This window comes from Molossus molossus, unplaced genomic scaffold (assembly GCF_014108415.1).
Source record: "Molossus molossus isolate mMolMol1 unplaced genomic scaffold, mMolMol1.p scaffold_m16_p_4, whole genome shotgun sequence".
NCBI classification, from domain to species: domain Eukaryota; kingdom Metazoa; phylum Chordata; class Mammalia; order Chiroptera; family Molossidae; genus Molossus; species Molossus molossus.
In genome coordinates, this window is record NW_023425377.1 from 24,758,734 (window position 1) to 24,902,912 (window position 144,179).

Below are 144,179 nucleotides of genomic sequence, written 5' to 3' on the forward strand. Positions count from 1 at the left end.
AGATTAAATGTATATTATTTAGTCACATAGTTCATAGTCAGGAGAGCTAGTTCTACAAAATCTTAGTCCTTACTTCTCTCCTAAAATATTTTTTTTTCCTTTATTAAGATATATTACTTCAGTCCGGCTGATTTGGCTCAGTGGTTGAGGGTTGACCCGTGCACCAAGAGGTTGCCTGTTCAATTCCCGGTCAGGACACATGCCCAGGTTGTGGGCCCGATCCCCAGTGGTGGACATGTAGGAGGCGGCAATTGATGTTCTCTCTCATCAATATTTCTATCTCTCTCTCCCTCTCTCTTTCTCTCTCTCTAAAATCAATAAAGGAAAAAGAAGGATATATTACTTCAATAACTAAAATGGGTACTTATAATGAACATTCTGATTTTAGCATACTGTCTCATGACTCTTAAGATTATAACCATGATATTCTGTTTAACAATCCCATATATCTATTTCTATATCTAATCTATATCTCTATCATCTCTCTCTCTCTCTCTCTCTCTCTCTCTCTCTCTCTCTCTCTCTCATCTGTCTATCTATCTATCTATCTATCTATCTATCTATCTATCTATCTATCTATCTATCTATCTATTTCTGTCTATTCCCATAACCAATATGTTTTCAATAATACGGGCCCAGTGATTTCCAGTTACTTAGCACTTCATCCCTATTATCTCATGTGATCCTCACATCAGCTTTCCAGAAGGTAGAGTCAAGATAGAGTAAATTCACAAAAGACAAACTCAAAGATTGGTGGAGTTAAGCAAATTCCTCAAAGCAGACAGCTACCAAGTGATACAATCTTGACCAAAACAAAATCTTCTCATTTCAGATCTTACGATTTTGCAGTAACTGACTGCATTTGTTTCTAATTTGTGTTGTTCATTCTCACCCAAAGTTATTTTTTCCATTGATTTTTAAAGAGAGTGGAAGGGATTGAGGGGAAGAAGAAAAGAGAAAGAGTGAGAAACATTGATGTGAGAGAGACACATGGATTGGTTGCCTCCCGCATGCACCCCAACTGGGGCCAGGAATCCAACCTTGACCAGGAATCAAACCTGTGATCCTTAGGTGTGTGGACCAACACCCTAATCACTGACTCACACAGGCAAGGGCTGTTTCTAATTTTTTAAGGAATGTCTCTCTCATTCATACTTTTTTGTTTTTCAATACTACCTCTTTTCCTCAGGTAGAGTTGTATAATTTCAGTTTATGCCATTGTGAAATTTAAATACTTACACCTCATCCATATTTCAATGCTTCATCAACACTTGAAATATGTATAATACAATAAAATGCTCTACAGAAGCTTTTCTGAATGGGATAAATGATCTTTTCCTCAAGTCATAGAGAAGCATCTCACTAGACTGACCATGTTCGAAGTAGATCAAAATAAGAACAGTGGCTCAGAGGATGTCAGAGCTGGTGGGGCCCTGAACAAGCATTTGGGTCTATAGTTTTCAAACTTTATATCGTTTTTGTATAATGAAGAAATGGAACATGTGTTTTTTCCCAAATGTAATTTTATGAGGCTAATAAAAAATTAAACAGATATTTTTAAAGGCAGTAATTTAACTAGACTCAAGACAGGGCTCAAAGGTGTCTGCATGTCCTCCACACACAGCAAGTTTCCATGTAAATCCATTTCAAAATGTCCTAACTAGATTTAAAATAAAATTAAAATTAAATTAAAATAAAATAAAGGAAGTGAGACCACTCGGTGAATCAGATCCGCTGAAACTGGTGCAAGCTTCTTTCTGCTTTGTCATACTTTCTCACACCACCACTCAGCCTTGTTTCAACATGTGGTTTCTGCCTCTACTCATTTTCCCAAAGAAGATGAGGGAGGATCTGTCACCTGGGTCCTAGACTCAGTTCTGCATACTTATGGACATAACCTTCTGGACATCCTATAGCATCTTCAAATTCAACATAGTCCCCGAAAACCTTGATGCCAAATCCCATTTTTAATGGCTTCTCTCCAGTTTCACTCTGTGAAGATTTGTCAGTAGTAACCCAATCCAGAAAAATTTAGGAGTCTTCATTCTTCTCTAATTTTCACATCCACATCTAATCTCTCATCAACTAGGTTTTAAGTTGTGTGTGCCTTCCTCTTCAGGAAAAATAAAAAAAAATTTAAATGTTCTTTTTCTCTTTTTTATTAATTTATTTATGTTATAAATGTTTCTCCTTTTTTCCCCCTACACACCCTTCTTCAGATCCCCCACCCCACGGTAGTGTTGTCTATGTTCATTGGTTACACATATATGCATATAAATTCTTTGGTTTATCTCATCCCTCCCCCACGTTCCCCTTCTCTGAAGTTTGTCAATCTGAACCATACTCTTGTCTATGTCTCTGGGTCTATTTTATTTAACAGCTTACTTTGTTCATTATATTCCACAAATAAGTGAGATCATGTGGTACTTGTCTTTCTCTGATTGGCTTATTTTGTTTAGCATAATACTCCTCCATGTCGTCTCAAAGGATAAGAGATCTTTCTTTCTTATAGCTGCATAATGGTCTAGCTAGCAATCTACCTCCTGTGTTTTTCCCTTTTTGGAAATTCTCATAGGCACAACAGAGAAATTAATCCCATCAGTAAACTCTGACAAGACTTTATTTTTCGTTCTTCCTCTTGCCATCCACTCAGTAACCATGGATTTTAAAAAAGTATATAGAATTATGTTGAACTCAGTATCATCGCAATACACTGCCCAAATTAAAAGTCATTTCAAAGGATCCACACCCATTACTACTGCCAGTTGCTCACAATTTTTGTGTCTAAACGAATTGATTGGCCATGATTCTAGAGCAGCTAGCCCTTGATTATGGGTATGTATGGCCATGACTTCCTAGCAATCCCCGGTATGGTCCCATGCATGGTGGGTGTGAGTTTCAGTCAATCAGTGAATATGTACAAAATGATCTAGTCCTTCTTTGTCTCTAAAAAACATTACATTTGATTCTGAGTCTGCCATTCTGCCTGGATTTGGGGAGATTTAGTCTCATTCATTATTGGAGTTTATGAGGACCTAAGATGCTTAATCAGTGCCGAAACAGTGCAAGCGGGCCCTCTGGTCTGGACAATAGTGGTGCTGTCTGCATCATGGTGGTCCAAGCCAGCCAAAAATGGTTCCCTTCACCCACGTTGATCCCTGATTCTGTGCCACGCGTGGGACCATGTGATTTTTGAGATTGAAAACCCCTGCATCTAGGGTTTGTGAGACACTTTTTATTCACACACTCAGCAGCCTTCTGCCTTTTCAGGATATGGTCAAGTAGCAGTCTTGGTCAGCATTAGAACTCAGTCCCTTTCATTTTTCTTGAAAGTTTTATTCCTCTGTTTCCTTTACTTCCTAAAATATTCAAGTCCCAAAGCATAATTTCTTGCCTATAATTTATGCTTTTGTTTAGTTGCACTCGAACATCTTTTCAGGCAAATTACACACTTTTTTTTCCTAGTAGTTTTGTGATGGAGAGAAGGAAAGATAGAAGGAAGACTAGTTAATTGCTTTTTAGTATTGTTTACATCGTTGATGCTGAGTTATTATTTCTTATTTAATATATTGACATTAAAATGACTATCAACATTTCATTTTCTTTAGAATCTTATTTTGTGCTTTCAGGTTAGTGCTGATCGGGGGTTAAGCAGTGCCACCAGAAATCCTTTAGTGGGCACTTAAGCCTGGACTCATTCAACTGCCTACACCTCTTCTGAGTGCATGGGAACAGACTCTGGGTGGGGAAGGGAGTGCCATTTTCTGCTTGATTCATCAATGTCCTGTGACCAGAGGCCAGGATTTAAGCAAATATCCTTTGTGGACACAAATTGTCAATAACTCATTTTTAGAGACTTTGGCAACAGTTCTAGCCACTTTCTCACTTAACATTTTAGGAGCAAAGTGGATCTGGAGATAAGAGTATAATAAACTGATGAGTTTTCATTTCATCACTACTTCTAGGCCTCCGTTCATGTATGTCCAGGCACTGAAATCCACTTTCATTGTTAATCTCATTACAATGTGCTAAAAACTGCAAGTATACTATCATCCTGCCACGTGTTCCATAGATTTGGAGTTAAGGTTTTCCACAAACAAACAGAAGTGACCATTTCTGTAGATAATGAATAATTCTGTAGAGTTACTAAATATAAAATCCATTTCTTTTGTTCAAAAACATAGATAGGTAACATCATTTGCTCGAAGAGCACAGAACTGGGGTTCATAGGGCCAACGGGACTGGTGTAAGGAACGTGAGCTTAAAAGCCACGTACTTGAATTTGTATTACTGATTTATACCCATTTGGGTAAACTCAGAAAGTTACTTTCCTTCTCTGGGCTTCAGGATTCCCCTATATTAAATATGCAGCATAAATCATCTCTAATTTTGTTCTAGCTCTGTCAATCTAGGGTTTTATAATCCTAAAAAATAACCTTTTTCTGATTGAGAGTGTCTATCACTGCATGCCATATATTAGCTGACAAAAAGCAATTCATTACTTGAAGCACAATGCTAATTACAACAAACACTTCACAGCTTATTTTTCTGGTCTCATGTTGCCCTTTCTTTCCTCTTTAGCTCCAGCTTTTGCTAATATTTCTGAGAAACCCCTCATGAATCTAACCTTTCTGGGGGATGGAGGGTGCATTTTATTCAAGTTCACATGTTCATATAACTAGTGTGTTTCCAATCATCAGTGCCAGCAAGTTTTAGAAAATGTTTTATTGATTTTTTAAAAGAGAGAGAGGGAGAGGAACATCCAGAAACATCCATTGGCTGCCTCCTACATACCCCCTACTTGGGATCAAGCCCACAACCTAGGAAGGTACCCTTACCAGGAATTGAACCAGCAACCATTTGGTGCACAGGGTGATGCCCAACCAACTGGCCACACTGGCCAGGGTGTCAGCAATTTTTAATTTGTACCAGGGAGGGAAGGCAAAAATCTCTAAATTCTTTGAGAAATAATGGCTGTCCCCCTATTCTCACAGGCTTTGTGTCATAGGCCAGAACTGAGAATGTCTGTCCTAAACACCCTTTTAAAATTCTTATCTTAAGGGTCTAGATTCACTCAACAACATTTACTCCATGCCAGGCATTATACTAGGCACCAAGGATATAAATAAGAATATTAAAATGTGTCTTTGTTTAAAGAAGTCATAATTCAGTAAGAGAGAGAGACTTGTAAGTCAGCAATTACAAAACAGTGACAGCTGGTAATATAGGTATAAGGATAGGATGTTATGGAACCATATCAAAGGAATAACTAACTCACATTCTGAGAATAAAAGAGGTTATGGTAGGTTTCCAAAACCCTGCACCCTGCACCCTGACTGGGGTGAGAACAAATTAGTCTAGAGTTTGGGGAGATGAACTTTGTGAAATAGAAGAAAAAAAATGGGAGAAGTACCAGTGATGGATAAACAGGATATGTTCGGAAGAGGAGACATGTAAGAACAAGTTCAAGATAATTATTCAAGGTGTAAGGAAAGGAAGGTAATGCAAGAATTGAAGTTAAAGAGGTGAAAAGAAGCCATGCATATCAGGAGGAGTTTGGAGTTCACCTTGGAAGCTAGAGAAGCCATTTAACAGTTTTAGGCATAAGACCACGAAATTTGGATTTCAGATCATTACTCTGCCTAGAGTGGAGAATGCAATGGAAGGGCCAAGACCGAATGAAGCAGGAAGATTATTTGTAAGGCTGTTGTGGTTCATCATGAAAGGGTGATGATGGCTTGCATCAAAAGTTTCTAAGATTTGGTGATGAACTCTGTGGAGGATAAAAGAGAGGGGGAGAGACAATGCCTAGATTTCATCAGGGTTGTCTCATTTTTGCTTTGCTCTAGTGCAGGGCAGATGCCTTATAGGAATTTTCCAAAAGTCTAAACCGGGGAATAAATAGACCTGTGTTTAGAAGAGGTCATTTTGAGATTAAACAAGAAAAAAGAGCTATAAAGGATAGAGATAATCAAGTCTGTTAGGCCTCTCAAGAGAAAAAGGCTTAAAATTCATACAAGAAGAAAAATAAGCTAAAATGCAAGATTATCTACAGGCTTGAAAGATATTTACAAGTCCTGTAACATCTTGGCCCGGACGAAAGCAGCACGTCAGAACAACCCAGATGGACCTCTATGATCAAGTAAAATTCCATTGCGGATGACAAATATTTTGATTTATTTTCCTGGGACTGATCTTCAATGGACAAAGCCTTTTCTCTGTTCTCTCTTCATGCTTGAAGAATGATTTACAGTCACATATTATTGAGATGGAACTTTAATTTCAATACTGGAAAATAAAAGATCTATTTGTGTGCCAAGATGGTGTCAGGGGAAAAAAACAAGATATCTTGTTATGCTTTTTTTCTATGAGGGAAACAGATATCACCAGTCATTGCTAAAGGCCACAGACAGTGTTATTTGAGGATAAATTCACTTCATTTACCATAACCTATGCATGTAATAGATGAAACTGTCCTTGGTCAAAGTCAGCCAAGAAGATCAGTGGGGGAAAAAAGGAGAATCATTTGTAACAAAAATTAATCAATAAAAAAAAAATTTAAAAAAAGTCAACCAAGAAGGTCAGAAAAAGTATTGAATTGGAGTACAAATGTGTCTTGCCATTTGCTTTTCTTGGTTTCAAGCACACATTTAGTATTTAGAAATGTCAACAATTATTATTTCCTACTATCATTATCACAGAATGAGAAGTGTAATTGGTATTTAACAGTGTAGAAAGGCACAAACAGAAGACCATTCAGATACAAAAAAGAAGGAAAATAGACAGATTCCTACCCCTTACTGATTTATAGCCCACAGTTCAAATGAGGCCCACCACCTCCTATTTTTGTAAGTACATTTTATGGGAACACACCCATGTGTATTCATTGACATAATGTGAATTCATTTCTTTACACAATGGCAGCATTGAGTGGTTGTGACAAATACTAAGTGTCCCACTAACCCTAAAACATTTACTATCTGGCTCTTCACAGAAAAAGTGTGTTCACCCACAGATGACATGCTTTCTGAAGACTTGAAAAATGGGAGGAAGACTTCACATGAGTTTCTTACACTAGAAAATAAGTTTGACCATGATAGATCTATGAAAAATCAAATTCTAAAGATGGATTCTGAAATATTAGTTATAGAGAAATGTATAGTCTGTGGTAGTGATCAGGAAGAGGTGATGAAGTAATTCTGCCTTCTTTAGTCCCCTCTCAGCATCATTTGTCACTTCCTGGTTTGGGATTTTAGGGCTGGTTTCTGAAATCTCAGTGAGATGGGTCTGGTTTTCATTTGCCTCCCATCCATCAGGATATAACTCATAAAACAACTCAGAAATGTACTTTATATTTTTTATTTTTTAATTTTTTTCTTATCCTCACCAGAGGACATTTTTCCATTTTTTGTTGAGGTAGAGTGGGAGGGAGAGAGAGGAACAGAGAGAGAGAGAGAAACATCGATGTGAAAGGAACACATCGAGTGGCTGCCACCCGCACAACCGACCAGGGCCGGGGACAAACTGCAACCGAGGTACATGCCCTTAGCGGGAACCGAACCCCGGTCTCTCAGGATCGCAGGCCGACACCGCTGAGCCAAACCGGCCAGGGCTGTACTTTATATTTAATGCCGTTGTTTTGTTGTGATGATTTTGACACTGACATTTTCTATTCACCTCTAGTTTGAATATCGAGAAAAAAAATCACTTTCAGCTTTAAAAAAAAAAAATCCCAAATAATATGTTCAACACATGTACCCTTTTATCTCTGATTCTTGATAATCTATTCTCTACTTCTATTTTCCCTGGTTTCATTTCATTCTTGATCTCTGCACCCTCACCTTCACTTCACATTGACGTTGACTGGGTCTCTGTGCCTTTCTCCATCCCCTTATCTCATCCCACTCCAGACCACCCTACCCTCCACCCACCCTGTCATTAGGCCACACTCTTCCCCTAGCCAAGAATGATCATCAAGGATTGGTTCAGTCTTAAGGGTGGGATGAACAAAGCCTTTGTGCATATTGGCTAATACTTATAATTGTAATAGAAATAACACTAATAATGAACGTATAGAGGGTTTGTTGTTTATATCTCAACAACATGTTCAAAATGACATAACACAGCAACTACATCTCAAAAAATGGTATGTCTTGGCCATGAAAATAGAGTTTCTGGATTTCCTATAAAAAGCCAGGAAAGAGGTACAGTCTCACATGTTATAGAATCTCTAAACCCATCTTATACATCCTGGAATTGAAAAAAAAAAATCAACATTGTTTTCTCACTTTCTGAAATTTTCATGCTTGAAAAACGGTTTACATGTATTCTTTCTTTTTTCTTAATGATAACATGGGGGTGGAGCAAAGAAACGGATTTATTTTCATACAATTACAAAGGACAGAGTTTACCAAATCCTATTATAATTAGCCTAGTGACAATTTAACTAAACTAAAAAGGGGGAAAAACTGCAAAATTACTTCCCGAATGCAAGCAGGCCTGCCATCCCGGCACAGTCCCTCTGAAGCTGAGAACAGCTCGAACCACGATGGGTCCTCCATAGGCTTCCTCCCTCTAGAATGTGTTCAGCAGCAGCCCAGGAACTAAAAGTGAACAACATACCCCAGTCTTATCACAGGACACCAGCAGCAGGATGAGCGTGACATGCTGGTTGTTCCATCCCACCCTTATCTAAAGTGTGCCCTTCCTGATCGATTTCTCATGGGCTTCAGCTCACTGTCTAGGTTAGTAGCCTACAGCCACGTGTGGCTGCTGAGCACTTGAAATTCAGCTGGTCCAAGTTGAGATGTGCTGGAAGTGAGTATAAAATACACACCGATATCAGAGATTTAGTTACAAAAAAGTGAGTTTGACTATTCTTTGAAATAATAGTTTTGATGTATTGGGTTAAATAAAATATGTTATTAATATTAATTTTACCTGTTTGTTTTACAGCTGTGAGAAAATTTGAAATGACATATGGGACTCCTATTATATTTCTCTTGGACAGTGTTGCTCTAGTGTTATACACAGTGGGAATTAATTTCCTTAGTCTTCTCCCAGAATATGATGCCAAGGCCTTGATTTAGACATTCACGAGGCAACATGATTAGATGTGGAAAATTACTGGTGTGTGTCATTGAATGGGGTGTATGTAACCGAGATATAGCGATACTCTTCATGGAAACAGAGAATCTGGGTATGGGAACTGGCAAGGTGACACAGTGAAGATGACATTGATTCATAGCTGCTTGGCTTTCTGTAGCGGTTGGCTGCCTGGGAGCCCATACCTCCCCACCTCTGTTCCCAACGGTGACAGCAACTTGAATCAGAAAAAAAAAGTGAGCAGTTTCTGTCCACTAATGGCCTTAGCCAGACAAAAGGGGAGAGTTTATTCAACTTCTGTAAAAAAAAAATTTCCTATTAGTCAGGCAGTGACAAAGAAATCACAGAAAGGGTATTTTGCTGGGTTTACTTTATTGAACAAGTAATTGGACAGACAGCATTGTGAACGGGAGGTCTGCAGAGCACGGGCTGGGTGGAGATGTCTCTGTGCCCTCTGATTGCAGAATCCAGGAGGAAAGAGGTGGAGAATACTGAAAGTCAGTGAGTCCATTCCCCCAACAGTTCTCTATTGTTTTCTACAGTAAATTAGATGAGCTTCGAAGAATTCTCTGTATATACATATGGTGAAGGTAGGCAATGCAGATTTGGGGTACACATTGTCCCTCAAGGTTTTCACCAATCCTTGCATCATTTGAACTAGAAGAGAAGATGGATAGGTTAGATGGTAGAAATTCAGAGACGTTGTACAACTGTGAGTTATACATTTATAGCTGTACCATAGTCAAAAAAATCCATAGATTCATGCACTCTGTCAAGAACTCACAGTTTAAAATCACTTTCACATTTCATTTCATTCATTCAATGAGCCTTTGTTGAGCACCTAGTACATACTACCTGTTGAGGTAGTTACAAAAATGAACTCTGCTCTCGGCTACATGTGACCCTCATGCAAAGAGATAGGTGTTATGAACATCATGTCACAGAGGAGGAAACTCAGCTTCAGAGAAGTTTAGTAACTTGTCAAGGTCTCACAATTGTTCAGGACTTAAGTCCAATTCCTCAAACAAAAATGCTTTACTCTTACAGTTTGTCTTAGGCCATGGGAATATAATCAGCCTATCTTCCCTGCCTGACTCATCTGATATTCATACACTCTTTAAATCAACATTTAAAACATCAAATCAACACTTAAACTTTTTAACAAGGGGCCAAGTGCCTCAGGAGTTTTCTTCCTTATAGCTACATATTACCACCTGGAGTCCTAGTAACACTATCATTCCAAACTCAAACCTCCATTTCATCTTTCCCATCGAAATTAAAATCGTGAAATAGATGTCCTTTGGTTTGAGAGCGGCAAACTTTGGTCTTGTTAAATCCTTGAAGATCTTTGTCATTGAATTGAGAATCATCACTTATTTATCTCACGAAATAGTATTAGTATTTTCATTAGTGTAGGTATTTCCTTCCAAAGTAGCTAATTTGTATTTAATTGAGATAATGCCTTCTCCACAGCCCCAGGTTTTCAGTCTCCTTACACCTAAAGGATGGTGGCAGACCATAAGAAATAAAGTCAGAAGTTCTACATTGGACCCAAGATATAATACTGAATAACTCTGATAAATTGCAGGATTCTTTCCAGGGTGATCCCTGCCTTCATTACAGGACTATTGTGAGGATGCAAAAAGAAAAAGCACACGAAACTCTAAAGCAGCGGTTCTCAACCTATGGGTCGCGACCTTTTTGGGGGTTGAATGACCCTTTCACGGGGGTCGCCTAAGACCATCAGAAAACACATATTTCCAATGGTTTTAGGAACCATGACACTGTTCCTCTATCCGTCTCCAGGAGGGTCTGCCCACATGCAGATATGCACACATACGACACGAGGAACCGTATTAAAGGGTTGGGCGTTAGGAAGGTTGAGAACCACTACTCTAAAGGGTTACATTAATCTTAGCAGTTACTGTATAATAGAAAGTCCTTCTTTGAGAGTAAGCAAAAGTATGGGTTCCAGAATCCTCAATCTATTTTTCCAGAAAAGTTGTGACTTCCTGGCCTTTTATGCCATCCTTGGGAGAATCTTCTATCCAGAAAAATGGCCAGGCAATCGGTTTCAACCTCCAGGATATGAATCCATAGTCATTACCAGAGCACTGCTGAGCCATGTCCCACCTTGGTGATTCCCAAATCACAGCACTGAATCATGCAGAGGGAACTGAAACCACGCCTAGGAAACCTTTTGTTCTAATTCATCCATCAGTTAACATCATAAATAATTCCTATCATCAATAACATCTCATATATAACCCTAGTGAAAAGAATACACCCAAAAGATGAAAGGAAGGAACTCCCTTACAAACCTTTTGTGCTTAGCCTTGGCAAGATTCTTTATTATTTGAATAAATGCATCTTATCGGTATTATCCTATGGCAACTTCCCTCTAAAGCAGTTTTGGTCAAGTTGTGTAAATGAGATTGCAGCAAGGTATGCTCTAAGGTGTGGTCTATACAAATTGTATAAAGGTTATTTTTCCCTTCCTGTTCTGGGATATATGTGGCCAGGTGTGTTTGTGAGATGGGGAACAGTATGTTCTATCAGTAAAATGGGGAGAAAACCACTCAGAGTTTATATGTAATAAGAGAGCAAACGCAAAACGGGGACCAGAGCAAAAATTTAAGACCTCTCTTTATGGGGTGTAAAGACCCAGAGTGGACAGATGACTTTGCCAAGCCCACATGAGAAAAGTGAAAATCTCCTGATGGCAGCCCATGTTCTGCCTACACGACCTGCCTTCCAGCTGCTGGTGTGAAACCAGAAGCAGCTGGCTGATAGCTCCTGCTGCCAGGTCCCACATCGAGGGTCACTGAGTAGTTGTTTAGAGTGTGGTCTCATCTACTGTTACTTCAGACCCTCAAATCTGGCAGAATAGTTTCCAATTCCATTACTGGCAAGTGGGAGGGAGTAAAATAATAATAAATGATGATAATGAATCACTATTTATTGTATTCACTAAATATTGTGTGCTTTAATTAAGTACAAATATATTTATGAATATCAAGTACACATTAAAATAGAATTCATTAAAATGATTACAAACAAGCACTGTGCCAGGATCTGTTTTTTTCTAAGTCCATACTTTGGTCTCTTAGGCATATTGATAGTGATAATAGTATAAATGCCATTAATTTTTAGACACTGTGCCAAATACTTTAAAGTCAGTATTTCTTGAATACTTTCAGTAACTTAGTAAGATCTTTAGTTTAGATCAGTGGTTTTCAACCATTTTCATCTCATGGCACACATAAACTAATTATTAAAATTCTACAGCACACCAAAAATTATATTCTATTTTTTGCCAGTCTGACAAAAAAAAAAAAAAAAAGAAGTATAATTTTTATTCATTCACACAAACAACCATTATTGTGTTGACTGTTGGCATTTTTTTTTTTATCCTTACCCAAGGACATTTTTGCATTTATCTTCAGATAGAGTGGGAGGGAGAGGGGGGGGAAGAGAGAGAAAGAAACATCGATGTGAGAGAGACACATGGAGTAGTTGCCACCTATACGAACCCAACCAGGGCCGGGGCCAAACTACAACCGAGGTGCGTGCCCTTAGCGGGAACCGAACCGGGGAGTCTCCAGTCAACGGGCAGATGCTCTAACAAGTGAGCCAAACTGGCTAGAGTGACTGTTGTCATTTTTAAATTTGACAATCTAAGGGCAAAGGGGTCAGTGCCCCTGTTTTAAAAATTCTTTTAGCACACTAGTTGAACATCACTGCTTTAGATATTTATGTGATTTGCCAAAGATCTCATATATGAAGAACATTAAAAACTGAAATTTGAACCCATATTTATCTGGTAACAAAATTTTCTCTTTTATTTGAATATTCCCAGTTTTTCTCCCCAAGTTACACATCATCTTGTTAAAGGAAGAGATTCCCCAAACGAAATCACCAGGGCGAATGCTGAACTCAATAACGTGTGCCAAATCATCCTTGCAGAAATTTAAATGAAAAGGCCAACTTTTCATTTTGGGAGACAATTTACTACCATGCAAAGCACAAGGATATGGGGGTCACCCAGAAATGGTCTAAGTCCATCTCCGTTGCCATCTGACCTCTCGTGGTCTCTGTCTCATCTTTTTATCGTAGACCACAGAAAAGCAACCTTCCTCTGTGAAACTGTTGTTAGGGACATTGCCCCTGACGAAAAGCCCATTTAGGATCCCAGTCAACACTTTTGAATGTTAACTGCTATATTATTCTTCCCACATATTTCAGCAATGACTTAGCGTCACCAACTGGTGCTAATACCACAATCCTGGCCGCCGGCATACTTACACATATTGGCGTGCCGAAAGTCGATTTCAGCCTGTTGCTCTGCTCACAAGGCCCTTCGCTGAGTATGCGGATATTGGTTTGGCGTATTCTAAAACAGAACAGAGTGATTTTCAAAGATGGGGAGCAAAGCAGCAAGGATGGATGTGGGTGGTAATTGTGCATCAAACCAGAACTGAAATTAGGAGGAGGGCCTGGGACCTGCACTCAACTTTTTCTCCAGCAGGCATCATCCACATTTAGTCTCTCTCTTTTCATTTAGCTCCACCTTTGTTTCCAAGCCCTGGATCTATTCTGTTTCATTCACCTATATACTCAGAATTACTGAATGTTGGAAATACGCTTGGAGATCATCTAGTCCAAAAGCCATTATTTTACAGAGGGGGAAGTGGGATCCCAGAGAGAATTGGACTTGGTGGAGGACTTGCTGACTTGAGTACTTGAGTATAATGTGACTTGGTGACTATAAAATATATTTCATATAAATATATTTAAATAAATATTTAAACTATGTATAGAATATAGATTGCATATATAAATATATTTTATAAAATATAAATAAGACACAATCATATAGTCTGAATTTTATCATTGGAAAGACTTAAAGGGTCTGAATTTTAATGCCTCTTACTTAAGAAATATTATATATCAAACATCTACTTGTTTGCCTCTGGGGATGGGAAATTTACTGTCTAATAAGGAAGTTAATTTTGGCTTTGGGCATTGCTCAAGTTGAAATTGCTTCCCCATAGTTTTTCTAAGATGACATAAACCAATACTCTTTCCTTTTGTCTGGGACAGCCTCCATTTTCTCTTCATAATATATACTCCTGACTTCTTTATCTTTAGCTAAACAATCCTGCCCGAGGCATGCTTTTATTGATATTTTCATCATTGGGATTTCTCACTCTAAAGTTCCCTTGAAGTAGATATTCATTTGTTATGGGTTTATATAATTAATAAGATGCTTGAAGGACATTGGATGACATTTACAATAAAGAGAAGTTGAAGGATTTCTGGGCTGAATTATTTAGTAACAAATCCCTGAATGGTTGTACACATTCCTTAAACAGGGATTCCTTAATTCTTAAAACTCCCTAAAATCCATGGATGGACTTCCAGAGATTAATGTGTTCCTAGATACTATGCACATGACTTGTTACTGTTACAGCATTTTCTTTCCTCTTCTAGAAAGAGGTAACTTTTTTCATATGATCAACGGAATCTTTGACTTCCAATTTTGTAAGGAACTATTGCCTTGCATGCAACAGTAGTGTAGTGGAGAGAAAAGAAAACTATTATCCCCAAAGCAACGAGGTTAAAGTCCTGTCTGATCTGCTTCCTAGCTTTGTGACTTCAAACAAATTGCCTGCACTCGCTGAGCCTCAGAGTCACCCTCTGTACAGTGAGGCTGAAAGCCCTCCATAGCAGACGTGAGGATTCACTGAGGGTCGACCATGAACGTGCCTAGCCTATAGCTGTGAGAGCACATACAACTCTTGTATTCAGATTTTATTCTAAGTAGACAAACTATAGATAGAGTGCCCATTTATTTGACTTAAAAGGAAATAAATGTAAATTCAAGTGTTTTTCCAGGATCGACAAGCAGGATACCAGGCCCATCCTGGCATTCTGGGCCTTGCTTAGAGTCCTAAGGAGGACAGAATACACCTGGATTGCCATGTAAGTCTGGGGAGGGGTGAGGAAGAGGTACGGTTTGCTACCATTCTCTCATTCAAAGCTCACCAAATGGAGGCAGGGAAAAGGTGAGGAGAGCGACTGCAGGTGGGATAAGGTAGCAGTTGAGCAGAAAAACAACAAAGCTCCCACCAGGACCGGCAGTCTTGAGACAAAACAAATCCCTTTTATTGATTTAAAGTAATAATTCCTCGCAATGACCCTATGGAGTCAGCTGGCTCAGAACTGTCTCCACTTCTCCAAGAAGAAGCTGAATCTCGGAATGATGAGATACTGTGCCCACAGATGCACAGACAGTTACATCTGAGCGCAGACACCAGGTCCACCATTTGCTCCTGTGTGCTTCCTTTTGCATGATACCACTTCCTGCTCCGAGAAGACGGAGGGAGGATGGGAAATCTGTGACTGTCAGGTCGTCATAGGTCCATTAGCAATTACAGGCTGGACTGACTCTGTACAGCAATGATTCTCAACTTTTTCTGTTCAACCAAGAATGGGTGATGTTCAGTCTCCCATAAATGTACATGAGCTTATAGAGATTTTCTCTAATTGCTATTATCCCACCACTTTTTTCCTTTCTCTTCCACTCAGTAAAGCACATAACTAATTTTATTAAAGAAATAACATCGGGTTCTTTGTCTTCCTTTTGTTGAGTTGTATGAGCACTCTATATATTTTGGAACTTAACCCCTTATCTGATGCATCATTGGCAATTATGGTCTCCCATATATTGGGATCCCTTTCCATTTTGATGGTTGTTTCTTTTACTGTGCAGAATCTTTTAAGTTTGATGTAGGGCAGAGGACCTAAATAGAAACCTCTCTAAAAAGGACATACAAATGGCCAAAAGACATATGAAGAAATGCTCAACATCACTAATCATCAGAGAGATGCAAATTGAAACAACTATGAGGTATCACTTCACAACTGTCAGAATGGCCACCATCAACAAATCATCAAACAACAAGTGTTGGCGAGGGTGTGGAGAAAAGGGGACTCTAGTACACTGCTGGTAGAAATGCAGACTAGTGCAGCCACTGTGGAAAACAATATGGTGTTACCTCAAAAAGTTAAAAATGGAACTGCCATTTGACCCAGTGATCCCACTTCTAGGAATATACCCTAAGAAACCTGAAACATCAATCAGAAAGAATATATGTACCCCTGTGTTCATAGCAGCACTATTTATAATAGCTAGGATCTGGAAACAGCCCAAATGTTCATCAGTAGATGAGTGGATTAAAAAGCTGTGGTACATGTACACAATGGAATACCATGCAGCTGTAAGAAAGAAAGATCTCTTATCTTTTGAGATGGCATGAAAGGACCTGGAGAATATTATGCTAAGTGAAACAAGCCAAGCAGAGAAAGACAAATATCACATGATCTCACTTATTTGTGGAATATAATGAATTAAAGAAACTGCTGAACAAAATTAACCCAGAGAGATAGAGGTGGGGTACAGGCTGACAAGCCTCAGAGGAGGGGGGCATTTGTGGGAGAAGAGATAAACCACAGAACTTACATGCATGTATGCATGACCAATGAACATAGACAACAAAGCTGGGGATGGGGCGGGGGAAAAGGGGTGGAGGGTGTCAATGGGGGAAAATGAGAAACATATGTAACAAAAACAAATTAATAAGTAAAAAATTAATTAATTAATTAAAAAATAAATAAAAATAAATTAAAAAAAGAAATAACATCAAATCTCTTCTATTTTCTATAACGATGAAGATAACAAAATATGAATTTTGAACTGCTATGATTAGTCAAAGGGTTGCGGATCACCTCAAATTGCTATCGGTTCACTGCTGTGGGGAACATTGTAGTCAAGAGCCTCTACACTGTAAGATATGATGGTGCAACTTGGATACTTACAGGTTTTCATGACAGAGCATGCACGGATTGTTGTATGTCTGGCCATCATCACCACAGACAGGCTGTAAATTCTTTGGGCAAAGGTAACCCATCTTGGGCAATACTCTGTAGTGTTTGCACATCTCAGAATCCTGAACAAGCAAAACATAAATCAGATTTGCTCAATGGCACTCAAGAGGAATGATCTGGGGAAAGTCCCTTTGATTTCCTCCATCATATTTGAATAAATGACTAGTAAAGAAACTGTCACATAGGTCAAACGAACTCACATATTTATTTCACACCATTATTAGGTAGATTGAACCCCCCAGATTTGGCTTCTTTATACTAGGGGAGATAAGTAGCTAAACCAAGAAACAAGGAAGAAAACCACAATAAGAAAGATAAAACTCCACATGATATTGGGTACAGTTGAACGAGACATGCCCATAGGAAGAAGACTAGGATGGTATTCATGTAAAAAAATATATTTTTTTCTTAAAAGAAGGCACTTGTTATGTGCAATCTAGAAGGAAAACACTCAGAGGTAAATACTAAATAACTGCATGGGCTGTAGAGTCCCAGCTCTACCGAACTTAAGGGATGATTTACCGAACTTCACTAAGCCTTAGTTTCTCATCTGAGAAGCATGAATAATAATAGCTCTTGACTCATAGTGGTGTCTTAGGGGATCAAATCTGATCATGCACTTGAATGCATACATAACACAGTGTTTGGCACACACTAAGGGCTCAGTATATGTTAATTTTCAACATGTGTCCCAAGATTAAAAAATATTTTTCATGTAGAAGAGGAAACGTTTTGTTATTTGTAGTCTTTTAGAAGTGTGATTTAACTAATAACTTTATTAATTCAAGAAAAATAGGACCAAAGAGAAAATCAATAAACTTAAGAAATAGAATTATAGAAGAATTAAATACAATTGTGTCAGCAATTACATTAAATAATAGTAAGACTAGTACTCTAGTTAAAGAACAGAGATTATCTGACTAGAAAAACAAAAAGATTCAACTATATAATGTCTATAAGAAGCATATTTTAAATATATCTTTGTATTTCAACCAGTAGGTTGAAAGCAAAAGAATGGAAAATATATGCATGCAAACATTCATATATAAAAGCTAGATAGATATCTATATTAATATCACATGAAGTAGAATTTAGGACAAAAAGTATTAGCAGAGATAATGGAGTTCTAATAATAAAATAATAGATAAACTGATTGACTGAAAGTACAAATAGGCAACTTTGCAAACATAAATGGAAGTAGTAACATACTTCTTTCAGTAATTGACAGCACAGAAAAAAATAACACAAGATATAGAATATCTGAAAAACAAAATTACCCAGTTTGACTTAAATTATATTTATAGACTTCTATATCCAACAATTGCAGGCTACACATTCTTTTCAAGTACACATGACATTGTTATCAAACAGACCTTATTGGGGGGCAATTAAGCAAGTGTCAATAAATTTTAAAGAATTAAAGTAATAAAATGTAAGTTTTATGATCACAGTGGGATAATACTGGTGATAAATATGACAGTGATAAGGTTCCTAGATATTCAGAAATAAAGCAACACACTTTTAAATAACTCATGGCTCGAAGTAATATAGAAATGCTTTGAACTAAATGATTATGAAAGTATATATTATCAAATTTTATCAGTTATAACTAAGTACATAATTATAAAATAATAAAGTTTTAAAGTCAATGATCTAAACTTCCATCTCAAGAAGCTAGTAAATAATAAACAAATTAAGATCAAAGAAAACAGAAAAAAACTAAATAATCAAGAACAGTAATTTATGAAATAGAAAACAGAACAAAGTCAAATGTTGATTGTTTGAAAAGATTAATACATTAATAAGCCATTTGCAAAATTGACAAAAAGGCAAGAAATACACATTACCAATATTAAATATAAAAGGAGTGTCACAATATGAATATAGATATTAAAAGAATAATGTGGGAATGTTATAAATAATTAAATGCCAATAAATATGACAACAGATGAAATTAACAAATTCCTTAAAAACCTCTTTCTGAAACAGATACAGAGAAGAAATAGAAAATTTAATAGTATTGAATCTGTTGACGTTCATTTCAGAGACATAAGAAGTATTTGTTTCCTAGTTTGTTTTTGATAAATAATCCAAACATCTAAATGGAATGCATTTTAGATGACAGTGAGTTCCCTATCCATTAAGATACTGAAGGAAAATTGAGACAACCTTTTATGAGTCACTGACAAAGGCAGAACTAAACCATGTATATTTTTAGTATTTTTTTAAGTATCTGCTACTACAAGGTTTAAAATTACTAAGATAAAACATCACAAAGAGGCAACAAGGACAGATGCTTCTCTTTTCCTTACATAGTGTATCAACTAGGAACAAATTCCGACTTCACCTTCAGAACAGACCAGGATCCAGCCACCTCTCCTGACCTCACCATTACCACCTGCATACACTAACACCATCTCTTCTGTGGATTGCTGCTATGACTAATAAGCTGTCTAGCTTTCACTCTTGCCTACCTGCAGTGTATTCTTAAAACATAAATCAGATCACATCACCCCCCTTCTTAAAATTTTCATTCAGAAGAATAGCTACCATGTTAAAAATGCTCTGCAAAATCCAATATGGCATGGCCTCCTGTTACTTTAATGACTCCCTCCCCTACAGTGTTCTCTGAGGTCACTCTATTTCAACTGCACTTGACTTTTTGCTCTCCTTGGGGCTTTGTGGTTCCTCTTCTTGGAATGTTCCCCCCTCACTCACACACATGAAATCAATTCCTTTAGGTCCTGGTGCAAATGTCCCCTTCCCAGAGAGCTCTTTCCTGTACAGCACACTTCAAATTGTATCCCAGAATTTTATTTCCCCCTTGACAACTCTATTTTACTTACTCACATCACCTATTATCTATGTTCTTCCAAAACAAACTCCATGAGTCTAGAGAGTACTGTCTGTTTTACTTACAAATATTGTTCTCATATACATAAATAATGCTTGGAAAATAATAGGTGCTCAATAAATATCTGTAGAATGAATAAATAGATGATTATATAGATAAGAAAACAGATAATAAATGTGGTTCTCTTCTCCAAGAGAAAGTTCAGCTAAAACCCAGATTATACATTAAGAGGAAGAGCAATGGGGTTTCTGGTCTCCCAGGCGGTGTCTTATTTCTTGACCTGGGTGCTAATATCACAGGCGTAATCACGTATGATATGTGCACTTTTTCTGTATGACTATTATACTTCAGTAAAATGCCTTTTTGAAGAACAGATTTTATTACTCACAATAGCCCAGATATGGAAAAAAACCTGTGTCCATCAATGGATAAATAGATAAAAAAGATATAGTATATGTATGTGTGTAAAATAAAATATCTAAGGGGTCTTCATTTATGAGAAAGAAGGACATCCTGTCATTAAGACAACTTGGATGAATGTTGAGGGTATTACGCTAAGTGAAATAAGTTGGACAAAGAAAGACAAATACTGTATGTTATCACTTACATGGGGAATCCAAAAAGGGCAAATGTCTAGAAACAGAGAGTAGATTGGTGGCAACCAAAGGATAGGATTGAAGGAAGCGGGCAGGTGTTGGTCAAGGGTACAAACTTATAAGATCAATAACTTCTGGTGATCTAATATACAGCAGGGTGAGTATAGCTAATAATACTGTATTACATACTTGAAAATTGCTAAGTGAGTAAATCTTAAATGTTTTTCCTTGAAAAAAGAAATGGTAATTATGTGAAGTGATGAAAAGTGTCAGCTAATGCTATGGTGATAATCATTCTGCAAAATACAGGTGTGTCAAATTAACACATTATACATTTAAATTTACACAATATTGTGTGCCACATCTCAGTAAAGCTGAGAAAAAAAAGAATAGTTTTTGCAAATAGCTCTTCTCCATGCTTAGGGGTTTCTAATGTTCAGCCAATTTAGTAGAAATAGGTACTCAGAATTTATTTCAGTAGTACAACTCATCTATTATCCTACTTGAAAAGTTTGATTCATTTCTCTTTCTTTTCTGACTAGGTGCTAAAATCTCCCCTTTAGGGCCCAATTTGAGATTCTACTTCATGCTCTCATATCCCATTTCTTCCTGTCTGCTCCTGACCTTGGTAAAGTTCTAAAAAAGGCATTTGATTAGGCTCATGTATACTAAGGTGTACATTACTGATGGCCATCAGGCTATATTTCAAATAAAATGTTTTAACTACTGTGAATAACTGATTGGTGGGAATTTCACAAGTGTGAACGTGCTCAGCATAGCACTCCAGATGACTGGGAAAAGGATTTGGTTTGCAGAGGGGGAGTGAGGGGAATCTGGATCAGCAATCTTTTCGGTCTGCTGCAGTTAGAGAATTGAGGCTCCTACCAACTTATCTGACCACATGGGAGATAAACCATGTTCATTACACATCCACTATTTAAAATGTCAAAAATGTACTAAATTGGTTTGGAGTGGGACTAGTAATCTCAAAGAGCACAGAAAAAAGCACTGGTGAGCAATCCTAGGACTCTCACCAGACACAATCTACATTGAATCTGGATCTGAGGCTATACTGAATCAGCCCTTCCCAGGCCTTTCCATGGAAATGAGATTTATAAGATCCAGTGGCAACACCACTCCTCAATAAGCAAATTAAGTGAATAAGTAGCTTTTCAGAAAGTAATTCTTACCAGGACAGAACTGAAGGAATCTGGGCTGCCTTTCCCTTCGGAAGATTTAATTTGGGATGGAATTTCTTGAAGGGTTGCCCTTTCCAAAGCTTCTTTTTGACTAAAGAAGAAAATAAAAAGTAATATGAAGATATACACTCAAATATTAGCTCCCATCACTTCCCGTGGGAAGTTAAGTAATTCTAATGAAATATGATGGAAGCACAGAACAGAGAGGGTGACCAGGGTGATATGTTAAGGAAAGCACACGGCTGGGCTCTGGTTTAGAGCTCTTATCACATAATCGATGTGTGACTTCAGACAAGTGGCTTAAATTCCTTGAGCTTAGATTTTCTAGAATATAAAAAAAGGGTAGTATTGGTAATTCCTTCCTCAAAGAACATTTTATGAGGAGCTAAATGAATACTGATGATGGTGATGATGACTGTGATTACTGTCATCATTATCTATCATGCCCATTGGTCACCAAATATGGCTCTTCATCAGAATAACCTAAAAACCCTTTCTCAAAAACAATTTCCTTAGCCCTGAAGATGGACTTCATATATTTTAGGGCAAAATATCTGTATTTGTTTTTTTAAATAAAAAGACTTCTCTGTTTAGTCTGATCTAGTTGTGGAACAAAACTCTTGTAACTATGATCCTGAGAACTAAAAAAAAAAATTTTAAGTGAAAATTAGTAAATGTCATGGTTAGATCTTACATCTGGATTTCCTGTCTCCAAATCTAAGCATTCTTCCTCCTACATCAGATGCTGTCATGTTAAGGTCCTTGAATCTAAAAACTTATTTTTGCCCTGGCTGGTTGGTTGTGCGTTGTCCTGTGCACCAAAAGTTTGCAGGTTCAATTCCCAGTCAGGGTGCATGTTGGAGTTTTGGGCTCAATCCCTGGTGGTGGTGGTGGGGGGCATGCAAGAGGCAACCAATTCTCTCCCTCTCCCTCCAAAAAGCAATAAAATATATAAAAATTAAATAAGTAAACAAACACAAGCCTGTTTTAAGGACCCCATGGTTCATGACCCCACATTTATTTAAACAGCAGTTTCTACAAAGGCAGTTCCCTCCCACACCGACAGGGCCCAAGATTCTCTTACTCACAAGATAGCTCTACACAAGAAGCACTTGTTTTTATAAAACTTCCCATCAGCACCACGCACAGGGTCATACTCCCGAGTGCACAGGAGCTCGCCAGTCCTCAGGTGTCCTCGAAAGTGAGCGCACTCGTCCTGGAAAGTGAGAAAGAAGTGAGCATGGTTGTTCCCTTCTCCTCTTGGTGGTTTTCTCAAACTTGGTCTGAGGTCCTCTCTGGGCTCTAGGCTCAGACTCACTGCACTGATCCTGGCAATGGAGGCCACGGAATGGCCAGACTGCCCAGGCTTTCCACTCTCCGTTCCTTTCTGAACCTCTCTGCACTGCTCCTGCAAATGCAAGGAAACACAAAACAACGCTTGAGAGACCTTCTGGTCTCCCCCGCTCTTTCCTTCATCCTTCCTAGCCCCCATTTTCCACATGAGGTGCGCCCTCGTCCGAAGGACATTCTCACAGGAATCTAACTCTACAAATGGGATTGCTCGTCACTGTTAAAGGACCGAATGACGATGTCTTCTTCGCCGTCTTGGAAAGCAAACTGAAAAGGCAGCATCATGCATGCACACTACTGATTTGTTGATGCTGGGAAAATCATCTGGAGAAAACAGAAAGAAGACATCAAGGAGAGAAGCGAAAGGGGAGGCTTTGAGATACGTGTATATTACCTGACTTGTTAAATCATTGTCCACAAGCCACCTGAAGCCTCCTTGGGCGTTTAGGGTCAGAGACAAGCATGCAGGGGAAATGGTAAAGGATTTTTCCCTCTATTTTTCAACCCACATTTCTCCCAAGACAAGAGACTAAAGCCATAATCGACACAGTGCTGGCAAATACTCTACAAAATTGAGAAAAACATGAAATCTTCAATCCAGGAAAAAAAAAAAATCTTATTACACCCAAAGTGACGATACAGGCAAAATCAGTTTTCTTTGTAGTAAAAGATTAGCATCTTCATTATCCCAAAACTAGAGTAGAATTCCAAATGTGAGGAGGAAAAGTACAACAGTTTTATATCTTTTAAGAAATAACCTTTTTATCATTTGAAGGCCTGTCGTGTGATCTTTCTTGTTCGTTCTGTTTTCTATCACTAGCTTCTCGGTTACTGCAGAATAAAAAAAAGAGAGAGTTTTTTCAGGGTTATTACTGAAATTTTTTTTAACCCAAGTTTTCTCCTGTTTTAAACATTAACAAATCTAACACTGTATTCTCATATTAAAAAAAAAATCTAGCCCTGGTTGGTTTGGCTCAGCGGTTAGAGCGTCGGCCTGCGGTCCAGAGAGACCCGGGTTCGGTTCCTGCTAAGGGCACGTACCTCGGTTGCAGTTTGTCCCCGGCCCTGGTGGGTTGTGCGGGTGGCAGCCACTCGATGTGTTCCTTTCGCATCAATGTTTCTCTCTTTCTTTCTCTCTCTCTCTCTCTCTCCTGCTCTCTCTCCCTCTCCCACTCTATCTGAACAAAAAATGAAAAAATGTCCTCGGGTGAGGATTAAAAAAAAATCTAAAATACCATTTTTTACTAATGACTTCTGCTTGTTGGAATTTTCATTATTTGTGGCAATGTTATCAACTCTCCTCAATTCAATTACTATACTGCCATTATATTTTCCCCTAGTAGGATCTATTTATGGGTTTCATACAGAGAGTTGCTCTGTTTCTTCGTTTTATTTTTCTTAGTAAAGTACAACTAAACTCAGCATTTATTACTCATTATATAGTTTTAGTGCTTTAAAGTTTATAAACATTTAAAAATATCATCTCCTCAAATCCCTATAAAACTTTATTGTGAAATTATCATCCCCTTTACAGACAGGAGGAGCCGGGGCTCTGCAGAGGGAACTGGCCTGTCCCCCGTTACTTAGCTGGTGAGCTTCCTCTTTGAAAGTCAATCATTTGACCATGGTCCAATAGCTCTCCCCCCATCCCACACGCTCCAGGTATAGTTATACTGCTCAACATCAAAATAAAATGTTTTGTGAAAGTGCCCTGGAAACTATTGTCTTCTTCCCAGGTGAGGAGCTATTGGTATATTTGTTATAGGTGAGGCCAAGCGCCTGAAGGTTTAAATTGAGGGGAACTGTTTTTTGGGCCAACAGGCACACCATATCAAACAGATCAGTCAACCTCCTCACGTACAAGATGCTCTGACACATCGCACACTTGTTGACGTGCATCTTCCCGTCGGGTCCGCGAACGGGGTCGTTTTCTCGGGTGCAGATGAGCTTTCCGTCTCTCACCATGCTCCGGAATTCTTGACACTGATCCTGCCCGCGGAGCAAAGCGAGATGTTGATGTGAGAGTCTGATCTTAAGGACTGAAAACAGGACTGGTCGGTAAGATCTAAACTCAAATGCTTGAGGTGGGGGGGAGGGGAAATCTAGAGAAAAGTGAAGTTGTACGGATGGAATGTGTTTTAAAGGCACTGTGTTCAGTATATGCTCAGGAAGTTAGAATGCTCCCCATGGCACCTCTCTCAAAATACCTGTCTTGCCCCAATGGAATGTACCACTTAAGGCAGCCCATTCCATTTTTGTACAGTTTTCTATTATGCTGAGCCCCAAACCCATCTCTCTACAATTGTTCCCATTACTCCATACAGAAAAAAACCTGGAATGAACTAGAAGATGCTCTTTGGGCAAAACATACTTATATGTGAACTTTTAGCTTAGTTCCTTAATAATAATAATAGTAATAATAATAATAATAATAATAATAAACATTTTAAAAACAAAATCTGTATTATATGCCAGGCACTTTGATGTGCCCTTAGTTGTCATAACAACTCTACAAGATAAACATACATTTTCCCCCACTTACAGATGAGAAAAATAAAGCTTGGAGAGATTAAGTAACTCAAGTCAATGTTGGGTTTGTGATCTGAAACCTGCTCACAACCAGGCTATTCTCCTTTCCTTCATTGCTTTTACCTGGCAGAGAATAAAACTCCTATACATTTGTGAGAAGATGGAGCATTTTTGTTCATGGAAAAAATAAGAACCTTAAAGAGAAGCCAATGGAACAGAGTCCATAGGATCTGGCCTCTGTTGAAAGCTTTGGACATCTACAGAAATTTGTCTTGAACTTCCATTAAGCCAAAAGAGCCAAAGTAGAAATGTGGGAAGATGACTTTAAAAAATACTGCTAATGCCCAGCCGGTGTGGCCCAATGGTTGAGTGTTGACACATGCACCAAGAGGTCACTGGTTCAATTCCTGGTCAGGGCACATGCCCAGGTTGTGGGCCCAGTCCCCAGTGGGGGGAATGCAGGAGGCGGCCAATCGATGTTCTCTCTTGTCGGTGTTTCTCTTTCTCTCTCCATTTCTCTTCCTCTCTCTCCCTCTAAAATATCAATAAAGAAAAAAAATACTGCTAGTAATTTAGATTAGTTATCCTTCTTTCTTTCAATTGTGATGCCCATAAACAACTCTAGACCTACTTTTTCTGAGCATTTAAATACTTCTCTGGAATTTGATATCTGATTAACATATTAAAGTCTCACAGCTCTCACACTTTTAGAATTACTAGAATGATTTCCTTTTCCAGGTGCTCAACAATGCCAATACATACATGTTTGCAATAGCACCCATTTTCCTGCAGAGCAGCCTTTGCTTCAAGAGTGCAGTCTCTGGATCTTCTATTTATTATCTGTCTATAGTTAATGTCTCTGAGTTTTTCTGAACTATAAAATTGGAACAGTATTACCCTCTACATAGATTTGGGGGAGAAGGGGTTACATATTATGATGCAAATACTCTGTAAATCTTATTTCACTTTTCATGAAGAGAAAAGACCACAGCTCCCTTTTTGCCACATACACACATGATATCTGGACATTCTCTATATATTCATATAGAGAGAGCTTTTTTTTTTTTTTTTATTTGCCATTCTTCAAGGACATAATAAATAATGAAAAAGTTGACCAAGATCACAAATAGAATAAATGGCCAGTAGATAGCATTTGAAGTTGTACAATAAAGCCTTGTCACAAAACCCTTCATCTACCAAAATGCATTACAGATATCCTCAACATATTTTTTAAATGATAATTACTTATTAATGTTTCATTTTGTTTAGTCAGCATAGACTTAATGAAGTGTTGCCTCCTTAGTGGGATAGTCTTCCTGGGGAAACTTCAGTATCCTACCCCTCTAATTGGAGCTCATAGATGGATCAGAAGAGACTATGCTGTGCCACAGTCCCTGTGTTGGTATTGTCAAGCATTCAACATCATGTGTGAAAGCCCAAAATTGAACACAAGATGGCACTGTAAGGCCAAGTCAAGAATTCATCATCATGAGCTCCAAGCATTTGATGCTTGCTTTCTTGTTTGTAATTTTAGTATCTATTTGCTTGGTTATTTTGTTTTTGTTTTAAAAGTTCAGAAAAGAAATTCACTGGATAACAACACTAATTTACAATGGTCACTGGTCCTACACATGTGTGGAAATTGCATCTGAGTTGCTCGTAGGGCATCAATTAGCATGTTATTTCTTTGCAAGGTCTGGTCCTGTCTTGTTTACCATCATTATATCCATAATGACTGCAACAGAGTAGGCATTTCATGAACATTTGTTGGATAAATTCACCATACCCACAACCATCCAAATTTACATATCAATGTATAGTACCTGGTTTTCATTACTCGTTTGCCCTTTGTTTCGCTTCTCTTCATCCTCTTTCTTCTTTCTTTCAGCTGCTTCCCTTTCCCTGGAAGCAAAGAACCGGAAAGAAACATTTCTACCAAAGTGAACAAACATCTCATTGATCACTAGATCTGTCTTAAAAAAACATGTCATTTTCTCAAACTGGTGAGAAATGATCATTATATATTTAAGACACAATTAAAGACCCATTTTTGAAAAATACTCACAGTTTTTCCTTACACATAACACACTTATTGCCATGCATCTTGCCATCTGCATCACGGACAGGGTCACTTTCTCGGGTGCAGATAAGTTGTCCGTTTTTCATCCTGTCTCTAAACTCATCACACACATCCTGAAAAGAAGGCGAGCTTGCATTAGAAATGGCTGTTTCCACATAGTATTTGATCGGCTTGAAAAGGTGAAGACGTTGGTGGCTCTCTCTGGAGCAGGCCCACGCCTTTCCCTCTCCCCCAGGCATGTTCCCCTTGCCTCTCTCCATCTCAGAGTCCCAAGGGCCTCTCTCTCGCCTCTGTAACCTGTTCCTTGAGCCCACGCAGCTCAGTTGGCTCACTCCTTCCCTGGCTTAATTCTTCTACCTCTGTGACTTTCTAAATAAACTTTTGCTTGTATTTTAAAAAGGAGAAGGAGAAGGAGGAGAAGGAATAGGAGGAGGCGGAGGAGGAGGAGGAGGAAGAGAACTAGGAGGAGGAGGAGAAGGAGGAGGTGGAGGAGGAGAAGAACTGAAGATTTTGACTCGAGAGTTAGGTAGCCACTTAACCTTGCTATGGGAGGAAGTATAATGGCCCATGAAGACTGCCATAGCCTAATTCCCAGAACCTGTAAGCATGTTGGCTTACACAGTAAGAAGGAAATAAGATCAAAGGTGGACTTAAGGTTGCTGCTCGGCTGACTGATCTTAAAATGGAGAGCTTATTCTGCATTACCTGGATGGGCCCAATGAGTGACACAAGGGAGGAAGAAGAATCAGTGTCAGAGTTCTATGGCGTGAAAAAGATTCAACTGGCCATTGCTGATTTTCGATGGCCACAAGCCAAGGAATGCAGGCCGTCCGTAGAAGTTAGACGGGATGAAGAAACAGATCTTCCCCCAGAGCCTCCACAAAGAAATGCAGCCCTGCTCACACCTTGTTTTGAATGCAATGAGACCCACTTAGGACATCTGAAGTCCAGATATACATGAGCATAAATTGGTGTTGTTTTAAGCCACTGTGGGTAGTAATTTGCTACAGCAGCAGAACCTCCTTTTACCCGTCTATAAAATAATTTTTTAAAATGTATTTTACTAGGCTGTGGAGAGAATTCAATAAACTACTATTTATAAAAGTGCTTTGTAAAGTGTAATACTGAAAGACTCCCACTTGGAGTTAAATTTCCACACTGAACAAGTTCCCAGTGAGTTTTACATTTATGATGGCTTCTGATCTAAGGGCAACATGTTGGTTGGCAACATTGACTCTCTCTTTCCATATTTTTGACAGCCAAGTGTTGACTTACAGAAAGACCATTCTTGCCAAAACCTAATGACTCACCTTTGATGCTGATTCAGTCCTATTTGCTCTATAGCCAGTATACCCATTGTTTCCACTTGCTTGTCTTTCCCTAGAAGAGAAGAGAGCCAGTAGTCATCTTGTGAACATGTACCCAGGTTTCAAAGGACCCTTGGACTTGATGTACCCTAAACCTGTTCCTCAGAGAGAATGTCTCTGCACATTCCATGAGGGACAGCCAGCTCGGTTATTCAGAAGCTCTCTCATCACAGGTAGATATTCAAGGCAGATCAACTCAGGCAATTTCAAGGTCTCCTTTATTTGTGTCTAAGTGTATCTTCCTATAACTTTTATGCTTTAGTCTTATTGCACATTCTCAGGACAACACAGAATAAACCTGTTGAGTCTGTCACATCTTCCTGACATTAATCCTTTGGATACTTAAAACAAGTTTCAGGTCTCCAAGTCCAGCGCCCTCAGTTACTTCACCTTTTCTTCCTAAGTTGCAGTTTTTAATTCCCCACTGACTCATCATTCTACCTCCTTGATTTGTAGGTTAACCTTTTATAATATTATTTCTTAAATTATGGAGCCCAAGGTAGAAATATGATCGAGAAAGTACCTCAGGATCATGATTTTTTTAACCTCTTACCATGTCTTGAGGGGGAAGCAAGAAAAAGATATAACGTTTGGGAATTAACAGAAAGGATAGTTTTCATGGAGGGAGCTCTTAATCAATGAGAACTAGCCATGCATTCAGGAAGACGATGTGATGTTTCAGAAATGCCTGTTGAGAGAGGTACTCACAGGATCTCTTTACACATGGAGCACTTGTTGTTGTACATTTTGCCACTGGCATCCCGTACGGGATCGCTCTCCCGGGTACAGCTGAGTTTTCCATTTTTCATATTTCCCAGAAACTCAGCACACTGGTCCTGAAAAGAGAGAAGAGAGCACGCCTTCTGGATTACTTGGTCTGTTATTAAATTTGGTGAATTATTTATTTATTTATTTACTTATTTATTTATTTTTATATCCTCCCCTGAGGACATCTTTGCAGTCATCTTCAGATAGAGCAGGACGAAGAGAGGGAGAAAGAGCAAGAGAGAAACATTGATGTGAGAGAGACACATCAAGTGGTCGCCACCCACATGACCCCAACTGGGACCGGGAACAAACTGCAACTGAGGTACGCACCCTGAGTGGGAACTGAACCTGGGACTCTCTGGTCTGCCTGGCCAAACTGGCCATGGCTGGTGAACAATTTGAGTAAGGAAAGTTCTTGTCTACCTTCTCTTACATGGAATATAACCTCTAGGATTGCTGTCTACAGGGAAAAGGGGGATGGAATCACCCATATTCTAAGAGGTCAGTTGTCAAGCCTAATGATACTGCTTTTCATGTTCCACAGAGGGAAAGGACAAAGCTGGCTGAAATTCATAGCATAGATCAAGGGTCAGCCAACTATATAACCTACAGGACTAATCTGTCCTGTTGCCTGATCTTACATAGACAGGTTTATATATAAAATGTGAAACACCCTCATTCATCCAGTCTAGATATTATTTATGGCTTCTTTCCCTCAACAATGTTAACACTGAATGGTTGTAACAGAGACCCCCATAACCCACAATGCCTAAAATATTTGCTATCTGGACTTAAAAAAAAATTGCTGACTTCTGTTGTAGATAGAAAGGAGAAAGAAATGCTGGAAGAAAGCCTGCAAAACGTCTATTAGCTTGAGCAAATTATGGAGAAGATAGGTCCTACCAGGTCTATTACTGGAGAATGAGAACTCAGCCTTCTAAATGAGAAAAGGTGGAAAAACAAAAGGGCAGAATTTGTCAAGGGCAAATATCGGGCCTGTGTCAGGTCTGGAAGTGAGCAGATGGTCTTGACATCTCCAGGTTGTAAGAAGAGCAATAGGGTCACTGGAAGCTTGTGAAATTGTGTTCACACATTCAAGGCATGGGCTTACACGCAACATTGTCATGCTGACACTTCAGAATAGCTCAGGAAATATGCTGAACACTTGCCTATGTTGTTTTGTGGTATCCCTCTAACAGTACTGCTCCATCAGGGACACCAGAGTTCAGTGAGCTGAAGTAACTTAGCTAGTGCTTCCCAAGTCCTAAGTGGAAGGGGCAGAGTCATACCCTGAATGATCTGACCCTAAAACCTATGCTCTTTCACTATATTATGCTGCTTTGGATCAACAGAAAATATATCTTTCCCTGGCCAGTTTGGCTCAGTGGTTGGAGTGTTGGCCTGCGGACCAGAGAGTCCTGGGTTCAGTTCCCGCTGGGGCATGTACAGAAAGAAAGAAAGAAAAGAAAGAAAGAAAGAAAGAAAAGGAAGGAAGGAAGGAAGGAAGGAAGGAAGGAAGGAAGGAAGGAAGGAAGGAAGGAAGGAAGGAAGGAAGGAAATATAAGAAAATATACCTCAACAAAGTGACTCCATTCAGGGAAAGAGAGAATAATAAAGGAAAATGAAGAACATGACGCTGATGTGAGACATCTCCACATTTATACCTCTTCCTCTCCTGTGATTGATTATTGACATGAGAGCTAGACCATAGAGAGAGAAGTCAGGAGACTGGGACAAGGTTATCATGTTAATTATTCCAGGTTTAAAGAAGTCAAAATGAGCCCTTAAGAGACTGAACTTGCTGAGGTATCACCCTACAGTTTTCATGGGACAATCCTCTATTCTTCCAAGGACACTTTTAAACTCAGCAAGACACACAGTCAGCTTGTACCACAGCCTGTGCCACGGTCCTACTTTCCATGAGTTGAGCCCTCTCTGGTCATGAAATTAGAGTTGCTCTCACCTGAGTTTGCCCTCCTTTACCACCGTCGGAACCATGATCTGTGGCAATCCTCTGCTTTTCTGCTTCTTTCCTCTTTCTTTCTTCATCTTCTTTCTGGCTGAAATTAGCAAGTGGGAGGGAGGGAAGAGTAGATTACAGAGAGTAGAGTCCATGGCCATGGGTTTTTCATCATTCGGCCCAATTAGGTTGGTCTAGAATTCACCAGCACTTATCGGCCATCTACTCTGCAGGCCCTCTTTGGAAATAAAATGATGCATTACGTGGAGCCCTTTGCCTGGAAGATCCCTCATGGCAGTAAAAGGAAACCAATATTTACAAATCACAGACAAGCCCAGGTGAGCTATCGATATTTCATAAAGGCTCACTGTGAATCTCCAGGTAGTTCTCTCGAACACCTCATATTTAAGAGGCTCCAAAATAAGTATCTTCTCTATCCAATGTGTTGTTCCTCCTCGATTCTCTACCCTTTGTGAAGAACAGAACACAGGAGTCCTCTCCAGCGCCTCCCTCTCCTTCAGCTCAGATAACTGTTGCCACGTAACACTGATTTCCCCTTCACAGTGCCTCCCGTGTTGGTCCACTCACCTTCTAACCTATTTTCCTGGCTCTAGTGACTCTATACTGGGTCATTGCAAACCCCTTCCACCACCTGGAGCATTCTTAATTTTGGTCCCTCTCTTTTCTTATTCTTTTAATGCCAACATATGAATCTTCCTAAAGTACCATAGTTACGGCACTGCCTCGTCTACCTAAATAAATTTTAGCTGCCTTCCATTCTACATGGAATTGACTTAAAAATCCTTTGACCTGCCATTCAAAGCTGGTGAACTGGCCAAGTTCTAACTAAATTTAAAAACTTGCATGTTACTGTACATAGGACAGTTTTCTTCATTTTAGATCTTTATCTATTCTGTTCCCCTCTCTTCCTCTCATTCCTTCCAGTGCTGTCCGCATGTTATCCAGATGCTATGGGTTTGTTCTATTCTTCCACAAAACTATTAACTTTCTCTTCCCTGAAGGAGCATAACATGTTTCCATTGTTTTCCATTTAGTGATGTGTTGTAGTAACTAATGCCCGTGTCTGATCTCTAGTGAGCTACATGATTTCTAGAAAGACTCATTCCTCTTTGTATAACCATTATCATGTGGTACACTGTAGATGTTTAGCAAATGACTGTTGAATACAAAATATTTTAGTTGTACTTCCAAAAATTGTGTAAGCTACTTTCCCTTTCCTGAAAATATGGTATTTTCAAAAATGTAGGTAGAGGAGTTAGATTGCTATTGAAATCGGCGTGTTTTCTTCCCAGTGGGGATTTCACTCACAGCAAAGGATTTGTAATCTGATCAGGAAAGGTGCTGTGATCTATTGATAGGCTCTACCCCAGAACTAATGGAGGATGTGGTAACAGTCTAATACACTGTCTATTTCTAGCATTACAAGTCTTAGCCTTTATAAAGATTCACCTAAAAATGCTTTACAGATAATTATTTCTTGCTTTCATATGTCAGGAAAGGACAACCACAGTATGCATTGTCTTCCCAGCTCTTGGCCTCCCCAGCTCTGTGGACCCACAGCAGGGCCTCATTTGTGCACTCACAAGACTGATTTACACATGGCACACTTGTTGCCATGGGTCTTGCCATCTGGGCCACGCACGGGATCATTTTCTCGTGTGCAGAAGAGATTTCCATTCTGCAAAAGGCTCCGGAATTCACTGCATGTGTCCTGAAAGGAGAAGAAGAGGCAAGGGCTTGGGTATTTTCTCGGAAATTACTTTGTTGGGTTCCTACTAAGTGCTTCCCTGGGGAAAAGAGAAAATAATCGAAGGTTTTTTTGTTGTTGTTGTTATTTTTTTTTTTTTCCTTTTTCTGGCAGTTGTTTTGCTCAATTCCTACTAAGCATCCGGGATTTAAAAGGTGGTTTAGTTTTCTTTTTCCTTGACATTTAGCCCCTGAATTCGGACTGAAATTGCAGTCACAAACAGGCAAGACAATTTTAATAAAGTGGGTTCTCTGAGGACTGGTCACATTTCTTACTCAGGGGTTTATCATCTATCTCTGTTATATTATTATTTTTTTTAAAAAACCCACTAAACACATCATAGACTAAAAACAATCAGGTTTAGACAGAACTTCAAAGTTTATCTGGTCCAACCATCCATACTATGTCTCAGTCCCCTAATCTTGCCCACCAAGAAGTCAGCTAACTTGCACAGGAACACCTGCAGTGATAAGGAGTCCATTACCCTCCATACAGTTCATTCCCAAATTACTATTTGATAGTTCCCACAAATTAGCCATAGTGCTATTTTTGGGGAATCTTAGAAAATAGTAAGTCCTGTAGGATCCCTACTCTTAGGGTTTGGTGTTTTTAAGATGTCATTACAGTTAGGATGAGCATGGCCCTCCAGACCAGTTAACAAAGTCAAAGTAGTTTACTTCCCTCAGAGAAACTGAGAACATTTTCCTTCTACCTGAGAGTTCTTCACATATTTGGAGAAAGCTTTCTTGTCCTCCTCCTGCAACTCCCTACGTTCTCTTCTAAGAGCTAAACATCCCAGACACTCACTCATTCTGTTTCAATCATCTGAACCATTTCTCATTCTGAATTCTTCCCCTCTCCTAAAGAATCTAACATAACATTCCCGGTACGTCTGGACACGCACTAACGTGGTGACAGCTATATCATACTATTAATTATAATTCCAATCTTCCATCAAAAGACCTCATCTTGGGGGTGGGGGAGGCTTCTCTGTGCCTCAGTTACCTCATCCATTGAATGAAAGTAATAATAGTATATTCCACTTGGTTAAAATAATAAAGGCAAATATGTATTAAGTAAAGTTGTATTAAGTACTCAATATACATCCTGGATTGTTATGAGAATAACGTGAGATAATACATGTATGTATATCTACGACTCACATCTAGGAAGTGCTCAATAAATGTTAGCTTCAGAATTATATGAGGAATGGATAGAGAATAAGCAAATAGCTTATGTTCATAGAGTTAACTACTGGTAGCAATTGGGATTGAATTTATGGGGTTCTCTTTGCTTGTTTTAGTTGTTGGTTTGCATCTTTTAGTTCATGTTGAAAGTCAATGAAGACAAAACTAACTTTTTCTCCTAGCTCTGCTTTGAGGTTCAATGCCAGGTTCCCTAACTGGTCAGAGTGAGTGAAAGAAATATGTTATGAGAGGACAGTTTGTTGGTCGTAGCTCATATGAAATCAGAAATAGTCTGATTCTGAAGAATTTTCTCTTGTAGATGTTGAAAAGTGAATCGTATGAGCTGATCATATTATTTTAAAATTCAGATTCATAATTGTGGGAAATAAAATTGTAAACAAACAAATTATGCAGAATTCTAAATGTGATGCTTTTGTTTAGAAATTATTTTTAATATCAATAGTTTTGTTTTGTTTTTCTGGAGGCAAAAAATGATCACAAACTTGGAAAAAATCTACCTGGAATCAGTCTTTTTGAAATAGAAAATTCTATTTGGGAAAGTTACTTTTCTATTTTTCCCCAAATTGCTGGCACCAGAAATATTTAAATCAAGAGCCCTGGCCGGTTTGGCTCAGTGGTTGGAGTGTCAGCCCGTGGACCTATGAGTCCCGGGTTTGATTCCTGTCAAGGGCACATACCTCAGTTGCAGTTTGTCCCCAGCCCTGGTTGGGGTCGTGCTGGATTTGTCCCTCTCATGCTGATGTTTCTCTCTCTCTCCTTTTCTTTTCCTCTCTCCCTCCCTCCCACTCTATCTAAAGATAAATAGAAAAATAACCTCAGGTGAGGACTAAAAAATAAAGGTAAATCAAGAAACACACCCAGTTTGATCAAATGTGTCCATTGAAACCTACATGGTATGTTAGAAATAATGCTTGATTGGTGTCAGCAAGTTGAGGTTTGAATTCTATCATTTCCACTTTTCATATGTGAAAACTTTGAGTTACGAAGATTTGGATTCTGATATCAATACTCTCATTACCTTTCTAAGCAAGTTTTTCTTTCCATTTTAAATTATCATTTAAATATACGGGAATGAAGAAATCAGGGGTTTGCAAGTAAAACTATGGACTGTAAGCAATCTGGCCCATCCCCTTTTTGTGTAAATAAAGTTTTGTTGGAACACATCCATGCCCATTTGCTTGAACTGCAACAGCAGACTGGAGTATTTGTGACAGAGACTGAACAGCCCAAACTTAAAATATCTACTATCTGGCCTTTTAAGACAAAATTTGTCAAACCCTGGACTAAATGAACCTCAAGATCTCTCCCACAGGTCTTCAGTAATTTCATGAATTATTTTTAAAGAGAAACTACAAAACCTCATCTTTTCATTGTGGTATGAACATCCAGGACAATTACCTTTTCAGTTTCTCTCTTAACCTGTGTTCTGGCTTCAGCTTTTTCTTTTTCTTTTGCTTCTTGCTGGCTGCAGAAGAGGGTAGAGGAGAATCATTCCTAGCACCCAGTACATGCTGTCTTAGAGAACACTCTCTAGGCAGGAATATTTCATTCCTTCCATACCTCAACCAACTTAGCTTGGGAGTAGGAAGGTAAATGCACTCAGTCCATATTATCCCTCTTGCTTATGGGGTTGCTTAAAGAAAAGACATGTCTCAGCGAGCCAGTAAGTACATTTTCACTATAATATTTCTTTTAGAAAATAAAGATGTCCTTCTCCCGAGAACGCAGCTAGGATACTTACAAATAGTGACTAGATGTTAGGAAATTTTCAATGAGTGAGGTCCAATGATTACATCTTTGGATTATTCATGACAGTATGTACACAGAGAACAGAATCCCAGTCCTTGTATACCTTTAGCTCTGGGGATTTTGCCATTAGCACGTGGTCTCCCCTTAAAGGTGATTCAAGTGCCTTTAAGAACACTGAGAACAAGCACTATAAAGAAATGTGCTAACTCTATGGTTTTATAATAGGAAATCCCCCACTCAATGCAGAGGTACCCTAAATTATCTAGCCCCTGGAGGAAAACTTCAGCATTCTCCCTGTTGCCTGCCCAGAAGATGATCTCTCCTCCACTCAGCAGTAGTAGTGGTTGAAGCTCTACTCACAAGAAGGCCTCACACATGGAGCAGGTGTTGCCATGGATTTTCCCATCTGGGCCCTGGATGGGGTCGTTCTCTCTGGTGCAGGGAAGTCGTCCATTCTTCACATAGTTACGGTATTCACTGCACAGCTCCTGCCAAGATTCAGGTAACTAAACATGAGAAAGTTTCCCTCACATTACCTCTTTGAAACTATCATATAACGCCCCGAAACATGATGGATGCATGGACAAGATGATGCAGGAGGTCGGTATTAGCCAAGATGCTTCTCAGAGACCCAGATCACACATTATGTGGAATATAAGGTAGTTGCTACATATCTTATTGGAAAACCTTCAATTCAATGCAAATATTATTCTCTGCTCAGCACTATGGGAGATAAAAGGAAGAATTTAATGTTCCTTTTGTAAAGGTATTTGTGCTAGGCAGGATGATAGCTTTCAACCCCAAATATGTATAAGCCCTAACACCCAGGTCTAATACCCAGGTCCTGCGAATATATCACCTCACAGGGCAAAAGGGACTTAGCAGATGTGATTAAAGATGCGGAGTCTGAGACAGGGAGATGATCCTGGATAGTTCTAGTGTGCCCAGTGTAATCAGAAGGTCAACCCTTAAAACTGGAAGACACAGATGGGTAGTGAGAGGGAGACAGGACTACACAAGAACAGTCAGAGATGTGGTGTTGTTGGCTTTGCAGCTGATGAAAAGTGTCCAAGATCCAAGGAACATGAATGGCCTCTAGAATCTAGAACATGCAAGCATTCAAACTGTCCCCTAGAGAGTCTAGAAAGGAGCACAGCCCTACCAACCCTTTCATTGAGCCCAGTGAGATGTGTGTCACACTTCTAACTTAAAGAACCGTGAAACAGTAAGTCTGTGTTGCTTGTAAGCTACTGAGTTTGTGGTACTTGGTTAGAGCAAGCATGAAAAACCAATACAGAATTTTTAGTGTCATTTGAAGAAATAAATACATAGAAGCATTTATAAGTTAGAATAAAACAAATGATATAATTGAGAAATAAAGAAAAATGATTGGCATAATAGATGACAAAGCTATTAAGTATATTGTACAAATGGAGAAAATCTTTAGGGAGTCTCTAATACTTATTCTGAACTATAAAAAATGGCTAGAATTTTGATAAGGGGAAGGGACATTCATGACAGAACATGAGCGTGACCACATAGAAGGTAAAGTTCATTGTATGTACAATATTGAGGACATCACTATGCGGGGGGAGGGGGGTTGTGCTGTTATACGTAGATAAGTTCCTTGAAATTTAATTTTAAAATAACAATAATGTACTTATTTTATTAATGAGTAAACTAAGACAAAAATGTTAACGTCTGACAACTGGCAGGGAGATAGATGGAGCTCATGACTTCTCTTCTATAAAATACAAATAATAATTCATACCTTGAATAATTACTAGAGATCAGTCATGGAATTGATAGACCACATTGCATATAGTAGCAATGACATACTTAATAGCCATCACCATTGTCATTATCATCGTCGTCATCATCATTATCATCATCATGTGAGATGTTACAGAAGCAAACCCAAGGCTAAAAGATGCTATTGAGTAACTTCTGCAAAATTTCACAGAGAATTATTTGGGAGGAAAACTTAGGTTTGTTTTTTGTGTTTTGTTTTTAACTAAACATCTTTATACAATGAGGTATGAGGCAAAATCTAACATCTGCCTCTATTGGTTTGCATCCAGAGAAGACAATCTGCACATATTTCTTTCCTGGGATAATCCAATCCATAAGTTCAGCAGAGGAAAGGGTGGTCGATCTCTTCTCAAATGCATAAGCAACTTGATCAAATTAGGTGTGAATAAACTGAACCAGGAAGAAGGGATCTTCTACATGAGGATCCCAATACATTTTCTGTTTGCAAAGTCACTACAGACCCGGGATTGGGACGAGGGAGCGAGGCCTCGCCTAATGAGAATGGAATAGGTAGGCGGCTCTGATGACCTGAAATAACTACCTGTACTGTTCCTCTCTTAACTTTCTCAGCTCCAGCTTTCACCGTTCCTTGCTTCGTATTATGTTTTCTCTGTTCTTCTTCAAGTTGACTGCAATTAAAAAGAAAAAGAAGAGGAAGATATAAGCGAAATATAATTCCTCATTCTCTTTGGTAACCTATTTTCAGAAGAAATGAGAATCTTCCAGACCTAAGGTCATATTTCGTCTTCAGTACAAACGTATGCAGTCCAAGAGGTGCTATCACTTTGTCCATTAATGCAGATAAATTCATTAGTTCCCAATCCCCTTTTAAAAATAAAACTAGCATGCTTTTTAAAAAATGTTTTTTTTATCAGTATGTGAAACTCGGATGGCCTTTTGCTCCCCGTCAGTGATTTCCACCAATAATCTAAAAAAAGCTTCAATTGCTTTTAAATGTTTTTAAAATTGTGAAACATTTCCTATTTAAATAACTACCACATCGATGACGGATGCAAGGCATGAAACTAAGTCAGACAATGGGCACATAATCCAAGTCAACCATGGGTCACTATAAAATAAAAAAAATTAATATTCTTTTAATGGCATTAATATTCAAGTTGAAATTCAAGTTTTAGAGTGCAATAATGATTCCAGCTCCAGAAGAGTCAACAACTGATATTTTGAAACTGATCATGAGCCTAAGATTCTGGCATTTTTGCCATTTTCTGCTGACGTGAAGCATGCCGAGTCCAGACAATTCCTTAGCATGTATCATGCCTACCCAGCCATCCCCACAGTGCCAGCCAATCCAGCAGGTGAGAGAAGAAACCTGAGTTCTTGAATCTCGGGCCACTGTTAACTGCCCTCCCTGTTCATCTCTCCTTTAGGAAGCTTAAATCTTATACCTAAGACTGGACCAAGACGTGTGAAAGTTAAGGAACACCATCAGCTTTGCACCTGTCTCAACAGATATTATTTAAATATTTTTCTCAACATTTATTTTAGCAAATGGTTCAGTAGGGGAATAGGAGTCTAAGAAGGAGAAGAGCCAGAGATGGTAACATGTCATCAGCTTCTCCTGTTTTGTCCCACACATGGAGCTCTGGTCCCACTCAGCCAGACAGTGGCTGTTTAGGCCCTGGACCTGGCTTACCAAGAACACATTTTAATACACATCTATGAGGTGGACATGCCCCGTTGGGGTTTCGCTCTCTATACTAAGACACTTATCAAACAAAGCGTTCATTTCACCTGTGTATAGCAATGTCTCTGAAAAGATAAATATCATTCTCCCTAGTCCATTTCATGTTCGGGTTACTTTAAGCCTTTGCACACTGGCCCCACAGAACTCTGTCCAAATGGTTTTCCCTTAAGCAATATCTGAATATACTCATACAATCGTCAAGTGTCAGGGGTAGGAGGGAGAGCAAAGAGATCATCCCATCCAGATGATCAAAAGTCTGCTCTCCCTTAGTTATGAATGATGCTTATCAAGTGTTAAAGACTTTTTAGCACTAAATTAAGACTTTTTCCCATGACTTAGTAAGAAGACAGAAGGACTATTGAATGAGAATAACACTGTCACTATGTGATTCAATATCACCTAATGTCTTGTCCATGTGCTTTTAAAAGTAACTAGCACACAACCCATGCTATATATTCTACACATTTCTGAAGAAACTGAGACTCAGGGATGACAATGATGAGGAAATGTTGTGGGAGGGATGAGAGGAGATACTCACAACACACTTGCACACAAGGCACACTGGTTCTCGTGCATTCTGCCATCTGGGCCTTGGACAGGGTGTTTCTCCCCGGTGCATGTGAGCACCCCGTTCCTCACTTGGTTCCGAAACTCACTGCAGAGTTCCTGAAACATGAAGAAAACATCTTCTCAGAGCAGTTCTCTACCCTTCTTGCACCTTTGCCTATTATGAGGAATAAGCGAAGAATAGGTAGTACAGAGTAAGAAGGAAAATTAGAAGGGATTACATATAGCAGTAAATCAGTGAGTCTTTTCAAAGCTTTCATCACGGACTCAGAATTGTCCTGGTACTGTAGGGGATGTGTAAACACCTCATCGTTCTCCTGAGGTTGCCTGTAATCTAGTTGCCGAAGAAGGCTGACACAGTTGATAAATCACATATATCTGTGTGTGTTGTGTTGCACATCCGTCTATAAAAGGTGTGAAAGATCAAAGGTGAGAAGACCCAATAGGCCTAGAAGGAGACGAACAGACAATATTGCTGAGCCTTTATAAGAAGGAAAGAAAATCTTTCCATTTGTGACAACTTGGACAAAACTAGAGGGTACTATGCTAAGTAAAATAAGCCAGACAGAGAAAGACAAATGCTGTCTGATCTCACTTATATGTGGAATCTATAAAAGCCAAACTCATAGAAACAGAGAGTAGAACAGTGGTTACTAAGGGATTGGGGGGAGGGGGGCAACTGGGGAGATGTTGGTCAAAGGTTATAAACTTTCAGTTTTAAGAAAAATAAGCTCTGAAAATCTACTATAGAACATGGTGATTACAGTTAACAATACTGTGTTATATACTTGAAACTTGCTAAGAGTAGATCTTCATTATTCTCATCACACACACACACATAAATGCAATTCTATGGTGGGATCCAGGTGTTAACTAAAACTACGGTGGATCATTTTGAAATCAACATATTGTACACCTTAAATGTATGCAATATTATATGTCAATGATATCTTAATAAAGTTAGAAGAACAATAAAATAAGAATAATGTGCAAATTAACCAAAGTACTAATATGCATATATACATAGGCCATGGACACAGACAATAGTGTGGTGAAGGCCTAGGGGGCGGGGGCAGGGAATAGGGTGAAGGGGTCAGTGGGGGAATAAAGGGAGGACATCTCTAATACTCTCAACAATAAAAATAAATTAAAAAAAAAAAAGAATATTGCTGAGCCTTTATGTGTCTTTAGAAGGCTGAGAAAAAGGGACAAAACATGCTCAACCTAATTAGTAAAGAAATGTACAAAATAAAGACATGGAGAGAGGATGAGTATGATATCTGGAGAAGCTGACACCTTTCGGGGAGTTACTTGTTCAAGTGGGGAATACAGATTTAAAGCAGAAGAGAAAGAACAGGCAGTGGAGAGAAAAAGGAATATGTTAGAATCATTGGAAAAATATAAGACAACGTAGCAACTGATCAGATATTATGGATAAAACAGATTTTCAATTCTAAATTACCCACAGAAGAATGCTTCCTGCTAACAGCAAGAAAGTTACTGAGAAAGTGAGTCAGTTTAAGGCAAACTTTTAAACTGTTTCAACTTTCCCTGAATAAATTATTAGGCTTTTACTTTGTAGCTATTGTTAGGAGAGAAAATACGCTTGCATAGAGCTTTAATAGGAAAGTAATTCAACATCTACATACGGACAAATTTTGTTCTGCTACTTGTAAAATTATACAATTATAAGAGCATGTAGAAAATGTACAATAGGTGAAAAACAATTAGAAAGTCAAAAAATTGCATAATCATCATTAATTGGGGGATGAGAACAGTAGTATTTCCTCCATATTTGGGAGGTGACAAAGGACTAAGGTGATAAATATTAGTGCACATTGTTTTGTAAATTGGACTAATGTGAATGAGAGATCTCACACTCTCTATTAGAAATGACACAGGTTTGAATGACATAAATTGAAGTTAGTACGTTGAAAAGACTATTATTAATAACCTCTGCCTGACCACAGACATCTAAGAAAAGCCAAATATGGAAAATATCCCTCCCAAAGTAAATTAATACTCCATTTTCAAGAAATGAAACTCCAAATTTGAATTATCATGCAATAAAATTGGTCCTCAGCAAACTTCTAATCAATACCATTTCCCCCTCAGCGTAAAGGTTTTCTGTGTTCATTTCAGGCATGAGACTTGAACAGGAAGACATTTCTGCTGATGAGATGTCTAGAATGCTATTACAAAGAACAAAAGGAACAAGGCCCAACACTAGAGATCCTGAGAAAATTACCTTCGCAGCTTGCGGTGTAGCCTGTGCTGTTGCTTTCTCCTTTGCTATTGCTTTCACCTTTGCTGTTGCTTGCTCCTTTGCTGTTGCTTGCTCCTTTGCTGTTGCTTGCTCCTTTGCTGCTGCTTTCACCTTTGCTGTTGCTTGCTCCTTTGCTATTGCTTTCACCATTGCTGTTGCTTGCTCCTTTGCTGTTGCTTGCTGCTTTGCTGTTGCTTGCTCCTTTGCTGCTGCTTTCACCTTTGCTGTTGCTTGCTCCTTTGCTGTTGCTTGCTCCTTTGCTGCTGCTTTCACCTTTGCTGTTGCTTGCTCCTTTGCTATTGCTCTCACCATTGCTGTTGCTTGCTCCTTTGCTGTTGCTTGCTCCTTTGCTGCTGCTTTCACCGTTGCTGTTGCTTGCTCCTTTGCTGTTGCTTGCTCCTTTGCTGCTGCTTTCACCTTTGCTGTTGCTTGCTCCTTTGCTATTGCTTTCACCTTTGCTGTTGCTTGCTCCTTTGCTGTTGCTTGCTCCTTTGCTGCTGCTTGCTCCTTTGCTGCTGCTTTCATCGTTGCTGTTGCTTGCTCCTTTGCTGTTGCTTGCTCCTTTGCTGCTGCTTTCTCCTTTGCTGTTGCTTGCTCCTTTGCTGTTGCTTGCTCCTTTGCTGCTGCTTTCACCTTTGCTGTTGCTTGCTCCTTTGCTATTGCTTTCACCTTTGCTGTTGCTTGCTCCTTTGCTGTTGCTTGCTCCTTTGCTGCTGCTTGCTCCTTTGCTGCTGCTTGCTCCTTTGCTGTTGCTTGCTGCTTTGCTGTTGCTTGCTCCTTTGCTGCTGCTTTCACCTTTGCTGTTGCTTGCTCCTTTGCTGTTGCTTGCTCCTTTGCTGCTGCTTGCTCCTTTGTTGCTGCTTTCACCTTTGCTGCTGCTTGCTCCTTTGCTATTGCTTTCACCTTTGCTGTTGCTTGCTCCTTTGCTGCTGCTTTCACCTTTGCTGTTGCTTGCTCCTTTGCTGCTGCTTGCTCCTTTACTATTGCTTTCACCTTTGCTGTTGCTTGCTCCTTTGTTGCTGCTTTCACCTTTGCTGTTGCTTGCTCCTTTGCTGCTGCTTTCACCTTTGCTATTGTTTGCTCCTTTGCTATTGCTTTCACCTTTGCTGTTGCTTGCTCCTTTGCTGCTGCTTTCTCCTCTTGTTGACTGTAAGTAAAAGCCGGGAGAGAAGAAAGAGGGGAAAAAAAAAAAAAAAGGATCTTAATACAGTGGAACACATCCTCAACATCTACGAGTTGATCTTTCATTGCTTTCACTATTCTCAAGCAACCTCAAAGATCCAATCATAGTAGTGTGTCATTTTGTTTGGATAATGAACTAGAATGATTCACTTCTCCTCAAGAAGATAGGGGGCGACAGAAAGTCCCTTAATGAGTAAATCTCTTTAGCTTCTCAGCAAATATACTGCAATAACACTTTCTCATTTACTGATTCTTTTGTATGTGCAAAAACTCTTTATAAAGTGGCAATGTTTGGTTTCTGAGAGGCAATATAGCATGGTAGTTAAGAGGAAAAACTCTGGAGCCACATCGCTTAAGAAACACAAAAATTCCTAACCTCTTTGTGGCTTCCTCGTCTTTAAATGAGAAGGGCAGAAGAGGAACAGGAGAGAAAAGTGAAAGAATACTTTTCTCATTTTTGTTGTGAGCATGAAATGTGTTGGCACAGTGCAGGCAAAGCAATTAGAATAAGTATTTGGTCCACAATAAGAAGATTGACAAAAGTTGTTTGAAAACTTCTCTTTGTTCCATTGGCCCCGTTCCTTCAGAAGCCCTGAGCTCTACTCACAAGAAGGCCTCACACATGGAGCAGGTGTTGTCATGCATTTTCCCATCTGGGCCCTGGATGGGGTCGCTCTCTCTGGTGCAGGGAAGTCGTCCATTCTTCACATGGTTACGGTATTCACTGCACAGCTCCTGCCAAGATTCAGGTAACTAAACATGAGAAAGTTTCCCTCACATTACCTCTTTGAAACTATCATATAACGCCCCAAAACATGATGGATGCATGGACAAGATGATGCAGGAGGTCGGTATTAGCCAAGATGCTTCTCAGAGACCCAGATCACACATTATGTGGAATATAAGGTAGTTGCTACATATCTTATTGGAAAACCTTCAATTCAATGCAAATATTATTCTCTGCTCAGCACTATGGGAGATAAAAGGAAGAATTTAATGTTCCTTTTGTAAAGGTATTTGTGCTAGGCAGGATGATAGCTTTCAACCCCAAATATGTATAAGCCCTAACACCCAGGTCTAATACCCAGGTCCTGCGAATATCACCTCACAGGGCAAAAGGGACTTAGCAGATGTGATTAAAGATGCGGAGTCTGAGACAGGGAGATGATCCTGGATAGTTCTAGTGTGCCCAGTGTAATCAGAAGGTCAACCCTTAAAACTGGAAGACACAGATGGGTAGTGAGAGGGAGACAGGACTACACAAGAACAGTCAGAGATGTGGTGTTGTTGGCTTTGCAGCTGATGAAAAGTGTCCAAGATCCAAGGAACATGAATGGCCTCTAGAATCTAGAACATGCAAGCATTCAAACTGTCCCCTAGAGAGTCTAGAAAGGAGCACAGCCCTACCAACCCTTTCATTGAGCCCAGTGAGATGTGTGTCACACTTCTAACTTAAAGAACCGTGAAACAGTAAGTCTGTGTTGCTTGTAAGCTACTGAGTTTGTGGTACTTGGTTAGAGCAAGCATGAAAAACCAATACAGAATTTTTAGTGTCATTTGAAGAAATAAATACATAGATGCATTTATAAGTTAGAATAAAACAAATGATATAATTGAGAAATAAAGAAAAATGATTGGCATAATAGATGACAAACTACTAAGTATATTGTACAAATGGAGAAAATCTTTAGGGAGTCTCTAATACTTATTCTGAACTATAAAAAATGGCTAGAATTTTGATAAGGGGAAGGGACATTCATGACAGAACATGAGCGTGACCACATAGAAGGTAAAGTTCATTGTATGTACAATATTGAGGACATCAGCTATGCGGGGGAAGGGGGGCTGTGCTGTTATACATAGATAAGTTCCTTGAAATTTAATTTTAAAATAACAATAATGTACTTATTTTATTAATGAGTAAACTAAGACAAAAATGTTAACGTCTGACAACTGGCAGGGAGATAGATGGAGCTCATGACTTCTCTTCTATAAAATACAAATAATAATTCATACCTTGAATAATTACTAGAGATCAGTCATGGAATTGATAGACCACATTGCATATAGTAGCAATGACATACTTAATAGCCATCACCATTGTCATTATCATCGTCGTCATCACCATTATCATCATCATGTGAGATGTTACAGAAGCAAACCCAAGGCTAAAAGATGCTATTGAGTAACTTCTGCAAAATTTCACAGAGAATTATTTGGGAGGAAAACTTAGGTTTGTTTTTTGTGTTTTGTTTTTAACTAAACATCTTTATACAATGAGGTATGAGGCAAAATCTAACATCTGCCTCTATTGGTTTGCATCCAGAGAAGACAATCTGCACATATTTCTTTCCTGGGATAATCCAATCCATAAGTTCAGCAGAGGAAAGGGTGGTCGATCTCTTCTCAAATGCATAAGCAACTTGATCAAATTAGGTGTGAATAAACTGAACCAGGAAGAAGGGATCTTCTACATGAGGATCCCAATACATTTTCTGTTTGCAAAGTCACTACAGACCCGGGATTGGGACGAGGGAGCGAGGCCTCGCCTAATGAGAATGGAATAGGTAGGCGGCTCTGATGACCTGAAATAACTACCTGTACTGTTCCTCTCTTAACTTTCTCAGCTCCAGCTTTCACCGTTCCTTGCTTCGTATTATGTTTTCTCTGTTCTTCTTCAAGTTGACTGCAATTAAAAAGAAAAAGAAGAGGAAGATATAAGCGAAATATAATTCCTCATTCTCTTTGGTAACCTATTTTCAGAAGAAATGAGAATCTTCCAGACCTAAGGTCATATTTCGTCTTCAGTACAAACGTATGCAGTCCAAGAGGTGCTATCACTTTGTCCATTAATGCAGATAAATTCATTAGTTCCCAATCCCCTTTTAAAAATAAAACTAGCATGCTTTTTAAAAAATGTTTTTTTTATCAGTATGTGAAACTCGGATGGTCTTTTGCTCCCCGTCAGTGATTTCCACCAATAATCTAAAAAAAGCTTCAATTGCTTTTAAATGTTTTTAAAATTGTGAAACATTTCCTATTTAAATAACTACCACATCGATGACGGATGCAAGGCATGAAACTAAGTCAGACAATGGGCACATAATCCAAGTCAACCATGGGTCACTATAAAATAAAAAAAATTAATATTCTTTTAATGGCATTAATATTCAAGTTGAAATTCAAGTTTTAGAGTGCAATAATGATTCCAGCTCCAGAAGAGTCAACAACTGCTATTTTGAAACTGATCATGAGCCTAAGATTCTGGCATTTTTGCCATTTTCTGCTGACGTGAAGCATGCCGAGTCCAGACAATTCCTTAGCATGTATCATGCCTACCCAGCCATCCCCACAGTGCCAGCCAATCCAGCAGGTGAGAGAAGAAACCTGAGTTCTTGAATCTCGGGCCACTGTTAACTGCCCTCCCTGTTCATCTCTCCTTTAGGAAGCTTAAATCTTATACCTAAGACTGGACCAAGACGTGTGAAAGTTAAGGAACACCATCAGCTTTGCACCTGTCTCAACAGATATTATTTAAATATTTTTCTCAACATTTATTTTAGCAAATGGTTCAGTAGGGGAATAGGAGTCTAAGAAGGAGAAGAGCCAGAGATGGTAACATGTCATCAGCTTCTCCTGTTTTGTCCCACACATGGAGCTCTGGTCCCACTCAGCCAGACAGTGGCTGTTTAGGCCCTGGACCTGGCTTACCAAGAACACATTTTAATACACATCTATGAGGTGGACATGCCCCGTTGGGGTTTCGCTCTCTATACTAAGACACTTATCAAACAAAGCGTTCATTTCACCTGTGTATAGCAATGTCTCTGAAAAGATAAATATCATTCTCCCTAGTCCATTTCATGTTCGGGTTACTTTAAGCCTTTGCACACTGGCCCCACAGAACTCTGTCCAAATGGTTTTCCCTTAAGCAATATCTGAATATACTCATACAATCGTCAAGTGTCAGGGGTGGGAGGGAGAGCAAAGAGATCATCCCATCCAGATGATCAAAAGTCTGCTCTCCCTTAGTTATGAATGATGCTTATCAAGTGTTAAAGACTTTTTAGCACTAAATTAAGATTTTTTCCCATGACTTAGTAAGAAGACAGAAGGACTATTGAATGAGAATAACACTGTCACTATGTGATTCAATATCACCTAATGTCTTGTCCATGTGCTTTTAAAAGTAACTAGCACACAACCCATGCTATATATTCTACACATTTCTGAAGAAACTGAGACTCAGGGATGACAATGATGAGGAAATGTTGTGGGAGGGATGAGAGGAGATACTCACAACACACTTGCACACAAGGCACACTGGTTCTCGTGCATTCTGCCATCTGGGCCTTGGACAGGGTGTTTCTCCCCGGTGCATGTGAGCACCCCGTTCCTCACTTGGTTCCGAAACTCACCGCAGATTTCCTGAAACATGAAGAAAACATCTTCTCAGAGCAGTTCTCTACCCTTCTTGCACCTTTGCCTATTATGAGGAATAAGCGAAGAATAGGTAGTACAGAGTAAGAAGGAAAATTAGAAGGGATTACATATAGCAGTAAATCAGTGAGTCTTTTCAAAGCTTTCATCACGGACTCAGAATTGTCCTGGTACTGTAGGGGATGTGTAAACACCTCATCGTTCTCCTGAGGTTGCCTGTAATCTAGTTGCCGAAGAAGGCTGACACAGTTGATAAATCACATATATCTGTGTGTGTTGTGTTGCACATCCGTCTATAAAAGGTGTGAAAGATCAAAGGTGAGAAGACTCAATAGGCCTAGAAGGAGACGAACAGACAATATTGCTGAGCCTTTATAAGAAGGAAAGAAAATCTTTCCATTTGTGACAACTTGGACAAAACTAGAGGGTACTATGCTAAGTAAAATAAGCCAGACAGAGAAAGACAAATGCTGTCTGATCTCACTTATATGTGGAATCTATAAAAGCCAAACTCATAGAAACAGAGAGTAGAACAGTGGTTACTAAGGGATTGGGGGGAGGGGGGCAACTGGGGAGATGTTGGTCAAAGGTTATAAACTTTCAGTTTTAAGAAAAATAAGCTCTGAAAATCTACTATAGAACATGGTGATTACAGTTAACAATACTGTGTTATATACTTGAAACTTGCTAAGAGTAGATCTTCATTATTCTCATCACACACACACACATAAATGCAATTCTATGGTGGGATCCAGGTGTTAACTAAAACTACGGTGGATCATTTTGAAATCAACATATTGTACACCTTAAATGTATGCAATATTATATGTCAATGATATCTTAATAAAGTTAGAAGAACAATAAAATAAGAATAATGTGCAAATTAACCAAAGTACTAATATGCATATATACATAGGCCATGGACACAGACAATAGTGTGGTGAAGGCCTAGGGGGCGGGGGCAGGGAATAGGGTGAAGGGGTCAGTGGGGGAATAAAGGGAGGACATCTGTAATACTCTCAACAATAAAAATAAATTAAAAAAAAAAAAGAATATTGCTGAGCCTTTATGTGTCTTTAGAAGGCTGAGAAAAAGGGACAAAACATGCTCAACCTAATTAGTAAAGAAATGTACAAAATAAAGACATGGAGAGAGGATGAGTATGATATCTGGAGAAGCTGACACCTTTCGGGGAGTTACTTGTTCAAGTGGGGAATACAGATTTAAAGCAGAAGAGAAAGAACAGGCATGGAGAGAAAAAGGAATATGTTAGAATCATTGGAAAAATATAAGACAACGTAGCAACTGATCAGATATTATGGATAAAACAGATTTTCAATTCTAAATTACCCACAGAAGAATGCTTCCTGCTAACAGCAAGAAAGTTACTGAGAAAGTGAGTCAGTTTAAGGCAAACTTTTAAACTGTTTCAACTTTCCCTGAATAAATTATTAGGCTTTTACTTTGTAGCTATTGTTAGGAGAGAAAATACGCTTGCATAGAGCTTTAATAGGAAAGTAATTCAACATCTACATACGGACAAATTTTGTTCTGCTACTTGTAAAATTATACAATTATAAGAGCATGTAGAAAATGTACAATAGGTGAAAAACAATTAGAAAGTCAAAAAATTGCATAATCATCATTAATTGGGGGATGAGAACAGTAGTATTTCCTCCATATTTGGGAGGTGACAAAGGACTAAGGTGATAAATATTAGTGCACATTGTTTTGTAAATTGGACTAATGTGAATGAGAGATCTCACACTCTCTATTAGAAATGACACAGGTTTGAATGACATAAATTGAAGTTAGTACGTTGAAAAGACTATTATTAATAACCTCTGCCTGACCACAGACATCTAAGAAAAGCCAAATATGGAAAATATCCCTCCCAAAGTAAATTAATACTCCATTTTCAAGAAATGAAACTCCAAATTTGAATTATCATGCAATAAAATTGGTCCTCAGCAAACTTCTAATCAATACCATTTCCCCCTCAGCGTAAAGGTTTTCTGTGTTCATTTCAGGCATGAGACTTGAACAGGAAGACATTTCTGCTGATGAGATGTCTAGAATGCTATTACAAAGAACAAAAGGAACAAGGCCCAACACTAGAGATCCTGAGAAAATTACCTTCGCAGCTTGCGGTGTAGCCTGTGCTGTTGCTTTCTCCTTTGCTATTGCTTTCACCTTTGCTGTTGCTTGCTCCTTTGCTGTTGCTTGCTCCTTTGCTGCTGCTTTCACCTTTGCTGTTGCTTGCTCCTTTGCTATTGCTTTCACCATTGCTGTTGCTTGCTCCTTTGCTGCTGCTTGCTCCTTTGCTGTTGCTTGCTCCTTTGCTGTTGCTTGCTCCTTTGCTGCTGCTTTCACCTTTGCTGTTGCTTGCTCCTTTGCTATTGCTTTCACCATTGCTGTTGCTTGCTCCTTTGCTGCTGCTTGCTCCTTTGCTGTTGCTTGCTGCTTTGCTGTTGCTTGCTCCTTTGCTGCTGCTTGCTCCTTTGCTGTTGCTTGCTCCTTTGCTGCTGCTTTCACCTTTGCTGTTGCTTGCTCCTTTGCTGCTGCTTTCACCGTTGCTGTTGCTTGCTCCTTTGCTGTTGCTTGCTCCTTTGCTGCTGCTTTCACCTTTGCTGTTGCTTGCTCCTTTGCTATTGCTCTCACCATTGCTGTTGCTTGCTCCTTTGCTGTTGCTTGCTCCTTTGCTGCTGCTTGCTCCTTTGCTGCTGCTTGCTCCTTTGCTATTGCTTTCACCTTTGCTGTTGCTTGCTCCTTTGCTGTTGCTTGCTCCTTTGCTGCTGCTTGCTCCTTTGCTGTTGCTTGCTGCTTTGCTGTTGCTTGCTCCTTTGCTGCTGCTTTCACCTTTGCTGTTGCTTGCTCCTTTGCTGTTGCTTGCTCCTTTGTTGCTGCTTTCACCTTTGCTGCTGCTTGCTCCTTTGCTATTGCTTTCACCTTTGCTGTTGCTTGCTCCTTTGTTGCTGCTTTCACCTTTGCTGTTGCTTGCTCCTTTGCTGCTGCTTTCACCTTTGCTGTTGTTTGCTCCTTTGCTATTGCTTTCACCTTTGCTGTTGCTTGCTCCTTTGCTGCTGCTTTCTCCTCTTGTTGACTGTAAGTAAAAGCCGGGAGAGAACAAAGAGGGGAAAAAAAAAAAAAAGGATCTTAATACAGTGGAACACATCCTCAACATCTACGAGTTGATCTTTCATTGCTTTCACTATTCTCAAGCAACCTCAAAGATCCAATCATAGTAGTGTGTCATTTTGTTTGGATAATGAACTAGAATGATTCACTTCTCCTCAAGAAGATGGGGGGCGACAGAAAGTCCCTTAATGAGTAAATCTCTTTAGCTTCTCAGCAAATATACTGCAATAACACTTTCTCATTTACTGATTCTTTTGTATGTGCAAAAACTCTTTATAAAGTGGCAATGTTTGGTTTCTGAGAGGCAATATAGCATGGTAGTTAAGAGGAAAAACTCTGGAGCCACATCGCTTAAGAAACACAAAAATTCCTAACCTCTTTGTGGCTTCCTCAGTCTTTAAATGAGAAGGGCAGAAGAGGAACAGGAGAGAAAAGTGAAAGAATACTTTTCTCATTTTTGTTGTGAGCATGAAATGTGTTGGCACAGTGCAGGCAAAGCAATTAGAATAAGTATTTGGTCCACAATAAGAAGATTGACAAAAGTTGTTTGAAAACTTCTCTTTGTTCCATTGGCCCCGTTCCTTCAGAAGCCCTGAGCTCTACTCACAAGAAGGCCTCACACATGGAGCAGGTGTTGTCATGCATTTTCCCATCTGGGCCCTGGATGGGGTCGCTCTCTCTGGTGCAGGGAAGTCGTCCATTCTTCACATGGTTACGGTATTCACTGCACAGCTCCTGCCAAGATTCAGGTAACTAAACATGAGAAAGTTTCCCTCACATTACCTCTTTGAAACTATCATATAACGCCCCAAAACATGATGGATGCATGGACAAGATGATGCAGGAGGTCGGTATTAGCCAAGATGCTTCTCAGAGACCCAGATCACACATTATGTGGAATATAAGGTAGTTGCTACATATCTTATTGGAAAACCTTCAATTCAATGCAAATATTATTCTCTGCTCAGCACTATGGGAGATAAAAGGAAGAATTTAATGTTCCTTTTGTAAAGGTATTTGTGCTAGGCAGGATGATAGCTTTCAACCCTAAATATGTATAAGCCCTAACACCCAGGTCTAATACCCAGGTCCTGCGAATATCACCTCACAGGGCAAAAGGGACTTAGCAGATGTGATTAAAGATGCGGAGTCTGAGACAGGGAGATGATCCTGGATAGTTCTAGTGTGCCCAGTGTAATCAGAAGGTCAACCCTTAAAACTGGAAGACACAGATGGGTAGTGAGAGGGAGACAGGACTACACAAGAACAGTCAGAGATGTGGTGTTGTTGGCTTTGCAGCTGATGAAAAGTGTCCAAGATCCAAGGAACATGAATGGCCTCTAGAATCTAGAACATGCAAGCATTCAAACTGTCCCCTAGAGAGTCTAGAAAGGAGCACAGCCCTACCAACCCTTTCATTGAGCCCAGTGAGATGTGTGTCACACTTCTAACTTAAAGAACCGTGAAACAGTAAGTCTGTGTTGCTTGTAAGCTACTGAGTTTGTGGTACTTGGTTAGAGCAAGCATGAAAAACCAATACAGAATTTTTAGTGTCATTTGAAGAAATAAATACATAGATGCATTTATAAGTTAGAATAAAACAAATGATATAATTGAGAAATAAAGAAAAATGATTGGCATAATAGATGACAAACTACTAAGTATATTGTACAAATGGAGAAAATCTTTAGGGAGTCTCTAATACTTATTCTGAACTATAAAAAATGGCTAGAATTTTGATAAGGGGAAGGGACATTCATGACAGAACATGAGCGTGACCACATAGAAGGTAAAGTTCATTGTATGTACAATATTGAGGACATCAGCTATGCGGGGGAAGGGGGGCTGTGCTGTTATACATAGATAAGTTCCTTGAAATTTAATTTTAAAATAACAATAATGTACTTATTTTATTAATGAGTAAACTAAGACAAAAATGTTAACGTCTGACAACTGGCAGGGAGATAGATGGAGCTCATGACTTCTCTTCTATAAAATACAAATAATAATTCATACCTTGAATAATTACTAGAGATCAGTCATGGAATTGATAGACCACATTGCATATAGTAGCAATGACATACTTAATAGCCATCACCATTGTCATTATCATCGTCGTCATCATCATTATCATCATCATGTGAGATGTTACAGAAGCAAACCCAAGGCTAAAAGATGCTATTGAGTAACTTCTGCAAAATTTCACAGAGAATTATTTGGGAGGAAAACTTAGGTTTGTTTTTTGTGTTTTGTTTTTAACTAAACATCTTTATACAATGAGGTATGAGGCAAAATCTAACATCTGCCTCTATTGGTTTGCATCCAGAGAAGACAATCTGCACATATTTCTTTCCTGGGATAATCCAATCCATAAGTTCAGCAGAGGAAAGGGTGGTCGATCTCTTCTCAAATGCATAAGCAACTTGATCAAATTAGGTGTGAATAAACTGAACCAGGAAGAAGGGATCTTCTACATGAGGATCCCAATACATTTTCTGTTTGCAAAGTCACTACAGACCCGGGATTGGGACGAGGGAGCGAGGCCTCGCCTAATGAGAATGGAATAGGTAGGCGGCTCTGATGACCTGAAATAACTACCTGTACTGTTCCTCTCTTAACTTTCTCAGCTCCAGCTTTCACCGTTCCTTGCTTCGTATTATGTTTTCTCTGTTCTTCTTCAAGTTGACTGCAATTAAAAAGAAAAAGAAGAGGAAGATATAAGCGAAATATAATTCCTCATTCTCTTTGGTAACCTATTTTCAGAAGAAATGAGAATCTTCCAGACCTAAGGTCATATTTCGTCTTCAGTACAAACGTATGCAGTCCAAGAGGTGCTATCACTTTGTCCATTAATGCAGATAAATTCATTAGTTCCCAATCCCCTTTTAAAAATAAAACTAGCATGCTTTTTAAAAAATGTTTTTTTTATCAGTATGTGAAACTCGGATGGTCTTTTGCTCCCCGTCAGTGATTTCCACCAATAATCTAAAAAAAGCTTCAATTGCTTTTAAATGTTTTTAAAATTGTGAAACATTTCCTATTTAAATAACTACCACATCGATGACGGATGCAAGGCATGAAACTAAGTCAGACAATGGGCACATAATCCAAGTCAACCATGGGTCACTATAAAATAAAAAAAATTAATATTCTTTTAATGGCATTAATATTCAAGTTGAAATTCAAGTTTTAGAGTGCAATAATGATTCCAGCTCCAGAAGAGTCAACAACTGCTATTTTGAAACTGATCATGAGCCTAAGATTCTGGCATTTTTGCCATTTTCTGCTGACGTGAAGCATGCCGAGTCCAGACAATTCCTTAGCATGTATCATGCCTACCCAGCCATCCCCACAGTGCCAGCCAATCCAGCAGGTGAGAGAAGAACCCTGAGTTCTTGAATCTCGGGCCACTGTTAACTGCCCTCCCTGTTCATCTCTCCTTTAGGAAGCTTAAATCTTATACCTAAGACTGGACCAAGATGTGTGAAAGTTAAGGAACACCATCAGCTTTGCACCTGTCTCAACAGATATTATTTAAATATTTTTCTCAACATTTATTTTAGCAAATGGTTCAGTAGGGGAATAGGAGTCTAAGAAGGAGAAGAGCCAGAGATGGTAACATGTCATCAGCTTCTCCTGTTTTGTCCCACACATGGAGCTCTGGTCCCACTCAGCCAGACAGTGGCTGTTTAGGCCCTGGACCTGGCTTACCAAGAACACATTTTAATACACATCTATGAGGTGGACATGCCCCGTTGGGGTTTCGCTCTCTATACTAAGACACTTATCAAACAAAGCGTTCATTTCACCTGTGTATAGCAATGTCTGTGAAAAGATAAATATCATTCTCCCTAGTCCATTTCATGTTCGGGTTACTTTAAGCCTTTGCACACTGGCCCCACAGAACTCTGTCCAAATGGTTTTCCCTTAAGCAATATCTGAATATACTCATACAATCGTCAAGTGTCAGGGGTGGGAGGGAGAGCAAAGAGATCATCCCATCCAGATGATCAAAAGTCTGCTCTCCCTTTGTTATGAATGATGCTTATCAAGTGTTAAAGACATTTTAGCACTAAATTAAGACTTTTTCCCATGACTTAGTAAGAAGACAGAAGGACTATTGAATGAGAATAACACTGTCACTATGTGATTCAATATCACCTAATGTCTTGTCCATGTGCTTTTAAAAGTAACTAGCACACAACCCATGCTATATATTCTACACATTTCTGAAGAAACTGAGACTCAGGGATGACAATGATCAGGAAATGTTGTGGGAGGGATGAGAAGAGATACTCACAACACACTTGCACACAAGGCACACTGGTTCTCGTGCATTCTGCCATCTGGGCCTTGGACAGGGTGTTTCTCCCCGGTGCATGTGAGCACCCCGTTCCTCACTTGGTTCCGAAACTCACCGCAGAGTTCCTGAAACATGAAGAAAACATCTTCTCAGAGCAGTTCTCTACCCTTCTTGCACCTTTGCCTATTATGAGGAATAAGCGAAGAATAGGTAGTACAGAGTAAGAAGGAAAATTAGAAGGGATTACATATAGCAGTAAATCAGTGAGTCTTTTCAAAGCTTTCATCACGGACTCAGAATTGTCCTGGTACTGAAGGGGATGTGTAAACACCTCATCGTTCTCCTGAGGTTGCCTGTAATCTAGTTGCCGAAGAAGGCTGACACAGTTGATAAATCACATATATCTGTGTGTGTTGTGTTGCACATCCGTCTATAAAAGGTGTGAAAGATCAGAGGTGAGAAGACTCAATAGGCCTAGAAGGAGACGAACAGACAATATTGCTGAGCCTTTATAAGAAGGAAAGAAAATCTTTCCATTTGTGACAACTTGGACAAAACTAGAGGGTACTATGCTAAGTAAAATAAGCCAGACAGAGAAAGACAAATGCTGTCTGATCTCACTTATATGTGGAATCTATAAAAGCCAAACTCATAGAAACAGAGAGTAGAACAGTGGTTACTAAGGGATTGGGGAAAGGGGGGCAACTGGGGAGATGTTGGTCAAAGGTTATAAACTTTCAGTTTTAAGAAAAATAAGCTCTGAAAATCTACTATAGAACATGGTGATTACAGTTAACAATACTGTGTTATATACTTGAAACTTGCTAAGAGTAGATCTTCATTATTCTCATCACACACACACACATAAATGCAATTCTATGGTGGGATCCAGGTGTTAACTAAAACTACGGTGGATCATTTTGAAATCAACATATTGTACACCTTAAATGTATGCAATATTATATGTCAATGATATCTTAATAAAGTTAGAAGAACAATAAAATAAGAATAATGTGCAAATTAACCAAAGTACTAATATGCATATATACATAGGCCATGGACACAGACAATAGTGTGGTGAAGGCCTAGGGGGCGGGGGCAGGGAATGGGGTGAAGGGGTCAGTGGGGGAATAAAGGGAGGACATCTGTAATACTCTCAACAATAAAAATAAATTAAAAAAAAAAGAATATTGCTGAGCCTTTATATGTCTTTAGAAGGCTGAGAAAAAGAGACAAAACATGCTCAACTTAATTAGTAAAGACATGGAGAGAGGATGAGTATGATATCTGGAGAAGCTGACACCTTTCGGGGATTTACTTGCTCAAGTGGGGAATACGGATTTAAAACAGAAGAGAAAGTACAGGCATGGAGAGAAAAAGGAATATGTGAGAATCATTGGAAAAATATAAGACAACGTAGCAACTGATCAGATATTATGGATAAAACAGATTTTCAATTCTAAATTACCCACAGAAGAATGCTTCCTGCTAACAGCAAGAAAGTTACTGAGAAAGTGAGTCAGTTTAAGGCAAACTTTTAAACTGTTTCAACTTTCCCTGAATAAATTATTAGGCTTTTACTTTGTAGCTATTGTTAGGAGAGAAAATACGCTTGCATAGAGCTTTAATAGGAAAGTAATTCAACATCTACATACGGACAAATTTTGTTCTGCTACTTGTAAAATTATACAATTAGAAGAGCATGTAGAAAATGTACAGTAGGTGAAAAAGAATTAGAAAGTCAAAAAATTACATAATCATCATTAATTGGGGGATGGGAACAGTAGTATTTCCTCCATATTTGGGAGGTGACAAAGGACTAAGGTGATAAATATTAGTGCACATTGTTTTGTAAATTGGACTAATGTGAATGAGAGATCTCACACTCTCTATTAGAAATGACACAGGTTTGAATGACATAAATTGAAGTTAGTACGTTGAAAAGACTATTATTAATAACCTCTGCCTGACCACAGACATCTAAGAAAAGCCAAATATGGAAAATATCCCTCCCAAAGTAAATTAATACTCCATTTTCAAGAAATGAAACTCCAAATTTGAATTATCATGCAATAAAATTGGTCCTCAGCAAACTTCTAATCAATACCATTTCCCCCTCAGCGTAAAGGTTTTCTGTGTTCATTTCAGGCATGAGACTTGAACAGGAAGACATTTCTGCTGGTGAGATGTCTAGAATGCTATTACAAAGAACAAAAGGAACAAGGCCCAACACTAGGGATCCTGAGAAAATTACCTTCGCAGCTTGCGGTGTAGCCTGTGCTGTTGCTTGCTCCTTTGCTATTGCTTTCACCTTTGGTGTTGCTTGCTCCTTTGCTGTTGCTTGCTCCTTTGCTGCTGCTTTCACCTTTGCTGTTGCTTGCTCCTTTGCTATTGCTTTCACCATTGCTGTTGCTTGCTCCTTTGCTGTTGCTTGCTCCTTTGCTGTTGCTTGCTCCTTTGCTGCTGCTTTCACCTTTGCTGTTGCTTGCTCCTTTGCTGTTGCTTGCTCCTTTGCTGTTGCTTTCACCTTTGCTGTTGCTTGCTCCTTTGCTGCTGCTTTCACCTTTGCTGTTGCTTGCTCCTTTGCTGCTGCTTGCTCCTTTGCTGTTGCTTGCTCCTTTGCTATTGCTTTCACCATTGCTGCTGCTTTCACCTTTGCTGTTGCTTGCTCCTTTGCTGTTGCTTGCTCCTTTGCTGCTGCTTTCACCTTTGCTGTTGCTTGCTCCTTTGCTGCTGCTTTCACCTTTGCTGTTGCTTGCTCCTTTGCTATTGCTTTCACCATTGCTGTTGCTTGCTCCTTTGCTGCTGCTTGCTCCTTTGCTGTTGCTTGCTCCTTTGCTGTTGCTTGCTCCTTTGCTGCTGCTTTCACCTTTGCTGTTGCTTGCTCCTTTGCTGTTGCTTGCTCCTTTGCTGCTGCTTTCACCTTTGCTGTTGCTTGCTCCTTTGCTGCTGCTTTCACCTTTGCTGTTGCTTGCTCCTTTGCTATTGCTTTCACCATTGCTGTTGCTTGCTCCTTTGCTGTTGCTTGCTCCTTTGCTGTTGCTTGCTCCTTTGCTGTTGCTTGCTCCTTTGCTGCTGCTTTCACCTTTGCTGTTGCTTGCTCCTTTGCTGTTGCTTGCTCCTTTGCTGCTGCTTTCACCTTTGCTGTTGCTTGCTCCTTTGCTGCTGTTTTCACCTTTGCTGTTGCTTGCTCCTTTGCTATTGCTTTCACCATTGCTGTTGCTTGCTCCTTTGCTGCTGCTTGCTCCTTTGCTGTTGCTTGCTCCTTTGCTGTTGCTTGCTCCTTTGCTGCTGCTTTCACCTTTGCTGTTGCTTGCTCCTTTGCTGTTGCTTGCTCCTTTGCTGCTGCTTTCACCTTTGCTGTTGCTTGCTCCTTTGCTGCTGCTTTCACCTTTGCTGTTGCTTGCTCCTTTGCTGTTGCTTGCTCCTTTGCTGCTGCTTTCACCTTTGCTGTTGCTTGCTCCTTTGCTATTGCTTTCACCTTTGCTGTTGCTTGCTCCTTTGCTATTGCTTTCACCTTTGCTGTTGCTTGCTCCTTTGCTGCTGCTTTCACCTTTGCTGTTGCTTGCTCCTTTGCTGCTGCTTTCTCCTCTTGTTGACTGTAAGTAACAGCCGGGAGAGAAGAAAGAGGGGAAAAAAAAAAAAAAGGATCTTAATACAGTGGAACACATCCTCAACATCTACGAATTGATCTTTCATTGCTTTCACTATTCTCACGCAACCTCAAAGATCCAATCATAGTAGTGTGTCATTTTGTTTGGATAATGAACTAGAATGATTCACTTCTCCTCAAGAAGATGGGGGGCGACAGAAAGTCCCTTAATGAGTAAATCTCTTTAGCTTCTCAGCAAATATACTGCAATAACACTTGCTCATTTACTGATTCTTTTGTATGTGCAAAAACTCTTTATAAAGTGGCAATGTTTGGTTTCTGAGAGGCAATATAGCATGGTAGTTAAGAGGAAAAACTCTGGAGCCACATCGCTTAAGAAACACAAAAATTCCTAACCTCTTTGTGGCTTCCTCGTCTTTAAATGAGAAGGGCAGAAGAGGAACAGGAGAGAAAAGTGAAAGAATACTTTTCTCATTTTTGTTGTGAGCATGAAATGTGTTGGCACAGTGCAGGCAAAGCAATTAGAATAAGTATTTGGTCCACAATAAAAAGATTGACAAAAGTGGTATAAGTGATTGGTATCATCATCATTGTAATCATTATTGAAAGTGAATCCTCCAAAAACAGGCAAATGATTGAAATGATGTGAGAGTGATAGTTTTTATCATTTTGGATAACTAACAGTGTTGCAAACTGAGTTCACTGAATGGATCTATAGCATAATTGAATCCATAACCCAAGTAATTCAATCATTTTATATAGACAGGAAAATATTAAATAATTTTTTAATATGTTTTAATATGTTCCAATCAGCATAAGACTTGCTCATTAATTAAATTATAACTTTTTAAGAGTTGAAGAGAGTGTTTGCATATAGTTTGAAGTGTACAAGAAAAGACTACAGAGGGAAGAATGATTCTGAAGAAAGTAAATACCCTCTGCTAACATATCCATAAAATATGAGGTGATAAAACTTTATTTCTTTTTAATATGGCATTTTATAGCGATGAGAGAAAGTTATTAAAATATTTCCAAAATTGTGAGGTTTCTCTTACTTCTTTAAAAGGAAAACTGATCTAAACTTCGTCATGAGTCTAAATTGACCCAATTTCTTGCCCTAGAGGGAAATTATCAGGAAGTAGCAGAGCTGACCACTAGATGGCAGAATTATCTCCTTGTCACTAGAAGATGAATATAGAGGTAAAACAAAAAACAAAACAAAACAAAAAAACAGACTGAAACAAACCTAAATACATGTAAATACAACCACTAGAAGTTGATAGTGGCATTGCTAAATGATTACATCCTGTCTACATCATACAGTGAGAAATATTATCATGTTCCTTGTTTTTCTTGTGTGGATTTTTCTATCATTCACAACCTCTCTGAACCTTCATTTTTCCACCTAAAACTTGTAATAATACAGAACCTATTTCATATGTTTGTTGTGAAGATGAAATGAGATTAAGTAGCGAAGCTCTTGGCAAGTACATAAGAATTAGATGCATTCAATAAATGTTGGTTACAATGGTCTTGACTTCCACCTAACAGATGTTTAGTGCTTCCCTGGCCCAAACACTGTGGCATCAATCTGCTGAGTCATCATTGTTTTCTACCAGAAAAAGACTGCCTGACTGAATCTTAAATCCAGAGATTCTGGCATACAGAAAATAAATTGGAGTATCCCTTTGGACGAAGATAAAAAAAAAAAAATGTACAGAATACCATAGGTGTGTTTGATGGGACAGAGCGTGCATTTATTTTAAAGTTATAACTTTGTCCCCTATAAATGGGCATCCAAATTCTACACAAGAAAGTCAGCATTCCTGAAGCAGTCTTCCCTTCTCTAACCGTTGCAAAGTTCATCTTCATGTTGCACTGAAGCCTTTCTCCCTGTGGCTCTCACCCGTTTTCACCCCATTCTTTGAGGTCACACACAATGAGTAGAGAGAGGATGAGCTAAAATAACATCTTCCAAAATGTGCGGTGTACCATAATGATATTTCATATGCAACCTTTCATTTCCTGTTTCAGCTAATAATCCCGCAGAAAGCGCAAAGCCATGACTAAGGCTACCACAGAGCGTTTTCTTCTTTGAGTAAAAGATTCTGAGTTCTTTCTGAAATATCCTAAAAGAAATGATTCTGTATCTCTTTACATCACAGTGGTTGTCATCTGAAAGTTCTCTACTTGCTCTTTTGGATTTGTGCTTTTTGTTTTTATTTTATTGCAGTGTGACACCCAGAACTGAATGCTACACTGAAAAGTGCATTGTTTGCAGTTGTTTGAAAACTTCTCTTTGTTCCACTGGCCCCGCTCCTTCAGAAGCCCTGAGCTCTACTCACAAGAAGGCCTCACACATGGAGCAGGTGTTGTCATGCATTTTCCCATCTGGGCCCTGGATGGGGTCGTTCTCTCTGGGGCAAGGGAGTCTGCCATTCCTCACGATCTTGCGGTATTCACTGCACAGCTCCTGTCAAAATGGAGACATGCATCTCATTCCTAGTCAAAGCACCAGATTGGAACATCTGCATTGGCAGAAACTAATGTTAGGTTCCTTCGAGCCCCGGGCTTATAGCTGTGTTTCTCTCAAATGTCAAGTTCTATGCAGCAAACAAAACTGATCAGTTGCTAAGACATGGGAACAAATAAGAAATTGAAGATGTCACAACATAATCAAAGAAATAAACAAGTAAACTCCACTATAACCTTAACAGAATTAATTAAGTGTGAATAGAGGTACAATAAAATCTGAGAACTAACGAGGTTGGAACTGTGAAATGTGATTGTGGAAATCAGGGGAGATGTCGGGGTACAAGAATAGTTTGACTGAGACCATGAAGAGTAAATAGGATTTACTCTTATTTAATGGCTTGGAGAACGTGCATACTAAATTGTTAAAATAAGCTGAGAGATACAAGCAGAAAACTACATGGTGTATAGCAGAACGTCAATTTCTGATTGCGGGTAAGAAGCCAAATAAGAAGAGAGTCAAGGGATGCACCCTTGATTAGATATATAAGGAGCTATCTGTGGATTTTAAGCAGAACAGTATTGTGACCTGATTAATATTTTGAAACTTTACTCTGCCGGTGTTAGGAAGCACAGCTGGATAAGGGACAGACCGAACCTAGATGAAAGATTAGGAGACTTTCATCAACTAAACAACAGGTGATAATAACTTACATTAGGCAATGGAAACAAATATTATGACATTTCAAAGGTAAAAATCATGCTTTATTATTATTATTATTGTGTGGGATCAAGATATTTTTATCCCAACTCAGATGTAAAATTGCAAAAATTCTCATGTAGAAAATATACATGCAGAGTCTCAGAAAGGTGGCAAGCAAAGCCAGCATGCTCTGTAATTGAGGGAACGAGAACTCAGCTTTTCAGGCTTTGGATAAGTTGTTTCATTGTACGTGGCTAGTCTCAGATGCAGCATGAGCTGATCGAGCTCCCATAGCATCCGTGTTGATGTCAACCCCAGATTGCAGGGCTGAGATTTTCTGGTTATTTTTATAGAGCAATATTTAAGTCTTTAGGCTCTTTGAAGTATGTTCAAGTGATTGTGCCAACTAGGACTTATTGGATGGATTCAACTCACTGCAAATGAGGGTGTTTTCTTAGGTTCTCTCTTATTTCTTGCTTCTGCCTTTTTCTTTTCTTCCATTTCTGCTTGGCTGAAGGAGAGAAAATGAAAGGAACCATAGGACCAAACGTCCAGGCAATAATTTCTCCACATTCCTGCATTGCTAATCTGTCCTCCCTCCTTAGGAAGAAGCAATGTTGTCCTTTTATCACTACATGCCAATGAGAGGCAATAAAACAGCCTCCAGCATGCTAAGATACCATAATTTCTTCACAGTTTCTGCTTAACATTAAGAGAACAATAGTACTTGTGGATCTAAAGAACTTGCTTTGTATTAACTACCTTTCTTGCCCCTGGTCAGAAAAGAAACATCATTAATATCCATAAAGGAGATTATTAAAACTAGGACCATGGTGACATGTCACCTGGAGGCTAAAGGTGGCCTTTACAAAGCATATCAACTGCTCCCCTGTTTCTCAGACAGGAGGTGAGGTGCAAAGGGCTTTGCAGCACTTTCAGGATATGGGCAACTAGTCAAGTTTCTCCCCTCAAGTCTCTGATTCACCTGCCCCATTGGGCACATACTAACTTTATTAATTCAATTGAAATGTATGGTTTACATACGACTGTGTTACCCACACACAAAATGTAGGGCAGGTAGGAAAATGCCGTCCAATGGTAAACCCAATGAGCCTAAATTTGCTTTGAGCAATAGAACTGCATGATATGAATAGGGAAGTGATGGTATTTCAACCACACATTGTAATCAAGAGGCCATAGATTCTAAATGTAAATCATTACTTAAACTAAGCTCAATCAAATAAACAGAGTAGTTCCAAATTTTGAAAGCAGACTGTCGATTCTAACTTACTGAGCAATAGTATATAAAGTAACATTTACTGTACTTTGATAAGCGTTCGTGGTTGTTTCATGAACAGCTGTAACTCTAGTAGTCAATTTCTACCTTCAGTGCTAACTTTGAGATCTTACCCCTCGGGAAGATGAGATGCCTATAAACTTGTACAACAGGTTTATGAAAGTTCAGCAGTAGAAACTTTTGGATATTTGTACAAGCTCATGCTTGTCAGAACGTTTCAGTGCTTAAGACAATGAGTGATGGCAAAACAGACACCTTGGAATAATAGTTCTAGGTACTGACTCCGAGCTCTGTTGCTAACATTTTCGGTGTAACTTACTCAACTGCCCTCCCTACTCCAAGCCACAGTTTCCTCATCTATGAACCAAGCTGGTTCTATTGGTTTTGCTGTAAGATCCCTTCACTCCTTGACAAGCTAAAGCTCTATACTCACTAGAAGGCTTGACACATGGAACACAAGTTGCCGTGCATTTTCCCATCTGGACCACGGACGGGGTCATTTTCTCGGGTACAGAAAAGCATTCCATTCTTTGCACGGCCCTGATATTCACTGCAGAGTTTCTGAATAATAAACATGAGACAGCATAGTTATAGTTCTCTGCTTATACATTTGAGATTCGCGTCATCCAAAATATTGAGAAAGAGGAATTAAAAATAAAAATAAAACTTTAAGGATTTAGGATCATCCCCCAATTTTGTGACACTTGGCTTCGGAATAGTCATATGGTTAGGTCTTCAACAAATGTATTAAGGGGCTATAAATATAAATGTGGTGTAGCTCTTCCATTGCTCAAGTGAAAAGGATAAGGAATTACAATGTAAAAAGCTAACAGATAGCACAAGACTGAATTAAGTGCATACAGACAAGAAGGAAAGAATAATTCGTGGAAGTTCAGAGAAGAACTTATATCTGATTTGTATCATTGGGATAATTTCCAGGAAAACAATGTGGCATAAAAATGTCCTCTAAGAGGAATTATGATATTCAAAGACACAGAAGCATAAAAGAACATGTTATTTCAAGATAATCTTTTGTTGCCATGAGCATAGTGACTAAAGAATTATGGCAAAGAGAGAAAAGTTTGAGAACTGGTAAAAAAAAAAAAATGAGACCTTGAAGGGAAGTCAAAACCAGACCACTCAAGTTTGAAAGGAATTTTGACTATATTCTTAGGAAATGAGAAAATAATAAATATTTGTAGCAGAGAAGAACATACTCAAATCATCTTTTTAATAATTTTTCTTTTTTTTTGGATAGGAAGGGAGAGAGAAACAGAAACATCCATGTGAGAGAAACATCTATTGGCTGCCTCCTGCACGCCCTGTACTGGGGATCAAGCCTGCAACCCCGGCATGTACCCTGACTGGGAATCAAACCCAGACCTCTCAGTCCATGGGACAATGCTCAATCCACTGAGCAACACCAGCTGTGCGCAAACCTTTGTTTTAGAAAGAGTATCCAGCCAGATGTGTGGAGGATTTGTGTGACTAGAGACTTAAGTCAGGGAAACTATAGAAGAAAAGAAAGGAAGAAAGAAAAGAGGGAGGAAAAAGCCTGGTCGGTTTTGCTCAGCGGTTAGAGCGTCGGCCTGTGGTCCAGAGAGACCCGGGTTTGGTTCCCGCTAAGGGCACATACCTTGGTTGCAGTTTGTCCCCAGCCCTGGTTGGGTCGTGAGGGTGGCAGCCACTTGATGTGTCCCTTTCACAAAGATGTTTCTCGCTCTCTTTTCCTCTCTCTCCCTCCCACTCCATCTGAACAAAAAATGGAAAAAATGTCCTCGGGTGAGGATAAAAAGAAAGAGAGAGAGAGAGGGAGGAAAAATGAAAGGAAGAAATTAGAAATAAAAGAATAGTTGGAGGATGTTTGAGAAATAAAATTAAAAACCTAGGGCTGAGGGGAAGAAAGCAGTTGAAAATGAGACCGAGGCAATAATCTGGAGTTACGTGAAGGCAAAGGTGAATTAATAGAATGGGTTATTTTATAAAACTGTGAACTACACATCATAGAAGGTGGTGTAACTTTGTAAGAAATACGTTAAATAGGGTTTCTTCAGGGAGTGACAGATACCTTCAAATGTTGAATTCACATAATGCCATTGGCTCATGAAAATATTTCCTACCCTATAAAAACAACATGGAAGGTAAATCTTGAGGACTGAGGAAAACTTTAGCTAGAAGTGTAGACATCAGGCAGGATGCTACCGTGTCAATGCAAAGGGAAGCTACTAGGTATTGGAGCTAAGAGAGTAGCACAGAAAAAAGGCAGATGACTAGGTGAGATGTTTAGAAAATATGATGGAGAACAATTTTAAACAGAGCATATTAAAGTTTTCCACGGATATCACTTTCAAAATGAAAACTTCCAAAATGACAACCACGCTTTTGAAGAAAGATGCATTTCGAACTTTGAACTCAGATAAAGTTCATGTACACCTGCTTTGATGTACACCTTCAATTAGGAATGGGGAATTATTTTACTAATATGTCTTGATTAATTTCCTCCAAACAGAGCTTAAAACTATAATGCCATAGGTACTATTTTAATCTTATAAAAAAGAAAAACTGTAAATTAGTTTCCAGAACACCCATCAGTAGTGGAGGAACAATGAACCGATATTGAAAGTCATGACTAGATTGATCGAACTAATCCTCACCTCAGTTTCTCTTTTTACTTTAAGTTTTTCTTCAGCCTTTCTCTGGTTTTCATTTGCGTTCTGTTCTTCTAAAAAATGCCGTTTCCTTGAGAAAGTAACAAAAATGAATACATTCCTCTAATGCTTCAAATCTTCCTGTTACAAAACTGTCATTTAGGCTCAAGTGGTAAAACAGCTAAGTATTCCTGAATTCTTGTACAAACACTTTCCAATCACCTTAAAGCCTCTTATCAAATCGAAAGCTCCACTATTTCCCCAAAGAACCTCTTTCTTCTATTTTGTCTTCATGTACACCATTTCCTTTCATTGTGACGATCTTTTGTGTATCCCTCTTTCTTTTAAATCTCCCCAGTTTAAATTTTCCCTTCACTAAGAACACACCTCAGATCTCAAAGTGAAAATGATTCCTACATCCATCATTCTATTTCATACCTGAATATTTTCCTCTTAGGGGATGTTTTCCTCTGGTCCTGCACTATATATGTGTATGACTGTGCCTAGCCATGGCTTATTTCTGCTATTTAGCCTTATGCTTCCTGTCACCCAGGATCTTCTTTCATACATTCATTCAACATTTAGTTAGTAACAATTTTTTGGCAAGCACTAGCCTGGGCCCTGGGCATATAGCACAGTAAGACATAAAACAAACACATGCTCCATCTTTTTGGAACTTAGAGCCCAGTACAGAAGACTGACAGTCAATAAGCAGTCATAGAAATAATTATCCAGTGACCAACTGCAATGATTGTTATGAAATAAAATCAATAAGAGTTACAAGGATTCAACCTCAATTAAGGATTTTAGGGGGCTTATACAAGGAAGGATGATGTGGAAATGAATTCTGCAGAAGAGAAGACATTAGCTGGCCAAGACTGAGGCAAACTGGCAAAGCAAAGCATCGAGTAAGAACTTAGAGAATTCAAGGATCTGAGAGATAGTATGACTGTCATGATGAGATGATTACTGAGGCAAGCAAAGGCTTGGCACCTGCTTCTTACCCTCATTTTGTATTATGACTATCTCATAGGAAGACTTACAAAGTTTATGAGAGGAAATGTTCAGATGTATTTTGTCATCCTGTCTTCCAACCGGAAAGTAGAATCCATTTGTCATTGGAAATAGACATACACCATTAGGATCTACTCACTAGGTGGTATTATGACTTGCAGAGAACATAAAAGTGCTTGAAAGTTTTGAACAACAAATCTTCACCTCAACACTGATCTGACTCATCATTCCAGTCAATCTCCACTTCACCTTCTGAGTCACCCCAAAGAAACCACAACTGTACTCACAAAAAGTCTGCACACAGGGCACATTTGTTGCCATGTATCCTGCCGTCAGGGCCACGGATTGGGTCACTCTCCCGTGTACAATAAAGTCTTCCTTTCTTCGCTTGCTCTTCATATTCCTTGCAAAAATCCTTTAAAAAGACAATTACATTGAACACTTTTCTACATTTTAATGCTAAAAAGTACACCAGGGTTTCATAGTCAAAGAATGTCAGGTCTCGAAGGTGTTGGTAAACACATATCACATATTAATGAGAATTAAGAAGAAATAGTGGTTACATTGTGGAATTACTCAGTACCTATATTTATTATGTGGTATATTTATCAAAAGGTAAAAGAGCCTTAGAAAAGATAAGGTTGAGAAAGTATTTTCTAACACTAGATAGTTAACTTTCAAATCTGTGAAAAAAAGATAATAAATAAAAAGTCTTTCATGGAGTTGCAAAACATGCAGCAGGCAAGACAAAATAAGGTTGCCAATGAGCAGGATATAGAATCTGTGAGATGAGATACTCACATGCTACTTAATAGGGATCAAGTCAAGAACAATCCAAATTAGTTGGCAAGAAAAAAATTAATATGGTATCCAACAGCATTATGCTTCCTTTAGTTTGTTTTCTCCATGGAACTGTGCATCATTTTTATGTACTCTGCCTCCTTTATAGATGTTTATTTCTAATAGGATAGGTGGACACCTTGAAGAGAGTGAATCTAATTTTCATTCACTCCCCACCTCAGAGAGGTAGAACATCAAGATGAATATTTATTTAGAAAATCTTTCAAAGGTTGTGACTTCCCCCCAATATCTGAGAGGTGTGCACCCAGATTTCTTGATGCTTTTGTTCAGTACTTTCAGGTTCTTCTTTGTGCTTTGAAAACTCTACTATTTGATGTCAGCTGAATTTATATACACACATACACACTCACATAACCCAAATCACTCTAGACTTGGGCATTTCTATGTCAGTAAGCATATTTTGTAGTGACGTGTGTTACTATAATTTAACCTACAAAAAATGCTTCCATTCAGCCTTCTCTTCAAATGAGTGACCTTCATCTTCCCATTTCAGTCAAGAAAATATGAGCATACAAAGTGTGGTTTGAGTCAGAGACCTGGCAGCTTCAAACTCGCTGGGAGACCACAGCAGAGCCCCACCACCTTTGAGACCCAAATCCCACCACTTAGATGAGGAAGTTTTCGGAACAGATGCTCTCTAGGGCCTTTTGTAGATCTTGAATTCTCTGATTTTTTTTTTTTTAATAACACGTGTTATTTAGGACACTTTAAAAGAGAATCCTAATTACCTCCTAATAAGAAGATGTTTTTGAAGGAGCAATGGGTGTGCTCCAGACTTCCTGGTTGTAACAATCTAAGAATACAGATGCAGAAGATAGTCACCCGATAACAATAACATGGTAATAAAATCAATGCTCACCGATTCCCATCAGAGAAACAATGATAATTTCAGTTTATAAGTTGTGATTCATCTGACGAGATTCTGAAGAAATACTTTTGTGAGCAACCCACTGACAGTTTAATTATGGGGCAGACACTGAGCCATCACTACAAAGCAGTCCTATGCAACATAATCGTGTCCATTGGCCCCACTGAAACAATGACCCCAGCCACAGAGAGGACGAGGAAAAGTAGCTGAGATGGGATGGAAGATAAGGGAAAGAACTCTCTTTGTGTTTTTAGAATAATAAAATGCTGACTGCCACAAGATGACCCAAAGTTTTGGACTGAAATTTAACAACCAGCACTAAAGAATTGTTTTTCAATTTCAGTGAGTGTTGAACAAGTTGTTGACAACTCTAAATGCCTTTCTTTCTTTCTTTCTTTCTTTCTTTCTTTCTTTCTTTCTTTCTTTCTTTCTTTCTTTCTTTCTTTCTTTCTTTCTCCTTCCTCTCTCTCTCTTTCTCTCTTTCTTTTTTTTAAATACCCTATGTAGGGTGGGGAAATTGCTTCATTGAATAGCAATATAAACTGGAAGGTCAGGCCTTGACTACCATAAGCTAAACCTATGTCTCCCTTAGAAAACATATGCCCATCTGGCCGGTGTGGCTCAGTGGTTGAGCGTTGACCCATGCACCAAGAGGTCACCAGTTTGATTCCCGGTCAGGGCACATGCCCAGGTTGTGGGCCAAATCCTCAGTGGGGGGCATGCAGGAGGTGGCCAGTCGATGTTCTCTCTCATTGATGTTTCTATCTCTCTCCCTCTCCCTTCCTCTCTCTAAAATCAATAAAGAAAAAAAAGTTTTAAATAAATCATATACTTGTATTACCACAAAAACGTATAAGACGTAGAATCCCAAACCAACAGGAAAATAGAACTGAGATCATTTATCCAACCTCCTCATTTTACTGACGAGGAAATTGAGACCCAGAGAGAGGAGGTGACTTGCTGGTTTCACACACCCAGAGCATGACAGAGCTGAGGCTAAAACTCAGTCATTCTGACCTCTCAGCAAAGGGTTAGTCATTCAGCAAAATAACTACAATCATTTTTATTGAACGTGGATTTACTAACCTTCTTATAGGTAAGGCTGCATTTACCTACAATGTCTATTCTAGTAACAAAATGAATAATATTTTTATGCTAGATGGAAAAATTAAGTCATTCAATAATTTTTAAAAACCTAATTTTAAGTATATTTTCAAAACCACAATCTCAATATTTTTATGTTTGAGATGTTTTTTAACAGAAACAAGACCTTTATAAATGCAGGCATCACTGAATGTAATGACCATACTGGAAACATTAATAATTCCAATTCTGTCAATTGGATTATACACAAAATACATCAGCGGCTATATTGTTCAACAGACGCTAGAATTATTTTTTATTTTATTATTATTATTTTTTTGCACTTATTTTTAATTTGTCATAAAATTTTACAACTTGATTAAAAAAAACAAAGCCAAAGACTGCAAGCACTTCTTAATAAATGTCTTAAATAATAAAAAAAATTATTTTTGAAGTTATTCCTGTCTAATTTATATTATGTTACATTTTAAAATAATTTATTCAAAGCAGGATAAATTTACTCTACAGTCAGAGAGAAGTCTGGTGGAAATTAAGCAGAATTTAATTTGCATAAATGTTCTGACTTACATTCTTTTTCTTTTTCTTTTTTTTAAGCAAAGAGGAAAATTGCATATTTTGAGCTTTAGGTGGGAAATGCTGTTTTAAAAATGAATTTAATGATTAATACATTAAGAATCTTCAACTTGGGGAATTGTGTGATTAAGGGAGAGAATTCTACGTGATAATGAAGGACAATGACATTATTAAATGACCGCAAACCTCCAAGCGTATGATTGTTAATATTTGTAGCTACAAGAACCAGCTTGCATTGGTGAGTAATTTACCATTTCAGCACTTCGTAGAACTCTGATTATATCTTGTTGCTTGTTATTTTCTTCAGCTTCTTTTAAGCTGTTTAGAATGAAAACACATGGTCAGTTTATAGCTCGATCATATTTTCAGTGTCCAGTTCTGTGCTAACTTGTCCTTTGCCCTAAATTGATCCAGTTACGTTAGACAAGCTTTTCTCTGTCTTGAACATCTGAACCAGAAAATTGCTAAAGATAGGAAAGGGTGTGAAAATGACTCACTGACAGTCAATTAGAAGCTTTGTTCTATACAACTGGGCGGGTGTGACTCCTTGATTGACAAACAGATTGTCAGGAAAATTTCCTTTAAAAGGCAGCACCAAGAGCTTTAGAACAATGTTGTGACAGGATGAGACCAAACAGAGTCTTTGAAATATTGGCACCCACACCCTATGTATAACTTTTTATACCTTGTAAAGTGTTTACCTTTATGTAAAAGCATCATTGTTAATAAAAGCTACATAAAGCTGAGCTCCTAAGTCCTTTCAAATCATCAACTATCTAATCGCAGTCTCATGTTATTCTATGTTATTATCTTAGTTCTACAGAGAAAGAAACCCAGAGTTAGGGAGGTCAAATTCTCTTTTTTAGCTAGTGCATGAAAAGAAGTCACAGAATTAGTGCAGGATTCAACACTAAAAGTACACGTCTCCTTGATTTAAAAAAAAGTGAACATTTGGCTAATTTCAAACCTGGAAACCAGTTATAATTATTGTTTTGTAAACCAAATGCCTTGAATTCTACAACAGTACACTATAATTTTGAAAGGCAGGTGTGAAGATTTTTAATCTGTACATCTTTCTCTGTCCAGATTTTAAAGATCCCAGTGATGTATGCAGAGCACTTGAAGGCTTGCTGGCATACGGATTAGAGAGTCTATATCTTGTTTAACATCCAGAATACTATAGACTCATTGGATCGTATTCATACCTGGGTCTCAGTGCTTGGAGCCATGTCTGGCATCCAGAGAAAGATTAACATAACAGTTTCTCCCTTTCATAAATCCCACCTTTTGTACTAATAAGAAATTCAGCCACGTGACATTACTATTATTTTAAATTAGACTTTCATTTTAGTAAGAATCTCTTTACATGCCAAAATGAAGCAATGCATGTCAAATGACTGATCTAGGTTATTCCATATGAAAGTGCTTTTTCAATTTCAAAACATTATGCTTCATAAAATATTGGACATTTTCAAGTCATTATAATTAAATAAATTAAGTCTTGAATTTATTAACTAACATAACCACTGTATCCACTCCTTTTAATAATCTTTAGCAGATGCCCTGGCCAGTATGGTTCAATTGGTTGAGCTCTGTCCCATGCACCAAATGGTTGCCAGTTCGATTCCCAGTCAGGGCACATGCCCAGGTTTCGGGCTCGATTCCCGGTGGGGGTGTGAGTAGGAGGTAGCCAATTGATGTTCTGCTCTCACATCAATGTTTCTCTCTATCTCTCGCTCTCTCTTCCTCTCTCTCTAAGAATCAATAAAAATATTTCTTTTAAAAAAGAAACTTTAGCCCAGCTGGTGTGGCTCACTGGTTGAGCGTTGACCCATGTACCAAGAGGTCATCGGTTCAATTCCCGGTCAGGGCACATGCCCAGGTTGTGGGCCTGATCCCCAGTGGGGGGCATGCAGAAGGCGGCAGATTGATGTTCTCTCTCATCCATGTTTCCATTTTTCTCTCTCTCTCCCTTTCTCTTTCTCTAAAATCAATAAAGAAAAAATATTAAAAGAAAAAAAAAGAAACTTTGGTAGATGATATGAATTGAAAAGAGAAAAGCCACTCTGGGAGCGAGGAGTATTTCACCGTAGGAAGACAAAGGGTTGCACACCTCATCAAAAGGACCTTATTTCTCTGTGGAGTGGTCCTTAGGACAGCAACCAAGTGTATGCTCCTCAGGCCCTCCTGCTTGACCTGCTTGGGGACGATGATACTCACAACAGCTCAGCACACATCGCACACATATTGCCATGTGTCCTCCCATCAGGACCAAGAACTGGATCATTTTCCCTTGTGCACCCGAGTCTTCCATTCTTCACATAAGGCCGGAAAGCACTGCAAACATCCTAGAACGGGGAAAGAAACTTGCCATTTGCCACCTGGATTGTAATGCTTGCAACATGGTTTTTGGAAACTTTATAGAACTCAGTGCCTTTCTGTCCAATGCCTATAGCCACCTAGAGCAGTCTCAGACATGTAGAAGCCACTCAGTATTGCATGATTCACGTGGGGAAGTATGAAACTCATTTACTTATGTATTCATTTATTAGTCAACATGGATAACCTGCTGTGAGCTAGAACTAAGGTAGAACTCAGTCCTTGCCTTCAACTCGCTCACTATCTACTGGGTGAAATGGAGAAAAAGAGATTTATAATACATACTAAATGTCTCGGTGGGTAATCTCGGGTGCACATAAACAGGACATCAATCCTTGACTTAGAAAAACTGTTCAGTGAGAAAGAGCCAAGGGTGACGTACTGAGGCACTCACTTTCTTCCCCTAACACCACAGACTCAGAGAAGTTTAGCATACTACGAAGCTATTTAATACAACTCTCATTTTTAGATATGAAAACACTGGAACAGTATGGTTAAGTAATTTGCCCAAGGTCTCCTGACAGCAAGTGAAAATGCTGGGGGTTCAGTTTAGATTAGGTGACTCAAGTGCAGTAACCTTCCTACTACATGGGCAGTTCCCTTTTACCTAATTTTCCTTCTGAAATACTTCTGAAATCTAATGATATCTCTGTTCTTGAACCATGTTTTATCGTCCCTGATCTCACTATGGTCTCGTTAATATGTTTTTCTTCTCCAGTGAGTTCTATTGTTGTGCACTTATAACATTAAGCCAGAATTTCAGTATAATTTTAGCCCCTTGATGTTGTGTGATAGACCAAATCACCTCTCTGAAACTTGGTACTATCAAATCCTGCCTACCTTCTCTACAGAATGGTATTGTCGATTACAGATTTGAAAGCTCTCTGTAAATTATAAATTGCTATAAAGTTTCTATTATTACAGATCAGGGTTGTGATCTAGCCAGATTGTTAGGTCCATAGTTCTAACTCTTTCATTTATTAGCTGTGCGATTTGGAAAAGTTACTTAACCCCTCTGTGCTTTAGTAGCCTCATTTCCAAAATGCATATAATACTATCAACCTCTCAGGAGTCTAAAGAGATTTAAATATATGAATACATGTACAGCATTTAAACATGTGCTCAGTACACCATAACCATGTATTGTTGTTCTTGCCACTGTTTTTCTCTGTTGACAAGGCAATAAAAAAAACACCTTTTAAGGATAATGGGAGAAACCCCAAAAGCACTAGTAATATGATATGCACCGCGGGACAAAGCTGGACAGGGAGAAAAACAAATGCGCTAGGCAGTAACTGAAGCCTGGGCACCCACTTGCTCCACTTCTTTGAATTTCACTTTCCTCATCTGAAAAATGGAAACGCACACCCTATCCACATGACAGATTTATGCTAAGATCAAATGAATACTTATGAAACATTATTTGGCAACTCACTATTATGACAGGGGCTAAGTAAAAAAGACGTAGAATTGACTTAAACTTACTTTCTATCTACAATCAAAGAATAAAATGAGATTTTTTCTTTATGATGTCACATTGCAAAATAAATTTTTGATGTCTTTATTGTCATAATAAAGCTATTTAATTATAAATATGAAACATTTAAAATATAGACCTGTGATCTAGTATGTCATACAATATAAAGAATAAAAGCAGGATGAATACAAATATATAATGAATTTATAAAACAGAAGATTACATTGAAGAACATTCCTAGAAGCCAACAAATAAGGAAAAAAATAGAAAAACTATAGAACAAACCCCACTAATCATGTCGTGTTGAGGAAGAAGTAAAAAATAGAGTGAAAACAGGACAAGTAATGGCCATATGTGTTATTTTCATCCATTCGGTTCTCATTTATTCTTTAAAAAGTGTTACACATTCTCTAGGCTCTGGGCATTCCATAGACTGGCACACAGCCTCCGTACAAAAAGAAAAAGAAAGAAAGAAAATATATGCTTTAAGGAACTTACATCCTAGTGGGAAGAGATAGGCAATAAATACAAATACTTTTATTTACTTTTTCAATGTTTTCACTGATTGTTTCTAGAGAGATAGAAACATCTATGTGAGAGCGATACATCCACCAACTGCCTCCTGCACGCCCCCTACTGGGGATCGAGCCTGCAACCCAGGCATGCGCCCTGACCAGGAATTGAACCTGGACCTCTCACTCCATAGGACTACACTCAATCTACTGAGCCACAGCAGCCGGGCTAATACAAATCACTTTAAATTATAGTGCTATGAAAAATAAACTGAACAATGTGCTAATATTTAGAAGAATGGCTACTTTAAACATAGTGTCAAGAAAGATCTCTGCAATGGTAATATTTGAGGTGACATGAGATTCAGGAGAAGTCAGCTATCAAAGACCCGAGGGAAGAGCATTCTAGGCTTAGAGAACTGCCATTGCAAAGGAGTTGTGATAAGAACTAGATGGTTCTGTTCAATGGGCGGAAAAAGAGAAGCATGGATGGAGTATAAGAAAGTAGCAGGGGAGCTGCTGGTTTTCTCTCAAAAATCATTTCTGTTGAAACGACAGAAGCCTCAGCAGTATGAATCCAAGTTATTAACGTCCACAGTCACTGCTATATCGGAAAGATCAGCAGAATACCAGGTCACAGGTGTTAGCAGGGTGATGACGGGGCAGGCAGGCCAAGAGCCCAGCTGGGAGGTGATGAGAACAAACAGGTGCCAGCATTTACTCCTCCACCCCACCCCCCCACTCCTACCCCAAGGGCTGGTGGAGCACAGCCCACAGAGAACACCTCTTCCTAATGCTGACAATTTCTGAGAGCTTGCAGACAGATTCCTGGCCTGGGGGCGTGGCAGCAAACCTGAGTAAGCAATGCTGGTTCCAGAACCTTCAGCTGGAGGTCTTACTCATGTCCTCTCCTTACACTCACCAGGAGAGGAAGCAACTAAAGCTTGATCTAGAATATAGCCTAATTCACTTTAGTAGGAAAAACAAAAACAAAATAAGGCAAACTAAAGCCCTTATGAAATATTAAAGTAAAAATATCTGCATATTTGAGGAGTAAAACAATATAAAATACAGTAATATGAACAATATTCGGTATCAACTGAAGCAGAATTATTGAAATGCATAGAAAATGTGTTGAGAGTGTAACTATGCTTTAGAGAGGTATTGGAAAAGATCTGTAATAAAGCAAGAAAAAAGTGGAAGCTTCAGATATGAAAAATATTTAAATGGTATAAACCAATATACAGAGTAAAAATAGGATAGGTATAAATACATAATGAATTTGTGAACCAGAAGATCAGATTAGGAAAGTCTCATAGGAGACATAAAGAAAAACTAATTTAAAATATAAAAAAACATAAAGAATAATAAAATTAAAAATCCTCAAAAGGAGGTACACATATATAGGAAGACTATTTGAAGAAATAGGGAACATCTCTAGAATTAATGAAATGTTAAAGAACAAGAGAAGAGGAGAAATAGCCATAGTAACTCAAACCTAAAATCTGGTCAATAACAAAACTGGGGAGGTTTAGGAGATTTTAGCAAAATTAACTGAGAGCAGACTAACACATTAGGGGAGGAGATAGAGGTATTAACAATACACAGAGATTAGCACTAGTGATCAATTATAAATACAGATATTTGATTAAGGGCAAAGAAGAACAACAAAAATATATGTTACATTTAAGTCATCATCAGTGAAAAGCTGGAAGAAAGAAACTACTTTAAAAACAATTTTTGAAAAAAAAGCCTAGTAACTAAAAATACAAAAACTTGGGAAAACCAACTCCTAGTATAACAAATAACAAAAAATGTAAATTGACTAACCCCACAAATTAAAAGATAATTTGTGATTGGATTTTAAAAATAGGATCAAAGAAGTATTGGTCACAAGAGAAAGATTAAAATGAGAAGGCACCCAAATATTAGAATGGGATAAAAAAAAAAAAAAAAAGATATACAAGGTAAAAATGAACGAGAGCAGAAGCAGCAATATTAATACTTAAAATATAGAATTGAGTCCAAAATGCATCCTAAATAAAAAAAGGGGGGGTGGGTGGAGGGAGGCATTATATTAAGTAAAAGAAAGAAGGAATAAAGAAGGTATAAAGATCATGAGCATAAATTCACCTAATATAACAGGCTCTAAGATAGGTCAACAACCAACAGACTGAGATGGATAAATCAATAACCAGAGTTAGAGATTTGGGCACACACTTCTCAGAAACTATTAGATCAAGGGGTGAAAAATTAAGATGCTTAAGCCATTACCTTTTCATAGAAATCTACATCCCCAAAACAGAAAATAAATATTTTTTCCAGAACATATGAACCATTTATAAAAGTAGACTATTTATTAGGCCGCAAGACAGCCTTAGGAAACTCCAAAGGATCAATATAATATCGTCTATGTTCTCTGACTAAAATTCAATACAATTAAAAGTTAATTTAAAATAGAAAATAGTACCATTTATTTAAAAACCAAATTATGTAGTACTCTATAGTTTTGAAAGGGAAAACAAAATGTTTGGCAAACAGTGACCGATGTAAACACCTCAAGGACAAATCTTGAGAGAGGTGATCATTAATATATTCAAATGCCCTTGTCATGAAATGTAAGAAGTTAAAATTTGATATGGCTCAGTCCATTGTAAAATAAATCACAGAGAAAATGAAAAAAAAAAAAAAAAACAGGAATGAATGACATAGATATAAACAATAAAGAAGATAAGCAAAAAAGCTGAAATGAAAGATTTCTAGTATGACATAAAACAGAAAGAGAAGATAAAGAGAAAAAATACATGCAATGTTAAATGGAAATAACTGTAAGCATTGGGATAGAAATACGATGAAAGCATGTTATTCACTAATTTTTAAAGTTCTATTCAAATACGTTTAGTAAATTTATGGAGTTGTATAACCATCACCACAACCCAATTTTACAATATTTTCATTGCTCCAAGGGTTTCCCCGGTGCCCATGTACAGTTAATCCTAGCTCCCAGCTCCAGCCTTGGCAATCACTGACCTTTTCTGGATATTTCATAAAAATGGAATTATAAATATGCAATTGTTTCTGACTTCTTAAATTTTGCATATTTTTGAGGTCCATCCATATTTTAACAGCATCATTGGTATATCCCTTTTTAATTGCTGGATAATATTTCATTATCAAAACGTAGCTCATTTTGTTTACCCATTCACTAGAGGATATTTGGATATTTGGGTTTATTAAATTTGGGTCAGTTTGAGATTATTAAAAACAGTGCTGCTATGGATATTCACATGCCTCATTAGTTTGGACATATGTTTTCACTTCAGTGGGGTATATTTCTAGGACCTGTTTGCTAGGTCATATTTAACATAATAACATATATTAAACACAACAGATATTAATAACATAACATCATAAAATAACATGTTATATTAAACATAAATTTAGTTTTTTTTTCAAAACTTCCAAACTGTATTCTAACATTGCTGCACACTTGTCAGTGTCCAGCTTCTCCACAACTTTAACAATATTCTGTCTTTTCTATCTTATGACTATAACCATTCTAGTGGCTATAACTATCTCATTGACCTCATTGTGGTTTTAATGTGTATTTCCCTAAACAATAATGTGTAACGTCTTTTTATGTGCTCATTAGTCATGAATATACCTTTAGTGTATACTTTTAGTTGAGTTGTTGTCTTTTTATGATTGAGTTGTAAGAAGTCCTGTATATTGTGGATTGAAGTTTTTGACCCAGTACATGATTTGTAAACATTTTCTCCCAGCCTATGACTTACTTTCTAATTGTCTCAATTGATCTCATTTGAAACCCAAAAATTTCTAATTTTGATAAAGTCCAAATGATTAATTTTGTATTCATCAGTCATGCTTTTGTTTCCAAATCTAAAACTACTCTAATTCAAATTCATGGTTTTTTGGTAGGTTTTAATCTAGAAATTTTATAGTTATGCAAAGCTCTTACACTTGGGACCATAACCCATTTTGAGTTCATTTTTGTTTATAATGTAAGGTAAGAAATTAAGTTTATTTTTATGGTTATGGCTATTCAATTTTTTAAGTATTGGTTTTTCTTGACAAGTTGGTCAAATGTTAATTGACCATAAATGTAAGGTATCCCAATTCTATTCCATCAATCTTTATGTTTGTCCTTATATAACACACTGTTTTAATCACTGTTACTTTATAGTAATTTTGAAGTCAGTTACTGTAAAGTGTCCCAACATTTCTTTTTTTTAAAATCCTCACCAGAGGATTTTTTCCGCCATTTATCTTCAGATAGAGTGGGAGGCTGGGAGGGGGGGTAAGGAGACAGAGAGAGAGACTTTGATGTGAGAGAGACACATCGACTGGCTGCTTCCCACATGACCCCGACCTGGACCAGGGACCGAACCACAACCAACATACGTGCCCTTGACCGGAATCGAACCTGTGACCAAATCAGCCAGGGCCCAACATTTCTATATAGATACTAGAATCAACTTGTCAATTTCTACCAAAAAAAAAAAAAAAAGTGCCAGAATTTTCATAGGAAATATGTTGCATTTGTAGATTAACTGGGGAAGAATTGTCATGGGCTACCTCACCATTTATTTAGATCTTTCATTTCTCTAGGCAATGTTTTGTAGTTTCTAGTGTGTAAGTCTTATATTTGCAAATCTATTTCTACACATTTTATTGTTTATGCTATTATGATCAAAATGAATAATAATTTAAATCTGATTGTCTATATAGAAATACATGAGTTTTGGTCTTGTATACGGAAAACTTCTAAACTTGTTCGTTAGTTTTAGTAATTTTTCTTTTTGTGGATCCTTAGGGTTTTCTATATATAGTGTCATGTCCCTATAATCAAAGAAAGTTACTTCCTTTTCAATAAGGGTGTTTCTAATTAATTAAGAAATATTGCCTTATGATATTGACTAGAGCCTCCAGTTCAAGGTTGAATAGAAGTAATGTATTGAATAGAAGTGATGAAAGCAAACATCTTCACTTTCTTCTCAATCTCACGGCCAAAGTATTCACTTTCTAACCATTAAGTATGATGTGGCTGTAGGTTTTTCATAGATGCTCTTTTGCCACTTTAAATATTATCTCTTGATTTCGACATTTTGATCATCATGGGCCTATGTACAGATCTCCCTGTATTTATCCTATTTGGGGCTTGTTGAAATTCCTGAATGTAAAGATTTTTTTTCCCATCAAATTTGACGCAAATTTAGGTCATTATTTCTTCAAATATATATTTTTTAATTTTTCTTTCTTATCTATTTCTGATATTTCTATAGTATTCCTATTTGTGTTGTCAGGTTTGTTGTTATCTCAAGGACGCCATGGCTGTTCATTTTTCATCAATATATTTTCTCTCTGTACTTCCACTGTTAACCTTGATTGATCTTTCTACAAGCCTATTAATTATTTTTATGCAGTCTTAAAGCTGCTTTTCAGCTCTCTACTGGAATAATTTGAGTTATTGTTCTCTTCAATTCCAGAATTCTCAATTTGATATATACAGATATCTGTACACTGCTTCAGCTGAAACCCATAAGTCTTAAATTGTTGTTAGAACAATTGTTCTAATCCAAATACATATGTTTTCACTGAAAATTTTCTGTTTATTCATTGTTGTTATACTTTTTAAAGAATCTTCAAATTCAAGTAAATTTAGTACTTGAAAACCTTTCTAAGTAGCTGCTTCAAGTCTGTCTGCTGAATCTAACATCTGGACATATTCAGTTTCTACTGACTTAGTTTTTCTCCTGAATATGGGTCATACATCCCTATAGTTCAAATTTTTTTGTTGAAAACTAGACATTTTGGATAATATATTATGTGATTCAGGATTATGATTTTACTATAAAGATTATTTTTGCTGTTTTCTTTGTGTTTGTATCTTTGGGCTAAATCTCTGATTTCTTTCTGTCCCATAGTATGTTGCTGTTGATGTGTCTGCTAAAAAAATATTTACAGCTTTTCGGTGTTTTTTATAAGCATGGCTTTCTAGTCCCCTCCCCCCCCCGCCCCATATGTGTATAACTTGTGGTAAACCAATGATTGGACACAGTTTGTGCCCAAACTCTTCAAGCCAGTGAGGCTTCTACCCTTGCAGATGGGCCTGTGTACACTGAGGGGCATTCAGAGTCCAGACCATTTTTACATCTACCCCAGCATTTGTTTTACACTGGTGTGTGTGTGTGTGTGTGTGTGTGTGTGTTTTCTGAGAACTTGTGCATAGCCTTATGCTCAGCCAGGACCATGTGCTTGGTCTTCCTTTGGTCTCTACTGCCAATGTGTGAAAACTCAGCCAGAACTATGTTTGCTCCAATCATGCTCCAACCTCAGGCCAAACTCTTTACCCTTGGTGGAGATCATAACTTACACTGAAAACATCTCTGAGTATGACTGCAGCCCACCACCCCGTATTAGGTAAACCCCTTTCAACAACGGCAGTGCGCTGGCTGACCCAGCTCCTGCGCTGCTTCGGTAGACCTTCCACAGCAAGGAAGCAACGGAGCTGAGATGTAAGATGTATGCCTTAAGCGAGAACACTGCAGACTCCCAGGGCTCTAATTCAAAGTTTAGCAGTTTTTCCAGCATAAATGCTTGTCAGATTGACAGGTGCTCTTCAATTTCCAGAGTGGTAATAATGATTGATTTGGTCAAATGATTTAGACTTACAGTTGCATTTTAGGAAAAAGATTTACTGACTTCTTTATTTAGCCATAGCCTGAAATGCGACATCTCAGGGTAAATGTCTGTTAATTCCTAAATCACATCAGAATAATTAAAAAGAGAAAAGTATAGACTCATTTTACTTATGAGAATAGTTTCAAATTTTCTAAATAAAATGTTAACTATCCAAATTCAATAATATATTAAAAATATATTATGATTAAGTATGATTTACCCTAAAAAAATAATAGTGTAATATTAGCAAATTTATCAAGAAATTTATTACATTAGTAGACTGAAAAAAAATTATTTCAGTAGTTAGAGAGATGGCATTTGATAATGATCAAAACATATTCAGCAGATTAAGAACATTAGGGAACTTCCTAAACTTGCTACAATTTATAGAAAAAACACCTGTAGTAAACATGATACTTAATGGAGAAACTTTAGATGTATTCTCTTAATACAGGGGAGAGAGGGCAGTTTGATGTTCACTATCATCACTGCTATTTAACTACTGAAGTCTTAGATCCTGGCCAATAATATAAGGAAAGAAAAATAAAGGAGTGGTAAGATTGAAAGGAAAGTTATAAAACTTTTATTATCTCCAGTATATGCAGATAATGTGATCAACTACCAAAAAAAACAACAACAAAAAACACACAAAAAAACACACAAAACCCACTAGAATTAATAAATTATCAGAACTAACAGAAGGTATCAAGGTATCATAAAGTTGTTCAATGTAAGATCAAGCTATACAGATAAAGAGAATTTGTCTATGCCAACAATAACCAGATAGAAATGCCATAAACAACAAAATACCAATCAAAATAGCAATACATTTACAAATTCTCTAGGTATTAGAAATACTTAATTGCTATGGAGAATACTTTATAAATTTCATAAAGTACACAGAAATTAATAAGAAGGTATTCTGTGCTCTTGAGATGGAGAAGTTAATATTATAAAAAGTAAATTTTGGTCAAATTAATTTATAAATTATATGTATCCTTAATCCCAATGGGTTCCTATACTCAAGTTGGATATTTTCATAAACTCAGTAATTTTTAAATTTCTAATAACTACACAAAAAAACAATTTATGCATAGGCATATCAAGTTTGAAAAAGATGAACTAACAAAGGAAACTTGGCTTATTAGTTATTAAAGCAACGAACTATTCTGGACAGAATAGAGAACTCAGAAAAACACATATACTCATAGGAACTTAATAAGCTACAAAGTTGGCAACCTAAATCAATGAGAAACACTGAATCAATCAATCAATCAATCATTCAATTAAAAAAGTCTCTACATGGACCAAATATGTTAGAGGTTAGAAATTATGAAGAATTTGACTGGGATGGTAGAAGTGGAAACGGTGAAAAGGAGTCAAATCTGGTATAAAATATTTTAGAGACTGTCAACAAGATTTATATATGAACTGAGTATTAGAGATGGGAGGAGAAAAGATGACATACTAATGAAGAAGAAACTTATGATGCAAGAGAAAGAGAATATGTCTGTAGGAAGAAAATTCTTGAACAGGTACAGAACCTTATTCTGAGAGTGAGTATCAGGGTTAATTTTTGGTAGAAGTAATCTAAGCAGAAAAACTGGGTAGATTTTTCTCTTTTATACTGGAGAGAAAAATAACAAAAACAAAAATAGCATAATTGCATAAATCCATTCAATCATAGACAAGTAAAATCTAAACAGAAATTACCTGAAAGGCACATGGCCAAACATTACTGTATTAATTTATAAGTAGTTTTCTAGGGAGGAAAACGTGTAACCGTAAGACCTTTACCTACAGGTGAAAATTCTAATAGGCATAAAATGTTAACATTCTTAAAATTTTGTAATTTGACTTCTCTAAAATCCTATTTGATTGAAATTCAGTGAATGTGTGTCTACATATAAAAACATCTGACTCATCATCTTATTTTAAATAGCAGATTTGTTAAACTTGGGATGTGTGTATATTTTATGGTTTTTGACATTGCTTGTATTTTGTATTTTTTAACACCATTGACATATCAGTTTTTCATAAAGGAAAAAGAGGAGGAAAAGGGAGAGACTAAATCTTACAGAATGAGCCACTCTCTAAATGTGACAAATAAAGGCAGATTCGAGGGTTGCTAGTAAAATTTTCTGACCCCCAACCCTGCATAGATTATGTAGAGTACAGAAGCAGGCCCTTTATGCTCAGATAAAGGATTTTCAAATGGACTTAGTGGTGACTGTGTTATTGTTTTAAAAGTGAGACTGGTTGAGCCCCAGCAAAGAATTAGACCAGATTTGCTGCAGAAGTTGAGGTTCTCAGACATTCCTAAGTAACACTGACAAGGAAGATGGGTAGCTTGGTTAGACCAGGGATGTTAAATTAATTTGTGTGTGTCTGCCGTGACTGATCATTTTAATTATTTGATAAAGACAGGAAAAAAAAAAAAGATAAGGAAGAAGATATTGGAAAAGAAGCTACATAGGAGACCTGGAGTGATAGGAGCAGTTGTCAGGATACCTGGCGATAAGCCCACCTTTTTCAATAATTTATTGTGAGCTATTGTAGGCTAAATATTTTCTCTAATCTGGACTGAGAATTTGTATTCTTTTGTATAAATAAAATATTTTTTAAAAATTAAAAAATATTTATAAAATGAAATGGTTGTATGTTAGGTTGCATTTGTGTAGCTTCTTTCATTTTATATCATTTTCTATTAAAAAATATTTTCTTTTTTAACCACAGAATACTTTTCTCAAACAAACACTGGCCTAAATCCCAATTTGGAAAATAGATAAAAACAAGCAACTCTAGTTAAATTAGAAAAACGCTCCAGGTATTGGAAAAGATAGGCAACAGGAAGTAAACAAGTCAAAAGCCTTCTAACACATGCTAAACACCATAGCTGGCTTTCTAAACTTGGTTTTTCATTTGATCCACATTCCATTTCAAAGATGAAAAAAATGAGATAGAGATAAATAGTCCAAGTGACACAGACAACAAATAAGAGCTCTGAGATTCGAACTTAGTTGTACAGTCCCATAAAGGCTCTTACTGGAGCTAGTGCAGGACAGGAGAAATGAGAAAGGACCGTGGAGGGCAGATGTCACACTGATTTACTCCACCTCTTATCATCTGTCAGTGCCCAAAATGTTTTCAGAGAGTCGGGTCATGGGTTGGGCTTACGGACTAGCTGTACTGGATATTTAGCCCACCCATGGACTAAGCCATGTTCCCTCCCTTCTTAGTAGTTGGCTTCACAACAGGTATGACCTAGTATTTAGGAAATAATTAGTTCTGCATAGAGTCAAACATAATCTCGAAAGCAAATATGACAAATTGAATCAAACAGTCTCTCACCTTTGCTGGGGCAGGGGCTATTGCTAACTGACTGTACCTTTCCTGAGTTCTTGTTTCTTTTTCCCTGGAAAAGAGCAAGAAATAGCATAGCTTAGACATGCCTACCCAAGTTTTAGCGTTAACAGCATACATGGTAAACTTAATTAATATTCTCCTCAGCCCAGTCTGGCAGGTCAGAAGTGGAGGTATGCTCAGAAATGTACCACAAATCTCTCCTCTGTGCTGAAAAACATCTCAAACATTGTTCTATTGGAGGCAAGAATGTCTACCTTTAACTGCATAGAAGACTACTCCCCTTAACTACTTCCAACATCCAGGTGGTCACCAACTCTAAAGCCATCTGTACCATTGATAGAATGTTCTCTTTGAAAGACTATATTCGTGGCCAAGTAGTATTCCATTGTATAAATGTACCACAGCTTTTTTATCCACTCATCTACTAATTGGCACCTGTGCTGCTTCCAAATCTTGTCTATTGTAAATAATACCACAATTAACATAAGGGTCCATATATTCTTTCAAATTAGTAGGAAATCTTACCTTTTTTGCCAGCATGGATGGACCTGGAGAATATTATGCTAAGTGAAATAAGCCAATCAGATAAAGACTAATACCATGTGATCTCACTTATATGTGGAATCTAATGAACCAAATAAACAAAGAAACAAAATAGAAACAGGTCCTAGCTATCAGGGAGAAGGAGCCGGGGGGTGCTGGCTGAAAAAGGTAAAGGGATTAAAGAACAACAACAGCAACAAGAAAAACCTCATAGACAGACAACAATATAGTGATTACCAGAGGAAACTGGAGGTGGGGGGATGGGAACAGATATGACTTGGGGTAGTGAGCATATAATACAATATATAGGTTATATATTATACAATTGCACACCTTAAACTTATATAATTTTATTAACCAATGTAACCCCAATAAATTCAATTTTTTGAAAACGGGGTGAGGAGAAAAAGAAAGGCCATGTTCATATTACACAAAAATCTATCTTCCTGGTTTGGTCCTAGTTCCAATTTCTGAGGACCCAGAGAGCAACCTTAGCAATTTGAGGATCATTTTAAAGACTTGTGCAGTGTCCTTCTTTCCAGGTTAAAAACAAAGCTTTATTCCAACATCATTTACATAGTTAATAAAAATAATGATTCAGTGAGTGACTGCGAGGTGATAAACTGCCTTATGTTTTTTAAGGCATTTTATATTTGTTTTAGTTTTCAGTGAATGTACTATTTCTAGTTTCAGTCTACTATCAAAACATCCTGTGAAACAAGCATAAAACTTGATAGTAAACCATTCACCTGCTGGTTTTCATTCAGCTTTCAAGAGAGTAAGAACAGATTCTTCAACCTTCCCTGGGCCTCACCCCACCCTGCACCTTGCCCTGCCTTCCCTCATCTTCCCTAGAAGCAGCGCATGTGATCAGAGCTTCATTATGCCAATATCATAGACTATGTCAAATTAAATCCCCTGACACATACCAGCCTGGCATTTAAAAAGCTAATCATCACATAATTAGCATACATGAATATGATATCGGCTTGGTGCCACTGTTGAAATTGTGATGTTGATCAGAAATTGAGAACGACCTCCTTGTTCAAAAACAAATTAGGACACTTGGATTCGAGGTTTTGCAATTGATAACTCAAGCTATCTTCCACTTTGAGGTGTCATTGGAGAGAAGGAAGTCAAGAACCATTGCATAGATGTTGGTTAACTTCCCGGATCCTCATTCTTTCTGAATTGCAGGTAATGGCAAACTATAATTAACTTTTTAATCCATCTCGTTTTAGAATAATCCCAAATGCCTGAAGTCACTGGCAGTTTAGAGTCAGGGTGTATCCTGCTTCAATCCTTCTGCCAGTTGGCTGCCACAGGAAAAGTTTGACATCATCCCCAAGGGGCTTTTCTCAGTTCCTAAGGTACAACAGTGTCAGGTCTTAACAGGACCAAGAAATCTGACTTCCTTTTTTAAGTTAATTTTTCAGAAGCAGGAAGCTCACCCTGAAACTACATCCTCAAAAGACTATTGAGTTTTACATAAGGTATTAATATCAGGCCCTCTGGGTGTTTTGGAATACCATTTGAGTGATTATTAGAGCTTTCCAGGTGGGTGGCGCTTATCCAACTTCATCTGATGAGAGATGCCAAAGTAATCTACAAACTATCTTTATTTAACCATTTCGATTTAGAAAGATATAGTTGCCATAAAATACAAAGGAATACATTTACTAGTTCAGAGATCATCTCGTAACTCAAACTCCTGGAAGAAAGAAAAACTTTACTTACAATATCATTTTGCATTTGGCACATTTGTTGAGGGACATTATTCCATTAGGGCTTTGGAGGTTTTTATCCTGGGAACAGAACAACTTCCCATTGTTCATCAACACCCGATACTCATTGCACATTTCCTAAGGAAAAGATAAAAAAGTTATGTTTACTAAAACCTCATCAAAGTAAGACTATACCTCCCTGGCCAGTTGGGCTCAGGGGTTAGAGCGTCAGCCTGTGGTCCAGAGAGGTCCAGGTTCAATTCCCACTAAGGGCTTGTGCCTCGATTGTATTTTGTCCCTGGCCCTGGTTGGGGTCTTTTGGGTGGCAGCCACTTGGTATGTCTCTCTCGCATCGATGTTTCTCTCTCCCCACCTTCTCTCTCCCTCCCTTCCACTCTATCTGAAGATAAAATGCAAAAATGTCCTCAGGTGAGGATAAAAAAAAAAAAAGTAGGACTGTACCTTCTAAGAACTTCGTTGAACAATATTATGTAATACCCATTAACCCCTTTATAGGGAAGACATTCACTCGGTTGCTACAAATAATACAAACATAAATAGTAGCTCTTGTATTTTCTATTGGAGATTGCGAATTCACCCAATATGCATCCGTCTAAAACAACTAGTGAAATGGAAAGAACAGGGACTCGGAGTCAAAAGACTTGAGTTTATAGTTCAGGGTTCACATTTACAAACCCAGTAGACTTAGCAAATTAACTTCTCAAAGGCTCACTTACCCTGTTGGTAAAAATAAGGGATATAAATATATACATTTCAAAGGTCTTCTGAATATTAAATATAACAAGTATGCAAGAAGCCCTCAAAGAATGCCCGATGCATATATTCAATAAGTGAATTCTCCTTCTCTTCTCTTCCTCCTCCTTTATTATCATTGTTGGTTGGTTGTCATTGCTATAGGAATATGCTCACAGCACATCTAGAACACCTAGCACACAGTGGGTCATGATGTGCTGGGAAAGAACTTTGCAAAGGTTGCGGGAGGACGGAGACACAGTGTGTGAACACTGGAAACAGTAGAGAGCCGCTGCCATCTCCCCAAAGGATGTACCCAAGGCACCAGCTCCTCAAGTGTTAACATATATGAAATTAAAAAGTTGGAAAAAACTTAAAAGTTGCATAAAAGGACTCCTTGGTTATATATATTTCTAGACTAGTTCCTCTTCTGAAATAGACCTCAGATCCACTGAGGTCTACAAACGGAAACTGACTGAAAAGCTAACAAAGCCCAAGCCTCCGTTTCCAGGCCCCTCGCTCTCACATCCTGGGGGAGGCCTCGACACTCCATATTTTCAATTTTGTATTCTTCTCTTAAAACATTCCCTCACCCCCACCCGCATCACCCCTGTCACTACTGACACCACTAACACCGGCACTACCACCAGAGTCAAACCTTGGGAATCTATAGAAAAACTGCAATTTTCCTAAAACTTGCTTAAATCTTTCTCTTGTCTTCTTTCATTAGTTTATTCTTTTATTTTTTGTACATTATCTGGAACTACTATTTTACTATTCTGGGTGACATTTTCAAGACACAGAGTGCTATGCTTGGTTTTGGCTTTCTTTTTGCTAAATGCCTGTGGCAACACCGTGCCAACTCCAGGGAGGAGAGGGAAACCATTCTGGGTAGTTTTTTTTACCAGGTAATGCAAATGTGCCATTGACTTGAAGCTCCTGAAAAAGACTGAGTGACAGGAAGGAGTTCTCCAATAAAACACATGGAATTAAGAAATGCATGAAAAGAAAGAAGCCTCGTTTTTAAAGATCTGTCCACGGTCCTTATTTCTACCTATTCCTTTATCTTAAACGAGTTTATTCCTGATTAGTGTTACAAATCCACTGGACCTTTAGAGCAAGCCTTTGAAATGTAAGTGATTGTTTTCATTTTCATTTTGCAAAAAAAAAAATCAAATCAAGTCTTTGCTCCAATTCTGACAAATACAATCTCTTCCAGAGGGTTGAGTATAGAATTATTTTCAGCTTTCTATATCTTTATAACAACTATTTAATAATAACTTTGTTAAATAATAAATTATTAAATTATTAATTAAATAACTTTATAATAACTATTTAATCAATCAACAAACACTTATAAAAGTACTTTGCCAGGTACCATAGATATAGCAGTAAATAGTCAGAGGGATACTTGTTTAAATGTTCCTTATTATCAGTGGGTAATGGTGTATATAATCTAGCCCCCCCCCTTTATGGTGAATTAATTTAACTTATTTTTGTATCTTTATTGTTGAGAGTATCACAGATGTCCCCCCTTCTTTTCCCCTCCTTCCCTCTCCACCCGGTTCCCACCCTGCCCCAGTCCTTCACCACCCTATTGTCCATGTCCATGGGTTATGCATATATGCGTATACATTCTTTGGTTAAACTCTTCCCACTCCCCCTCCCCCTCCCCTCTCCCTCTGAGATTCATCAGTCTGTTCCATGTTTCCATGCCTCTGGTTCTATTTCATTTATCAGTTGGTAGCACTTGCAGAATAATTAATAGTGAAAAAAGGTAACTAAATAATGTCAGAGACCAGCCCTGAGAAATTTTGCTAAGGGCAATCTACTGAAATACCTCTAAATTCATGACCACCACCCAGTAATCTAATCTGAGTGGCACAGTGATAATTTCTGACAACAGACTGACAACTGGGCCTCTCGTAATCTGTGTCTGGTCTCTAACTTTATAGTATCTTATGCCAATACTGCCAGTTACTGCTTAGCCAGCCAGATAAATTACTCTATACCACCTAGATAGAAATTTTGTCATAGAATCAGAGAAGAACCAGCTGTCCTTGTAACAGAAATACAGCACTTGTAATCTTGGCTGGGTAGCTCAGCTGGCTACAGTGTAGTCCCGATATGCCAAGGTTGGGAGTTTAATCCCCAGTTAGGACATATACAAGAGTCATAATGCATAAACAAATGGAGGTACAAATCGATCTCTCTCTCTCTCTCTCTCTCTCTCTCAAATCAATCAATAATAATAAAAATAAAAGAAATATACCCCTTGTGAGGTAGGTCTTAAAGAAAATATTTAAAATACAGAGTCATGATAACACTAGAATAAAGCTTTAAATAGTTGTTAGTGGTCAACTGAAGAAGAACATTATCAGTCAGGATAACTCCTGAATTGGATTTCTCCAATGTCACAATTAGAGGACCTACAAACACCTACTCTTTTTTTTTTTTTTTTCAGATGAACATCGAGGCCCAGAGAATAGGTTAAGAAACTTGTTTACAATGTTTACTTAGTTAAGATGAGACTCAGTGCTATCTTTCTGAGCTAGGAGACAGCAAAACGCTGTAAGAATGCAAAGCAGCAGTTGGGCTTTTCTCTGGGAAAAAGATAATATGGCCCCAATCACCCGACTAGAGAAGGTGTTGAAACAGGAGCAGGTCTAGACCAAAATGGCATCCAGAGGCGGGAGATGACTTTCTAGCAACTGTTTACTTGCAGTCTAACTTCCAGGCTTTGGTTCGTTTTGTTTTGTTATTGTTGCTGTTTGTGTTTTCTCCACATGTCAGAAAAACCAGAGTCCTCCAGGGCCAAGTCTGTTTCCTTCACTGGCTGTTATGTAGCCCTTTGTCCCCCATTGTCCCTCCCCAGACACCCTAATAAAATGTCCCAGGGAGCTGGCATCGCTCCTTCTCTGTGTTAGAGCAGTCCCAAGGTTGCTTTTGGCTTTATAATCACCCTCTGTGGTGACAAAATAAGCACGTGGTAGAGGTCTTTGCAGGTTACTACAGTGCTTTTCCAGTTGCTCTGCCTCCTGTTTGTTACTTTCAACTGGCTCCCGACTGAGCTTAGAAATTAAGAAGAAGTTCAGCATCCAAGGAGAACTAAGTCAACAGTTTTTCTTTCTGACAAAATATTCACTATCGATCAGAAACATTTCCAGAGAAACAATGACTTCTTGGTGGTGTTCTTGCTTGTGCCAACAAAAGAAGTGGCGACATTTAGGTTTTTAAAACTGTTTTTTTTTTTAGTGAAATTGAGTTCATGGCATAAAAAGTATCAGTACAAAATTTGATATAACCACTGGAAAGTACCACCTATTGTCATAGATTCGGGAATACACACACACACACACACACACACATATATGTATGGCTTCGTGAAAAAGTGAGGTTTGCACAATACCCTTCTTTTTACCAGTATACAACATCCCAGGGAGCATGCTCTCTTGTTCCCCGAAACCTAGCCTTCTTCGTCTCCTCTACCACACCACTCTCCTTACACCACAGAGGTTTCTGCACTTAATCAGCAAACTTAGATAAAATAAGAGAGACTAGGATGTAATTCTCTAAAACATTCCAGTAAGAAGTTTCTTTTTTTAAAAATTGCTATAATAAGATACAGCAAGAGGGTGTTTTACCATGGTTCTAATAGTTTCATTGTAGAAAAGGGTTGTTTTACTGTTTTATTATTTTAATGTTTATGGCTTTTAAGAGATATAGCAAATATTTGCTATATAGTTAGCACTGTTTTAAGTGCCAATTAATGCTGTGTGTGTATGTATGTGTGTGTATGTGTAACTGGCCCATTTAAAGTTTACTTTTCAGATAGATAAAATGATTGACCTCTATAGAAAAGGATTCCTGCCCTGGTTAGAGCATCAGCTCTGGGACCTTGATTCTGGTCAAGGGCACGTATACCTTGGTTGCAGGTTTGATCCCCGGACCTGGTCAGAGTTTTGCTGAGGCAACCAATCGGTTCATCTTTCTCACATTGATGTTTCTCTCTCTCTCTCTCTCTCCCCTTCCCTCCCACTCTATCTAAAAATCAATGGAAAAATGTCCTTGGGTGAGGATAAAATAAAAAAGAAGACAGAAAATGATTCTTTTTTGTTGTTGTTGTTATTCCTCATCCGAGGATATTTTTCCATTAATTTTTTAGAGTAAAAGGGAGGGATGGGGAAGAGAGAGAGAGAGAATAAGGGAGAAACATTGATGTGAGAGAGACACATCGATTGGTTGCCTCCCACATAAACCTGACCAGGGTTGGGGATCAAACCTGCAACCCAGGCATGTGCCCTTGACCAGGAATTGAACCTGTGACCCTTTGGTCCAGGGGCAGATGCTCCAACCCCTGAGCCAAATCTACCAGGGCAAGAAAATGATTCTTTTATCTCTTCAAACAAAAGGCCTAAAAGAGGTAGTAAAGCACCCTGTTGGGTCAGGCAGGCCTCTGGCTTCAGGGATGTTTCTGCCTGGTCTGCTATAAATTGCAAACATTTTGTGACTCTCCCCCATCACCTTCAGATTTTTGTTCTAATGTTAGCTTTAGGGAGGACTTACCTGAACATCCCAAGAAGAACGGATACCACCTCCATCCCAGAAGTTCTGTCTTCCATACTCCTTTATTTTTCTCCTAACACTAATCATTATTTAATATACTATATGTTTTTACTCATTTATGTCTTAACTTATCTGTTTTCTCCACTAAGATGTAAGCTCCATGAGATCAGGTTCTTGTCCACTTCTCTTACTTTTGAATATCACTAGCATCTCAAACAAGGTCTGATGCATAATAGATGCTCAATCAACACTTGCTGAATGAAATATGTACACTGACCATATACAAGATATATTATCCTGATTGGAAATATTGTTATTCTATTGACCACTAAAAACTACTTAATGCTTCATTATAGTATTATCACAAAGCTTTGTTTTAAATACTTTTTTAAAGACCTAACTCACAAGGGGTGCATTTCTACTACATCCTGTGTGTGTGTGTCTGATTTTTAGCTGTTAAACAGAACAATACTAATTCACGGGCTTGTTTGTGGAATTTTAAGGCACCCCTATAGCATGGTAGAGTGCCTCTCACTCACATCCATTATTATTAATACACTGATGTGTGTGTGTGCGTGTGTGTTTCTGAGATTCTTGCCTTGATTCATAAACGTCCGTTTCTGTGTTTTTAGCAAAAGCTATTAGTATCTATCAGTGGAACATGTCTATATTATTAACATCAAGGTGTTGGCCATGAACCATTTTTCTTTAGAGATCTTGGAATGCATTCAATGAACAGAAAAAGCAGGACTAACCTGATTTTCAACCTCACTGGCAGCATCTGAGACAAAAAAAAAATACAAAAAACGAAGTTAAGGGAATGTAAAGTATTTAATAAGTAAAACAAACAATTCACTCGGTGCAGTGCCTTGCTTACTTTGCTGGAAATATGTTAGAAAGCCATAAATGATCTTTGAACACATTAAAATCTACCAGGGCAAACACAGTAAGGGCACTGCACCGAGAGATCAGTATATACACTCACCAAGGTCCAATCACTCAGAAAGACCCAATTACTTTGGAGAATAATATCCATATGCTTTCTGACCCCCTCACAATATCTAATTTCTAAAATCTTTCCCTAGCAAAGTATGTAGACTTCTTTTAAAATTATAACATCAATATCAATTATAATTTGCAAGTATTATGTAGCAGAAAGTTTAGATCATATATATATATAAAATTAAATTTTCTCAATTCTGGTAATACTGTCTTCTTATTATAGTTACAGAAATTAGAGATATGATAAAAATGAAGTTTAATTAAAATCACAGACTATATTATACTCCCTCTTTATGAGAAATCTTTTTGTTCCTACACATTTAGCCTAGGAAAGTAGGCATCATTTGTGTATAACATCCATTTAGGGCTTCCTTTTAGAAAATGCAAATGCCTCAGAGCAAGATAACTCTAGGCAACCCATGTTTCCTTCAAGTTCAAGTAGCAAATGCAGAAACCTACCTCCTAGCTCTTACAAAGCCCTTACCCTTTTATAAGAAGTACCTTCAATCCATTTAGGATTTGAAATCACACATATAAAATATACTAGCATCTTCTCTCTCTCTCCCATTTTCTTTTGGGAGGCAACCAAATTTTTGGTGGCTTAGTTTTGACAAGGCTGAAACCCAAAAAATGCTACAAGACACTACGGTTTTAACATAAGAATAGATGATTGAATTCAAATTTTTAATATTTTGTTTATCAATATACTATTAAAGATATATATACACACATATATACATATATATAACATACATCTATGTTTTAAATATATATTATATATTTTACATAATTCCTATCAGTACAAATTGATATGCTTGGTAAGGGGGTCAGATGAAGAAGACTCCACTAAGCTTCTTAGAACTAGTGTAGAATGATTTCTCATGGATAAAATTCAGATGCTCTAAAACTATTTGCCGTTTCTAAAGATAAGAACATAGTTAAAAAACCACATAGATAATTCTTTAAAGCTCTGTGTCTGGCAAGACATTTCAGGATTACAAACGTTTATGTAATCTTGACTACTATTTATGGTCAGGGGCAGGGAGACAAGTCTCTGCCCCTGCCTGGGGCTTTGAGGTCTGTGGCAAAAGCTCGTTCATGTGTAAATTGCTTACCTTGTATGAGGCAAAGAGTCAGGCTCAGTAGTATTGGCACTGTGGTTATCTTCATGCTGAAGATGATGTAAACTGGTTACAAGTCTGCTCCATGCATTGCTCACCAGCTTGTGCTGTAGAACTGAACCTGTGGAGATGCAGCTTACTTTATACATACTGGTGATACACACCCACAACAGCCAACATTATAAAACCAGTTGTTCAAGGTCGTGCTAGACTTAATATACCACATCAATTTAGCTCCTGTCCTTTAGGATCCTGTCAAAGGGGAAGATTTGAACAGATAATGTCTGTTTCCCTCCTCAAAGGGCAACAGATGGAGTCTGAGGACCTTAGTCGAAGTTTAATATTCCATAGTCTTATTTAAGAACTGAATTCTTCAGCCGCACAGACATGTTACCTCGTAGACAAACATATTTATAACTGGGCTCCTTTCATAAGTGGGAAAGAAGGGGAAAGGAAGACAGATTGACTGTCCTACCAGTCAAGTAAATGTTTAAAGATTTCACTGTCTGGAAAAAGCTGCTTTATAGTAAGAGAAATGAGGATTCTTGGTGCTTCCATCTACAGATGTTCTAAGTGTCTCAATTCAGTGTCACAGGCTCATATAAAAGTTAGAGTCGAATGATCTTAATTAACCTTGCAAAATTCCAGCAGTGACTACATGGAGAAACAGAAACTCAGAGGAGCAATGATTTTCCCAAGGATACATGGTGTGGATGGAAGAGGCAGAGGTGGCACTTGAAAGAAGACCACTGGTACCCTGGCCTGGTGCCTTGGTTAGTTGGAGCATCGTTGCATACACCAAACGGTTGCAAGTTCGATTCCTGGTCAGGGCACAAACTTAGGTTGCTGGTTCAATCTCAGGTCAGGGAGCATAGGGGAGGCAACTGATCTCTCTCTCTCTCTCTCCCTCTCTCCCTTCCTCTTTCTAAAATTAATAAAAAACATATCCTCGCATGAGGATTTAAAAAAAAGAGAGAAGACCACAAATTTAACATTTTCTCATCTCCATACACTGCTTCACCATTACAGATTAGTAAAGGCAGAATTATGGTGAAATCAAAGCTGGCACATAACTACTTCTTAAAATCCTCAATCTGAAGAATATTTTATATTCTAAAGCTTTATCTTAGAGTCCAACCACACATCATACATAATAAAGACCTCAGGTATAACTTTCCACACAGCCCATTGCTCCCCACATTTCAAAGATCTGATTCCAGCATTCCACAGGGTCTCCACACCCATCCAAGGTAAGTTTTAAACTTTATGGAATCAGAACCCTTTTAAAGATGGTTCCAGAAAAGCTAATCTAAAGCTAGCCGACTTTGGGGTCAGCTCAATATTCTGAATAATATCAAAGCCAAAGTATTTCTTTTTTTCTTTTTTTCATGAGATAATTTATTGCCTATAAAAATATAATCATTAGTTGAAAGGTCAGCACTGTTAACTTTGTTTCTTTGCAATGGTTTAGTAAAATTAGTGACTTGGAACGCAAGTTCAAATTGCATAACTGTTTCGGGATAGGAAATTCATGTTCATCGTAGCTTAACACAGCGATTTTCAACCATCGTGCCACCAAGAATTTTTAAAACATTCACTACCTGACTGTTCAGTCAGGCTCATTGACCTCTTTTCTCTTAGATCGTAGCCATCTGGTGTGAATGAATAAAAAGTATACCTATTTTCTTCTGTCAGATCCACAACATATGTATTTTCTGGTGTGCTGTAGAATTTTAATAATTAGTTTATGTGCATCATGAGATGAAAAAGGTTGGAAATGGCTCACTTAACAGGAAGCAAATGGGACAGGAAGTCAGGAAATCTGTTTCTATTCCTGTCTTCGCAACAACACCGTCATGGAAATGAACCTGACTTTGCTGTATGAGAGATCTGGGTCCAAATCTTGACTCAACAATTATCAGCTATGTTGCCTTGGGCAAGTCATTTAGTTTTTCTCTGCCTGTTTCCAAATGTGTAAAATAGGGAAAAAGATTACTTTGTACAACTGCTGTAAGAGTTAGAGGTAATTCATGTGTGTGTTTGTGTGTGTATGTGTGTTAAAATGCTTAGAACAAGTATATATGATAAGTTTTACAGTTAAAGATAGCTGGTCTTGCACTTTTATGTCATTATAATGATATGGTTGTTCTAGGTAATTTCTGAGATTCCCAGTAAAGTCAGTATCTCTTGAACAAGGACCTCAACAACAGATTACGTTTACTCATCATAGAATAACATCCCAACACTTTCTTAAGTGAAATGAAAAAGTCAAGACATAAGTTATCTTCTTCATTTTGTTAATGTTCTAAACCACAATATCTAAGACAAATCAAAGCATTAGCCATTTAAAATCTGCTAAATTAATTGCTAGATTTCAAGAATCATTGATTCCCATTGCCATGTATAAAATGCTCTTGTAAATATTGACACACTAACAGTAATTTTTTACCTTTCATCTGCTCTGGCTGACTGTATGTAATGTGTCCCAACCACATGCTCTTATTATTGGTGGTAAGAAAGTTTAATGCCTTACAATAGAATTGGTGACTGTATGACATGCTCTGATGAACTCACATGGACAATATTCCCAGGAGTGGAAGTGGTACTAGGGTGGAACAAAAGAACCAAAATATGATTGCATCTCGAAAGCATCTCTGCTATGAGGAAAGGCTGAAGGAGTTGGTTTCCTTCTTACTGGGAAAGAGTTTCTCGCTGACACCCAGAACCTTCTGAAATGATGAATAAGAGGCTTGGAACTGATAACCCCTTCCAAGAGAAGGTAGCCAAGAGAAGATTCAGTGAGTACTCCTAGTATTGGAAGCACATGTCACTGGCTCAGGGTATCAGAGCATTTTCTCCATTTCATTTCAGGAATGTTGTAAATCCAGATGTGACTCATCGCATATTCTGTTAATGACTCCTTATTTTGGAAAACCACTAAATTTCAATTCACATGAGTGTGAGTGAGGCTGGGGGGTTTGGGTTATCAGGATACTTTTATATTAGGTTATTATCAGAGTACCTTTCTTCAATTCTAAATTCCGTATTTTCTTTTCAGTTCTTTCAATTATTCATCAGACATGTAAAACTCTCTTTCTTCTCATTTAAATAGAACTAAGTTATTAAAAGTATACACTTTACAATTTAACACATGTATCAAGGGGCCTAGAATCTGCATTTACATCAGTGATATTGATATAGAAGAAGGGGATGAGAAAAGTATGAAATAAATAAGATTTTGTAGACCCGTAAACTTACTGAAGACAAAGATTATTTCCAAAAACTCAAAGTTATCAGATCTTTGTTCAAATCTTCCCTTTCCCTAGGCAGAGATAGCCTTGCTGATGACAATACTTTAATAAATAAGTACAGTACCTTCCCATAAAATCACCTTCCACATCTTTCCAAACAATCTGCTATGCATTAGTTTTCTAGATTTGGTTATACAAGGTAGCTAAGTAGGGATTATTACCCTTCCCTTACCTGCCCCACATGGTACCATTAACGAACCATGGGAACTAGATTGGATGGCAACCCCAGTTCTGCCACTTTTTCACCTTTCTGGCATTTCAAAGAGGTTCCTGACATTATAGAGCTTGAAACTATGTACAGCGTTCTCTTGCTGATATAATTCTTTCCGAAAACCGTCTGCTCCCACATACTCACATACACACACATTCATACAAACACACACACACACACACACACACTCTCATAATGACTTGGTGGGTGGGGAAAGTATGTTGTGACCGTGGCTGAAAAGTGTGTGTCCCAACAAATACTTCTTTTATATTTTCTTAATTTTTAATTTTCTTTCCTGTAAGTCTGATATTTTTTTCCTATTAATTTAACATATCTCTACTGTGTTCTTCTTTTATGAAAGACACTAACTGAAAACCAGCCTTTACGCACTACCTTGAAATGTGCCATTAACAGGTAACTATACTCCCTCTGAGAATTCCTTTCTGTTTGTCAAGAAAGGCTAAGATACTATAAAGATAAGCATCTCATTTTATCGAAGAACAGGATGAGATGGGTACTGTTTGATCACTGAGTATATAGACCCTGCTATTTATAGCTTTAATTATTGCTTTTATTAGATTAGGATTAAGAGAACACAAACGTTTCAATGTTTAATTTTTTGCTCTATTAAGTTTTACATATTGGATTATATTTGGTTCTTAAATATAATATCCAGCTTCTGCCTACAATTCATGCTACTTGAACCCGTTCCATGGTCCCACACTGTCCATCACCTGAAAATTTGGCACATTATAAAGTTTCCTAGGATTAATCTTGGCTATAGAAAACAGAGTTTTGTGGAGCTATGGTCTTTTTTTTTTTAAATCACACTAAATTAATTCTTATGTAGTATACTGAATTTTGGCAAAAGAGTACTGTATATTTTAGATGTAAAATATTTATGTGTGCCTATACAATAAGCAAGATCACAATTGTTAGATCCATAAGCAAAATTAGGGAAAAGTGATTTATATATTTTTATTAAATTATTTAAATAGAAATATGAAATTTGCTAGCATGTATGGTGCACTTACTAACTGACAGGTACAACAATAAACCTAACAGTATCATTCTATACTTTTTTATAAATAAAGAAATGGAAGGTGGGACTTTCCCCAGGTTATACAGCCTGTAAGCAGTGATCTATGCAAATGAGAACAGTCCATGCAAGTAAAGGATATCCAACTCCAGAGCCCAAGTTCTTACTTACCACGCACTGTAGTGACCACAGTACCTACACCTGTACTACCCTATCTCAGACACTCACTGTGGGGACTGAACTGTGTCCCTTAAAATTTATACTTGAAGCCTTAACCCCCAGTACTTCCGAATGTGACTATACTTGGAGATAGGGCCTTTAAAACAGTGATTGGATTAAAGTGAGGCATTAGAGTGGGCCCTAACAGGTGTCTTTATAAGAGGAGGAAGTTTGGACACACAGAGATGCCAGGAATGCTGTGCACAGTGACCTGCACGAGGCCACATGGTCAAGCTGAAACATGGTCTGAAGACATTTTTATTAAATCAAGTAACAAGTTAAATAGCACTAATCATTGTGTTATACCACAATCTTGATTCAGGAGACAGATAAAAGAAATAAGAGAATGAATACTAAATATGAAATCAGAGAATTCTCAGGTATGGAACCCAATTACTAAAATGGGACTTAAAAAGATAAAATGGAAGTCCAAAGTTAGGTGTTATGGTATATCCAACAGATTCCATAATATTTCCCACATGAATACAACACATATTTACTGAATGCCTACATTTGCTTGGGACTGAGAACCTAGTATTAAACTTGTAAATAAAGCAGATATGATCTCCAACCTCTAAAAAACTACAGTCTAGTGGAAGAGGTAGAAAATAATCATACAAATTATGGTTCAACTAGATCTTTGAGTATATTTTTATTTCATTCATTCATTCATTCATTCATTTTTTTTAAATCCTCACCCAAGGATATTTTTCCATTCATCTTCAGATAGAGTGGGAGGGGGAGAGAGAGAAAAACATCAACGTGGGAGAGACACATCAATTGATTGCCTCCCGCATGAACCACAACTGAGGTAAGCGCCCTTGACCCGAATTGAACTCGGGACTCTTTGATCCTCAGGCCAAAGCTCAAACTGATGAGCCAAACCAGCCAGGGCTGTGAACATGTTTTTAAAAAGAAATCCATGCCCTGGCCAGTTTGACTTAGTGGTTAGAGTGTCGGTCAATTGACCGAAGAGTCACGGGTTTGATTCCAGTCAAGGGCACATACATCAGTTGCGGTTCCTCCCTGGCAGCCAGTCAATGTGTCGCTCTCGCATCGATGTTTCTCTCACTCTCACTCTCTCCCACTTTATCTGAAGATAAATAGAAAAATATTCTCGGGTGGGGATTTAAAAAAAAATCCATCATGTAAAACTAGTACATAATACAGATATTTGGCTTCTAGATGGAGGGGCCCTAATGAAATTAGGTGCAATTCTTTAAAAAAGTTAGGATTAAAAAGGTATATAGCCTCATCTATGTAAAAAATTCAGCTAATGAGACTAAATTAATTCTTAAATAATTATGAAAACCAAAGTTTTTCTCTGACAATCTCTTTTATATAACATTTTTAGTTTCCATTATATCCCTAGTTATCTAATATTATCTGGGGGGCAGGAGTTGAATTTAAAATTGAACGTAGGAATTATTTTACATTTAGTGGGCTCTTGTTTATTTTGAGTGACACCTTCCATGTGATATTAATGGCAGTAAAAAAAAAATCAGATCCATAGCAATTTATAGGAATCATATTGAATTTTATTAATTGAAAGCTTAAAACCCCTAGGTGCTAAAAGTAAGAAAAGAAAAAAATAAATAAGAAGCCTGTTCTGAAGAATCTAGAAATGTACTAGGGAAGATAATACGTCTGTCAGAAGAGAAAGGAGTCAATAGAACATACAACATAAAGTGTCATAAATGTACACATGGGGTGTCCAGGAAGATATGTTATTTCTATCTGGGAGACAGGCAATGGCATTTTTTGAAAATGTGGCCTTTGAATTGGGCCTTGAGGGTAGAGGATATTTGAAAATGTGGGGATGGGGAAGTGACTGATTTTTCAGAACAGCATAAGCAAAGTCCCAGGAGCAAAATAATGTGGGGTTTCCATGAAAGAATATGTAGTGCCTTTGGCTGCATAGATAGAAAAAGGAAGGAGTAGAAAGTAGTTTTAAAAGAATAGTGTCAGATGGCTAAAATAAACAATGAGACTTTGTAGTCTATGACCAAATCAAATGCTGGCAAGTATTTAGAGAAACCAGACCTCTTATATGTTGCTGATGGGAATGTAAAATGGTGCAGCCACTCTGGACAGTAGGTTGGCAGTTGCGTAACAAACTAAATATAGACTTATTATATACTCCCCAGTAATTGTAAATTACTGAGTAAATATACTCCTGGGCATTTAATCTCAGAAAAAAAAGAAAACATATACCCACACAAACACCTTCACACAATCATTCATAGTAGCTTTATTTGTAACAGCTGAAAATTGAAAACAACCAAAATGTCCCTCAGTGGGTAACTGGTTAAACAAACATTAGTATGCTGTACCACGGACTCCTATTTAGCAGTAAAAATGATTGACTTATGTCTACACACAACAACTAGGATGGATCTCAAGGACATTTTGCTTAGTGAAAAAGCCCATCTCCAAAATACATATACTTTAATTTATATAATATTTTCAAAATTAAAAAATTATAGACATGGAAAACAATTTCGTGGGTGCCAGGGGTTAAGGATGGTTATTGGGCAGGGGCAGGTGTGTATACAGGGGTAGCAGAAGAGAGAACCTTGTGGTGATGAAAAATTCTATGTGCTGATCATGGTGGTAATTACACAGATCTATACAAGGAGTAAAGTAACATTGAACTATACACATGCCTTTTTAGTCAAGTTCCTAGTTTGATATAATTATGTAAGATTAAACAGTTTGGGGAAACTGGCTAAAGACTACACAGACCCTCTCATACTATCTTTACAAATTCCTGTGAAACTGTAATTATCCCCCCCCATTTTTTAAAAACATAGACTACAAAATCCTACATTCATTCTGTAAAGCTAAATATACACTTACTGTATGACCCAGCAATCTCACTCCAAGAGAAATTAAAACATGTCCATGCAAAACTGATAAAAGAATATTTATTGCAACCTTATTCATAATCACTAAAACCCACAAGCAATCCAAATGTGTATTGATCGGTGAGTGGATGAACAAACTGGCATGCATCTATACAACAGATTCTACTGAAAAATAAAAAGAAATTAACTACTACACCTGCTACAACATGAATGAACATCAAGAGCATCGTTTTAAGTGAAAGAAGCCAAACATAACACATTATACACTTTGGATTCCATTTATGTGACATTTTTAAATTATAGGAGCATAAATCAGATCAAGGTTGCCAGACTGGGAATCAAGAAAGAAGACTGACAAAAAAGGTGCAGATGAAAATACAGGTTGGGCCAAAGTAGGTTTTACAGCTTGTTTGTATGGAAAAGAATACAACAATTAATAAATAATAGTACAGCCCTGGCTCATTTGGCTCAGAGGTTAGAGCATGGGCCCCTGGTCCGAAAAGTCTCAGGTTAAGGTCAAGGGCATGTGCCTAGATTGCAGATTTGATCCCTGGCCCGGGTTGGGGTTGTGCAGGAGGCAACCAATCAATGTGGCCTTCTCACATCAATGTTCCTCTCTCTCTCTCTCTCCCTCTCTTCCTCCTTCTCACTCTATCTAAAAATTAATGAAAAAATATCCTCCGGTAAGGATTACAATAAGTCAATAAATAAATAAGTAAATAATAGTACAAGAAAAAATTCTGTTTCACATACTCACAACTGCAAACCTATTTTTGCCCAGTCCTATATTTTGGGGTGATGACCCTCTTCTATTTATTGACTATGCTGCTGATTTCATATGACTTTAGAAAAAAATTATATTCAATAACATACTATTTTTTTTACAACATTTATATATTTATGCATTAAGGGAGATAAACAGATTGACAAACAATCATCACATTTGTTATCTGTTTTACATTTCTGTCTCTATTTTTCTCATCTAATAAGTTTTTTTGCACTAAGTAGTTATTAATTTTAAAAACGAAAATGCTGTTCTCAAAAATTAGTTTAATATTTTTAGGGCTAGATATGACATTGAAAGTCATCCATCTCTTCTTTTAGTTTACAGATGAAGATACCAGGGGTAAGGCAGAGTTATTTTCCTAATTATTTAAATGTTAAATAAGTTACACACACCCTCATTACCCTCATTCTCTGAACTGTATGATCTAACTGCAAATGTCATCATTTATTTTAATGGGATGAGGGTCATTTTTGTCTTTCAAAAACTCCCACTTCAGCCTGGCTGGTTTGTGTCTGCCCAAGGACCAAAGAGCCTCGGGTTTGATTCCAGTCAAGGGCACGTACCTGAGTTGCAGTTTTGTTCCCAGCCCTTGTTGGGGTCATTCGGGAGGCAACCAATCGATGTGTCTCTTACATCGGTGTTTCTCTCTCCCTCCCATTCGAATTTTCTGAAAATAAATACAAAAAAATATCCTCAGGTGAGAATTAAAAAAACAAACAAACAAAAGAAAACACTCCCACTTCATAGTGCCAAAGTAAAATGTTTCAGGATTTTCCTAGACCACCTGCTGCAGCTGGATCCAGACTGTGTCCAGACAAGGACCAGTTCTCCAAACTGCACAGATGGAGATCAGTGATTTTTTTTAGAAATGTGTGGCTTGCTAGCATTTTGAACTCAGGCAAATTATGAGTATCATCCACTTGATAGGATTGTTGAGCAGATTGAGATGATTGCGTGCAAAAGCTAAAACAAGAATTATCATTGGTAACAATTTAATTCATACACTTTGAAGTCTGCTTGAGAGCCAGATATAACTTAGAAGTTAACTGTTGGGTTTTGAAGCAATGTCACCTGCATTCAAAAACTGGCTTATTTTCCAAGTCAAGAAGGTCAATTTCCCTAAACTTTCTCTCTCACTTTCTTCACAACTAAACCAAGCATTATAATAGAGATTATGATGATAATCACATGGGGTAACTCACGTAAAGCCCTTTGATGGTATCTGGTACATGGAGTGTGCACAGGGCTAGCTGTTATTAGAAATGTCTTCCTTTTAGCCTGTTGACTACACTTAAAGATTACAATAGTGTAGTCTACTTCTGGGTCTTTTTAAGTATTCAATATTTTGTGGGAAGTGCCAACAACCAGTGTCTAATTTTAGGGGCACAAACTAATAGCCTGCAGGGTAGAGGAGTCATTTCTTCATTCATGCCCCGTCCTCTGGACAGCTTACAATACACCATATGGTGAGGTTTTGCAAGGAATTGGGTCACCCTCAATGAACAATAGCCACATATACCTAGATGGAGTGGAAGGTTATTTGAGCCATGAAAATGTGGCACCTTTTCAAATAGGTCAGAAAAGCAAACAGCTGATTCTGAGCTCTTACATTTTCAAGTACTCCCCCCTCTTTGAAAGAGAGGAAATGTGTCATCATCCAGTCAGGGATGGGACTGGGGGGAATGCCTTTTCTTACTGTTATCAGTCCCTCTAACGCATTAGCAAGTTCATGAATGTAATTGTATTTGATGTGGAATTAGGAAGTCTGTATGTTAATTCCAGTCCTCACTTTTAGCTGAAGCAAGATTGTGGATGCAGATTACATTTCTAACTTACTCCTGAGGTGGGGCACATTGAAAAACATACCAAGGGAACAAAAATAAAGGTAGACCAATTAAACTGTACTTATAGAGTACATCGATCAACGTCATAAAAAGACTGTCTTCACAGAGAGGATTTTTAGGGCAATGATACTACTCTTATGATACTACAGTGGTGGATACATGTTGTACATTTGTCTAGAGCCTTTTCTTACTGAGTGAACCCTGATGTAAACTATGAATTCTGAGTGATGATGTGTGGATGTAGGTTCATCAGTTATAATGAATGCACCACTGTGGTGGGGGATGTTGATGATGGGGATGGCCATGCATGTGTAGGGGCTTATGCAGGACATCTCTGTACCTTCTGGTCCATTTTGCCATGAATAAAATTTCTCTAAAAATAAACTATATTAAATAATTTTTAAAAATATTGTCTTGAAAGGCAGCATTATCCGGAGCATAGCAGCACACAATGTATTAATTGATGGCTCTTTTAACCAGAACCTTCTACCATTAAGACACTTAGGGAAAAGCTGTGAAAAATAGTGGGAGAAAAAAAGAGAGGAATATTTAGAGTAAAAAAATAAACTGTGTTCCTCCATCTTATCCAAGTGATGTGAAACATATTTATTTTATTTACATCTCTGAGCCTATTTTTTCATTTATAAAATACAAAAATATTGTCATCTATATATCAGTTTTGTCATGAAGATATAATTAATATAATCAAGTGAAAGTACTCCACAAGCTATAAGGGGCTAAGCAAAAGCCAGTCACTGATCTTGGTCCAGATTGGTATGGTGTTCCTCAAACTGCCTCTTTATTAGGAATATTCACTTACAAGGCTAGGCTATTACATCTCAACCCCCCCTCCCCCATCAAAACGTGGGGTGGAGGTGGGGAAAGAGGGAGGGAGAGGGAAGAACTGACATTTTTTCTTTGTTTGTCCCTAGATTAACTAATGTGTGTAATTTTTTCATTAGAGTTAGTCCCTAAAAAATACAACTTGTTGTCACCAGGGTGTGGTTGCACTGTCAGATGCCACTGCTCTGAGGGTGGCTGGCAGTGGCATCGGGCCAAATCGCTGTGGGCGTGGAGACATCCAGCAGAATAAAGTATCACTCCACCCTGTTGTCTTGTCCCCTAATTAACTGGTGTGCTCTGAAAACAACTCTTGGGAGTTAGTGTAATCTCATCTTAGAGTTCTGATGCAATGGAAAAATGGCAGCCTACTTATGGCGGAAACGTAGACCAGCTTCTGCCTTCTGGGAAGAGAGGTGAGTGGAGAGAACTGGGCTCTGCAATCTGCAATTCCCACGGAAGTTCACCCTTGGTTCCCGGCCCACTTGACCCGCATTTCTGAGCTCAGCAAAAGTGTGCGCACAACTCAAACTGCTTAGCCCCAGGCCTCCTCTCCAGAGGGGGAAAAATGATCAACATCTTAGGACAAAACAGATGCCTTTGGCAGAGCACAATTTTCCCTCCACTTCTCATGGGACTAAGCAGAGGGGGAGGAGATATAGGGATAAGCGTTTTTTGAGAACGAGTATACACACACACACACACACACACACACACACACACACACGAGAAAACCTGTCATGTAAGACCCTGATAAGAAAACACACTCAACCTTCTTGAGTGTACAGTCTTTGTTAGGGGTATACTTATGAAAAGTCAGAAACTTATCAGTTCTTGAACTGAGATGAGCTTTGGTATATTCTAGTTTGTTCAATTATCTTCATTTTATCAATAAGGCCTGATGATGGGACGCTGTAGACGTGAGGACAAATGTCTGGAGCAGAGCAAAGGTGGGACTCATTCTATGTCCTGACTCCCAGCTCCATGTGCTTTTCCCAAACCACAGCTTGTCAATCACCTACTCATGCCTGATTTGGGGACTGATTCTTCTTTCATCACCCTATATTCCAAGGAACAAATTCAGGCTCATAAACAGCATTTTATGTAATGAATTTGACCTCTAGTGTATGTGTTTATTAGCTGTACTCTATCTTACTGGAGACAATTTTGCCCCTCACCCCCACCCCAGGGACATTTAGTAATGTCTGGAGACATTTTTGGTTGTCACAATTAGTTATGTTCTATGACACCTAATGGACACAGCTGGGATGATATTAAACATCCTGCAATGCAGAGGACAGCATTCCCCCTCCCCCAAGAAAGAGTTCTCCAGTCCAAAATGCTAATAGAGATTTTCAGGAGTCCTGCTCTATGCTTATTAACCAGGATTGGTTTCAAGCTTCATTGTCTCAGTGATTAGACAGTTGTTTCTGAAACAAGGGACTCTGCTATGACCCACAGAGGGAGTACGGGTACTAACAGAAAATCCAAGTGATATTTATTTATTTTTAATTTATTTTTCTTTATTGCTTTTAGAGAGAGAGAAAATGAGAGAAAGAGAGAGTTGGAAACATTGATGAGAGAGAACATCAATTGGCTGCCTCCTGCATGCCCCCCACTGGGGATTTGGCCCACAACCTGGGCATTTGCTCTGACCAGGAATCAAACTGGCAACCTCTTGGTGCATGGGTCGATGCTCAACCACTGAGCCACACCGGCTGGGCCAAGTGATATTTATTTTTGAATGATTTACTAGATTGGCCAGATTCTTATTTCAAATTTTAAAGGTCAAATACTCTCCTGAGTGCAGAATGCATGAAAAGATCTTGAATCTACCAGTTAACCTGTTTTGGCCAGAGATAGGACCACTTTCAAGAGCAAATGTAGCGTACTGGACATTTGACTATGGCCTTTTTCTATCAGCTTCTTCCATGCTATTTTGCCATTAACATCTCTAAGGCTGAACTCTGAGATCTAACTTCCAGACCCTTTCTTTCCAAAGATCTTTAAGTAGTGTCTCATCTTTGCTGAAACTTCACCAAGCTACCTAGGAGATACATAGTCGGTCACATTCTAAAGGTTCATTTGTATGTTTTACTCTCCTCACTGTTATAACCTGATCTCCCTCAAATCTGTATTCATTCCAAAGCCTGCTTTCCTCACTCTCTCTCTCCTTACTCCTTCAGATCTTCCCTAGATGCCCTCTGTTCCTTCTCTAGGGCTTGCAATGTCCCTTGCCTTTGCTATTTCTATTTCAATACTTAAATAATAAAAGTTGTTCAAATAAGAATTTGAATGTAACCTTAATACGCACAATAAATAAAAGTGCTTTATTTTCCAGTAGAGAGTGAAGGACCACTGTGCCTCAGCAGCCCCACCAACTTCTCCTTCATTACAAGGACGGAGACCACCGATTTTCAAATCACCAGTATGTGTCTAGCATGTAGCACAGGGGATGCAGGCAAAGAAGTATATACAGAGTGGGGAAAACGTAGATTTACAGTTGTTTGTATAAAAAAATGATACAATAATTAATAAATAATAATACAAGAATAAACTCTGTGCTTTGTACTCACAATTATAAAACTACTTTTGCCTCACCCTGTACCTATTTGTTAATCAAAATGAAAAAAGGGAAAAGGCGCCCTGGCCAGTTTGGCTCAGTGGTTGGAGCTTCGGCCTGGGGTCCGGAGGGACCCGGGTTCGGTTCCCCCTAAGGGCACCTACCTCGGTTGCAGTTTGTCCCTGGCCCTGGTTGGGCCATGTGGGTGGCAACCACTCAATGTGTCCCTCTTACATCGATGTTTCTCTCTCTCTCTCTCTCTCCCTCCCACTCTATCTGAACAAAATATCGAAAAAATGTCCTCACATGAGGATAGAGAAAAGAAAAAGGGAAAAGGCATAGAGTTTGAAAATCACAAGATGCCAAGTGTGGACTTCTCCCCTGCTACATGTTCTCTCGTATCTCAATAGCTCTGAGATAGACTGAATCTTGTATTAGTTGACTATTTCTCATATTATGAAGAATGAGGAAGTTCCCTTTGAACATGTTATTCAGATTTGCTTCCCCCTTTCTTCATTTTTAAAGTCAGCTTCTCATTTTCCACTATCTCTGTCAAAACTATTCATTCATTGTGCTCTCTTTGGCACACATACACTGAAATTATTCATTCATTGATTCACTGAGCTATTACTGAGCATCAATTTCAAAGTCTTGGAAGTTACTGAAAATGAATGAAGGCTCTGTAATCTAATAGGATAGATAAGGCATATCCTCAATAAGGTGCTATTTTAAAATGAAAGTGATAGCTACAAAAAAGAAAGTTCTTGGGAGTTTGGACTGAGAAAATTTACTATCAGCTGAAACATTAAGAAAAGATTTGTAGGGGTCATTAAATTTGACAAAATCCTTGAGAGATGAATGACATGAATGCACAAGTATGTGGATGAAGGTCAGGAAAAGTATATTTGGAAGAAAAGTGGTATTACAGAGTGTAATTCAACTATAACAAAAGGTGAATAAAAATAACAATTGATATGATGAGAAAAGGATATTGGGACCAAGATGTAAAGGGCACAGTACCTAGATCTTGGGTTTCTTTCTGGTTTTTCTCATGGCTTTTTATACCTATTTTTAAAAATACCAAATCTTCATAAGAAATCTATATATTGGGTTAATGTTAAATAAATATCTTGGCTAACTATGCCGTTTTTTGTATTTGTTGAGTATGGATAACTATTGGCATGCAAAATTGGAGAGTAATCTGATAGACCTTCATAGGCTACAGAGTATAATCAATGGAAATGGTAATCACTTACATGTAATCAATAAGAAATTATCAAACATTCGGGCAAAGTTAACACAAATGAATTTAAAAATGAAGGTGACTAAGCTATTTTACTGAAAATAAACAATATTTTGAAAAAAGTAATAAAAATTATCAAAGTTGCTTAAAAAGAATACTGCGAGCTGTTCTTTATAAATATGCCTGTATATCTATATGCTTGTATCTGTCTATACCTATTTCCACCTATCTATCCAAGCATTCAGTGGTAATAACAGTTACTATGACAAATGCAATAACAGATTGGTACTGCTAAGAAAAAGTGTTGCCACATGCTAGTTTTCCTAATCCATGATGAGTTACCGTGCTGCTAATACCTGGTATAGGAGAATCATTGGAAGTGAAAATCCAGAGACACAGGCTATAAGCTTGCTATTGATTACAAGTCATCTGGCTTTGGACAAGCTGCACTGTCTTCTCAGGGCAGAGATCACTATGTATGCCATACAGAAAACAGACCAATGACTTCTAATGTCAAGTAATACAAGAATAGTAATTTTGTCTTCCGTGGTTCCTGACATATCTATGAGAAATTGCCTCACTGATTTCCTTGAGAAAAAAAAAGCCCTAGTTTGTTCTTTGAGAATGAAGAGACATGGTCACTAATTGGACAAAAGTGGACAGAGTCCAAGGGCAGAGAGTTCATAGGCTGAGGATACTTTGTACAAACACTTCTGCATAGTAGGGTCTAGAGATATTAATTTAGCTAAATTATGCCTCCTGCTAGAATTTGAGTAGTGTAATATGGAATTAACATACTGACAAATGGAAAGAGAAATAAGACACACAAAAAAGTACAGGAAGCCAGGGGAGTAATGGATTCAGAAGAACAAGTGAAAGGGATGGGAAGAAAATCCACTGTTCCTGAAGATGAAGGCAGGGATTCTAAGTATTGTGATTATACTGACACATCTCTCCATTAAATATGAAATTCAAAATTATAAAGTTACTGAACATACAAATGTGTAGAACAGTCAGTTCAATACACTTGAGTTTTTCCTTTAGGACTATGCAATATCAGAACCTTAAAAAATAAAATTCTGATACCTCAGCTTTAGGTCCTTTAAGTATATTCTCAGACTTCATATTGGATTATTAATTTGAGTTGCTTTGGTTTTGAACGAAAGCCTTTCCAGGGTTCCCCTAGGATCTTTCTTTCTCCTCCTCCTCCTCCTTCTCCTCCTCCTCCTCCTTTATAAATTATGGAATAAACTACATAACAAGAGGTTTATGCTAAAAATTTTTAATTGTATAGTACAGTATTGTTAACTATAAGCACAATGTTGAACAGTAGGTCTCTAAGACACTTTCATCTTGCATGACGGAAACTCTTTGGGCAAGTGAAACAAACAAAAAAATAATCAAATGACACTACATCAAACTAAAAAGTTTTTGCACAGCAAAGAAAACCGTCAACTAAATATAAAGACAACCCACTGAATGGGAGAATACATTCACCAATGATACATCTGATAAGGGGTTAATATACAAAATTTATAAAGAACTTATAAAACTTAACAACAAAATAACAAAAGACAAAAAACTCAACAATTCAATTAAAAAATGGGCAAATAACCTGAACAGACACATCTCCAAAGAGGACATACAGATGGCCAATAGACATGTGTAAAGATGCTCAATGTCATTAATCATCAGAAACATTCAAATTAAAACCACAATGAGATATCACCTCATACCTGTCAGAATGGTTATCATCAATAAATCAACAAACAACAAGTGTAGGCGAGGATGTGAAGAAAAGGAAGCCCTTGTACACTGTTGATGGGAATGCAGATTGGTGCAGTCACTGTGGAAAGAAGTATGGAGTTACTATAAAAAAATTAAAAATGGAACTGCCTTATGACCCAGCAATTTCACCTCTGGGACTATATCCAAAGAAACCTGAAACACTAATCCAAAAGAATATATAAACCCCTATGTTCACTGCAGCGTTATTTACAATAGTGAAGATGTAGAAGCAGTCCAAGTGTTCACCAGTGGATGAATGGATAAAAGAACTGTGGTACATTTACACAATGGAATACTATCGGCCGTAAAAAAGAAGACAATCTTACCTTTGCAGCAGCATGGATGGACCTAGAGAACATTATGTTAAGTGAAATAAGCTGGTCAGAGAAAGACAAGTACCATATAATTTCACTCATATGTGGAATCTAATAAGCAAAATAAACTAACCAACAAAATAGAAACAGACTTATAGAAAGAGAATGGACTGACAGCTGTCAGGGGGAAGGGTGTTACGGGGCTGGGTGGAAAATGTGAAGGCATTAAGCAAACAAAAACATAAACAAAACAAAACACCTCCTAGACACAGACAATAGCACTGTGTTTACCAGAGGGAAAGGTGGGTGGGGAGAGGTATAAGGAAAAGGGGAATAAATGGTGATAGATGAAGACTTGACTTGGGGTGGTGAACACACAATACAATATACAGATGATGTATTATAGAATTGTATACTGAAACCTATATCATTTTACTAACCACTGTCACCCCAATAAATTCCATAAAAAAATAAATAAAATAAAAACAATTCCCCCTTCCCAGCCCCTGGCATCCACCATTCTACTTTTTGTTTCTATGAGTTTGACTACTTTAGATACCTTGTATAAGGAACCATTCAGCATTTGTCCTTCTGTGACTGTTTTGTTTCACTTAGCATAAATCCTCAAGGTTCATCTTTTTGTAGCATATGGCAGGATTTCCTTCTTCCCTATGGCTAAGTAATATTCCAGTGTATGTATATACCACATTTTCCCTCCAGGATCCTTCTTTCTTACTGCCACATATACAAAACTCCTCATAATACGTTTGTTGTACTAGAGGTAGCTTGGGCTTAAAACCTCTTCTTCTTGGAGCCTAGACTAGAAAACTAACAGATATAATATTTTTTTTTACCTGTCATCTGATTTAATGTTCCTCATAAAACTACAAGGTATTAGTATGTCCATTTTAAAATTAGAAACTGAGGCTTAGAAACTTACCCTTAAATCTCAAAATTAGAGAACGGTATAGACTGGCTTTAAACCTGGAAATGTGTGACTGCAGAGGTCATGCTGCTGTGCTGCCTTCCAAATATCAAGCTTCAACAGGCTGTGATTCCACACCTCTGAATGAAAAGAATAGTGTAATATTTTTCAAAATACATTCATATCATGAGCCTATTGAGTAATGAGATTGTTTTACTCATTCCTATGGAGGAGATAAATGAAAAAGGTAATATCAGTCCCATTTTAGAGATGAGAAAACCTAAGATTCCACCCAATTTGGAGACTGTGTAAAACAAGCCACTGCAAAGAAAAGGATACGTGTTTTAGAGCTTGCCTTCTTCACTTAGCAGGTATATTACTATAGGGAAGAAGAAATAATGGCATTGATCTGATAGAACAATGTGAGAATTAAAGTTAAATAAAACCTAGTCCAACAATTGGCAAATAAAAGGTGTTCAATAAATGATCATTCTATCCCTCTTCCATCCCATATCCCACCCACCTTCTTTTCAAGAATTTAATCAAAATGTCCTTAATATGCATCCAACTCTATAATGTGAAATTATAATGTGAAACTCATAAAGTATTCTTCATTATATAGAATTTCCTTGGATTTAAAGAATGTCATTTTATCCAGAACTACTCATGTCTACTCATGGTCACTTTCAAATATATTTCCACCTCATCTTATTCAAAACACATTTGAGGCAGAAAACTCAAATTTAAGTCAAATTGCCTGGATATATACAGTGATACAAACATGAAAGAGCTCACTCTTTCAGAGGTCTCCAAATAAAACAACTGCCTACAGAGAAGGAAAGATGTGCTAAGATACAATGATCTGAAAGCCAGATACATTTAAAATTGAGTACCTAAGAAAAGATGAAATATTGCTGTTTACAACAACACGGATGGATCTTGAGAATATCATGCTAAGCAAAATAAGTCAGATGGAAAAAGTCAAGACCCATAGGATTTCACTCACATGTGGGATATAAAACTGAAAACAAAAAATGGACAAACAAGACAAACAAACAAACAAAATCTCACAGTTACAGACAATAGTAGGGTGGTTACCAGAGGGGAAGGTGGTAGTAAAGGTTAAAGGGTGCCAAATATATGATGACAAAAGGAGATTTGACTTTGGGTGGTAAATACACAATATAATATACAGAGGATGTATTACAGAATTGTACACTTGAAACCTATATAATTTTATTAACTAATGCCATCCCAATAAATTTAATTAAAAATAAATAAAATAAAATTCAGTACTTATTTCATCATTTAAAAAGCTAGATTCTAGGAAAACTGCCCTCTCTAAGGCTCAGTTTATACATCTGTGAAGTGAGGAAGTAGTATTAGTTGATTCTTAATTTTTCCCCCCACTTTTATGATGCAATATTATGGGAGTAGAGCATCAATCAGGGAATTTATCCACTACCTTAAAATTGGAGGACAGCATTCCAGCTGCTACAAGGAGCCATCCTTGTACACTTAATTTCATCCTCTGACCTCCTCTGACATAACATATTGATTGACTTGATAACCCATTTGACATATAATTTTAATGATTAAATTATGAGGGTTTAAAATTTTGTTTGTTGATTTTTAGAGGAAGAGGGAGAGAGAGAAACATTGATGAGAAAGAACATTGATTGGCTGTTTCCTACATGCCCCCCACTGGGGATCGGGCCCACAACCTGGTCATGTGCCCTGACTGGGAATCAAGCCAGTGACCTCCTGGTTCATGGGTCGATGCTGAACCACTGAGCCACACCAGCTGGGCATTATTTGTTTTTATATCTATGATTCTAATAAAACAAAGTCATTGTGTTATACATTTCCTTTACCACAAAACCTGATAGGGTATCTAAAACCGTGAATACTTGCTGATAAGGGAAACTTTTCATTTTTTGTTCTCTCATACCTTAAATGTACTTACAGTTACGAATGTTCCCTGGTCCATGCAGAACAATTTTGTCATTAATGTTGGTCCCAGACATTACAAAACATTTTTAACTTAATTACTACATTTGTGGCCTCCAATAGTTTCAAATCTTTCAAAGTGTTGTCTGCTCTACATTCTTATAACATTTTACAAGCAGGGAAGAATGGCGAGTAAAAAAAAATGGGGTTTAAAAATTAGACATATCAGGTTCAGTGTCCTGGATCCACTATTACCAACCATGAAAGCATCAGAAAATTACTTAGAATTTATGAGCCTTGGCTGAGAGTAAACTATTTCATAGAGTTATCATGGGAATTAATTAGATTATATTTGAAAATTTATAGAATTTAGTAGGTACTCAATAAACGGTAACTATTATTAGTTTCATAAAAAATTAACGTATATAGATTTTGAAGGAAAACTAAAACTCTCTTTGTTCACAGATTGCATGATATAAATAATCCAAAAGAATCAATAATGAAAGTCCCAGAACTAGTAAGCAATTATGACAGAGTTGTAGGATAGAAAGTTAATATACAAAAGTCAATCATTTTTCTGTATTCCAGCAATAAAACATAGAATTTAAAATTTAAAACAATACCATATACATTAGCACCCACAAAATGAAACACTTAGGTGTATATATAACAAAATATGTACATAAACTATATGAGAAAAACTACAATGAATGAAATCACAGAAGAGCTAAATAAAAAGATATACCATATCCATGGATAGCATGACTCAATATTATAGAACTGTGAGTTTTTCTCAACTTGATCAAAATCCCATGAGTTATTTTGTGGATATCAACAAACTGATTCTAAAATTTATACAATGAGGCAAATGACCCAGAATAGCCAATGCATGTTGAAGAACTAAAGTAAAACAAAGTTGGAGGAGTGATGCTATCTGATTTCAAGACTTACAGTAATCAAGATAATGTGGTACTGGTGAAAGAAGAGACAAATATATCAATGGAGCAGAATAGAAACCCCAGATACAGCCCCATGTAAATACAGTTAAATGATCTTTGACAAAGGAGTAAAGACAACACAGTGGGATAAAGACAGTCTTTCAAATACATGGTATCAGAACAACTGAACAGGTACAGCAAAAAAAAAAAAAGAGGAAATCTAGACACTGACTTTACACACTTCAGAAAGTCACAAAGATGAACTCAAAATGGATCACAGACCTAAATGTAAAATGTAAAACTATAAAATCCAAATCAAGATAACATAGGAGAAAACCTTAGATGTCTTTAGCTACCACAATGAGTTCTTAGATACAACACCAAAGTCATGATCCATGAAAAAAATAACTGATAATCTGGAGATTATTAAAATTCAAAAATTCTGCTCTGCAAAAAACAATATCAAGAGAGTAAGAAGACAAGCCATAGACTGGGAGAAATACTTGCAAAAGTTATTTGACAAAAAAACAACAACAAAGAAGTCTTTCCTGGCTAGTGTGGCTCAGTGGATTAAGTGTCATCCCATGGACTGAGAGGTCCCAGTTTGATTTCCTTTCAGGGCACATGCTTAAACTCAACAGTAAGAAAATAACTTGATTTAAAAATGGGCCAAAATGCCCTGGCCGGTTTGGCTCGTGGTTGGAGCATTGGCCTGCAGACCAGAGAGTCCTGGGTTCGTGCTAGGGGCACGTACCAAAAAAAATGGTCCAAAGACCTTAACAGGCACCTCACCAACGAATATATACAGATGGCAAATAAGCATATGAAGAGATGTTCTTATCTGACTCTTTCCTATCTAATCTTTGAGTAAGTCCTATCAATTCTTCCCTACAACATTTCTCCAGTCACCCACTGAACTAAGACCCTACCATCTATCACATGGATTGCTGCTCTAGCCTTCTCATCAGCTTTCTTGCTTCCATTCTGACCCCCATACCAAACAACTTTTCACACAGTAGTCAGAGATATCTCTTACAAATAAAAAGCAGATCAATTAAAAAACTCTCGTAGAGATTCTAAATATTTTTCATCGAACTTCAAATGTGAAATTAGATCCAGACTTCCAGCTGTGCCCTACAAAATGCTAATGCATTTTTCCAATGTCAACTTGCATTATTGTTTCTCCTCATTTCATATATCCCAATACCATAGATCTCTTATTGTTCTCATGTTTCAAGCTCATTCCTACCTTAGAATCTCATACCAGCTTAGCTTTTGTCTAGAAGTTCCCTCTCTTAGATTTGTGAGTGACTGACTCCTATATAGGACTCAATGTATTTTTCCCCCACATAGGCCTTTCTTTATAACCAAATCTAGGCAGACTGTCCATCTAATGCATTCCCAATTCTAGTCATTTTCATGATATGCTGACTTTTATTTTCTTTGTAAAATAATCATTATCTGGAATTCTCTTGTTATTAATCAGCTTTCTTCTTTACTACTTATTTCCTACTAGAATATGTGCTCCAAAAAGCAAAGACCTCACCTGAGAATAAACTCTACTTTCCTTCCCACATGTTATTCCAAGAAGAGGTATTTCATGATTATTGTTATTGTTATCATCACTATTATTATTACTATTACTATTATTATTATTTATTGTCTGGCTTGAAAAGTTCCCCTTGGTTTTCGCTATTTTTTTAAATTTCTTTATTTTTGTTACAGATGTTTCTCCTTTTCCCCCCATTGACACCCTCTTCTCCCTCTCTCCCTGCCCTTTTCCCAGCTTTGTTGTCCATGTCCATTGGCCATACATACACGCATATAAGTTCTGTGGTTTATCTCCCCTTCACCCCCTCTTCTGGGGATTGTCAGTCTGTACCCTACTTCCACATCTCTGGGACTACCCTGTTCTTCAGACTGTTATGTTCATTATATTCCACAGATAAGTGAGATCATATGATACTTGTCTTTCTCTGTTGGCTTGTTTCGCTTAGGATAATACTTTCCAGGTCCCTCCATGTCGTCTCAAAGGATAAGAGCTCTTTCTTTCTTATAGCTGCATAGTACTCCATTGTGTATATGTACCACTGCTTTTTTATCCATTTATCTACTGATGGACACTTGGGCTGTTTCCAGATCTTAGCTATTGTAGATAGTGCTGCTATGAACATGGAGGTACATATATTCTTTCTGATTGGTGTTTCAGGCTTCTTAGTGTATATTCCTAGAAGTGGGATCACTGGGTTAAATGGCAGTTCAATTTTTAACTTTTTGAGGTAACACCATAGTGTTTTCAATAGTGGCTGCACCAGTCTGCATTCCCACCAGCAGTGTACTAGAGTCCCCTTTTCTCCACACCCTCGCCAAAATTTGTTGTTTGATGATTTGTTGATGGCGAACATTCTGACAGGTGTGAAGCAAAAATAAAGGTATTCCTTTGCATAGATCTCATAAACCATAAATACAACATCTTCCACTTATTTATTCTTATATTCCACTTAAAATAATAAACTTGTTAATTTGGTGCTGATGATTTCTATTTTTTCTTAAATATTCTTATAATATCACATTTCCAGCCTTCCTTTTTATAAATGATAATACTTATTTAGCAATAGGACTTGAATTATTATTAAAATCTGTGTTAGTCATTTAACTGACCTTCTTCTCATGTAAATATCCTTAACAACCTAAAGAATTGGTATCATTATGCTAATTTGTGAATAAGAGCTAACATTTGTTGACTGATTATTCTGTGCCAGGCACTACCAAAGGTTAACCAATCTCCATAACAACTAACAACCCATTTTATAGATCAGAAAGCTAAGGAGCAGAGAAATTAGTGCACTTGTTTGATATTTTACAGCTATTGTAAATGGCAATGTTGGGACTCAAACCCAATTTATCCAATCCCAGCCCCTTTTTAAACTTGGGCATTATATTGTTTTCACATATGAAGAAATTCCTTTGGAAGACTTTAAGAAATTTGAGAGTAAGTGGCACAACAGGATTTGAATGAAGAACACATACTCTAAACCATCAAACTATTTTGCTTATTTCAAAGAGCTATAGCTGCCATAGTCAGATCATGAAATGGTTTATGACTTAAGACATTTTTAAAAACTGTTTCCCATCCCCAGACCACTACTTGTTCTTCTCACTGAAAAGTCCCATTCTATTCACTGTTGAAAATTTCCTTTTTCATGGGAATGATGAAAAATTCATTGGTTATTTACTACTCACTGCTTATACTCATCTTTGCCCAAGCAAATGTGAACAAACAGGACTGGCATAGAAAGGGCACTTCAGTGAGAAATTGCAGTCTCAGGACCACAGGATGACATGCTGCTGGGAAGAAGTAACAGCAATAATAGCTATCCTTGCTGAAGCACTACCCACGTTCCAGGTACTCTGGGCATTTTGCATGCATTATCTCATTTGGTTCTTCATGACAACCCTGTGAGTAGTTATCATTATCTCCATTTTCAGGTCAGACTTGCAGAGTTGAAGATTGACTTTGCTCCAGGTCACAAAGGGAGAAGTGATTTGATTGTGAGCTTTCTTTCGTAACACCATGACACCACACATAAAGATTCCTCAACAAAGTCAGAAGGAGGCTTTTCACTGGAGTTCTATTTTAAGCCTGTTTATCAGTGGCTTTTTACATTGCAATATGGGCAATTCAGCTTAGTAATTCACACAAGAAGAATGCTTGCTATGAGTGGGTTCAGAAGTCATTGCGGGCATCCTGAGCCAGACACAGTTTTGTCCTTACAAAGCCCAGTTGCACAAAATTGTTTCCGGCCCAGACATGCAATCTCAATGCTCTCCCTGGATTACACATTCCAAGTTGTCATTCCCAATATTGTTATGGTATCATGGCAACTGATGCAGGTCAGAATTCCTGCATTTTAAATCTTGCAGATCAGTGGAAAGAGTGTCTTACAATCACAACTCCAAAGTTCTTTAGGGTTCATCTAGCCCAACCCATTTCATTGTATAGACTGAGAAACTGAAGTCCTACAGACATTAAAACATAAGGTAGCAACTTGGATAAATGTCAAAGACATTATGTGGAGTAAAAGAAGCCAGACACAGAAGTCCATGTGGCCACTGTGTACTGTTTTTATACAAATAAATAAAGTGAATTAAGCCTACTAAAAAGAAAAAAAGGCTACATAACTGCTTCTACACTAAGATGCCTGTCTGACTCTCATTTTTTATTGAATAACACCTAAAGACAATTTTGTGGTACATTCAGAGTTACATTTAGGGAATTCACTCAAGATCCTGGAATAAAACAAAGGCTAGGTTTGGATTTTACATTTCATGCTATATTGTCTTACAAATAACTGGCATTATATAAATAAGTTTCTACAGTACTAATTACATGAATAGTACAGTAGAAAAAGGTTAGAACCAATACTGAGTTTAAAACCAGATAATTTGTATTCAGAAATCAACTTTATGATTATTTGTATAAATTATAATGTCTGCCACATGGTAGGCATTTACTTTATTTATAAGGGTGTGTGTGTGTGAAAGGATGATTGAATAAAATATGATAAAGCATTTAAACTTTCTGAAATTAGGAACAATATAAATGAAAAATATATTCTAAAACAGTAATCTTCAAAATCTGTTCTATGAAAGACTAAGTATTCATAGTAATAGAAAAAAGTGTTTTAGGGTCAAATGTAGTTTGACAAATTTGATTTAAAAATATCAAATAAATTGTTTGACTCTAGGACTTCTTTCAAGTCCTGATATACATGTGAAGTTCTAGAGAAAAATGAAAGTGCACAGCATTTTCTAAAATAATTTAACTACTAAATTCGCTTAGATTGGAATGTTCCTTAGAATCTCACAAAACAAAATATATTGAGAGGAATCATATTTTTGTCTTTTTTATTTTATTTTATTTTCATCTTTATTGTTGAATGTATTACAGATGTTCCTCATTTTCCCCCATTGACCTCCTCCTCTCAACTCCCACCCCTCTCCTGCCTTTTCCCACACTGTTGTCTGTGTCCATTGGTTATGCATATAAGTTCTTTGGTTTATTTCTTCCCACCCCCCAACCCTCTTCCCTGTGGTCCAATTTGTACTTCTTTTTTTATCTTCACCCGAAGGCCTTTTTTTTTGTTTTTTGTTCAGATAGAGTGGGAGGGAGAGAGAGGAAGAGAGAGAGAGAAAGAAACATCCACGTAAAAGGGACACATCAAGTAGTTGCCACCCACACAACCCAACTAGGGCCAGGGACAAACTGCAACCAAGGTAGGTACATGCCCTTAGCGGGACCGAAACTGGGTCTCTCTGGACTGCAGGCTGACACTCTAACCGCTCAGCCAAACAGGTGAGGGCAATTTGTACTTCTTAATACCTTCACCTTTTTCACCCATTTCCCCATTTCCCCTCGCATCTGGCAACCAACAAAATGTTCTCTGTATATATGAGAATGTTTCTGTTCTGCCTGTTCATTTTGTTTGTAGATTACATTGTCGATAGATATGTATTCATTGTCATTTTGTTTGTTCATATATTTCATATTTTTCTTCAAAAAGACCCTTCAATATCTTATATAATAATGGTTTGGTGGTGATGAACTCCTTTAGCTTTTTCTTGTCTGGGAAACTCTTTATATGGCCATCGATTCTAAATGACAGCTTTGCAGGATAGAATAATATTGGTTGTAGGTTCTTGCTTTTCATCACTCTGACTATTTCTTACCACTCCCTTCTGGCCTGCAAAGTTTCTTTTGAGAAATCAGCTGACAGTATTATGGGAACTCCCTTGCAGGTAACTAACTGCTTTTCTCCTGCTGCTTTTAAGATTCTCTCTTTGTCTTGAACCTTTTGCATTTTGATGATGATGTGTCTTGGTGCGGGCCTCTTGGGGTTCATCTTGCTTGGGACTCTCTGTGCTTCCAGGACTTGTATGTCTGTTTCCTTCACCAAGTTAGGAAAGTTTTCTGCCATTATTGTTTCAAATAGGTTTTCGATTTCTTGTTCTCTCTCTTCTCCTTCTGGCACCCCCAAGATGCGAATGTTGGCACGCTTGAAGTTGTCCCAAAGGCTCCTTACACTATCCTCATTTTTTTGGATTCTTCTTTTCTTTTTTGCTGTTCTGATTGGGCATTTTTTGCTTCCTTAAATTCCAAATCAGTGGTTTGCTTCTTGGCTTTACCTACTCTACTATTGAATCTGTGTAAATTATTCTTTATTTCAGTTAGTGACTCCTTCATTTCTAACTGGTCCTTTTTTATGCTCTTGAGCCCCTCACTAAGTTCGCTGAGGTTCTCACTAAGTTCATTGAGCATCCTTATAAGCAGTATTTTGAACTCAGCATCTGCTAGGTTGCTTTTCTCCATTTTGCTTAGTTCTTATCCTGGAGTTTTGTTCTGTTCTTTCATTTGGGACCTGTTTCTTTGTCTCCTCACTTTGGCTGTCTCCCTGTGTTTGTGTCTATGTATTGCTTAATGAGAGATATGGGGCTAGCTGAGACCAGATGCTGCTTGTTTGAAAGAATTTAGGAAAACCTGAAGCAGGATCCAAGACAGGCCAATCCTATAGTTAACAACTGGCAACAGCTTGGGTGGGCCTGAAGGTTGGGTGGGGCAGGGCCCCAGGGAATCACCAGGGCATGGCAGGGCAGGGCAACCAATGTGAGCCAGGTTGCTGGAGTCCCAGCTATGGTGGCTGTCTGCTGCCCCAGGGAAGGGCTCACCAAAGAAACAAAGGCTTCTGACAGCACATTTGTCCCAGAGAAAGCCCCCTCTCCAGCCCTCGCTCCAATGCCAAACAGCTCAGTTCTTCCCTGTATGTCTCTGGAGCCCCTTGAGCTGCCTTCCCTCCAAACTTAGAGAGACTGAGTCCGATAAGTCTGTGCGCGGGCCCTTTAAGAGGAGCTGCCTGGGGCTCCAGCTGCTTCAGCCTCCCTGAGCCTCAGTTCCTGCTGGTTTTCCAGCCAGAAGTTATGGGGATTCTCTTCCTGGCACTGTGACCCTGAGCAGGGTGCCTGATGTGGGACGGGGACCCCTCAGTCCTCAGGGAGGACCTTCCCAGTCGAGGTATCCTCCTGATTTTTATCCACCACACATGGGTGTGGGACCAGCCCATCCCCCTCCGCCCCTCCTACCAGTCTCGATGTGGCTGCTGCTTTAATTCCGTAGTTGTAGGACTTCCATTCAGCTGGATTTCAGGTGGTTCTGAATGATGGTTGTTCTGTAGTTTAGTTGTAACTTTGATGTGGTTGTGAGAGGACGTGATACCGCGTTTACCTATGCCGCCATCTTGAACGGAAATCAAGAATCATATATTTTTAAAAAATGAGAAAAATGTCTAATTTAATCAATAATACCTCAAATAAAAATGAATAAAAAGAGATGAGGTTTCATTTTTACTAACTCTCAAACCCAAATTTAAATATTATTTATTTTATTAATAACTTTAAAAGATATGTTTAACAAAAATAGCTAAATATATTTGGGGGCTTTTTGCATATAAAGAAATGAAACATATGACCATAATGGCATAAATGATTAAAAGAAGAAAATCAAAATATATTATTGTAAGTATTACATAATAAATGGTTGGCATAATATTTAATCATAGACTTCAAAAAATTAAAATTTTATTGAAAACACTATAAGAAAACAAAAAAGTTTTAAAAGAGGCACAACTAATTAGCAATGGTGGAATTAAAATAGAATCAGAAAAATACTCAATCCAAAAACAGTACAGAAAAGAGATAAATGGGACAAAAAACATAGGATAAAAATGTATAAAATATATAATACCATATTACCAATATTTACATTAAATGTAACTCATCTAAATATCCCAATTAAAAGGCAGAAATATTCAGATGAATAAAAAGTAAAAACCCAACTGTACAGTATCTACAGTCAATCCACTTTAAATATAAACACACAAATTAAGTGTAAAAGAATAAAAAATACATATAGTAAAAATTTCAATCAAAAGGAAGCTTCAGTGGCTATATTAGTATCAGACAATGTAGATTTGAGAACCAGAAGTATTTCCAGAAATAAAAAAAGATGTTACATTAAGAAATTAAATTATTGAGAAGACCTAATGTTAAATTTGTGTGCACCTAACAACAGAGTGTCATACCAATACGTCATGCAAAGATTAATAAAACCTAAAGAGAAATAGACAAATCCCTATTAGACTTGATGATTTGAACAGTCTTTTCTTGGTAATAGGTAGAATAAGCAGATAAAAATTGGGATGGATATAGAAGACATTACCACCAACTTGGCCTAATTTAGCTAGAAAACACTATGTCCAACAAGAGAATTTCTATTTTCTTTCAAATGCACATGGAACATTCACCAAGCTAAACCATATTTTTGGCTATAAAATAAATCTCAACAAATTCAAAAGCCTTTGAATCATGCAAAGAATTTTTCTCTGACCACAAAAAAATTAAATGAGTAATCTATGAAGGGCAGAATTTTATTTCCTACAGTCTTTCAAGGCACGTACCCAATATTCTCTCAATCAAAAGTCCAGAAGGCTATAATAGAATCCAGATATAGACTGAGTTTTACTGCAACTGCTTATTCCCTAAGAACTTTACTCCTGATTGGATTGATGTAGCCAAGCTCTCATCCAATTCATCTAAAAGAAAAAGTAAAAAAAATATAGGGGTTGGACAGCTCTGGTAGAAAATACCAGAAAGTCTGAATGGAGCCCTTATGATTATACTGTACACTATGTCCAAAATACTATAAAAATATGAGACAAGCAAAGCAGAAAGAAAAATATAACCAACGATCAAGAGTAGAAACATGCAAAAGAAGCAGATACAACAGAGATCCAGCCAGTATAATTAGCAGACAATTTAGTTAACTCTGATTAATAAATTCAAATTTGAAAGAAAACATGAACAAGATAGATAAAAGTATGAAAACTTTAACCAAATTTTTTTAAGCTTTAAAATTAATCAAATGGAAATGTTAGAACTGAAGAAAATAACATATGAAATCATCAAACTGGGATAAAATTGAATGAAGAATTATTAAACTGGAAAACAAGACTTATAGGAAATTTTTTAAAATTCTGAAAAAAGGATATCTAAAAAAAACTTAGAGATAATGTCATACTCAGTAGTGAAATATTAGGATTTGTCCCTTAAGTTCAGAAAGTGAAAAGGACATCAGCTATCACCATTTTTATTTATCCTTATAAAGTAAATTTTAGACAAAATTAAAAGAATGTTTAGAAAGGAGTTTGGAAAATTGTTTCTTTTTTTCACAGATGACATGATTGTGGACATAAAGCATTAAAAAGCAAGGTTACCAGATTCAAAGTCAAAATACAAAACCCAATTGTATTTCTATATAATTGCAACAAATAGTTGGAAAATAAAATTGAATAAAACCAGTTATAATAGAGTTTATATATTAATTCGAAGGACATAGAAGAGAAAGGACAATATTCAAGAAGAATAATACATTTGGAGGATTTAAACTATAAGTTTATGAGAACTTCTAGAAAGCTAAATTAATTAAGACATTATGAATTTGGCTCAAGGGTAGAAAAATAGACCAATAGAAATAAGAAATAGATACTCTAATAAGCAATAAGAAAAAGAAAAACAACCCAGTTAATACATGGGCAAGATAACTGAATAACACTTCAAAAAATATATATCCAAGAGGCCAATATACATATCAAAAGGTGGAAAACATAGTAAGTAATTGGGTAAATGCAAATTAAAATCACAATGAGATATCTCTATACACCTACCAGAAGAGCTAAAATTAAGAAGACTGACAATGTCAAGAATTGGGGTGTGTACTAAGCAACTTCAACTCTCATTCATCCCCAGAAGGAGTGTAAATTGGTCCAACCACTTTGGAAAAGAATTTAGCAATACCTCCTAAGCTGAACATTTACCTATCCTATGACATATCCTTAAAACTCCTAGGTCTAATCTCAAGAGAAATGAGTGTGTATGCCCACTAAAAGATATGTACAAAAATCTAGATTAGCAGCTTTGTTCATAATATCCTCAAATCAGAGAAATTCAAATGACAATCAACAGTATAGTCAATAAATAAATTGCAGTATATTCATGCAATGTAATAATACTCAGAATTAAATAGTAACATACATACATACATACAAATAAATAAACTTCAAAAACATTGCATTGAGTGGGAAACAAACAGACACCAAAAAATGAGTATGCTACATGAATTAATTAGTATAATGTTCAAGAATAGGTAATACTAATACATTCACCAAGCTATTCATTTATGATATGTATACCTTATTACATGCAAGGGATAAATCAAAATATTTAAATACAACCAAAATAATAAAGATAATTAGATAAAACGTAATTACCTAGAGTAAAAGGACTTTAAAGACATTGGTTAAATAAGACATTCACAAAAGTAGAAAATATGTGCACTAAATAAGAAAAGATTCCTGCTTAGAAGTTAAGATAATAACAAGAAAAGGAAATTTATAGCCTTAGACATACAATTATTTTTCAAAGAGATGGCAAGAAATCAACAATCTAAGCTTTAATCCCAAGAAGCCTGAAAATGAATAGAAAATAAATTCTAAGGATGCTAGAAGGAAAGAAATAATAAAAAGAAGAGCAGAAATAAGTGAAGTAGAAAACTAATGTACAGTAAGAAAAAGCAACAAAGCCAAGCTTTGTTTCTTTGAAAAGATTAATTAAATAGATAACCCCCTAGCAAAACTGATCAAGAAAAAAAAAAAAAGGATAAAACCTACAAATTATCAATTTCAGAAATTTAAAACAGGAAATTACAAACTATTTCATGGATAGTAAAAAATATTTAATGAAGAACTAAATACTACCAAATGTACAATTTACAATTGGATGAAATAAAAAAAAAGTTTCTATGAAAACAAAATCTTTGAAACATGACCAGGGAATAAGTAAAAAAAAAAAAATCCACAAAAACTAAATTTTCATTTACAGTAGCATCAGAAACATCAAAATTTTAGGAGTAAATATAATAAAAGATGTATAAAACCTCTACACTGAAAACTATGGAATATATTTGAAAAAAAATAAAGACATACTGAAATAAATGGAGAAATACATGTTTGTGGATAAAAAGACTCAATATTGTAAAATTTTCAAAACTCCCAAGTATAATATATAACTTCCACTCAATATCATTCAAAATTCTAGCAAGACACTTTATAGAAAATGAGTAGCTGAATGTACATTACATACAAAAGGGTAAAGGGCCAAGAAGAGCTGGGGAGATCTTAAGTAAGAACAAAGCTAGAAGACCTATGTGACCAAATATAAAGATCTATTTTAAAGCTAAATAATTAAGATAACATAGTGTCAATGCAAAAATAAACAGAATGACCAATGGAACAAAATGAAATCCAAGGGGTGGGATCGGGAAGGAGGGGGATCAATGGGGAAAAAAGGGGGACAGCTGTAATATTTTCAACAATAAAATGTATATATATATATATATTTATATTCACACACACACACACATATATATATTTATATTCACACACACACATATATATATATATATATATATATATATATATATATATATATATTTATATCGAGAAACAGATCCACACATAAAAAATAAACTGCTTTATGAAAAGGCAACATTGAACAGTATTGCTATACTGGGGAAGATGGGATCTTTTCAAAACAGGGTGCTTGCCCTGGCCGGTTTGGCTCAGCGGGTAGAGCATTGGCCCATGGCCCAGAGAGACCTGGGTTCAGTCCCCACTAAGGGCATGTACCTTGGTTGCAGTTTGTCCCCGGTCCTGGTTGGGTTGTGCGGGTGGCAGCCACTCAGTGTGTCCCTTTCACGTCGATGTTTCTCTCTCTCTCTCCCTCCCACTCTATCTGAACAAAAAATATCCTTGGGTAAGGATAAAAAACAAAACAAAACAAAAAAACAGGGTGCTAAATCAACTAGACATGAAAGTAGGAAAGAATACACGCACGTACATTTTTCATATAGTAGAAAAAAATTCAAATTGAAGATTAAAATGTGAAAGGTAAAACAATGAAGCTTTTTAAGAAAACAGGAAATTTTCCTCTTGACATTAAAGTTTAATTTTTTTTTTTTAAATTGCCAACAATAATTTTTTTAAAGGATAAATGGGAGTATATTAAAATTAAAACCCTCTGATCACTGAAACACCTTTAGGACATACAAGGGCAACCAACAGGGTGGGAAGATATTTTCAATGCACTTATTCAACAAAGAACTCATATTCAAACTTATAAATCAGTAAGAAAAAATACAGGCAACACAATTTAAAAACTATTCATGAACGTGTGTCACAAAAGAAGATACTGAGATGATTAACTCATATGAGAAGGCGTTAATATAATTAGTCATAAGAAAAATGCAAAGTAAAATCACACTGAGATATAATAACTTCACACTTACCATATTGTCTAAAATAAATAAAACAAAAAAAAATCTAGATGTGGTGGGCAGGTGGAGCAACCAGAATTTTTAAACACGGTGAACATAAATTGATATAAACACTGAAAAATCATTTGGTAGTATCTGAATAGATACATATCCTTTGACCCAATAATTCCACTCGATTACCAACAGAAATGCATGCATATGTCACTAAAACATATGTACTAGAATGTCTACAGGAACTTTATTCCTAATATCCAAAACAGAAACTATCCATATATCCATTAGCTGTAGAATGGATCTGGTATATTCACACAATGGAATGCTGTGTGGCAATGAAATGAAACAATCGACAAATATAAGTACCAATTTAGATGTCATAAATATGACATTGAATAAAAAATGCAAACATAAAAGTGAAATACAGTATAATTTCATATATATAAAATTCATCAAAAGGCAAAACTACTCTATGATATTATGACTCAAAAAAGTGGTTCCTTGTGAAAGGCAGTTATTGAAAGAGAGTGTGAAGAAATACCGGTTGAACAAGTATGTTTAGTTTTGGGAACCTCATTAAAAATCTGTTTTATGCACATTTCATGTATTTGATAGAACCATAAAAACGTTAAAGAATCAACATTAGTGATGATAAACAGATTCTAACTTTGAAGGGGAAAGAGTGATTTGAGATGAGGGATACTAGAATAATGGTTACATGGATGACTGAATCAAAAGTTTAATTTTTCTTTCAGAGCATAATAATTTTGTTTTAATTTAAAATATAAAATAAGAAAAATAAAAAGTGGAGAAATATAAAATATTATTAATAAACTAAACTTATAACCAAAATAAAAATTAAATTAAATAGGGAACAATGGGTACCACCTATAATTACTGTAATTTATGTGAATGAAATACAATGTTCCAACTCTTAAACTTCAGAGTCTCTGAATGTTCAGTAATTCCCAGTTCAGTAATTTCTACTACAAAATGCTTTATCAGATCTATGGGTTTAGAGGTACAATTGCTATAGGATTACCACAAGACACTCAATCATCCAAATTTCTAATAGACTCTTACCTCAACATGAATCACCAGAGTCTACCCCCAAAAGTCCATGAGACCTTGGGACTATTCATAATAGCACATCACTGGAACAAAGGAGGTGATCGCTGCATTGTGCTCCAATCCACTGAAGAGAACACGTCTAACATTCTGTGCTTGAGCCCTGGCCGAGCTCAATTTGTCAGAGTGATACGCCAAGGTAGGCGGTTCAATCCCTGGTCAGGGCACATACAACAATCAACCAATGAATGCATAAATAAGTGAAACAACAAATTGATGTTGCAGTCTCTCTAAATTCAATCAATAAAATAGATGAAATACTGTGCTCAATTTTAGATTCCATGCTTTACAGATATGGTTAATGCAATTCTGTTTAAATGCCAGTTTCTTCAAGAACCTGAAATTTAGAGGAGGGTTATTTCCACAAAAAAAGAAAAGAAAAGAAAAAGCCTGAAGAATATGTCCTGTAAAGTAATAGAAAAAAAAAAAAAAAAGTTACATTACACCCAGAGAAGAGTACCTGAAAGTACTAAAAGGTTGTCTAAGGAAAGTGGGTCCTGATTCCTTTATTGTATGTGGCTATAGAAGGTGAACTAGGACCCATGGGTAGAAATTACAAGGAGATCAATTTTAACTCATTATAAGGAAAAGCAAATAATCCAAGATGGACCAACCTGTTTCAAGAGCTAAATGTACTCCCTACCTCTGCAAGGATATTGAGGAAGGGATATTAGCAATAAATAGAAAGTTGCAATTGACGATGCCTTAAATCTTTTCTTCCAACTTGAATACTCCATATTTCTTTTAAAGGATGAAGCTCTTGGGGATTAGATTTGACTTCAGAAGACCTAGGTTCTCATACCGGTCACCTTTACTTACTAGAAGGAACAACCTTGGACAAGCCATCTGGCTTCCCTCAACAGTCAGTAAATTTAAAGTAATTCCAGCTTTCTCACATTGGAGTGAAGGGGAAAATGTGCTTACTGAAGCATTTTGAAAACTACCATACATAGATTTGTTATTGTTCTTATTACTGGAGAAATTTTACTTGCAGCAGGAAGAAGACAGAAAAAGTAGATGGCAGAAGATATTCTTAGAATAATAAAAAATATCTGAATGGGAAGAAAACAGCTGGCACTCTCAGGTGGAATGTGGGTGGGACTTTCCTGAGAAGATATCTAAAGAAGGGAAGAACTTAAACTTGGTAGAAAGGGACCTCAACTGAGATATCACCAAAGAACAGAGAAGGTTCTTGGGAATCTGTGAACTCTCTGCCTATTGGCACTATACCTGGCAGACGCACAGCCAACTTGTCCATGTGTAACAGAAGAATCAGTTAAACGACTGGGACTAGCACATTACCAAGCATAAAGGTAGAGAGAATCATTTTAAATCAAGTGATATCTGTAAGCCAATATTATAGAGAATGAGGTATTCAATATGGTGAAGATTTCTGAATGATTGAGAATTTACTCTTTATATGTCATATGGCTTATCCATGTCTGGGATTAAATATCTTAAACACACATATTTTGCTTTCTTGAATACAAAATAATCCAGCCTGGCTGGTGCGGCTCACTAGTTGAGTGTCGACCCATGCACCCAGAGGTCATAGGTTTGATTTCCAGTCAGGGCACATGCCCAGGTTGTGGGCCAAATCCCCAGTGGGGTCATGCAGGAGGCGGCCAATCACTGTTCTCTTTCATCAATGTTTCTCTCTCTCTCTCTCTCTCTCTCTCTCTCTATCCCCCCCTTCCTCTCTCTAAAATCAATAAAGAAAAAACTTTTTTTTGATCTGCATAATTGAATCTATCCTTAACAACTCTATAAAACAGTTATGACCTCTGGATTTTATTAAGGTTGTGGGATTGTTTGTCCTTCACTGTTTTATCCCTGTATTCTTTGTGTGCTCCTAAAAGTTTTCTTTGTGGAATTACCTACCTTAGCAACCTACACAGCATAACCACACCCCAGCCCTTATCATTACATGGAAATCCTCCAGTCCCAAGATACAAAACTTAAAAGTCCCCTTTCTGATCAGATCGCCTTCTTTCTGTCTTTCACACTCTCTAACTCCCACTCAACACCCCCCTCCCCCAATCGTATGCAAGGTCCCTTCTCCCCTTCCTCTGGCTAAATATTTCTTTTTAGTTTCCTGTCTCTCCTTATTCCAACCTAAGTTCAATGCTCGAATATCAGATACTAGTGCATCTTCAGCACCACATCATCTTGAGCTGCCATCACTTCTCTATAAAATTCCAAACCTAATTGATAAAGGTCAGCTATTTTCAAGTGGGGGCAGAGCTTATATTTAAGAAACGAGGCTCTGGATTCAGGCACATGTATTCTGAATTTCAGTTCTGCCACCGACTATTTCTATGACCTGAGACCATTTAGCTTCTCTGTGCCTTGGGTCTGTAGGTATGGCAGGTTCACTGAGAATGTCCCTGGTAGAGTGCCTGACAAAAATCAGATGCAAATGAATGTTTATTGCATAAAAATTAACATTACCCTCCTTCGTGTCATAAAAAAGACCATTAATTTCACTTACTCGTCTTTCTTTCCACTTCAAAACATATCTACAACTTCAGCTGATCTATTTATTCCATTTTGCCTCAAGAGAAGATGACTCGAGTTCTCCACAGCTAATCTCCTGCCCCTTCTCTCTGTTCCATATACTCTCACATCTTCAATGCATTTCTTATCAAATGTCCTTATAGTAGTCTCACAACAACAGGATGCTTTTCCTTTAACCTACAAACATGTTCTATCTTTCTCTTGTAACTTACTCCCCTAATTTCCCCTGCCTCTCATCTTGCCAAGCTCCTTAAAGGGCAGTATCTGGGGACAAGGGGAGGTGGTAGAGGGTACAGGGGGGATACATGGTGATAGAAGGAGACTTGACTTTGGGTGATGAACACACAATACAATATGCAGATGATGTATTATAGAATTGTACACTTGAAACCTACAGCATTTTATTAACCAACTTCACCGCAATAAATTCAATATAAATTTAAAAACCAACACCAAAAAACAAGGGCAGCTTCTACATTCTTGTCTCTCATTCATTCATTTATCCTTCACTCAATCTACTTTAGCTTCTCTCCCACAACTTTACAGAAAATTATTAAGTATTAACTATTTATAAACTTTTTAAATTTAATTTCTCATCAAAATTTGACATTACTACACTTTTCTGTGAACTTTCTCCGCTTTTCATTTCATTGGTACTACTCTCTTCAAATATGCTTCTATCACACAGAATATTCTTTCTATAGCTCATTTAATTGTTTTTCTTTCCTTCACGGCCTACCTCTTAAATTTGACATATTACAATTTAATTTCTGACCCATTAAGTTTCAGCTACATGAGGTTAACTCCAAATATTTATCTCCCATTTCAATCTTCCTTTTGACCCACACTTTAACTCTCTATCAGTCATTATTACTCACACATCCAACAAGTTCAGTATTTCATTCTCACACCCAAGTCTCCTCTGCTTTTGTTTCCCTATTATTAGAACTTCCCACCCCCAGCAAAAAACCTACACATCATTTTTATCATCTTTTTATTCAGCCATCAGTCACATCTTTGCAATTCTATTCATAAAATCCTAAATCTGACTTCCGGTCAAGATGGCGGCGTAGGTAAACGCGGTGTCTCGTCCTCCCACAACCACATCAAAGTTACAGGTAAACTACAGAACAACCATCATTCAAAACTGCCTGAAATCAAGCTGAATGGAAGTCGTACAACTACGGAATTAAAAAAAAAAAAAAGCAGCTACGTCCAGACTGGTAGGACAGGCTGCGGCGCGAGGGGTGGCAGCAGCGCGGCGGTGGCGAGACGGGCTTGTCCCACACCCAAGCGTGGTGGATAAAAATCAGGAGGCTCCTGCAGCTGGGAAGGTCCTTCCTGAGGACTGAGGGGTCTCCGTCCCACACCAGGTGCCCCGCTCAGGGTTCCAGTGCCAGGAAGAAAAGTCCCCATAACTTCTGGCTGGAAAAACCAGCGGAAACTGAGGCTCAGGGAAGCTGACCTAGCTGGAGCCCCAGGCAGCTCCCTAAAGGGCCCGCACACGAACTTATCGGACTCTCTCCCTCTAAGCTTGGAGGGGAGGCAGCTCGAGGGGCACCAGAGACATACAGGGAAGAACTGAGCTGTTTGGCACTGGCCTTTGTTCCTTTGGTGAGCCCTTTCCGGGGGCGGCAGACAGAAGCCATATCTGGGACTCCAGCAACCTGGCTCACACTGGTAGCCCCGCCCTGCTGACTCCCTGAGGCCCTGCCCCCGCCCCACCCAACTTTCAAGCCCACCCAAGCTGTTGCCACTTGCTTAACCATGGGATTGGCCGGTCTTGGATCCTGCTTCAGGTTTTTCCTAAATTCTTTCAAATGAGCAGCATCGGGTCTCAGCGAGCCCCATACCTCTCATTAAATAATACACAGAAACAAACACAAGGAGGCAGCCAAAATGAGGATACAAAGAAACAGGTCCCAAATGAAAGAACAGAACAAAACCCCAATAAAAGAACTAAGCAAAAGGGAGATAAGCAACCTAACAGATACTGAGTTTAAAATACTGCTTATAAGGATGCTCAATGAACTTAGTGAGAACCTCAGTGAACTTAGGGAGGGCCTCAAGAGCATAAAAAAGGACAAGTTAGAAATCATGGATACACAGTTAGAATTAAAGGAGGCATTAACTGAAATAAAGAATGATTTACACAGCTTCAACAATAGAGTATGTAAATCCAAGGAGCAAACCATCGATTTGGAATCTAAGGAAGCAAAAAATGCCCAATCAGAACAGCAAAAAGAAAAAAGAATCCAAGAAAATGAGGATAGTGTAAGGAGCCTCTGGGACAACTTCAAGCGTGCCAACATTCGCATCTTGGGGGTGCCCGAAGAAGAAGAGCGAGAACAAGAAATCGAAAACCTGTTTGAAACAATAATGGCAGAAAACTTTCCTAACTTGGTGAAGGAAACAGACATACAAGTCCAGGAAGCACAGAGAGTCCCAAACAAGATGAACCCCAAGAGGCACACACCAAGACACACCATCATCAAAATGCAAAAGGTTCAAGACAAAGAGAGAATATTAAAAGCAGCAAGAGAAAGGCAGCTAGTTACCTACAATGGAGTACCCATTTGGCTGTCAGCTGATTTCTCAAAAGAAACTTTGCAGGCCAGAAGGGAGTGGCAAGAAATATTCAGAGTGATGAAAACCAAGAACCTATAACCAAAATTATTCTATCCTGCAAAGCTGTCATTTAGAATCGATGGACATATAAAAACTTTCCCAGACAAGAAAAAGTTAAAGGAGTTCATCACTACCAAACCGTTATTATATGAAATGATGAAGGGTCTTTTTGAAGAAAAAGATAAAATGTATGAACAAACAAAATGGCAATGAATACATATCTATCAACAATGGAATCTACAAACAAAATGAACAGGAAGAGCAGAAACATTCTCATAGATACAGAGAACATTTTGTTGGTTGCCAGTTGGGAAGGGGGTTGGGGGAATGGGTGAAAAAGGTGAAGGGATTAAGAAGCACAAATTCATTGCTAGACTGACAAACCTCAAAGGGAAAGGGGTTGGGGGGGTGGGCAGAAATAAACCAAAGAACTTATATGCATAACCAATGGACACAGACAATAGTGTGGGAAAAGGTGGGAGGGGGGCGGGAATGGGGAGGAGGGGGTTAATGGGGGGGAAATGTGGAACATCTGTAATACATTTTACATCCAAAAATAAAGATTTCAGAAAAAATAAAAAATAAAAATAAAATCCTAAATCTATGCCTGTATTATCTTCACTATCAATGCTTGCATGCCCGCTTACTTGTTCTTATTTATTCAAGATATAATTCTTGACTTTCCCCACCCAAACCTGACCCTCACCTGTAGTCTGTCTTATTAGAGTAAATTACACTACCATTCCCCCAATCAATGATGGCAAAAACCTAGGAATGGTCCTTGATTGTTCCACTTCTCTCAGCTGTCACATGAGATCCATCATCTATTCTTGAAGCTCCACCTTCTGATCATCACAAACCAATATGACATTCTTTCACCTCTACTACCATCCTTAGGTTAGGCCACCAAGGTCTCTCAGCCTAACTTTTGAAATCTTCAATAGTTATCCTACCATCACTTCTTAACCCATAATCTCCTTTCAATTTATTCTTGATACACAGCCAGACTGCATTATTTAAAAAAACATCATCATCTCAATAATATTAATAATAATAACAATAATAATGACATAGAATACATCCACTATGCCAAGCACTGTTTAAGTGTTTTACACCTATTAATTTCATCTTCGCAATAACTGTGAGATCCAAGGCTCAGAGAGGTAAAGGATATTACTTAAGGTCAAAGATCTAAATAAAATCAGGTCTTTCTTAACAGCCATCCATCAGATTTGTGTTACATTTATAATTAATAAATTATTTACTGTGGCTATGTGGCCTGTACATGTTCCCCTTTGCCTAGTTCTGCATCTCCCTAATGTACTACTCTTACTGTTTGCTGGGCTCCGATTACATTACCTTTTTCTCTGTTTCTAAGAATATCACAAACTTTTTCCTAACTCAGGGATTTTACTCCTGTAGGTTTCTTTGCCCGAAAGGTCTTCTTCACCTAATCCTTCCCACAGCTTCCTTCTTATCTTAACTTTCATGTCTCAGATTAAATGTCACTGTTTTCCCTGACAAATTTATCTAAAGTAAAGGCCCTCATTGTTTTCTATCAAAGCACCATTTAAATTTCCTTCATGGCGTTTATCATACCTGTAGCTATTTTGTTAATTTATTAGTTACATGTATATTGCTTCCTTTCCAATGCATTATAAATTCTACAAGGTCAGGGATCATGCTTTTCTGCTCAACATCTTAGCTTCATACTTGATATCCCTAGGACAAAAGATATGCTCAATAGCCCTGGCCGGTTTGGCTCAGCAGTAGAGCATCAGCCCTCGGACCAATGAGTTCTGGGTTTAATTCCAGCCAAGGGCACATACCTCGATTGCAGTTCGTCCCTGGCCCTGGTCAGGGTCATGTGGGAGGCAACCAGTCGATGTGTCCCTCTCACATTGATGTTTCTCCCTCTCTCCCTGCCTCTCTCTCTCTCTCTACCTGAAGATAAATAGAAAAATATCCTCGAGTGAGGATTAAAAAAAATTTTTTAAAAGATATGCTCAATAATAATTGCTTTATCATTTATTTGATAATACACAATTTAAAAATCTACAATATTTTCAGCTATGTTCTGAGTGCTTGAAATGCAAAACTAATCAATGTTATTTGTGAGAATGTACCATCTTATATAGAATTGTTAGACGAGCTAATAATTATAAAACTAAAAAGGCAAATATGGGAAGAGAATAATTCAGTCTTTATAGAGGAGACAGGGAAGGTTTTGTGGAGAAGTAAACTTAGGAATTAGCAGAGGTTCTCAACTGGTTGTAATTTTGTTCCCACCTCCCACTAGGGACCATTGGCAATGTCTGGAGACATTTTTGATTATCAAAACTGGGGAAGTGGGGGATTGCTTTTGGCATAAAGTGGGTAGACACCAGGGGTCATCATGCAATGCACAGAACAGCAACCCCCAAACAAAAGATTATCTCCCTCAAAATGTCAATTGTGCCAAATTGAGAAACCCTAAATTAGCTCTTAAAGGATTAATGAGGATTTCCCATTATTTAAATGACCACAATAGCTTCCTGTCTTCTTGAAGGTATTCACTCTATACCCAGTTGTCATTAGCTTTTTAAAATATAAATCTGTTTATATCATGTCCACTTCACAGTTTCTGATAGTAATGTCTAAATGCCAGGATCTTCCCAGCAATCTTGTGATGAAGATATTATTGTCCCTGTTTTACTGAAAGGGACACTAAGGTTCAGAGGAGGTGAGTAACCTACCGGGTCTCACACCGTTGGCTTTCTTTTGCTCTATAATGAAATCCAAATGCCTTATCATGTCAATGTATTGCAGAGTCTGATGACAACCTTTCTTTTCAGCTTGATTTCCCAGGAGGCTTCCTAAACACAAAGGTTTAATCATGACTAATTCCATTTGAAAAACCTTTGGGAAATGATGAATGGTGAAGTGAAGGTATGGTGCCCATCAAACTGAGACGGTAACTTGAGACCAAATTATGAAGCAGACAACTCAATGGAATATAACAGGATTTATTGTCCAACACGGATGTTACCAGGGATGGAGTCTAAGCAGAAGGCAACCCCAACAGTCTGTGCAGATAATCTTCGTTACTAGGCTGTCGTTATACTAAATATTTTATAATATAGTTAAACTACTAATAATTGACAAGACAAAGGGACAAGAGAATGCAGTAGGAGTCAGGAAACATACTTCCTGATGGTCTTAGGACAAATAATTGCTTACTTGACACCAGCACCTAGATTTATATTTATTTTTGTTGCTATGCTATTCCTGAGTTTACTGACAGGTCTCCTAATTCCTCACATTGTGTAAGATTACTGAGCACAGCTATTCATTAGCTATGATACTTCTGGTATGCTGGCTGAGACCAATTAGGTTAGTCACAGTTAAAGCTTGAACAGAAAGAAAGTGGGAGGAGTACAAAGATGGAGTACATTTTGTTCACGTCAACATCTATACAAAAACACAACACTATCCAGCAAAGTTGAAGATGTATATACCACATGAACAAGCAATGCAAATCTTAGGTTTACCCTTCAGAGATCCACTTGCACCTCTATACCAGGAGACATGTAAAAGAATATTCAAATGTCTCCTTTTTTCCCCCCTTTTTTTGCAACAGGAAAAAAAGAAAAGATGACGAGAAAAAATAAATCAATACAAATATCTATCAGCAAAAAAAATTAGATAGATGATTGTGGTTTATTCAAACAGTGGAATAATCCAGAGCATTAAGAATATGATATGTGTAGAAATACACATATCAACATGGACAAAATCTTACCAATATAACCTTTGTGAATATAACCTTAGGAAACAATGCACTTAGTAATATCTGTTTGGATATGTGCCCTCGAGCAAGGGAAACAAAAGCAAAAAAATAAAAAACAAACAAATGGAATTCTATCAAATTAAAAAGCTTCTGCACAATGAAGGAAACCATCAACAAAATGAAAAGACAAACAACTGAATAAAAAAATGCATTTGTAAATGATATATTCAATAAGGGGTTTATATCTAAATATATAAGAAACGTATACAACTCAATAGCAAAAATAAACAATGCAATAAAAAAATGGGCAGAGGACATGAAGACATATTTCTCCAAAGAAGACATACAGATGGCTAACATACATAAGAAAAAATGCTCAACATCCCTAATAATCATGGAAATACAAATCAAATTCGCAATGAGATTCAACCTCACCTCAGTCAGAATGGCTATCATCAAAAAAGAGAAAAACAAGTAAGTGTTGGCGAGGATGTGCAGAAAAGGGAACCCTTATGCACTGGTGGGACTGCAAATTGGTACAGTGTTACACTATGAAAATTTACAGTATGGAAATTATTCAAAAAATTAAAAATATATCTACAATACCACCCAGCAATCCAATTTTCTTTATTCAGAAACCAAAACCTGAAAACATTAATTCGAAAAGACATATGCATCCCTATGTTCTTTGCAGCACTATTTATAATGACCAAGATTTGTAAGCAACATAGGTGTCTATAAATAGGTGAATAGATAAATGAGATGTGATATCTATATCTATGTCTATTTCTATACACATACATACATGTATTTATAATGAAATATTACTTATTCATATAAAATGATGAAATCTTGTCAAATCAGACAGAAAAAGAAAAATACTGTATGGTTTCACTTATATGTGGACCCTAACAAAAATCAAAACAAATGAATAAATAAAACAAAACGAAACAAAAACAAACTCAGAAAATCAAACTGGTGTTTGCCAGAGGGGAGGGGAGTGGGGGATGGCTGAAAAAGGTGAAATGGAATATAGTCAGTAAAATTGTGATAAGTTTGCATGGTGACACATGATTACTAGACTTAGTTAGGTGACCACATTGCAAGGTATATAAATGCTGAGTCACTATACTGTATACCTGAAACTAATATTGTATACCAACTATATATACATTTTAAAAAGAAATACTACAAGTGGTGGGAATATAAAATCATGTATAATAACACTTATATGCAGTTCCAAACACACAAAAATCCACACAAATTATTTAGATGACCATTTGTAAGGGACAAACATATTTTAAGAAGAGGAAAGGAATCACGAACACCAAATTCAGGCTAGTGGTTATCTTTGGCATGAAGAGAGGGCCATAAAATCCAAGAGATTCAATGTATTTGATAATATGTTGCTTCTTAAGACAAAGGGTGGGTACATGAGTCTTCTATATATTGTTTTTTCTTTAATCCTCACCCAAGAATATTTTTCTATTTATTTTCAGATAGAGCGGGAGGGAGAGGGAGAGGGAGAGAGGGAGAAAGAAACATCGATGCGAGAGAGAAAACATTGACTGGTTGCCTCCGCAGGACCCCAACCGGGGCTGGGAGGAACCGCAACCAAGGCACGTGCCCTTGACCAAATTTGAACCTGAGACTCTGGTCTGTGGGCTGATGATGCTCTAATCACTGAGCCAAACTGGCCAGGGCCTATATATTGTTTTTTTCTATACAAGCTTGGACTATGTATATAGTTATAGTATTACTATCACCATAGTAATAGACATATTGTGGTGATCACATCATAAGTTATATAAATATCAAATCACTAAGTTGTACCCTTGAAACTAACATATGTTATCTATACTTTAATACAAAGTAAATTTTAAAAATATGTAGTAAATGTTTAAATTTATGCCATCTAATATATTATTTTATACAATAATAATATATATATTGGTTTAAATATTTAGTTCTTTATTATATTTAGTTCTTGCCATTCCTTTTGCCTGAAATGACCTTCTTTTTCCCCCTGGTAGAATCTTACTCTTTCAAAAGTATTGTGGAAATCCAGAGAGGGGAACTCAATTCAGGCTGGGTAACCAAGGAAGGCCACAGAGTAGAATGACATTTGAACCAGGCTTTTTAAATTTTGAGACATAGAAACAGAGTTAAAAAAAAGGGTCATTATGAGCAGAAGAAACAGCTTAAACTGAAGCATGGACAATTCAAATTTAAGGAGCCAGTGTTGCTGAAGAGAGGAGTAATAGCAAAAGAGGATGGGTCGAGAATTTAGAGAAATAATGAGACCGTTCAAATATCCTAAGACAGCCTGTGAAGATTTGCACTATTCACAGGACAGAGGATGCACTGGAATGGAGAGCAGGCTATGGCAAAAATGTAATCCGAGCTAAGAAAGGAGCTTGACCAAAGGAATTAAGCTCCTTTTTATATTTCTCCCCGGTCTTAGGTATTATTAAATTATCAGATATGGGTTAGTTACCAAACCCAAAGCTGCATATTAATTTGGGACAAAGCATGTTCATTTACTAATAACATGAGAACAGTATGGGGATTTTTAAAGGCGTTATCTCTAAATTTCTAAAAATGAGATACCCGATCTTAAGAAATTAACCACAACATCCTTCCGTTGGCTGAAGATACTCTCTGAAATGAAAGCAATCACACTGAAAAACTGCGTTGAAAGAATATGACAACTTGGTAATTCAGTGGTATTACTGAACACCTTTGCTTGCTGGAAAGAACAAGTTCCACTTCTCAAGATGCTTCATCAACTGTAGGAGTTATTACTTGTTTCCATAGCAGGCCTCAGAGTTGGAAGCATCAAGGATATTCACAGCTGGAAAGGATATTCGAGATGATCACGTTTAACCCATTCATTTTACTGATGGGAGCCTGTAGCCTAGAGAGGGGCAGTGGTGCTGATCCAAGGTGACAGAACAAGTTCTCCCATTCGTCCATTAAGGTAACTATTTACTGCACTCCTACTTGTACTAAGTATTGGGTTGGTATCTAAGCCAGGAATAACTTTCAGGTGCCCAGACTCCTAGCTTTGGGCTCTTGCATTATAATATGTGCAGCCAAGCACTTACTAGCGAAGTAATTCACCACAGACAATGCTCAGTTAATATTTCTCTGTCTGAGGTCTACAGTCCACCAGTGCTAGAATCCCGGGCCTAACCAGCTAGACCTACTCACTGAGAACTCTTATGGAAGGGCTATAAAAACTGTATTTTAACTAGTTCCTCAGGTCATTCTCATTAATATGAAATCTGAAAAGCACAGTCCTAAGGGAATAGAAAGGAAAAAGTAAGGATTCATACTTTTAACTGAATCTAGAAAGGCAAACAGCAAATACTAGTTAACATATTCCCAGAAGAAAAAAAGAAATTGATTCTCCAGTATAGATTTATATCCCAGAATCTTACCAACCGATTACCCATTTACCTAGAATACACTTCATCATTTACCTTCACATATAATATCCCATTTGATCAAAACAAGACACTGAAATATATTGGCACAATTATCCTTGACCAGACTGGGACACTGAAACTACCTTAGAGAAGAGTATCCTGTGACAATCTAATCTTCGGTGCCTCGGGAACTTAGTCCCATGACTGCTATCTGCCTATGTAAATCCTTTTCCCAACAGATGCTTCCTTGCAGGTGTGTGCATGACATCACAGGTCTACTTCCAACATTGCCAACTGTCCTCTTTCTCCTGGGAAGAAACTTGTCCACATTCCTTCTGCTAACACTAACACTGTCTTACATAAGTTTAGCACTTTATAGTTTTTAAAAGGTCTTCAAAGACTTTTCATTGGGTCCCAGCTAGCTTTTGGTTGCTATGTTCTTCTACTAGCTGTCAAGATTTCTGGGTTTCTCATTTAGACCCATCCCAGCCTAATGCTCCATGACCTCTGGTCTTATTTACCTGAATAGTGTCCCAGATCCTTAAAGCTTGGGGATTTATATTGCTTTCCTCCATTCCCCCACAATCCCAGAACATCAGGTGGAGTCCAGCAACTTGCTGATTGATTTCTCTGATGCTATCACTTGACTGGATGCCTAAGTCATGTCCTCTCAACTTCCTGCCATAAAGCTAAACCTCCTCTATGGGAAAATAACACCCCCCCCCCCAGGAAATTTAATAGTAAATTACCCTAATGCGAACAGCTTAATCGTAACAGCAATACAGTTTACAACGTCCAGAAGATTGTTAAGGGATTTTATATGTATTATCTCACCATAGTACTGTAGAAAAATATTATTATATTATTACTGTACTTTCATTTTACAGATAAGTGAACCAAGGTTCAGGGAGGCTAAATTCTTATTTCCAGTTACACAGCTAAGAAGGGAAAATTTGAAATTAGATCTATTAAACTTCAAAAGCCACGCTCTTAACTAGTCCAATAGACAGTCTACCTTAACAACCACTGCTTTTCATCATGCCCTTCTAATCAACAATGAACTGTGTTGGCCTGAAATTCCTAACTGCACCATCCACAGCCGAGTCTCTGCCCACCACTGTCCCATCCAAGTGGGCGGTTGGACTTCCAGCTTCCAGCCTCTCCCAGTCATTAAAGCCCACTGAACGTAACCAGGCTGTCCTTGGAGTTATATGTCATGTAATCTATTTAATACCTCCAAAAGCTCTGTAAAATTGACACTACCTCAATCATACGTCCCACTGTCTAGATGACGGTGGCTGAGGCACAAATACTTACCTTGACTAGTCTGGCTTTAGTATCACTGGCAAGTGGCAAAACCATGACCAGCCCCAGGTTTCCTGACTCAAACACCAACCCACTGTACTTAATGGATTAAGTTCCCTTAAAATCCATTTAAGGGGTAAGGAATATGGAAAACATATGTGCAGAGCCTGATTCATCATAACAGTGCATAGAAATCCAGCTCTGGCCCTGACTGGTTTTGCTCAGTGGTTAGAGCATTGGCCCACAGAAACAATGAGTCACGGGTTTCATTCTGGTCAAGGGCATGTGCCTTGGTTGTGGTCCATCCCTGGCCCTGGTCAGGTCGTGCAGGAGGCAACCAGGTGGCTCTATCACATCAATGTTTCTCTCTGTGTCTCTCTCTCTCTCTCTCCCTCCCTCTCACTCTATCTGATGATAGACAGAAAAGCATCATCGGGTGAGGAATAAAAGAACAAAAAGAAATCCAGCTCTGTATGGTTGCTTGAGGCTAAAATGTTATCACCTCTTTACCCTAACTCACCACGTCTATTAACTCATATGCTAGAACAGTAATGCATTCAGTGTATGAAGCAATCACACTCGATGATCCAGAGCCCATGACCCAGTAAATCTGAATGAAATTATACAATTAATAGAAGGAGAGGAACCAGGAATGATGTAACAGTGAAGTGAGTAAGAATCCATTCATGGGTGGATCTGGACAGGAATCAGACGGGATTTTGTTAATGGGATCGAAAGTTCACTGACATTTCCCCAGAGAAGCAGAAACAACTCCACTGAAAAGGACTCAAGAAATACAGAGGCTTCTATCCAATTCTGCCACTTTCTATTGAAAAAAATTGTAAGGGTCAAGAAAGTTCCAGAAGCCACTCATTCTTTGCCCTTGCTTGGAGAACCTATCACCTCACTCAGCGCCTCAGAACCTTTGAGTA

The 144,179-nt window shown here is 37.7% G+C and overlaps 1 protein-coding gene across 1 annotated transcript; it reads right to left on the bottom strand.

Annotated features, from left to right (window-relative positions):
* Nucleotides 1–9,470: 9,470 nt before the first annotated feature.
* SPINK5 (serine peptidase inhibitor Kazal type 5) lies at nt 9,471–95,287 on the bottom strand. Its single transcript, XM_036281625.1, has 37 exons — nt 95,189–95,287; nt 93,827–93,852; nt 87,766–87,890; nt 85,471–85,534; nt 73,270–73,397; nt 71,301–71,367; nt 67,931–68,058; nt 66,636–66,720; nt 64,415–64,542; nt 63,120–63,195; nt 61,855–61,982; nt 59,462–59,495; nt 58,151–58,225; nt 55,894–56,021; nt 54,192–54,279; nt 52,201–52,328; nt 51,513–51,558; nt 48,316–48,443; nt 46,614–46,701; nt 40,539–40,666; nt 38,837–38,924; nt 36,844–36,971; nt 36,133–36,199; nt 33,363–33,490; nt 31,762–31,858; nt 29,739–29,866; nt 28,974–29,043; nt 27,649–27,776; nt 27,407–27,485; nt 24,916–25,043; nt 23,813–23,885; nt 23,023–23,112; nt 22,793–22,920; nt 21,696–21,795; nt 16,987–17,117; nt 13,411–13,498; nt 9,471–9,762 (listed from the first exon to the last, which is right to left on the bottom strand). The coding sequence occupies exons 1-37, from the start codon at nt 95,241–95,243 to the stop codon at nt 9,754–9,756; spliced, it is 3,513 nt and encodes a 1,170-aa protein (XP_036137518.1). The 5' UTR covers nt 95,244–95,287; the 3' UTR covers nt 9,471–9,753.
* Between the last annotated feature and the right edge of the window lie 48,892 nt (nt 95,288–144,179).

Excerpts from the sequence above, each read along its gene's own strand:
- SPINK5 (XM_036281625.1), bottom strand. The coding sequence starts at position 95,243 with ATGAAGATAACCACAGTGCCAATACTACTGAGCCTGACTCTTTGCCTC. Across the intron at positions 64,543-66,635 it reads AAGTAAAAAGAGAAACTGAG|AAACTCTGCAGTGAATATCA; the intron begins GTGAGGATTAGT and ends TTTATTATTCAG. Across the intron at positions 29,044-29,738 it reads TCCATGTGTAAAGAGATCCT|GGAAAGACAAGCAAGTGGAA; the intron begins GTGAGTACCTCT and ends CTTCTCTTCTAG.